This window comes from Arachis ipaensis, chromosome B5 (assembly GCF_059453495.1).
Source record: "Arachis ipaensis isolate K30076 ecotype BB chromosome B5, ASM5945349v1, whole genome shotgun sequence".
NCBI lineage: Eukaryota > Viridiplantae > Streptophyta > Magnoliopsida > Fabales > Fabaceae > Arachis > Arachis ipaensis.
The window spans coordinates 154,710,709-154,817,955 of record NC_142440.1 but is presented as its reverse complement, the minus strand read 5'-3'; the positions used below and the strand labels follow the sequence as shown (position 1 = coordinate 154,817,955).

At 34.2% G+C, this 107,247-nt stretch overlaps 11 protein-coding genes and 3 pseudogenes across 18 annotated transcripts; 4 read left to right on the top strand and 10 right to left on the bottom strand.

Annotated features, from left to right (window-relative positions):
• The first annotated feature begins 7,270 nt into the window (after positions 1-7,270).
• LOC107644653 (uncharacterized) lies at positions 7,271-13,454 on the top strand. Of its 5 annotated transcripts, none has more exons than XM_016348562.3 (6): positions 7,271-7,523; positions 8,106-8,265; positions 9,214-9,577; positions 10,093-10,643; positions 11,437-11,549; positions 13,310-13,454. In XM_016348562.3, exons 1-5 carry the CDS (start codon positions 7,460-7,462, stop codon positions 11,546-11,548), a joined length of 1,251 nt encoding a protein of 416 aa, XP_016204048.1. In that variant the 5' UTR covers positions 7,271-7,459; the 3' UTR covers position 11,549; positions 13,310-13,454. The 5 variants fall into 5 exon arrangements, with proteins under 5 accessions (XP_016204048.1, XP_020958793.1, XP_020958791.1 ...); XM_021103134.2 differs by having other exon boundaries at positions 13,254-13,454; XM_021103132.2 differs by having other exon boundaries at positions 12,736-13,454.
• A 2,821-nt stretch (positions 13,455-16,275) lies between these two features.
• On the top strand, positions 16,276-19,942 carry LOC107644650 (Cytochrome P450 superfamily protein). Its single transcript, XM_088488135.1, has 10 exons — positions 16,276-16,388; positions 16,893-17,167; positions 17,427-17,751; positions 17,862-18,011; positions 18,259-18,498; positions 18,614-18,697; positions 18,827-18,905; positions 19,025-19,146; positions 19,269-19,396; positions 19,585-19,942. The coding sequence occupies exons 2-10, from the start codon at positions 16,929-16,931 to the stop codon at positions 19,691-19,693; spliced, it is 1,476 nt and encodes a 491-aa protein (XP_088344261.1). The 5' UTR covers positions 16,276-16,388; positions 16,893-16,928; the 3' UTR covers positions 19,694-19,942.
• Positions 19,943-22,659: 2,717 nt separating this feature from the next.
• Positions 22,660-24,885, top strand: LOC107644651 (ankyrin repeat protein). Of its 4 annotated transcripts, none has more exons than XM_088488138.1 (6): positions 22,660-22,854; positions 22,999-23,069; positions 23,683-23,731; positions 23,871-23,978; positions 24,177-24,258; positions 24,365-24,885. In XM_088488138.1, the coding sequence occupies exons 1-6, from the start codon at positions 22,806-22,808 to the stop codon at positions 24,672-24,674; spliced, it is 669 nt and encodes a 222-aa protein (XP_088344264.1). In that variant the 5' UTR covers positions 22,660-22,805; the 3' UTR covers positions 24,675-24,885. The 4 variants fall into 4 exon arrangements, with proteins under 4 accessions (XP_088344264.1, XP_088344263.1, XP_088344262.1 ...); XM_088488139.1 differs by having other exon boundaries at positions 22,676-22,854; positions 23,644-23,731; XM_088488137.1 differs by having other exon boundaries at positions 22,675-22,854; positions 23,683-23,978.
• A 348-nt stretch (positions 24,886-25,233) lies between these two features.
• On the bottom strand, positions 25,234-27,216 carry LOC107644648 (uncharacterized). Its single transcript, XM_021103125.2, has 2 exons — positions 26,997-27,216; positions 25,234-26,603 (listed from the first exon to the last, which is right to left on the bottom strand). Exons 1-2 carry the CDS (start codon positions 27,055-27,057, stop codon positions 25,294-25,296), a joined length of 1,371 nt encoding a protein of 456 aa, XP_020958784.1. The 5' UTR covers positions 27,058-27,216; the 3' UTR covers positions 25,234-25,293.
• A 2,388-nt stretch (positions 27,217-29,604) lies between these two features.
• On the bottom strand, positions 29,605-31,567 carry LOC110262656 (uncharacterized). The gene has a single exon (XM_021103124.2). It carries the CDS (start codon positions 31,565-31,567, stop codon positions 29,765-29,767), a length of 1,803 nt encoding a protein of 600 aa, XP_020958783.1. The 3' UTR covers positions 29,605-29,764.
• Positions 31,568-40,258: 8,691 nt separating this feature from the next.
• LOC107644646 (uncharacterized) lies at positions 40,259-42,195 on the bottom strand. The gene is made up of 2 exons (XM_088488134.1): positions 42,030-42,195; positions 40,259-41,765 (listed from the first exon to the last, which is right to left on the bottom strand). Exons 1-2 carry the CDS (start codon positions 42,094-42,096, stop codon positions 40,294-40,296), a joined length of 1,539 nt encoding a protein of 512 aa, XP_088344260.1. The 5' UTR covers positions 42,097-42,195; the 3' UTR covers positions 40,259-40,293.
• A 1,893-nt stretch (positions 42,196-44,088) lies between these two features.
• On the bottom strand, positions 44,089-46,051 carry LOC107644647 (uncharacterized). Its single transcript, XM_021103120.2, has 2 exons — positions 45,867-46,051; positions 44,089-45,440 (listed from the first exon to the last, which is right to left on the bottom strand). The coding sequence occupies exons 1-2, from the start codon at positions 45,928-45,930 to the stop codon at positions 44,131-44,133; spliced, it is 1,374 nt and encodes a 457-aa protein (XP_020958779.1). The 5' UTR covers positions 45,931-46,051; the 3' UTR covers positions 44,089-44,130.
• A 5,281-nt stretch (positions 46,052-51,332) lies between these two features.
• On the bottom strand, positions 51,333-53,418 carry LOC110262654 (uncharacterized). Its single transcript, XM_088486337.1, has 2 exons — positions 53,212-53,418; positions 51,333-52,965 (listed from the first exon to the last, which is right to left on the bottom strand). Exons 1-2 carry the CDS (start codon positions 53,270-53,272, stop codon positions 51,494-51,496), a joined length of 1,533 nt encoding a protein of 510 aa, XP_088342463.1. The 5' UTR covers positions 53,273-53,418; the 3' UTR covers positions 51,333-51,493.
• Positions 53,419-56,678: 3,260 nt separating this feature from the next.
• LOC148566294 (lysM domain receptor-like kinase 4) lies at positions 56,679-58,627 on the top strand (annotated as a pseudogene).
• Positions 58,628-61,801: 3,174 nt separating this feature from the next.
• On the bottom strand, positions 61,802-63,817 carry LOC107644649 (uncharacterized). The gene has a single exon (XM_021103123.2). The coding sequence runs from the start codon at positions 63,684-63,686 to the stop codon at positions 61,923-61,925; it is 1,764 nt and encodes a 587-aa protein (XP_020958782.1). The 5' UTR covers positions 63,687-63,817; the 3' UTR covers positions 61,802-61,922.
• Positions 63,818-65,740: 1,923 nt separating this feature from the next.
• On the bottom strand, positions 65,741-69,652 carry LOC148566293 (uncharacterized; annotated as a pseudogene).
• A 2,994-nt stretch (positions 69,653-72,646) lies between these two features.
• On the bottom strand, positions 72,647-74,836 carry LOC110262655 (uncharacterized). Its single transcript, XM_088488859.1, has one exon. The coding sequence runs from the start codon at positions 74,659-74,661 to the stop codon at positions 72,883-72,885; it is 1,779 nt and encodes a 592-aa protein (XP_088344985.1). The 5' UTR covers positions 74,662-74,836; the 3' UTR covers positions 72,647-72,882.
• A 6,603-nt stretch (positions 74,837-81,439) lies between these two features.
• On the bottom strand, positions 81,440-83,470 carry LOC107644652 (uncharacterized; annotated as a pseudogene).
• A 15,881-nt stretch (positions 83,471-99,351) lies between these two features.
• On the bottom strand, positions 99,352-101,584 carry LOC107644645 (uncharacterized). Its single transcript, XM_016348545.3, has one exon. The coding sequence runs from the start codon at positions 101,314-101,316 to the stop codon at positions 99,547-99,549; it is 1,770 nt and encodes a 589-aa protein (XP_016204031.1). The 5' UTR covers positions 101,317-101,584; the 3' UTR covers positions 99,352-99,546.
• Between the last annotated feature and the right edge of the window lie 5,663 nt (positions 101,585-107,247).

The following is a 107,247-nucleotide window of genomic DNA, read 5'->3' as shown; positions in this document are numbered from 1 at the left end:
ATGTTAATTGATTAATTAAAATAACTTATAATATAGTACTAATGGAAAGAGTCAAATATATGTGTATTTATGTTTATAGATGTAAAAATAATATACGAAAAATTAAAACAGTGAATATATAATAAGTTTATGCTTTATGTGTATTAAAATTGATTCCTTATGCTTAGATGTGGTGACTTCGTGGGAAGCAAGGAATGTCAATGCTTAGTGCTGGAAACAAAACTGTTTACTTATTTCATCTCTCTGAAAATGCGCATATTCTTGATGGTTGGCATAATGTAAATTATTAACATGATAATTAATTAATTATATTTACACCAACATAATTTTCAAGGCATAAATGTATTTACATGCTTTATATTATCCGAATCAATAATTAAAGAAAGCATGCATATCATCAGATTACAAAGTGTTCCATTTCATTAAATTAATAGAATAAAGAAAAGGTATCAAATCAATAATGGGATTTCTTAGGATTGAATAATTCGTTATGTATATAAGTATTCCTTTGGTTACTTTGTCACGAATTCGTTCATGATCTTATTCAAATTTCTATAATAATAATAATAATAATAATAATATAATTTTTATGTATGTTTAAAAGAGTTTTGCACACTAACAATCACATACCAGCAAAATAACTAATTTTTAAACTCATTATTTAAAAAACCATCCAATATAATTGAGCTAACTAAGTTTTAAACTCACATTCTGTCCTACAATACCTTAAATTAAGCTCGCTTATTATAGTGCAGTTGTGTAGACTTTATGCAATTGATCCCTTTTTTTTTCAATTAAAAAAGGTTTCGTGGAAGATAAACTAAAGCATTATTTTGATTTGATTAGTTAGTCGCCATAGATTTGCGGGCAAGCACTCCATGATAATTAATTTGCTGATGTCGTCACCTCCGCCTATAATTATCTTCGGACTATTTTTATTTAGAGAGTTGTTATACATTTAAGTATATTTTTATTTAAATTTATTTAAGTAGATCTAACATCAATAAAAATTATTTTCATTAAAAGAGCATATTATCACGCTCTTTCTTTATTTTTTTCTTCTTTTTCTCAATCTTGTTTACACGCTAAGCCCCGAACTTGGGACTACATAAAAAAAAAGAAAATCCCTTCCCATTAGCAGAGTACGAGTCGGGAACATCAAGAAAAACCTAAGCTCGCGCCTTGGAAGACAATAGACTTATTGGTACCTAGATAGCGCCTCCTAACACGGGAAAGAAAAAGCTGCTGGGTTACGGACAAAAAATACTTATTCGAAAAAAAACCAGATTCCGTAGACTCGAACGCGACCAATTAACAACACTCCATTCTAGTCTCAAGATTTGGAACATTACAACCATATTGCCGATAGCGCTCTTTTCGTTTTTCGTCCCATCATCTGGTACGGCGCGTTTTCTTCTTCTTCGTTTTCTTTGCGTTTTTTTTCTTTCTCTTTCTCTTCTTATTTTTTCGTATTCTTTTTTTCACGTGTTTTTTTTATGGTTATTTTTTTGTTATTGTTGTTGCTGTATTTTTTTTCTTTTTCTCTTTTTTTTCTTAGTGAAAAAGCAGTAGACAAGGAAGAGTTTTGAATTGTGCAGAACAGAAATGAATGAACTGAAATTATATTCAGAATGAACTGAAATTGTTAGAAACAAGAGATTAAACTGGAAAAAAGATTTGTGTATTATTGAATGTATTCAAGTTGTCTATTCAAGTTGTCTACTCAAGTTGTCTGGGATGATACAATATAGAAGGGTATTTATAGGTACTAAGAGAATCATAATAATAAAGACGTAATATTCTATAATAAATATTTAGATCTACTAAATAATTCTAACTGATCCTAATTATATTCTAACAGAAACAAAAGTTAAATTCAGAAACAAAAGTTAAATTCAGAATATAAACTCGTTTCAAAACAAGTACAGACTAAATGCATCTTATTTAAATCCAGAATGAATCAAAATTACTTAATGATTGCGATATACAAACTTAATTCGAAAACAAACTCATAAACAAAATTGAATCATGAACAAAAACACATTCAAATTCATCAAGTGATTTTGCAGCATTATATATTTCTTCTTCTTTATTTGATTAGATGAACAAGACAAGAAAAGAAGAATATGATAAGAAGAGAAAGACTAAGATATTAAAATTGAAATAGAAAGACTAAGATTTAATATTGTGTTTAGTGGTGAAATATTAGAACTAAAATTTTAATTTTAAAACACAAAATTATAGTCCCTTCAATATTTTTAAAAAGTAAAGACAGAAGAGACTGAAATTTCTAGAATTAGAGATTGAAATTTGAATAATATTTCTTTTCAAAAAATACTTTTATTTAACATTTTAAATATATCACTTAATTTTTATATTTATCTTAAATTAGACATGATACTTAAACACAACTTAATCCAATACATTTTATATTAGATATAATATAGAGACTTAATTTAGTCTCACTCTCTCAGACTCTTCGTCTCTATATCTGTTTCTTAATTTTTGTCTTTTAATCTCAATCTCTCTTTTAAATAAATACACTAAAAAAATAAACACTTTTTTTTTCTTTTTCCTTTTTGGTATGCATCCTTTTTTTTCGTTTTTTTTTTTGTTACAGGTTTTTTTTCTTTCTAGTTTTTCTTCTTCTCAATTAAAAAAGAGAAATAAAATATATAAAAAAAAGAAGAAAGAGCAACAAGAATAGTAATAAGGCAGACAACGATAAAGAAGAGTAAACTACCATTTCTACTCATAAAAGTTGAAAACGTTGACATATCTACCCATAAAAAACAGAAATTACCATTTGTACCCGTAAAAAATAGTTTTTACAAGCAAAATTATTCAAACCTTAAAAAATTAAATAAAATTCTTAAACTACCCTTCTCTCCACCACTACCACTATCATCTAATCCCCCTCCTCTCTCTCTCTCAATGTTCCGCTAGGGCAAGTCTTGCAGGCTTCGATGGTGCAACCAGCTCTCCCCACCCGTGGAACATCGGGCCTTCACCCCCGAAGAAGACGACACTATAATCAAAGCTCATGCTCGGTTCGGTAACAAGTGGGCCACCATAGCCCGACTCCTTTCTGGCAAAACCGACAATACCATTAAGAACCACTGGAACTCCACCCTCAAACGCAAGTGCGCCTCCATGGGCCCCATCGACGATCCTCACTTCGCGCAGCCACTCAAACGCTCCATCAGCATTAGCGCCGCCGTACCCGTGTCAACGATGGTGGTGAGGTACTTGTTGCCGACGGTGATGGCGACGACGGAGGTGGCAGGCCGTGGCCCAACTCGTCCATGCCCTTCACCACTTTGAGTTTCCTGTTTTTTATTTTCTTCTCGCGCTTTTTCATAACTCAATCTTCAACCTCCTTAGGCAAAGATCCGAACTTTAGCTATCAGCTCCTGCTGTATAACAAAAGCATCAACTATAGTGTTGCTGTTATTACTTATATTAGTAGTAGTAGTAGTAGCGGCAGTTTCGACTGAAAACCCTAATCTCCTGAGATCGTCGATTCTAATATTGGAGTTAGGAATTGGGGTTAGGGTTTGGGGTACACCAGGAGGAAGGGCAAACAGATTATGAGTCAACTCGAAGAGATTTTGCAGGTAAAAGAGGGTGTGGGGGCAAGAAATCTGAAGATGGTTCTGTTGTTGTTGATGATGGTGAAGTCCTTTTTCTGGGTTGAGAATTCGAAGAAGCAGAAGAGAAAGAGAAAAGCAAAACACAGAATGAAAGCAAGAGAAAGAGAAAGAGGAAGGAGTTAGCAGAGTTGACGGATTATGGCGGCGGCGACGAGTTCAGAAAATGGAAGGAGAGAGAGGATGGGTTAGTGGTGGTAGTGACAGTGGTGAGGAAAAGATGAGAACATTAAGAGAGAGAGGAGAGGAGGGAGGGAGGAGATGATAGTGGTAGTGGTTGAGAGAAGAGTAGTTTAGAAATTTTATTTAATTTTATAGGATTTGGATAATTTTACTTGTAAAAACTATTTTTTATAGATACAAATAATAATTTTTATTTTTTATGAGTAAATATGTCAGCGTTTTCAACTTTTATGGATAAAAATGATAATTTACTCAACAAAGAAAGAAGGAACAAGATAAGCGAAAGGCAAAGCAAATGGGAGAGATTAGAGAGCGGATGATAGAAGGTGAAGGACAAAAGAAAGAAGAAAACTAGAAGAAAAAAAAAAGGAAAAAAGAAAGAGGAAAAGAAAGACAGATGATGGAAGGTAGAGAATGGAAGCAGAAAGAAAAAAAATAGAGAAAAAAGTGGAAAAAAAACTGGGATGTAAAAATTTAATAAAGCATAAAATTTAAAAAAAAAAATTATGTCTCATGTCCATAAGCGGTTCAACTTTAAAGTAGTAAATAAATTTTGTGTATTTGCATCAATTTGCGTTTTATTATTTTTTCAATATTTTTTTAACTTAGCAAATTAAAGGTTGAAAATGTGTTTTCATGAATCATGACTATTTTTTTGATGGATATGCACAACAAACCATCGTAGCCTGAACGTTTAGAAAATAAAAGTTAATATTTTAAATTTAGAATTATGGTTAGAAAATGGAATTTGAAGTTAGGGTTTAGACTTAAAATTTAGAAATATAAAATTTAAGATTTAAAATTTAAGTTTTGAATTAAGAATTTTAAAATTTTTTTAGGAGGTTTAAGATTTGGTATAGTATTTAGTATTTTATATTGAATAAAGTTTTATAATTAAATAACATATTTAATTACATTTAATTAAATTATTATAACCGTTTTTTACATTACGTCTTTTGTGTTTTTTTTTTTTCTTTTCATCTCTGATGGTGTTGTTACTTTTTCTTTTTCTTTTCCTTTTTTTTTATATTTCTTTTTTATTATTGTTGTTGTCACTACCACCATGTCATCACCTCTATCTCCTCCTCTTTCTTTTCTCATATGAATCTTTTCGATCTCCTCCTTCATTTTTTTCCTCCTCCTCCATTATCATTATTATCATCGTTATCGTTATTGTCATCATCGTCTTCTTCTTATATGTATAACAGTTCAGATCTAGAATGCACCGAAATTTCTTAATGATGACGACACAAAAACAAACTCATTTCAAAGCAAGTTCAAACTATAATATACCAAAATTACTTAATGATAATTCAAAACTCCTACTCGTCCTTCTTATTCTTCTTCATTGTCATCATCATCATCATCATCTTCTTCTCCTCCTCCTCCTCTTCTTGTTTTATCATCTTTCTATTTCGTTATCGTCGTTGTCATCACCACTACACCACCACTTCTATCTCCTCCTCCTCTTCCTTTTTCTTTTCTCATTTGAATTTCTTTAATTTTCTGCTTCCTTTTCATTCTCTTCCTCCATCATCATTATTATCATCATTGCTATCGTTATTGCCATCATCGTTGTCTTCTTTTTATATGTATAATAGTTCAAATCCAGAATGTACCGAAATTCTTTAATGATAACGACACACAAACAAATTTAGACTAAAAGTGTACCTTATTTAAATCCAAAATGCACCGAAATTACTTAATGATGACTATACACAAACAAATTCAATTAAAAACAAGTTCATACCAAAAGTACACTTTATTTAAATCCATAATGCACCGGAATTCAAATTCAGAATGCACCAAACTCAAAACTCCTCCTCCTCCTCATTTTTCTTCATCATTATCATCATATTCTTCTTGTTTTACCTTCTCATTATTCTTCTGGTTTACTCTCTTAACAAGAATAAAAACAAAAAAAATCAAAAAAGAAGAAGAAAAAACACATAATGCTGCAAAATCACCCGGAAGAGGAGGAGAAAAAGAAAAAAATGCAACAGCAACAACAAAAATAAAAGAACGACTATGAGAAGGAATGCAGAGATAAAGGAGGAGAAATGCGAAGAAATGTGAGAACGTGAGAACGTTCACGTAGTTGGAGTGTGTATTTACACTCTTATTAATGAAACTGATTTTTATTATATTTGGACTAACTTAGTTATAAAAAAAAATATTTAAATATGTAGCATGACTCTTTGAAATTTGTTGTTTATGAAATAAGATTTTGTGTTTAGAGTTTAAGATTTTGGATTAAGATTAAAGGTTAGAAGTTTTGAGATTAAAAGTTGTAGTTAAGAATTTAGAATTTAAAATTTGTTATTTAATTATTTAGAAACAGAGTTGGATATTTAGTATTCACGCTCTCACTAATGTATTTAATAGTTACAAATTTTAATGTATATTTTTGTCCTCTTCAAATTCTTCTATGTGTATTTGTGTTTATTTACTCTAACAAAATTAATACTCAAATTACTCTTTAAAGTTACACTCGCGATTCAATCGATCCTTAAAGTTTTAATTTATTCAAGTTGGTTCTCCAACATAGCATCTCGGATTCATATTAGTCTCTAATTTTATTTCTATCATAAAACAGTTAATGACGTACTGAGATAAGTGGATACCTATCACACTGGACTTATTTCTAACAGCGATCTACTGTGGCAATTGTTTTGTCGTAATTTATTCCCTAACAAGTCTTTCAAACCTTTAGGTTAAATCCGGATTAGGGTTTTAAATGCATCGCAAGGAGCAAATTGAAGTTAAAAAAAAAAAAAAATCTAATTGTCACTTCAGATATTTGTTAAAAAGTCTAATATGATAATTATAAGTTCATCTCAGTTTGTCGTTAACAGTTTTATGATAAAAATAAGATTAGAGACTAATATAAATCATGAATGCTAAGTTAAGAGATTAAATTGAGTAAATTGAAATTTTAAAGACCAAATTGAGATGAGAATGTAATTTCAAATGCAAGTATTAATTCTAATACTAATAATAATGTTTAATTACTTTGTTTGTCTCTATAATTTTACTAAATTTGTAATTAGGTCTCTATATTTTTTTCTTTTAATTGAGTTTTTATATTATTTTTAAATTTATAGTTAGATTATTTTTATGTTAAAAAAGATAAAATTAACAGAATATTCCTTAAAAAATATATTTGATAAAAAATTTAATTAAAATTTTAATTGTGGATACTTTTAATTTGTAAAAAATATTCTGTTAATTTTAATATTTTTTACACTAATAAAAATTTAATTATAAAATTAAAAATAGTGTAAAAAAACCCACTGAAAAAAAAAATAAGAATCTAATTATGAATTTGATAAAATTATAGTATCTAACAGTAATTAAATCTATACTTTTCTTTCCTAATAATAATAATAATAATAATAATAATAATAATAATAATAATAAATTAGCCATAGAGAAACGGCGTTTCGGAACCGTCTCTGATTTGAAAAGTTCTGCAGCAGATCGAAACGCTTAAACCCTCCATTTTTCGACTTTGAAAGGTTTTTTGAATCATACAATAGCATAGATCAGCTCCAAAACCCTACCCCTCCCTCTCTCTCTCTCTCTCTCTCTCTCTAAAAGGTTGAAGTGCAGAGCATCACATCACGATGAGGAAGAAGCTTCTGATCGCAGCAGCAGCACGCCTCTCCTTCCGCTCCATTCAGAAACCTCGTAAACTCTCTTTTCATGATTTTCACCTCAGTTTTATGTTTTAGTTTTTTCTTTGGAATAAATTTTCAGTTTTGGATTATTTAGACATAGGGTTTTATTTGCTGTTGTTTTATTAGCTTGACATGGAAATGAAGCTAAGGTTAATAATCTATGAATTGCATGCATCACATTGTTTCAGAGATTGTTTCATCTGGCTGCAATGAATCAGTAATGAAAGCTTGATCAGTGCCAATCATCTTTGGTTTCATCTGCCATGGAATTGAAGTTATAGAAATTGGAATTAGGTGAATGACATTTGAGCACTGAAGCTGCATTTTATACGTTAATTTTTCTTGAAGTGTTAACTTTTTGTAGCTTAGTGCAGTGAGCCAGTGACGTTGAAGGCCAAGTGTGTTTATATCTATTTGGAATGGATTTTTGTGTTATTAGGTTTTGTCTGTTTGTATCAGACTATCTGGTTATAATGCCTTTCTATGAAATTGAGCGTGGAATTTCAAAATGTTTGCTTACTTGGATATTGTTTTGCTGAATTCTTTAACTAACAACCATAGATCTAATGCATGTCTTGTGTGTGTGTGACAGCATCCTTCGACGTAAGCAATTCTGTTGGTCCATTGTATGTCCAGTCGTGCGGATGGTCATATGCTGCTTCTGTCTCTTCTGACATGCCAAATGCCCGAAAAGGCCGGAAGAAGATTCGTCAATGTGAACGTAGAGCGATGGTTGAGTCTTACGTGAACAAGTAATTTTTCATTTCTTTTGAAGTTGAAGCTTTATTCAACATCTTTTGAGGTTTCTTGCATTTTGCTTTGTCTATGCAATACTGACGCTTAGTTTGGTAAAGCATTTTGAAGAGCAGCTTATACTTTTCAAAAACCCAAGCACCTCGTTTTGTGTTTTGGTAAATAAAACAGAAAATGTGTTTGTTCAAAATTTAGGGGGTGTTTTTTTAAGCACCTAAAGAGGAGCTTTTCAAAGTTGACTTATGCTTATCAAAATTAAAAATTCTAATATAATTGTATATATTAATAACTATCTAAATTTACTGTTATATTTATATCTATTGTGGTCCTTTTAGATTTTAAAAGTTATTTTACCAAACACGTTGTTGCGTGGGCTTACCAAATATAGGTGTTGCAGCTTTTAAAAAGATGTCTTTCAAAAGACAACTTTGGTAAGCTACTTTTGAAAAGTAAAAGTTTTACCAAACCAAGCTTGAGTATTTCAAGAAGGTTGAGGTGCATCCATCATAGTTTTTATTAGAAACCTACTTTTCAGGACTAGAAAACACACCCATATGGTATTCTGAGTCTCTGGTCATTTTTTGGTTGAGTTCATTGATCTCTTGACTTAGTCCCACATTTGTTACTAGTTTATGCCTTAAAATGTGACAAAGGGTTTTTAAAAGACGGAAAACAATGCCCATGACCCTGTATATAATGATCTACTAGTTTGTGGTGAAGAAAAAGTTTCCTATATGTATAATATATGAAGGAAAAAGTTTCACTTTCTTAAGTATTCCCTTCTTTCTTCTCTAGAAACAATTCAACATCACAAATGCTGTCTTTATTATTTGTTTTCCTTAACAAGAAAACGATCCATGTGGGCTCTTGTTATGCCACAATGGTGCACTTATTTCTTATTAGCCATTTAGAAATGGCTGAATATTACTTGTTTTTTCTTTCCACAGATATAGAACAATAAATGCAGGGAAGTTCCCGACAACAAAGGATGTTCAAAGGCAAGTTGGTGGTGGTTTTTATTTTGTACGGGAAATCATACAGGAACTGGAATACAAATCTAGAACGAATTCTTCCAAAGAAATGGATGAGAATCTGTTGGAACAGAAGAAATTCAATGAGAGTAAACTCCAAATCACTGTAGCCCGGAAGGTTTCATCAGATAATACTGGGAGTGCAAAAGAAAGGACAGCCCAAGATGATTCTCAGTCAATAGGTTTAGATGAACGGGAGATTATTAATGCTGGTTGTGATCATCTTAAAGTAAATAGACAGTCACGGACATCATATGAAGCTGAAATTATCCATGCACCAGTAAGCATTGAACTTTATTGTGTAGGTGTAAATGTGATGAAAAATGATAAGCCAAAAAGGAAAATTGGCATTACAATTCATAGTTTTTCTTTTTTTCACCATCCACCCTCCCCCCAAAATAATAACTGTATGCCTTGCTTTGATGTCTAATTGCTGAACTGTACCTTTTTGTTATCTTTTTGGTTCTAGTGTATATTATAAATTGTCAAGGCTTCAAAGAACGACACTGCATTATCTGTGTAACTTTTGTCCTTGTCCTGATATTAATATAGATAGTGCATTCTGCATGATTTTGAATAACCTTATTAATAGTAAATCTGTTCTATTATGAACTCAAATTCTTTTAGGTTGTTAGTTACACCTTTTGATGTTTCTGGCTTCCTGTGTTCTTTTCTTGTTTTTTTTTTAAATAATTCATACTATTAATTGAATCAGTGTTTTATTGTTATTTGAAAAAAGAAGGGGGAGGGGGATCTTTTCATATTATTACAAATTTTCCTTCTGCATTGTTTCAGGATGCACCAACAAGCCAGCTGCTACAAGAGAGACGAAAAAGTCCTTCTAGTCCTTCAAGTGATAACAATGGTAATGTGTATGACAAAGCTGAAGGCCATGTATCTGAATTTGTTGAAACGGAAAATCATCAAGTAGTGGAGGAAAGATGCATTGGGAAAGAAGGTTATGAGAAAAGGGGGAAAGCTCCCTCGGGAGACATTTATGGAGAGACTTCCCATTCAACCCTCCAGGTACCAAAAGATGTAAGGTCTGGGAATGATATGCCTAGTTATTCTTCTGCTTCTGTTACACCAGAGAGGCACCAGCTAAATGAAGAAACAGAAGATGTTTCTGCCTCATCTGTTAAAAAATCTAGCAGTAGTCACAGCAAAGCTCGGAGCCATGATTCTGAGTTTGTTGATATGGAAAAGCATCCAATCCTTGAAGAGAAAAGCTTTAGGAAAGCAGGTTATGAAACAAAAGAGCAAAGTGCTGTAAAAGATGACCTTGGCATTCCAAATCATAAATTGGAGCAATCTCAAGGGTCTTCAGAATTTAATGAGTCGAAAATGTAAGTTTTCTTATTTTGTTGGATATATAGAATTTTTTGTTGCAGCTAGGACAATATTATTTTTACTTGCTAATATGTCTTGTGAAGTACCAGTACCAATGCATGTCATTGGTATGATATAGAACTAGGTGGTGTGGATATGTAGTTCAACAAAGTTAAATGTTCCAAGTATATTCTGTGTTGGTGATTAAAAGATAGTGCAGATTCTAAATTGAACAGAAAGTTTAATTAATGATGTGGAGAAGTAATTTGCACAAATGAACATAAAATTAATGTATATTGAGATAAAATAATACCATGATAGAATACGGCCACTCGTACAAACACTGATATACACATACTGTTTTATATACTTGAAAGAATAATTCTGGGCAGGAGTAACATGACAAAGAAGTATGTTACTTCCTGGTAATATTCTAAAATGATAACATTTTGTGACTTGCAATCAAGTTTACATGAAAGCATTAGTTTATATTTGCAAAAAGGTAAGAGTCCTGAAATATAGAATGGGTAAAAGAGGTAAACAATGTTAGTAGTGCCACTTTGGAATCTGAATATATCTGTAGTATAGTTTTGCACTTTTGCTTTATTTTAGTCTTTGAACAATTGTTTATATTTTACCTGAAATATGCAGTAATGATCCAAAAAACATGCTGTTGCTGTATGAAATTTTGCTACTTTTTCTTCTTTTTGTTAGATCGGTTAATTTTTTTTTCTTTTAATTTCTGTATTCTTTACAAAAGCATTCTATAGGTATTATTAAGTTTGCTTATGTTTTCCATATGGCGAACAGCAACTCTGATAATCGGGAGACCAGTGGTGTATTGGCTTCAAAGAAGCCAACTTTGTGGGGAAACCTGAAGTCTCTTGCAAATGGCATAATAAATATCTGGAAAAAATTCTAAGGTAAAATTGTGCAACTTGCATGAACTTAAATATTTTTGTACACCTATGACAGTATGTTTAGGGTTATAAGATGCATGGCCCATTTTGATCAATGATTATCCGGCACTTGCAAATTCTATTCTCTGTTTTTTGCTATTCATCACCATACCATTTCCATAGGTTTAGCAGCTATCTTTCTTTCAATGTTCCAGCTGGCTGCTCATTTTTTATTGGAAAACATATCCATATGATTCCAATTCTATTATTGCATTGGCTTATCTTCAGGAAGAGAAAAGAGGGAGGGGAGAGACAGCCGGGGGAGAGAAAAAAAAAAGAGGGGGGGGGGGGGGGGGGACATTGACTCCCAGTCCAGTAAATTAGTGTTCTTGATGTATATTATTTACACTCAAATTGAAGATGGATTGCAATGTATATGTTTGAATATGAGCAGCAATGAATGGAAAGGTCAACATTTACGTCTTGGAGAGCATTCAAAGAACAAACTGTAGTTTTTTTTTTCATAGAAATCTCACCTGGAAAAATTGAAGAGATTGATAGGATTTTTTTCCTTTTCTTAAATTGCTTTTTTACTTTTAGCATTATATATGCTCATTAGTTGCTACATTCATTTAGTATGAGCATTAGTCATGTAGTTAGAAAGAACTGTTATTTGGAGTTAAATGGAAATGTCAGCACCAAGCTGATATTCTGCATATATTCATCACTTTTAGCATTCACATTGTCACATTGAAACTTCTTGCATAACTTGCTTCCAATTTGCTATTTTTGAGCTATATTTCAACTATTGCCAGATTAGAATATGATATCCAACATTTATTTAGGATCATGTTCCGCTCAGACATATCCTATTGCCGAAGGCAGGAAGTTGTGTGCATAATAACATTGCAACATTAATTCCCTTTCCTCAATATCTGATATAGAACAAACAAGTTATGAATACCATGTGGCATATGGTATTTAAATTGTTATTTGCCATCTCATTCCCATAATGACATTGACAGTTAAATGAAATTAGATTTGCAAGTATACACTCGAATATTATTTATTATTAATTAGCATTGGGATTTGAATATGGATAATATGATGTTTTGAGGTCTGGTATGAGGGGATTCTTGCATTGATATAATATGGCTAGTTACAACTATCTTTCTATTAATACTATTATTATTGAATGAATGCATTTTAGGTATACATTGAGTCAAGGATATACCAGAGTCTCAAGATAACAAATGTAACAAAGGGAATTATTTTGTATCATCACCTTCTAGAAGAATAAAGATTAATAAACTAGATTTGCGAACTTCCAAATCCAACATAAATGAATACAAAATTTGGGGTGGGGATAGTAGCTTGGTTTGAGAGGAAGCATGTGAAGAGTTTCCAATTGGTTCATCATAATGTCATGAATACGGCTTGCAAGTTGCAACGCCTTTTATGGCTTTAATATATGAAACTGGAGCTAACGCAATGCAAAATTGTTCCCACTTTTAAAAACAATATTCATTGCACTAGACGTGGGATAAGTTACCCAAAAAAGAAAGAAAAACGTTGAAGAACATAACTGCCTTTACAAATTGAAGGGAAAGAGGAAAAAACAATGTGTTGTGCCCATCATAATTCATGTATTTAGTTGAATTCAATTGAATAGTATTTTGTTCAGAAACTTGTAGAGGATGCTCCATTGCTGCTACATTTCTTTTGTAGCAATCAAACAAAGAAGCGTGGCCTATGTGACAATTTTGCATCACTGCTTTCATCAGGTTATTGCTAAATCGTTGGAACAGCATAGTTGGTTTGTATAAAATTGAAGAATGACAGCTTTTTGCTTATTCTGTAAGATAACTCTCACTCGTGTATTTTAAAGTGTACTTTTATTATGCAAGAAACGTGCCGTTTCCCCTCCAACTGTTTTCTATAATTAAAGCAACGTCATGGTATCTCAGTTCCATTATATTTTAATAATCAACATATATATCATTATTTGTTCTCTAACACACGAGTATTTTCTTAATGTAAAATCTTCAACAGATCTTTATTATTTTATTAGAAAAATTCTAGGTACATACATGTTGACATGTTATAGATACTGTTGGTAATGTAGATAAATGTTAGCTCTGGTTTGTTGTTTATGATTAATTGTTGGTACTACAATAATGGATAATCTTGCTTATTAAAAATTCAATAAAGATAAGGCCAAGTCAGAATATATGTGAAAATAGGTATTTGATATTGATTGCGTTAAATTGATATTATTCTTGGGCAATAGATATTTTTGAAGAACAATCTCGTTATGCGTACACCTCTTTATAATAGACATTATTTGTTCAAATTAAAGCCATAATTCAAAACATATAAAGATGTTTATATGCAAACTACCAAAAATGTTGTGTATCAATAAATATAAGTTCTAACAAAACATGAATAAGAAAAAGATGCTAATCAAATAAGTCAAATTCCATTGACGTACATTGTAATGGATATACGGAGATAAACAACTAAATTCTTAATTCTTAATTAGAATTGTGAATGACGCTTTAGTGTATCTAACCTATAAGTATAAAATGAGATGAAAGGTTCTCGCTTCTCACTATTTTTGTATTTTCCATTTAAGAAAACTATACTAATTTGATGACATATCTCGCATTGTTTGCTAGGCTGGTTCTTACTGGCATATATAAATTATTATTGATTCTATAATCAATTACCCAATAGGCTTTCAACATTTATATGCTTTAAAATAATTAATTGCATAACTTTAGGGGTGCTGGTTCCTTGAAAGAGGCCTGAAATATGGGATTCAAAGCCTTTTTTCTTCTTTGACTAGTCTATTTAGTGGCTCCATAATAGTCCAAGCCTTCAATTGCAATATATAGGCTCCATATATAGTGTAGTGTGCTAACAAAAGAGAATGTATGTGATTCATTTCATCCTAACTTTAGTTGAGAGAAAAATGGTGTCACAAAAAAAGAATATCTCCTTTTGTGATTAATTATTATAGACTACAGTACACTTGAAATAAATTAATGTAGTTATCAATGAAACAAAAATCAAGAATATACCAAATTGAAGACACATCGCTATGAAACGTTTTATCTATAAATTGATTATTGAAAATTTATTTATTTATTTTTTAAAAACTGTTTAGCACCATAGTTAATTTGTTATGTGGAGCAAGATGTTGTAGGATGTGACACTATGTACCGACAAGTACTAACTGTCCTTTCTAATGGTTTGGAGTAAAGTATGATTAACTTGGTCGTGTATAATGGTTTCACATGACCAACAACAATATTAACCTAACTATTTAACTCAACTAATAAAACACATTTTATGGTACAATGGGGACACACCTATCGTTTAGGGTATTTAGAGACCTTTTTATATAGCATTTTTATTTTATTATAATCGAGTTTTATTAATTATAATTGAGTAAAGCACTCAAAGTTGGTAATTACTTTAAATTTAAAATTCTTTTAAGCTAGGTACCTAAATCTGTTTAAAGTTGATCAAGTTAGTATATTATATATTTATGTCGAAATTAAAATTACACCATTCAGTGTGCATAAAAGAAATAACGAATAAAGAGAATTCCAATTTGTCAAACTGGGATTGGAAGGCTCCATTAGGTAAAATTAAAACAAGTAGGCTATTAGTGTATGTCTCTTAACATTGATACAAGCTTTTTCTAGAGAATAACTTGACCAAAAGGGACAAATCCAAGGTTGCTTGCTAATGTGAGACACTAGTACATAGGTTACTCCATTATAATTTTGTGACACAATTTTTTTTTTTTTAAATATGGGACAAACTTATCTATTTAGTCATGTCTATCCGGCATATTTGTTCCCCTTTGTTAACATTATGGAGGCATTCATGCAGAATTTTTTTGTGTATTCCCAATCGGTTAAGTCGATCATTAGGTCAAAAATTATTCTGTCATAGTTTTATTTAAAGAGAAGTAAAGGGTTAGTAAATTTTATGATTTGTAGTCATTAATTAATTATTATTAATATTTTTAATAGTATAAAATTATATCTAATAGTATAGGATTATTCATTTTTTTTTATTGGTTAAGTAGTGCTGACCAAATTTTAATAAAAATACTGGCGTCCTAAACTTTCTCTTATTTAAATATTCGGTGCTATCAATGAATTGTTGCATATATATTTATGCAGAATTAAAGTTTTTATTTATAATTATCTAAATTAATAGTGATAACTTGTCAAGCATGTGTATGTGTAGATAGATTATTAGGAAACACCAAATTTAGATGTTTCCTACTATATTTATGTCCCACTCTATAATTAGTATATTAAGATAGTGTTCCACTCAAAGATGGAAACTTTTTATTTCCTTTTTTTTTTTTAATTTTAAATATAAATATGTGAAGGTATTTTCATCCCTCAGCTTAAATGTGACTAAATTGATTAATACATGGTTGAATAAGTAGCTAGCATAAAAAAGATAAGTCAAACTCTAGCTAACTTTTTTTGATGATAACCTCTCTAGTCTCTACTACTTTTTATGATAATTCCACCTTATTTTGTGCTCAAGAATTTGAACATTTGAGTTTCTTGTAATAATATTATTATTATTATTAAATTCACATCAAAAAGCTATATTTTGGACAAGTTTATTAGACCCTTCTCTCTCTCTCTATATATATTCCTATTATATATAGTCTATAGTCACTCCAAGAGCACAATTTCCCTCTACCATCAAACAGGTTCTTCATTCAATGCTGTTTATGTTACTCCAACAGAATCACAAGGTGATAAGGTGATTAGGCATAATTACTTGAAAGCCCTTCAAGGTTTTGCTTGTTCTATTTCTTCAAAGGTATATTAATCATTAAACCATAACAATCAAAATTAGTTTCTTATTTATTTTTTGTTTGTGTCTGACAAACAAGATAGATTCATAGTATCTATTATTTGGTCGTTAGGATGTGATATTTTTCCATAAGATTGTGGAAGAGTCAGCAAATCTTCTAGATAGTAAAAATTATTGTATGAATATTGCATGTTAGAAATTTTGGAGTCATACTTATGGATTATTGTTACACATTTGCAAATTCCATATACTTGCTATAAAATATTAGATTCTGGGAATGATTTATTCATGTAAAATACCAAGTTAAATTAACATATGGCCCTACCAGATCTTGTTTGTAAGGTCAACTAAGCATGTTCACAAGTTACAAACTCTGCCTTTTCACATTTTTTATTTTTTTAATAACAACATGTTCATACTTGCATTGGAAATTAAAATTAATAGTTAATCCATATATATTTATATATATTCACTGACTATTAATATCAGAACTGAAATTCTCTCTGGCAGGAAGAGGTTTGGTTATCAACAAAGAAAGAAGAGAAAATGAGAGAAAATACTTCAGAAACATGGTTGGTTTTGATGACTGTGATGATCATATTGGGAAGTGGGATAGTGATGTTTGCAAAAATGGTTCAAGAAAAGTTGAAGAAAGGAGAGAAAAGAAGTAAGTTGAGATTGCCACCGGGGAGAAGAGGATGGCCATTGATTGGTGACAGCATCAATTGGTACAATGCTGTTGCAAGTTCTCATCCTCCTCAGTTTGTTGAAGAAATGGTGAAGAGGTACTTACTTAGTTACTTCCATTACAAGCAAAACTATGTTCTAGCTTTTGAAATGGTCTTAGAGTGCTTAATTTTGGAAATCTAGTTGCAAAAATATGCATGCTAATCAATGATTTGTAGAATCCAACCATAACTCTTTTAGAAGGATCATATTCTTTTGAAATTTTTGATTTATTTGGAAATCGATCTGCATACAAGATATTGAAATATTTAACACAGGATTTGCATTTTATCATCACTTTTTTTTGTTCATTTGAAGGTATGGGAAGATATTTTCTTGCAGCCTATTTGGGAAATGGGCAGTGGTGTCTGCAGATCCAACCTTCAACCGGTTTGTGATGCAGAACGAAGGGAAATTGTTCCGGTCGAGTTATCCGAAGTCATTCAGAGATTTGGTTGGTAAAAATGGTGTGATCACAGTGCAAGGAGAGCAGCAGAGGAAGCTGCATGGAATCGCCTCGAATATGATGCGCCTTGAGAAGCTCAAGTTCCATTTCTTGAATGATATACAAAAGGTCATGCTCCAAACTTTGAGCAATTTTGAGAACAACCAAGTCATTCTTCTCCAAGATGTTTGTAGAAAGGTAATAAATTAATTTTTAATGATTATTTTTTTCATCTGTGAATTAAAGCTTATCCATTATCAATTTATCATCAATGTTTAGCACTAAACTTGTGTTTTAATTTAATGCAGGTAGCAATTAACTTAATGGTTAATCAACTATTAGGGGTTTCAAGTGAGTCTCAAATCAATGAAATGGCTCAGTTGTTCTCTGACTTTGTTGATGGTTGTCTTTCAATTCCAGTCAACACACCAGGATTTGCATACCACACTGCTATGAAGGTAATATGAAGAGAAAATTAAAAAAGCAGCAAAAGGCTTAAAGCAGAATAAAATTGAGAAGATTTGAAACGTTTTCATTCAAGAAGAGCTTCTTTAGCAATGCAATTTTGTTTACTTCAAGTATTAAAACTAAATGACTCTAGTACCTTTTATTCCTCAGATGCATAATACACTCTTTGGAAAAATATTACTATTACTATAATTATGCATATTGAATTAACATTCTTTAGAAATGTATATATATCAGGCAAGGGAGAAAATCATAAACAAGATAAACAAGACCATAGAGGTACACAGAAAAAATGATGCTCCAACTGTAGGGAGTGGTGTGCTTGGAAGGCTGCTAGAGGAAGAAAGTCTACCAGATGATGCTGTAGCAGATTTCATCATCAATCTTCTCTTTGCTGGGAACGAAACCACGACGAAAACAATGCTTTTTGCTGTCTTTTTCCTTACTCAGTGTCCTCAAGCCATGAAGCAACTTCTGGTACATATATGATATATAGAACATGAAAGCTTCCGCATATCTTAGTATTCAAGAAATGGAAGTAAAACTCTGTTGTTAACATTTCAATTATTTTCAAACTGATTTGTTGTAACAGGATGAACAAGATTCTCTGAGGAGTAATTCTGGAGAAGAGTTTCTTACATGGCAGGATTACAAAGCAATGCCTTTCACTCAATGTGTAAGTAATAATTCTCCATTTTTCGTATCAGATAATCTTAAAACTCAACTTTGATGTTAACATATTCAAAGGACAACAAATGGACAAAACATTACACTACTAAGGTTTCATGATTGTCTTCACAAACAGGTTATTGATGAAACACTTAGACTTGGGGGAATTGCAATTTGGTTGATGAGAGAAGCAAAAGAAGACATTCAATACCAAGGTATATACATATATATAAATAAACAATTTTTCTTGTTAATTATCATGCTCAAAAGAGACCATAATGTTACTATATGATAAGCATGTACTAATACTATGTTATTTACATTTTTTGAGTAGATTTTGTTATTCCAAAAGGATGCTTTGTAGTTCCATTTCTTTCAGCAGTCCATTTAGATGAGAATGTGTATAATGGAGCTCTAAACTTCAATCCTTGGAGATGGATGGAACCTGAAAATGAGGTTAGTCCCATCATTGGTTCATATATACTTCAAAAAAACATTCATAATGACATAATAAGACTTCCTTTTCATTTTACTCCATTCCTAAGTCCTAATTACTATATCTGCTTAAAATAATGAAGGAGAAGAGAAACTGGAGAACTAGTCCATTCTATGCACCCTTTGGAGGAGGTGCAAGATTCTGTCCTGGAGCCGAGCTTGCTCGCCTTCAGATTGCGCTTTTTCTTCATTACTTTGTAACTACCTACAGGTAATGCCACCCTTCAGTGCATTGTTAGTTACATGAATTCTGCTATCAAATTGGTGTAAAATTTTTTACACTGTCATCAAGCTATCTCTTTGTTATGTAACTAAAACGGTTGAATTATGTCGAAATTTACATACATAATATTTTTGTAAGTCAATAATGTAAAATATTTCGTGGCGAGTTTTGAGCAGATGGACACAGATGAAGGAAGACAGGATGTCCTTCTTTCCCTCTGCAAGATTAGTGAATGGCTTTGAAATATGCCTAACAAGAAGACAAGATCATGAAGAAACAAGTTGAAAAGATCATGTCACCAATGTTCATATCAAATTCCTTCAAGTTCTCCACTATTTTTGAGTCTTTGTTTTCTCTGGCTACTCTTTTTTGCTGAGTACTCTCTCAGTTTCACCCAGCAATGATGTGTTTTTCAGAGTTTGAATTCTGTTCTCAATGTATCATTAATTGTGTATAGATTTTTTTTTCCTTTTTTTTCCCTCCTTTCTTTATAGTGCAGATATGCACTAGTCATAAAGCTTGTATAGTATACAGCATCCAAGTCTTAAAGGTGTTTCATTTTTCTTGATGTTACTCACTTTTATAGTAATTTTAAAAAAAAAAAAATCTAAAGTAAAAATCATATTTAGTTTGAAAAGAGAAATTGGAATGCCATTTAATAAAATAATTTATGGAAGAGGAAAAATATGATAATTGTTGAAAAAAAATAAACTTTCATCCTTATCAATGAGGCTTAAATTTTTTATTATGGATGAGGCCGGTGTGTATTTATCAGTATTGATTACGTAGGTGTTTTTTTTATGAGGATGTGTAATTAGACTACCTGACTATTTTGTATGAAGATTAAAAAAAAAAATACTAAATTAAAAGATTCGATTTTTTTTTATCGTGATTATTTTTTATTTTAAATTTTAAAAATCGTATAGTCCAATTTTTGTTCTTAAATATTGCTGTTGTTCTCTAAAATTTGAAAGGTCCGATTTTTATACTCTAAATCAAATAAAATTTATTTAAAATTAACATTTTTATAGGCTATGAACATAGAAAAATTACATCCCCATCCAGTATAAAAAATAATTTGCGTATCAAGGACAATACTTCAATATGAAGCATGAATTTTCATCAAACTAAAATTGGTGAGAAAGAAAATGTATCTTCCAAAAAGTCATGTCAAATGAAAGTAAAAGAAAGTAAAAGAGACAAAAGCCAAATTACTAGGAACAACATGATTTTTTGGGATTTTTTTTAAATAACAGCATTTAAAATAGAATTTATGTTTATATAATAATATATATAATTTTTGCTTTTTATCTCACTCTCACGTGTGTATTTTCATTTCTCTCTTAGTTTTTTACATTGTTTCTTAGAAATAATTCCAAAATCATTATTGAATAAATAGAACCTCTTACTTTAATATATTTATCTTTTAGTTAAAATTACATTCTAAAATTAATTATAAAAAACACAACTAAAAGTTTGTATTTAGTGACGGATCCAAAAAATTTTGATAATGGGGCAAAATATATAACATGATAATAATTTTTATAATAAAAATATTAAGTTTACATAAAAAACTAGGTATCAAATTATCTACTATAGATTTATGTATAAATACATATATTATTTAACTTATTTTTAATGTGTATTTTGTATTTCGAAATTTGTATTTTAAAATTTATTTTGTACAAGTGATTATTTTATATATACGTAGCATAATTGTTGTTATAATTATATTTGGTTATTGTAAAATATGATTAGGTTTTAAAATATCTAATTACAAATTAAAATACTAAAATAATAATTTAAATAATAACATATAATTTAAAATTTAATTTTTTATATTTCATATTTTGAAACCTTGATAATATAATCAAAATATTTTTTTTTGTATATGTCATTGAACAATCATTTAAAACTCAACTTTCATACAATTAGCTTTTGATGATATTGATAGTTGAAAAAGTTCATTCAATTAGTGTAGTTATAAAATTTTTTCAATCAAACCAAGAGAAGAGGAGGATGAAGTTAATTGGTGCTGGACAAAATCTGGTATATATGAAGTTGGGTCAGTATACAAAATTGCTTATGGATTCTTTCATTCTCCTACTTCATTGAGGTCCCAGAACATACACAACAGAGTCTGGAATAGCATTTGGGAGTTGAAATTACCACATAAAATTAAGATTTTTCTATGGAAAAGTCTTCATGAAAAGCTTCCGGTGTTGCAACAAGTTCACAGCCGGTTCGCATCCACTCCTGCCACTTGTCCAAGATGCATGTTGAAGGCTGAATCAATTTCTCATGCTTTGTTCCAATGCCCCCTGTCTTCAATAATATGGAGCCTAAACTTAATAACCCCTGACCTATGGATGAGAGAAGAAGAAACTTTTTTCAATTGGTGGTAACGAGTCTTATCCTGGGCAGCGGCTCAATTCGACGGTAGACAAAAGACCCTCCTCATAGCGGCGCTGTGTTGGAGCACTTGGAAAGCGAGGAATCGGTGTGTTTTTGAGAAGGTAATAAGCCCAGCACCAGAGATAGTGAAAGAAGCTAGCAATTTAGTGCGTGAACTCGTGAACCAATTCTTACTTTACTCTTCTTTAAGCTCTTAGTCTTTTAGTCACAGCTGATGATAAATGGGAATACCCAATTCTTTTGTGCTTCCTTATGGAAACACTTTTATTTTATATTAATAAAATAATATTTATCTTTGGAAAAAAAAAGCTAAAGCTAATTTTAAAAGAAGAAACACAAATAGATAGATAATATTATTCTTTCAAGCCTATTTCTAAGAAAGAACACCAATCTTATTTAAATTTAAAAATTGATCATTATAATAGACATCTAATATAAAGTACTCAAGTTAACTATCAAGTGTCAAAAGTTGAATAAAAAATTATTGTGGGGTCAAATTTAATAATTTAGTGGAGATAAATAAATATTATTATTATATACTACTTAATAAAATTTCAAATTGTAATGGGGACGCTTGCCCCCACACCCGTAAAAATAAATCCGCCCTTGTGTTAATTACTGTTAAAATAATGTCAGATTATATTTTTTTAATTATTTTATTTATTTAAAATTTAGATCTTAAATCATAATTTTTTAATATTAAATTTTACATTCTCTAAAAAAATAAAAAAATTTTAAAACTAAAAAAAATTAATTAATATTGACCAATTTTTTTTTCTTCCCAATAGTATCTCTTGCTATTATTATTGTCGTTTATTTTTTCGTTTGTGATAAATAAGTCGGTCATACTCGTATAATATGTTCCAGAATCGTGTTCTTTCTGAGACGAGCTTCGCAATCGAAAATCCAGAGCCTTAACAATTAACACATAACCCCTTTGCCATTGTCACACCAAATCTTTATACGATAACTGTTGTTGAAGATGGCGGGTAGAGAAGTTCGAGAATACACCAATCTCAGCGACCCCAAAGGTGATTTTTTTTTTGAAGATTTTTTTTTTTCAAATTTTCATTATTATTATTGTTATCACAATTTGCGATGGTCGATGCTGTTTTTCGCTTAAAGATTTTATCTTTTTCTAACTCTGGTTACTGGGTATGTGCTGATTTCTGCAGATAAGAAATGGGGCAAAGGGAAGGATAAGATTGACGATGAAGACATTACTTTCCAACGAATGGTTGCAAAGGTTAGCGCATTGATTCACCTTTGCACGTTTTCTTCATATATGTTTGTAATATATAATTGAGTACGCACTTGCATATGATATTTCATATTTTGATCTTGAGGCTAATGTAGAAAGAACCCTAGTTTTTATTTTAATTTTCCTTGAAAAAAAAATGGTAGAAGAATCTGTAATGGGTCATTTGTTTGTGCAAATTTAAGCAAATGGTATTTTATTACCTATGAAAACAGTTTATGTTATAATTTATGGAGGGCTATGTTGTGGTCTTTTATTACAAGTATTTGCCTTTGTCTTTCTGTAATTGTTGAGTAAGCTATGAGATAGCAGCACTGAACAAGCTTAGTTGGTAGCTTCTTTGTAATTCACTTTCCGTGAATAAGGAATGAGTGAAAAGAGGCTGTAGCTAAAATCGAAGTTTTGTTATTCGTTCTAAGTCTAACTGAAGAGGTAGGATTCTGAGTTGTGTTATTTTGTGGTTGTTTTCTCTTGTGACTTGTAAACTCTCTGTCTACGTTGTTCTAAATTTTCAAATAACTTCTTCGGGTGTGGAAATTTTGCTGATAACATGCCCTGGCAGGGATTTTGGCTTCCTGTATTGGGTGGTTGATGCATGCAGATGCAAGAGGTTGCTGGTGAGCGTGGTGGTTACCTTCATGGGCGAGGCGGTACCGCATCTTTTTCCCCTGATTTTGTGTTTTCTATGTTGCTTGTGTTATGTCAGCTGTTACCACTCATTCTTTGGCTGCCGCTGCTCATATATCATGTATAGTTTCTCTGGTTTTTTCTTAAATTTTCAATGTGCAGCCTTGGACAGTGATGATTTGCTCTATCTAAAGGAGCAAATGGAAGCCGAGGAGGATGCAGAACGTCTCCTGCGTCGCACTGAAAAACGGGCATTCGCCGCATTTAAGATATCCTTTTTTACTACAACCCTTTTGGATTTAAATGGATTCTTATGTTCATGGACTATTTGTATCTTAGTTTACCTTCTCATGTAATATAATTTTTTAATGGTGCTGGAAGAATGTGCTTTTGAGTTCTAGTTATGACGGAGTAGGGTCCCTTATATCATGAATGTTCTGTATATTGTTTCCTTGACTGGTAGTTACAGAGCTGCAAGCTTAGCAGATTCTTCACCGGCGTCAGTTCCATTGGCATTTCGTGTCGAGCCAAAGCCAAAGAGTGGGATCAGGTAGATTTTCTTCCTGTCCTACTTAGTACTTCCCACCTAAATTTCGTTCCCCCGCAAACCAATGCCCCACCTAAACACTTCATAGTGTTTATATCTGTATATATAGGCAGCAAGATCTGTTGAAGAAAGTTGTGGAGATTAAACCTAAGCGCCCAAGGACTGATGGCAATCAGTCCCCAGCTTCCAGTAACGTGTCTGTTACAAATCGTAAGCCTGAGCATCATAATGAGAACGAGCGGCCTTCTTCAGGACTGAAGAAAGTAGAGGAGCAATCTTTGTCTGGATTGCAGAAAGTAGAGGAACGTCCGTCATCGGCCTCATGCAAAGCAGAAGAAAAGCCTAAGAATGCTAACACTGCTGGTGGGGGATTACTGGGCTTGGCATATGCTAGTTCTGACGACGATGATGAAGAATGATACTTTTGATGGAAAACCACGTTGTTCAGTCCAAGTTATGTAGTTTTAGTACAGAAAGTTTTATTTCTTTTAGAACATTTTGTTATGATATTGCGTAGTGAAGATGGCATGAATTACTATGAAGGCTGAAAGAGAACAAGATGAAGTGCTACTATTTAAGTGTACAATTAGACGAAAAGTACAATTTTGAATGAATCTTTAAACTTTAATATGCTAGTTGTGTTTCTTGCCATACAATTTTGTAAGCATTTGGTAAAGTGCAATCAGGGCACACTGTTGAATGATTTTTTTTTTTTAATTTCAATGACACTTCTTTTTTTGAAAAATGTATAACTTTAATAAATGTTTACTTTTGAAATCCAGAAATTGTGCATTCCTTTTGTAAAATTCTCATTGTTAACACCTTCGTATTTACTTTAAAGTTTAAACTATATTTAAATCATTGAATCATTTGCTTTGATACCAAAGTTGATATATTATACATTGCATAACCTTCTCAAGGAGATTCTTACTCTGCTGGGTCCAATTTGAAAACAAAAAGCTAACATGGAAGTATCAGTTTCTACACAACATCAAATCCTCAATTCAAATGAAGAACTAAGAGGTTATATTGATATATTCAAACAATTTTCTGCACAAATTCTTGAAAAGCATTCTCTCCTTTGTGCTTAGAGAGGTAATCTACAAGCAATTCCATGGTTCTAGCCTCTGCTGCAAAACCTTTTTCTTTCATAATTTGAAAATATTTTATTGACTTCAGAACATCATTTCGTGGTAGTAATCCTTGGATGAAGACATTATATGTGCAGCTATTTGGCAAGCAGCCATGCTCTTCCATATTCATCAGCAGCTCTTCAGCATCAATCAGAAGTCCTTCCCTGCATAGACCTTGGATCATTATTGTATATGTATATTGATCAGGTTTCAAGCCTTTTGTTGGCATACAAGAGAAGAGTTCACACGCATCATTCAGTTTTCCAGCACGGCACATTCCATCGAGCACCACATTGTAAATTTCAATATTAAGATCCAAATTATTCTTCTCCATTTCTCTAAATAATGATATTGCATCAGAAAACAAATGACATTTGAATAGGCCATCCAATATAGTGGCACAGCTCGATAGATCGGGATATTGACCAAATTTGTGCATTGTAAAAAACAATTCTTTAGCAGCTAACGGTTTACCCACTTTGCAAAATCCATGGATAAGAGTATTCCAAGTCACAACACTCAGATTTAAACCTTTATCGATCATTTCATCCAAGAGATAAATAGCCTTATTAATCCTTTTGATCTTGCACCACCCATGGATTAATGAATTATAAGTGTAGACTTCTGGTACGCATCCCTTGTGAACCATCAAATCAAATACTTTCATGGCCTCCTCCATTTGATCCTGGGAACAATAAGCAGCAATCATCGAGTTATAGGTGACCACATCGGGCTCCTTTCCCATTCGTACCATTTGACCAAGTATGGCTCTAGCACTCGAAATCTTTCCCTCTTTACAAAGAGCATCCATTAAAATATTAAAAGTATGCGTATCCGGCATAATTCCCTTTTGTTTCCTCTCGCTCAGTAAAGACGCAGCCTCCTGCCATCTGCTGAAAGTAAAGAGCCCTTGAATCAAGCGATTGTAAGTGATAGTACTGGGTTGTATACCTTTCGTTGTTATTTCGGAGAATAGACTCAAAGCCTCAGATAGCAGCCCATCCTTGCAAAGACTATCCACAATTGCATTATAACCCGTAACATCAACACTTGGTTTGCAGTTTCTTGTTTCCGTCTTCCTTAGAATGGCAATGGCAGCAGGGGTGTTGCCCATCTTGCACAATCCATTTATAATTGCTCCAAACGTGTGGGCGTCGGGTTGATATCCCATGTTATCCATGTGGTCAACAAACCAAATAGCATAATCCACATTGCCTTCAATACAAAGACCATTAACAATGGTGTTAAATGTGACCACATCGGGCTCCAAGCCGATTTTGAACATCGTCCCAACCACAGAGAAGGCAAAGGGAGTGTGATTCAAACGGCACAGACAATTGACAACAATACTGAGTGTATAGATATCAGATTTGAGTCGTAAGGAGAACAAGTGTTTGATTAACGAAATGGCAGCTGTGTAATGCTTCATCTTAACAATAGAGCTAAACAAAAAGTTAAAGTCATTCACGCATGGCAAAGGGTTCATGGAAAGCATTTTGTCAAACAGATGCAGAGCAGAATCAAGGTTCTGGAGATTCCTAATAGAATTTACGAGATGGGGTCTGTCCTTGATGGCATCAAGAAAGGGTTTGGGACGAGAAAAAGTACCAAATTGAGATTGCTGCGGAAGGAAGCGCAGAGAAGCTCTTGTTGATGAACGCAACATCATTGATGAGTGAAGAACGCAGCAGCTACGCTCGCCGCAAGGGTATGAAATTCATGGCGATAATGAAGGTGGTGATATGGACGGGGATTGCGGGCTTGCGGCAGTGATTGGTGAAGACTGAAGAATCCTCACAAAGTATTCATTAATCAATTGCTGTACGGCTGTTGTACCTAGGGGTGGAAACAGGCCAGGCCAGGCTTTGCTCTTAACAGGCTTGGCCTGTCATACAGTTGATTGGGCTGAGCCTGGCCTGCAGCCTGTTATAGGCTCTTTATAAAGTACTAGGTCTGGTCTGTTATTCAGCCTGGCTTGGCCTGAAGCCTGTTAAAAGGCCTGCTAATTTTTTTTACAAAAATAAAAATAATATTTAAAAAAATTATTTTTTAATAAAAATAGTTATATGTAATATATCATATATTTAATATTTGTAAAAAATTTTAAACTTTTAACATATTTAAAATATACAAAAATATTTATAATAAAATATAATAAATTTAAAATACCTCATAACTTTATTAATAATAAATAATTATTTATATATTTAATTATATTTTAACAGGTCCAGACAGGCCTGACAGGCCTATAAAGCTAATTAGTGAGCCTGGACTTGGTCTATTAATGTATTAAGACTTTTAAAAGAGTCTGGGCCTGTACCTATTTTATAACAGGTCAGGCCAGGTCAGGCCAAACACAGGCCAGGCTGCAGGCCCCTGGCAGGTCGCCTGGCCTTTTTCCACCCCTAGTTGTACCTGCTGAAAATTATAAATTAATTATTAATTAATTGTTTATTAAAATGAAGAATTTGGTATTTGATGAATTTTTTTATTTCATTACTGTAAATAAATTTGATTACAAGGATTGCTACACATACAAGTAATTTTTGTTTACAAGTCTTACAAGTTGGGCCTAACACGCGCGTTACTGAACTATGTTCGCGTGTTTCATCTTTCGTTTTCTTTTTTACAAAAAAAGAAGAAGAAGAGACACAGAGAAAGAATAAGAAGAAGAAGAGGAAGAGGAAGCACGGAGAAAGAAAAAGAAAAAAAAGAGGCACAAAAAAAAGTGAAAACAACATGAATATAAATGACTTGTATGGAAAAGCGTTCTCTCTTTGTCTTCGATCTCCTTCTGTTTATTTTTTTTTTCATGGTTTCTGAAATCAAGCTTTGAAATTGTTTTGAAGATGATGGAACTTCATAAATACATCCGAACGATTACAAAAATACACCCAAACACAGAAATACATCCAAATGATTACAGACCTAAAGAGTTACAGAAATAAACCAAAGGATTACAGAAATACACCTAAAGGATTTAAGAAATACACCCAAAGGATTTAAGAAATACACCAAATATAGGGAGAGACAGTATATTTCTTCTTAAAATCTTTTAATATTTTGCTGGTTAAAGATTAGGCACATGATAGAGACAATCTAGAAAAAAAATCTAGATGGTGTTGATGACGAAGATAACGAAAAAGAAAAATTACGAAAAAAGAGAAAAAGAGGCACAAAAAAAACATAAAACGGCGTGAATATAAATAACTTATATGACTTAGATTAAAAATCACTTGTACGTGGAGAATTACTCTTTGATTATTTATATGTTGTAAGTTTAATTATTCTAATATAGCAGATTTAACTATTCTATTAATTGATTATTTATTAAAAATATATATAATTATATATACATATATATAAATAAATATAAAAAACTGATTTTAATGACTGCTTTTTATTATAATGTAGTATTTTGATAAAGTTAACAGAATAAATTAACATAAAAGAACTTTTTCATATTTCATTGAAGAAAAATAATTAGTAAGTCTAATTTATTTTTTAATTATTTTCTTAATTTTTAAATAAAATTTTTTAAAATTGCTTGCACTTTTAATGTTTTCAAAAAATAATATATATTAATGAACCAATTTTTTTTTTATGAACAACGTGGATTAACGTCCAAAAAAAAACAAGAGTCTAACAAAGTGGAGCTCATTCAAGTCTTGACCGTCACTGCTGAGTCCACTTCAATCTCCACATTCGCATAGTCTAAACAATGTGTCAAATCCAAGCCGAGAAGAACATTCTAAAGTTTTGCTAATATCACATAGCAATATTAAATACTATATTATATTCAAATATTCTTAAAAATTCCCATGAATGAAGCTTAAAACGAAGTAGATGACTAGAATACCGTAACGCATAACTTTCTTATTCTGCTGTGGCCAATTTGAAAAAAAAAAGCAGCATGAAAGTATCAGTTTCTACACTAGAACATCAATGCTTTCTTCATGACTTAAGAAAGTAGAGGAACGTATGATACTTTTGATTGAAAATATGTAATTTTAGTACAGAAAGTTTTATTTCTTATAGAACATTTTGTTATTACATTGCGTAGTGAAAATGGCATGACAAGTTTCTTGTATGAAGCATTAGTATGAAGGCTGAAAGAGAACAAGTAAAATGTTACTATTTAAGTGTAGAATTAGACAACAAATACAATTTTAAATGAATCTTTAAACTTTAATGTGCTAGTTTTATTTCTTGCCATACAATTTTTTAAGCATTTAGTACAGAGCAATCAGGACACACTGCTAGAAGATTTTTCTTTTCTTTCAATGACGTTTCTTTTTTTTTTTTAAATGTATAATTTTAAAGAACTAAGAGGTTATATTGATATTTTCAAATGATTTTAGGCTATATTGATATATTCAAACAATTTTCTGCACAAGTTCTTGAAAAGCATTCTCTCCTTTGTGCGTAGAGAGGTAATCTACAAGCAATTCCATGGTTCTAGCATCTGCTGCATAACCTTTTTCTTTCATAATCCGAAGATATTTTACTGACTTCGGAACATCATTTCTTCTCAGTAATCCTTGAACCAATACATTATATGTGCAGGAATTGGGCAAGCAGCCATCCTCTTCCATACTCATCAGTAACTCTTCAGCATCAATCAGAAGTCCTTCCCTACATAGACCTTGGATCATGATTGTATAAGTATATACATCAGGTTTCAAGCCTTTTGCTGGCAGACAAGAGAAGAGTTCACACACATCATTCAGTTTTCCAGCACGGCACATTCCATCGAGCACCACATTGTAAATTTCAATATTAAGATCCAAATTATTCTTCTCAATTTCTCTAAATAATGATATTGCATCAGAAAACAAATGACATTTGAATAGGCCATCCAATATAGTGGCACAGCTCGATAGATCGGGATATTGACCAAATTTGTGCATTGTAAAAAACAATTCTTTAGCAGCTAACGGTTTACCCACTTTGCAAAATCCATGGATAAGAGTATTCCAAGTCACAACATTCAGATTTAAACCTTTATCGATCATTTCATCCAAGAGATAAATAGCCTTATTAATCCTTTTGATCTTGCACCATCCATGGATTAATGAATTATAAGTGTAGACTTCTGGTACGCATCCCTTGTGAACCATCAAATCAAATACTTTCATGGCCTCCTCCATTTGATTTTGGGAACAATAAGCAGCAATCATTGAGTTATAGGTGACAACATTAGGCTCCTTTCCCATTCGAACCATTTGACCAAGTATGGCTCTAGCACTCAAAACCTTTCCCTCTTTACAAAGAGCATCCATTAAAATATTAAAAGTATGCGTATCCAGCATAATTCCCTTTTGTTTCCTCTCGCTGAGTAAAGACGCAGCCTCCTGCCATCTGCTGAAAGTAAAGAGCCCTTGAATCAAGCCATTGTAAGTGATAGTACTGGGTTGTATACCTTTCGTTGTCATTTCCGAGAATAGACTCAAAGCCTCAGATAGCAGCCCATCCTTGCAAAGACTATCCACAATTGCATTATAACCCGTAACATCAACACTTGGTTTGCACTTTCTTGTTTCTGCCTTCCTTAGAATGGCAATGGCAGCAGGGGTGTTGCCCATCTTGCACAATCCATTTATAATTGCTCCAAAGGTGCGGCTGTTGGGTTGATACCCCAAGTTATCCATGTGGTCAGCTAACCATATAGCAAGATCCACCTTGCCTTCAATACAAAGACCATTAACAATGGTGTTCAATGTGACCACATTGGGCTCCAAGCCGATTTTGAACATCGTCCCCACCACAGAGAAGGCAAAGGGAGTGTGATTCAAACGGCACAGACAATTGACAACAATACTGAGTGTATAGATATTAGATTTGAGTCGTAAGGAGAACAAGTGTTTGATTAACGAAATGGCAGCTGTGTAATGCTTCATCTTAACCATAGAGCTAAACAAAAAGTTAAAGTCCTTGACAGATGGCAAAGGGTTCATGGAAAGCATTTTGTCAAACAGATGCAGAGCAGAATCAAGGTTCTGGAGATTCCTAATAGAATCTACGAGACGGGGTCTATCCTTGATGGCATCAATATCAGTGGTATAAGAGAGAGTAATGGGAATAAGGTAGGGTTTGGGATGAGAAAGAGTACCAAATTGAGATTGAGATTGCTGCCGAAAGAAGCGCAGAGAAGCTTTTGTTGATGAAAGCAACATCATTGATGAGCGAAGAACGCAGCAGCTACTCTCGCCGCAAGGGTATGAAATTCATGGCATTGAAGGTGGTGATAGTGGCTGCTATTGGTGAAGACTCGGTCTTCACAAAGTATTAAACTATTAATTAATTAATTGCTGTAGGTACCTTCTGAAAATTAGAAATTAGCTATGAAGAGGGGTCATAGGGGATGGCAATGCCGCCGGGAGGGCGGGTGTTTGTCTAATTGTCTCTGATTACGTTCTGTTCCATGATAATTGGTATTCAATTTATTTTATTTTAATCCGTAATTAGTAAAAAATTAAATTTTAATTCGTTTTTGCGGGTATTTATTTCATTTCTATTTTATCTGCTTCTATAACTATTAAAATCTAATAAATAAAATAAAATTTTAAAATTTATATAAAATATAACATAAATTAAAATAAAAATATAAATATAATATAATATTATTAATTATTTTATTAATTATTATATATATTATATATTATATATTAAAAGTATATATATTTATCAGGGTGGGTTTCACTAAATAAATTTGAGCAAATTCAGTTTGGGATAAATGATATTCCTTCACTAAATAAAAAATGAACTCATGAATTTTCTCTTCTTAAAGAGCCTTACATTTTTCTTAAAGACAAACTTAATTCTCCATAATTAAAAAAGAGTATGTCTAAAATAAGCATAATAATTATGCGTTTATTAGATATGTCACATTTAAATAAATCATTAGATTATATTTGATGGAAATCAAAAATTAATATAAAAAAAGAGTATTGATAGATTCTAATAAATACAGAATATTTTAGTACATAATTAAATGTTTTAAATAACAATACTCTAATATACAATATTTTAAATGACAACAAAATTTTTTATTTTTAAATAATTAAATATAAAACATATAAATATAAAATATATGAGTATTTTTTATTCATTAAACTTAATTATTATTCAAAAAAATTTTATAATATCAAAAAATTATATTAAATGATATTTTAAACTGTAATGTAAATCCTGTTAAATTAATAGATAATTAGTCAATAAATTAATTCTTAATAAAGAAAATTAGAAATGTGAATATTATATTAAATTAGGATAGAGCTCATCGAAACGAGAATTTTGACACTAATTTTAAAAAATTCGACCCAAGATTGCACCGAACGGGCCGAATTGGTTGAACCAAGCCCAACCGGCCAACACGCTTAAGTGTGTTTGGATTGCAGTTTGCAAACGGGAGTTTGCAAACGGGAGTTTGCATAAAATTGATTTTGTAAAATTGATTTTGATGAAAAGTAAGTTTGGGTTAACGTGATTTATGTTTGACAATCTTTATATCAAAATTGATTATAGTAAAACAAATATTGTTTGGATTATACTACTCAAAATTACTTTTAGATAAAAAATTACTAAAAGAGACATCAATTTAAATAATTTTTTTATATGTATACAAAATCAGAATACTAACAAAAATAATATAAAAAATATTTATCATATAAATAAAATAAATACAATAAAAAAAATGAAAGAGAGTACTATAAATTTTATAATATCAAACAAAAAGAAAATATTCTATAATTTTTCTAGTACTATTAGTACTCTTTAATTTAGTATTATTTTGGACTATAAATTTTCATTATTTATGGCTTTATTGTTACTTATAATTAATTTTTTATTTATTTTGTCCTTTTTTATATGATCATAGATAATTTATATTATACAAAATTTTGATAATAAACGTAGTATATAATAATTATAATTACAAATTTTATAAAGTCATAATAAAAAATAAAAAAATTAATACAAAACAAAAATAAAGTACATCAAAAAATAGAAAAAAATCATACAGATAAGAAATAATAAAAATTCCATAAAATCAACATATATCATATGAACAAAAAAATACAATAAAAAGTAAATAAAATTCGTATGAATAAAATCAAATAAAAAATAAAAAAATTTCATACACAACATAAATATAATGCAGGAAATGATAGAAAAAAAAGAATTCATATGAAAAAAATAATAAAAATATCTTTAAAATAAGGTCAACAACATTTGTCATATGAATAAAAGAAATACAATAAAATAAATAAATAATTATATGAACAAAGCCAAACAAAAATTAAAAAAAGATTTAATAAAAAATATATCTATAAAAAATAGTATAGTAAATAATAAAAAAAACTTATAAAAACATAACATGAGAAATCAGAACACTACATAAATAATATAAAAATATTTATCATATAAATAAAAAAATATAAGTAAAAAATACAATAAAAACATAAAAATTTAAATATGAAAATGAGTATTAAAAATAATAAAAAAATTAAAATATTTAATTTGCTAGTGATTAAAATAAATTTGAACTATTTTAATGAAAAAAAAATTGTAACTAAGAACTATGAAGAAGTAGGAAAAACTATAAAGAATTATTGTGAAGGTAATAGTTAGTGGTATCCTTTTTATAGAAAAAAATGAAGGGTAGGATTGGTAAAAAAGAAATAAAATTTTCACCTAATTTTCCAAAGACAATAAGCAACCATGAACGTGAAACGCAGAAGCTACAAATTTTAGCTTCTCCTGAACGTGCGTTCAGAAGCAGAATCAATTCTGCGTTCAGGAAAATAAAAATGGCCAAACATAAAAGTGAAGCTTTCAAGAAGCTCAAACGTGCTTCTCTCCTCCCCAACGTGTTTGTCAAACACACCCTAAATGAAGCACGGTTTCTTCTTCCCCATTTCAGCAAGAACACTGAAAGCAATACACAGGGGAGAAGAAGAGAAGAAACCCCCAACCCTCTTACGGCAAATTCAAATCACCGTAATTCTTCCGTCCGAGCTCCGATCGCCGTACCGTTTGCGGCCACGTGACCACTGCAACGAGTTCTGCATTTTTACCGGAACAATTTCATAGGTAACCCGCTTATTCACTCTCAGCCTTTTCTTCCCCAATTTTTATTAAATTAAGTGGAGGTATTGAATTTCTTTGCTCTTTGATGTTCTAGGATCCAATTAGCTTGAGGAAAACGTTCATCCTTACTTATATGAAGTTTGGGTAAGGTGAGGATACCATAAATCCTATTTAATTTACTAAATTTATGCCTTGGGTATATATGTGTTACGAATGTGTATTAGGTTGTAAATAAATACTTGGAGTTTGAAATTGTGGATATTGAAACTTGGAGGAAGCTGAACACTAGTATTTTGTTGGGGTTTCTGGGCTTGTGTTGGTTTTAATAAGTTTCCTTGATCACTACGAGGAAACCGGCCAATGTATGATTTAGGTTTCTTGCATTTAATATATAATGTTCTGTGAAAACTTAGGTTAGATGACTATAGGATAGGCTGAAATGTATGTGTATATAATTATTGCTTAGTATCTTGTTAACTAGTTGGTTTTGGTTTGGTGATTGTTAACTAATTAATGAATTGATAAGTTTGTTGATTAAAGATTTGAGGATGTAAATTTATGGTTAATGATGCTTGATGGTTAGTGGTAATTTGATGAATTTGTTGATGATTTGAAATATAATTATTGTGGTGATTGTTATAGTGATGAGGAAGGGTATGTTGTGTTGAATTGGCAGGTTTGGTAGTGAATAGAATGGAACTTTTGAATGAAAAAGAGGTTTGGGGAGTTTTGCAAAACTTGGTTTTGGGCCAAACTTCGGCAAGCTATAATTTGACTTTCGGACCCTCAACTTGTTTCTAACTTATTTTAAATGAAAATTGGATTCATGAAGTTTATGCCATTCGAAGAACGGATGAAAAACGATTTAAAATGATTAATTTATGCTCGACAGAAATTTTGGTTTGAAACAGGCAATTTTGCAGTTTTCAACTGAATCAGGTTTTTCGGAAAACGTACGCCCACGCGTACGCATGGCATGAAATTTTTAACTGTGCGTACGCGAGTAGCCTTATGCATACGCGTAAAGGACTAGCAATGCATGTCCACGCGTACGCATGGCCCACGCGTACGCGTGACATGAAGTATTCAGTTACGCGTATGCATGATAAGGGGATGCGCGCGCGAGCTGCCTTTTTGCACTCCCACGCGTACGCATGAAGTATTCAAGGCTCCTAGTTTATTATATTCTTTTGTTATTACATGTACACTTTTTATTTTAGAGGTCGTAATACCACATCACCTCTGTTTTACGGCTTAAGCATAAAGATGAGTGTGGTAGGGTGTTACATTATGGTATCAGAGCAGTTCGGTTCCTATAGAGCCTGACAGACGGACTGATATGCTTCTGTGCATTCTCTGTATATGATTCTATGTGCTATTAGGATATCTGACTGATATACATAGCATAAACGTTTGTGAGCGTGCATTTGGAACTTAAAGCATTAGACCTGTGATATTGAGACTGATCAACTTAATATCACTTGTTTGCTGTGTATAGGGACCAGATGTCGACTAGCGGACGCGGTCGTGGGCGAGGTAGAGGTAGGATTGGCATCGTTACTCCTGGCCTGGCAGGGAATGATCCAGTAGACTTTATGGCTGCCCTGGAAAATATGGCTGCAGCTATGCAGGCGACAGCCGAGGCACTGGGTAATCAGATAAACCAGAGTAATCACGGGAACAATAATGATGAAGAAGGCCCTATGACACTTGGAACATTTCTGAAAGTTCACCCTCCGACCTTCAGGGGAACCTCAAATCCCACTGATGCAGACAATTGGATTCAGGAAATGGAACGGGCACTGCAGGCTCAACAGGTCCCTGAAGAGCAATGGGTTGAATTTGGAACTTATCAGCTGCAAGGAGAGGCTCAGTATTGGTGGCAGGGAACACGACGTATCCTGCAGCTCGATGGCGCTGCAATTCCTTGGGAGGTCTTTTGAACAGAGTTCTATAAGAAATACTTTTCTAATTTGATCAGAAACGCCAAGGAACTTGAATTGATGCAATTAAAGCAAGGCCAAATGACTGTTACTGAGTATACTAGCAGGTTTGAGGATTTATGTCATTTTTCTCGTATCTGTCAAGGTGCACTTGAATATTTTGCTGAGTGGAAATGTATTAAGTATGAGGGAGGTCTTCAGAGTGATATTCTGAGCTTCGTTGCACTAATGGAGATTAGAGTATTTTCTGAATTGGTGAATAAGAGTAGGGTGGCTGAGGAATGTGTGAGGAAGGCGGCAGCAGAGAAAGGAAGTTTGAGGGTGCCTTTTCAGAGGACTCCAGGGAGAAACTTTGCTCTGAGAGGTAGAAATTTCAAGCGTGGAGGCTTTGTCCCGCAGCAGAATCAAGGCAGAGTAATTACAGAAGGCCGAATACTAATGTTAATCAAGGAAGAAGGTTTGGAAAGCAGGCACAACATGATTTGAGCTATCTGAGGTGTGGAAAGTATCATCCTGGAGTTCCGTGCAGATCAGGACTTGGGGTATGCTATTTTTGTGAACAGCCCGGGCACTTGGTTAGTAATTGTCCGGAGAAGAAGAAATATGAGACTGGTAGGATACAGCAGCCAGGGAGAGTGTACACCACTTCTGCAGTAGGTGCTGAGGGATTTGAGATACTGATTAGAGGTAACTGCGAAATGGCTGGTAAAATCTTAAATGCTTTATTTGATTCAGGAGCAACACATTCATTTATTGCATTTGAAAAGGAAAATGAACTAGGATTGAGAATGGTGGTTTTAGGTTATGATTTAAAAGTGCATAATGCTACTCATGAAGCTATGGTGACTAGGTTAGGATGTCCACAAGTTCCATTTCGAGTACAACAACGTGAATTTGTACATGATTTGATTTGTTTGCCGATGACTGGTCTTGATCTCATCTTGGGATTGGATTTGTTATCTAAGAATCATGTTTTACTTGATTGTTCTGAGAAGTCAGTACAGTTTATGCCGGAAGGGTCGGAAGTGCCAGTTGTGATGAATAGTTACTATTTGAACTCTATGATAGTAAATTGTTCTGGGAATGAATGTCAGGGTATTATGTTATTAACTGCGGGAGTATCAGGTGATGATCAGAGTTTAGAGTAAATTCCGGTTGTATGTGAATTTCCAGACGTATTTCCGGATGATATTAATGAATTTTCACCTAATCGGGAGGTTAAATTCGCAATTGAATTGGTGCTTGGAGCCGGTCTGATTTTGATTACTTCTTAAAGAATGTCACCTTTAGAAATAGCTGAACTGAAAGCTTAGCTGGAAGATCTGTTGGGTAAGAACTTCATTCGACCAAGTATTTCTCCGTGGGGAGCGCCAGTGTTACTGGTAAAGAAGAAGGACGGAAGTATGTGCTTGTGTGTTGATTATCGGCAACTGAATAAAGTTACTGTGAAGAATAAGTATCCATTACCTAGAATCGACGACCTAATGGATCAGTTACAGGGTGCCGGTATATTCTCTAAGATTGATCTGCGATCCGGGTATCATCAGATAAGGGTTAGAGATGAAGATATTCTGAAAAATGCCTTTAGAACAGGATATGGTCATTATGAATATACGATGATGTCTTTCGGATTAACTAATGCTCTAGCAGTATTCATGGATTATATGAACAGGATTTTCTAGCCGTACCTGAACAAGTTTGTTATTGTCTTCATTGATGATATTCTTATTTACTCTAAGACTGAAGAGGAGCATGCTGATCACTTGCGAACTGTGCTGCAAATTCTGAAAGACATGAAGTTATATGCTAAGTTATCTAAATGTGAGTTTTGGAAGAGTGAGGTGAAGTTTTTCGGTCACGTAGTGAGCAAACAGGGAATAGCTATGGATCCTACTAAGGTAGAAGCAGTGATGAAACTGGGAGTTAGGGAAGAATCCGAAATTCTATGTTTGAGTTAGTTGTAAATTTCAAGTGATTTTAAATCAAAACTTCTGAAGGCTCATCAAGATGGTGAAGCATTACGTAAAGTATTGCCAGCGATTAAGTAGGAAAAACAGTGGAGAGTGTGAAAAGATAAGGATGGTTTATGGAGGTTGAAGAACCGAATTATTGTGCCAGACGTCGAAAACCTGCGACAATGTATCTTGAAGGAAGCTCATAAGAGCAGGTTTTCAATCCATCCAGGAAGTACCAAAATGTATCAAGATCTGAAGTCGATGTTCTGGTGGCCAGGAATGAAGAATGATGTGGCATTGCATGTATCTAAATATTTGACATGTCAAAAGGTTAAAAATTTAAAATCGAACATCAGAGACCATCAGGAACCCTTCATCCTTTAGAGATTCCACAATGGTAGTTTAAATTTGGTAGTTTGATGTCTGGTTGACCAAACCGATGCAACTTTTGCTTTTGGGACTTTGATCGAATTATATAGTTTAACCATCAAAATTTAACATATAATATACAAATTTAAAAAAGTTTATCTGCATAAAATTTGAGGATACTCATTGTCAGTTAAAATTCAGCAGGGTAGGGACAAATTGCAATGGGATTTGAACAAATTCAAGCAATATGATACAGCTTCAGGTTACAGAATTGGCTATTTATTTTACCATCCGCCTCTGGAGCTTTGCCCTAATTATATGCAACAGAAAAAGCCGTGGATTGATCTATGGAAGTTGAACTCGCCTCACAAAATTAAGCTATTTATCTGGAAAGCTCTCCATGGCCGACTTCCGGTGCTTGTTCAGATTCATCACCGCATCCCATCTATATCACCAATATGCCCCTGCTGTCATGAAGCAACAGAAACAGTCACTCATTGTTTAATCGATTGCTCTAGAATTAAAGACGTATGGTCTCAGAGTTATCTTCGTGACTGTCTTCCCCCTCAGAGTTCTAACGACTTTTGGACATGGTGGACTGCATCAACAGAGATACTTAACCCGTTGAAGAATGCTGACCGTAATCCTCAATTGCTTGCCATCATTTGCTGGAACTGCTGGAAAGCTCGCAACCAGTTGATTTTTGAAGGTTCTACTTCTATGCCGTCTGCCATTCTAGCAAGCTCTGTCAAGTTGCTCCGTGAAATCCAAAGAACTCTCAGTTTAGGTCGTCATCTCCATGAGACAAGCTCTTAGTTGCATGCAATTGGATTTATCATTCTTTCTTCTTTAAGATTTTTCTTCGTTTTTCGATCACGCACCGTCGGATGAATACCTTCAGTGTAGTGTTTTTGAGAAATCCTCACTTTTTATTATGCTGTCCTGCTTTTGGACATCTTTGTATTTCATTTTTTAATAATTAATGAAATATAACCTATTATCTTTGGAAAAAAAAAAATAAAATTTGAGGATACCGAAACTTATTAGGAATTTTTTGGTTAAAAATGAATCAAAATGCCCTATTATTAGCCGTAACTTAAATAACTAAATTTTTAAAAGTTTAAATAAGTTTTTACTCCTTATAAAATACATATTTATTTTCTTGTAATATTTTCTACGGCTTTGGTTTTTAATGTTTTTAAATGAAAAAATTAAATGAAAATAATTTATGTTAAATTATAAAGTAATTTTAAATTATTTAATATAATATCTTTTCAAAGAATTATTTAATTTAAATTTAAAAATATATTAATAAATACTATATTAAATATAAATATTCTTATATCATAAAATTTTACCTTGTTCCGTAAAATTCCATATGAATGAAGCTTATAACTGACTAGAGTAACGTAATGCATAACCTTCTCAAGAAGGAAAATTTTGATCTGTGGCCAATTTGAAAACAAAAAGCAGCATGGAAGTATCAGTTTCTGCACAAACATCAAATCCTCGATTCAAATAAAGAACTAAGAGGTTATATTGATATATTCAAACAATTTTCTGCACAAATTCTTGAAAAGCATTCTCTTCTTTGTGCGTAGAGAGGTAATCTACAAGCAATTCCATGGTTGTAGCATTTGCTGCAAAACCTTTGTCTTTCATAATCTGAAAATATTTAATTGACTTCAGAACAGCATTTCGTCGTAGTAATCCTTGGATGAAGACGTTATATGTGCAGCTATCTGGCAAGCAGCCATGCTCTTCCATATTCATCAGCATCTCTTCAGCATCAATCAGAAGTCCTTCCCTACATAGACCTTGGATCATTATTGTATATGTATATTGATCAGGTTTCAAGCCTTTTGCTGGCAGACTAGAGAAGAGTTCTAGTGCATCATTTAGTTTTCGGGCATGGCACATCCCACCGAGCACCACATTATACGTTTCAATATTAAGATCCAAATTATTCTTCTCCATTTCTCTAAATAATGATATTGCATCAGAAGACAAATGACATTTGAATAGGCCATCCAATATAAGGGCACAGCTGAATACATCAGGACATTGACCAAATTTGTGCATTGTAAAAAACAATTCTTTAGCCGCTAACGGTTTACCCACTTTGCAAAATCCATAGATAAGAGTATTCCAAGTCACAACATCCAGATTTAAACCATTATTGATCATTTCATCCAAGAGATAAATAGCCTTATTAATCCTTTTGATCTTGCACCATCCATGGATTAATGTAGTATACGTGTTGACGTCTGGTAGGCATCCCTTGTGAACCATCAAATCAAATACTTTCATGGCCTCCTCCATTTGATTTTGGTAACAATAAGCAGCAATCATTGAGTGATAGGTGACAACATCAGGCTCCTCTCCCATTCGAACCATTTGACCAAGTATGGCTCTACCATTTGAAATCTTTCCCTCTTTACAAAGAGAATCCACTAAAATATTAAAAGTATGAGTATCCGGCATAATTCCCTTTTGTTTCCTCTCGCTGAGTAAAGACGCAGCCTCTTGCCATCTGCTGAAAGTACAGAGTCCTTGAATCAAGCGATTGTAAGTGATAGTATCGGGTTGAAGACCTTTTGTTGTCATTTCGGAGAATAGACTCAAAGCCTCGGATACCAGCCCATCCTTGCAAAGACTATCCACAATTGCGGTATAACCCGCAACAGTAACACTTGATTTGCAGTTTCTTGTTTCCGTCTTCCTTAGAATGGCAATGGCAGCAGGGGTGTTGCCCATCTTGCACAATCCATTTATAATTGCTCCAAACGTGTGGCCGTCGGGTTGATATCCCATGTTATCCATGTGGTCAACAAACAAAATAGCATAATCCACATTGCCTTCAATACAAAGACCATTAACAATGGTGTTCAATGTGACCACATGGGGCTCCAAGCCGATTTTGAACATCGTCCCAACCACAGAGAAGGCAAAGGGAGTGTGATTCAAACGGCACAGACAATTGACAACAATACTGAGTGTATAGATATTAGATTTGAGTCCTAAGGAGAACAAGTGTTTGATTAACGAAATGGCAGCTGTGTAATGCTTCATCTTAACAATAGAGCTAAACAAAAAGTTAAAGTCATTCACGCATGGCAAAGGGTTCATGGAAACCATTTTGTCAAACAGATGCAGAGCAGAATCAAGGTTCTGGAGATTCCTAATAGAATTTACGAGATGGGGTCTGTCCTTGATGGTATCAATATCAGTGGTATAAGAGAGAGTAATGGGAAAAAGGAAGGGTCTGGGATGAGAAAAAGTACCAAATTGAGATTCAGATTGCCGCCGAAAGAAGCGCAGAGAAACTCTTGTTGATGAACGCAACATCATTGATGAGAGAGCATGGCAGCTACGCTCGCCACACGGGTATGCAATTCATGGCGATGAAGGTGGTGATATGGATGGGGATCCCGGCGGTGATAGTGACAGTTATTGGTGAAGAATCTTGGCAAAGGTTAATTAATTGCTGTACGGCTGTTGTACTTTCAGAAAATTCAAAAGGAAAAGTATAGGTAACCAACAAAATTTTTGAACAATGTGTAAACAATAACTTAAACGTACAATGTGTACAATGAAAGTTTAGAAAATATTAGAGATATGATTACGAATTTGTATTTGATGAAAATTTGTTATTATATTAATATAAACAAATTTTATTATTCTTTGAGTTTAATTATTTTAATATAGTATTATTGATTATTTTATTAATTAATTATTTAAATAAAAATATGAAATTAAGAGAAATATATATATATATATATATATATATATAAAACACTATTTTAATGACTATTTTTATTATAATGTAGTATTTTGATAAATTTAACCCTATAAATTAATATAAAATAACTTTATATTTCATTTAAAAAAATAATCAGTAAATCTAACTTATTATTTTTATTGTTTTCTTAATTTTTAAATAATTTTTTATTTTTTACCCTTTTAATATTTTCAAAAAATAACATATAATAATAAACTTAATTTTTTTATGAACAACGTGGATTAACTGTCCAAGAAAAAAAATTACAGAAAAATAATTTTATAAAGAGTTGAACCAGCCAAATCAGTATCGAAATATAAGAGATGCACAAAAAATAACGTAAAAAAATATGATAATTATATTGTAAATTATGGCTAAGAGAGGTTAATTTATGTGTACAAGTCAGTATCAATATCCTAAGTTGGCACTAAAATACGTAAATCTTCTAGTATGGTTTTTTAGGATACTTCCACAAGCAGTTTTCCTTCTTTGTTAACTAAACCATCCAAATTGAGCTTTTATGAAGGGATGAATTGGAGGATACTATTTGATAAGCATTTTCTCAAAGGTCCCAACTTTTTTCTTTACTCGAATAAATTCAGTTTGAGATAAATGATACTTCTTGACTAAATAAAAAGCAAACTCATGAATTTTCTCTTCTTAAAAAGCCTTAATTCTATCGAAAATGAACTTGTTTCTCCATAACCAAAGAGTACCATAATACATTAATACTAGCAAAGAGAAGAGTTCATGGCCCCTTTCAAGAGGGATTGGAAGGTCAAAATCTCAATCGACCAACGAAAAGGAGGTTTATGGAAAAACTGAAAAAATCTAGGCCAAATTTAGTATTTGTTTTTCCACTTTTGCATCGCAACCACATAGTAAAAAAAGACATAAACATAAAGTATTATTTAAATCTAGAATATTATAATTTAAATAAAATTTTAAATAATTATTTTATCGTATCAATTATATTTTTGTACGAGCATAAATATTATGAAATCATTACATTATTTTATAATATATTTTTTTTGGTGACTTTTTTATAATATATTTAATATGTGTTTAAAAAATAATCTTTTTTAAAATCCGTTTAGAAAGTTTAAAAAAAGTTACATTTTTGAAATTTTAACTTATAAAAAGTAGTAATATTTGTCTGGTACAATTTTCAAAACTAAATTATAATTTTTTTAAAAACTATTTAAGTGCTTATAGAGAAGTTAAAAAAAATTACTTTTCATATAATAAAAAACTTTTTATCATATTCCTTTTAAAATAAATACTTCTAGAACTAAAAAATTAAATACAAAATAACTTATTTATAAGTTACTTTTAATATAAGCATTTATTGTTTAGACTATTTTTTTAAAAGAAGTTTAAATGTTTAATTAAGTTGTTTTCCAAATTGTACCTTAATATATTCGTATTTAAAACGAAGTACATGACTAGAATAATACATTGCATAACCTTCTCAGGAAGGAGATTCTTGCTCTGCTGGGTCCAATTTGAAAACAAAAAGCAGCATGCGAGTATCAGTTTTTAGTTTTTACACAAACATCAAATCCTCAATTCAAAGAAACAATTAAGAGGTTATATTGATATATTCAAACAATTTTCTGCACAAGTTCTTGAAAAGCATTCTCTCCTTTGTGCGTAGAGAGGTAATCTACAAGAAATTCCATGGTTCTAGCATCTGCTGCATAACCTTTTTCTTTCATAATCCGAAGATATTTTACTGACTTCGAAACATCATTTCTTCTCAGTAATCCTTGAACCAATACATTATATGTGCAGGAATTGGGCAAGCAGCCATCCTCTTCCATACTCATCAGTAACTCTTCAGCATCAATCAGAAGTCCTTCCCAACATAGACCTTGGATCATGATTGTATAAGTATATACATCAGGTTTCAAGCCTTTTGCTGGCAGATAAGAGAAGAGTTCACACACATCATTCAGTTTTCCAGCACGGCACATTCCATCGAGCACCACATTGTAAATTTCAATATTAAGATCCAAATTATTCTTCTCAATTTCTCTAAATAATGATATTGCATCAGAAAACAAATGACATTTGAATAGGCCATCCAATATAGTGGCACAGCTCGATAGATCAGGATATTGACCAAATTTGTGCATTGTAAAAAACAATTCTTTAGCAGCTAACGGTTTACCCACTTTGCAAAATCCATGGATAAGAGTATTCCAAGTCACAACATTCAGATTTAAACCTTTATGGACCATTTCATCCAATAGATAAATAGCCTTATCAATGCTTTTGATCTTGCACCACCCATGGATTAATGAAGTATAAGTGTTGCTGTTCGGTAGGCATCCCTTGTGAACCATCAAATCAAATACTTTCATGGCCTCCTCCATTTGACTTTGGAAACAAAAACCAGCAATCATTGAGTTATAGGTGACAACATCAGGCTCCTTTCCCATTCTAACCATTTGACCAAGTATGGCTCTAGCACTTGAAATCTTTCCCTCTTTACAAAGAGCATCCATTAAAATAGTAAAAGTATGCGTATCCGGCATAATTCCCTTTTGTTTTCTCTCGCTCAGTAAAGACGCAGCCTCCTGCCATCTGCTGAAAGTACAGAGTCCTTGAATCAAGCGATTGTAAGTGATGGTATCGGGTTGAAGACCTTTTGTTGTCATTTCCGAGAATAGACTCAAAGCCTCGGATACCATCCCATCCTTGCAAAGACTATCCACAATTGTGGTATAACCGGCAACAGTAACCCTTGCTTTGCAGTTTCTTGTTTCCGTGTTCCTTAGAATGGCAATGGCAGCAGGGGTGTCGCCCATCTTGCACAATCCATTTATAACTGCTCCAATCGTGTGGGCGTCGGGTTGATATCCCATGTTATCCATGTGGTCAACAAACAAAATAGCATAATCCACATTGCCTTCAATACAAAGACCATTAACAATGGTGTTAAATGTGACCACATCGGGCTCCAAGCCGATTTTGAACATCGTCCCAACCACAGAGAAGGCAAAGGGAGTGTGATTCAAATGGCACAGACAATTGACAACAATACTGAGTGTATAGATATTAGATTTGAGTCCTAAGGAGAACAAGTGTTTGATTAACGAAATGGCAGCTGTGTAATGCTTCATCTTAACAATAGAGCTAAACAATAAGGTAAAGTCCCTCACAGATGGCAAAGGGTTCATGGAAACCATCTTGTGAAAGAGATGCAAAGCTGAATCAAGGTTTTGGAGATTCCTAATAGAATATAGGAGAAGGGGTCTGTCCTTGATGGCATCAATATCAGTGGTATAAGAGAGAGTAATGGGAATAAGGTAGGGTTTGGGATGAGAAAGATTACCAAATTGAGATTGAGATTGCTGCCGAAAGAAGCGCAGAGAAGCTTTTGCTGATGAACGCAACATTGATGAGTGAAGAACGCAGCAGCTACTCTCGCCGGAAGGGTATGAAATTCATGGCATTGAAGGTGGTGATATGGATGGGCATTGCGGCAGTGATAGTGGCTGGTGAAGACTCGGTCTTCACAAAGTATTAATTAACTAATTGCTGTAGGTATCTTCTCAAAATTAGAAACAGATAACCATGTAATCAAGTTGGTCTAACACCAAAAAAATTCAGTACCATTAAATGAAACGTGAAATACACGCGCCCAACACACACGAAATCGCTCTTCCCAACCCTCTTTCTCCCCACGCTCTTTCTTCTTTTCCTGCACTTCTTCTTCTTCCTCTTTTCACGCTCATTTACGCACGGAGCGTCTTCTTCTTCGCCTTCTTCTTCGCGTTCCTCCTTCTCCTCCTTCTCTTTCTTTTTCGCGTTCCTTTTTCTTCACGTGTTTTCTCCTTATCGTTGTTCTTTTGTTGTTGTTGCTGCTGTAATTTTTTGTCTTCTCATCATTCTCTCTCTGGTGAAGAAGCAGTAGAAGGTGAGGAAGAAGAGTTTTGAATACTACAGAATGAACCGAACACAGTATTCATGGCGAACCGAACATAGTACTCATGGTGAACTGAATACAATACAATTGTATAGTATTGAGTGAACGAAACATAATCCATTATATAAAATCAAATTCAAATAGCTTTCTGCAGAATGAATCGAACACAGTACTCATGGTGAAACAATTGTATAGTACTGAGTGAACAAAACATAATCCATTAAATCAAATTCAAATAACTCTGCCTATAATTTACATATTATCAATTCAATTCAATTCAATTCAGTACACCTCCGTCCATTTAATTCAATTCAAATTAGCAATTACATTGTATTCAATTCGATTCAAAATTGAATAATCCAAACTTTATCAGTTTGATTCGTTTCAGAAGAGTAATCCAAATCGCTCTCCTGATTTGAAGTTGAGTCATTTATTGTTTCAATTCAGAAGTGCAGATCGAAGAAGAAAACGAAGAAGAATAGGAAGAAGATAAATGCAACCAGATCGAAATAAGAAAACGAGAAGATGAATGCGACCAGAGGAGAACGACGAAGGCAATGCAGATCAATAAAGAAGTACGCGAGCTGATCAATAAGAAGAAGAAGAAGGAGGAGGAGGAGGTTTACGTTGCAATAGAAGGTTTACGTTGAGCAAAACTTTAGGTCGCAGCACGTTATATATAGCGCGTGTATGACAAACGAGTGAGGGATGGGAGACACGCGTGTGGAGGAAATTACTTGGTTAACAACCATGTAAAAAATACATGGATGTAGAGCTTTTCCGAATTAGAAATTAGCTATGAAGAGGGGTTATAGGGGATGGCAATGCCGCCAGAAGGGCGGGTGTTTGTCTCTGATTACGTTCTGTTCTATGATAATTGGTATTGAATTTATTTTATTTTCATCCGTAATTAGTAAAAAATTAAATTTTAATTCATTTTTGCGGGTATTTATTTCATTTCTATTTTATCCGCTTCTATAATTATTAAAATCCAATAAATAAAATTAAATTTTAAAATTTATATAAAACATAACATAAATTAAAATATAAATATAAATATAATATAATATTATTAATTATTTTATTAATTATTATATATTAAAAATATATATATTTATCGGGGTGGGTTTAACTTAAACCCGACTCCGTCTCTGATCCGCACAAGAACCCACCACATTAAAAATCAGCTCCGGTATGAGGGCGGATAATTATCCGTCTCAAACAGATTCGGGTAGTGTTGCCACCCTTAAGAAGGACACTTTTTTGAGTTGTTGTATTCGAGTGTCAGACACATTTCGAACACAACACACTCATTGATATTCGTCTGATATGTGTGTCTTCTGTGTCCAATTATATCTTAATAAAAAATAAAATTTTTTTCTCTAAAAATGCTTAGATATACCTAAATACCATTACGTGTTAACGTGTCTAGCCTTATTCTTAATATATATTCTTGAAACGAGTTCAGAAATAGTATATATTATTAATTATTAAAACAAATTTTTTTTTTTGGAAAAAAGAAGCTCAAACACATGAAGTGGAGCGTACAATAATAAACGAACCAAGTAAATCATAAACTAAGCTATCCAACTCCCAGTAAGACTCCTGTTTATCCTATTGTCATCTCCGACATTGCCATCAACAACAAAAAGGATCTACACCTAACCACTCCTTATAATTCATGAAGGATAAATGGATGACCTCAACAACCCCTTTTCCTTTGTTCTGAAAAATCCTTCTATTCCTTTCTAGCCAGATGTTCTAGATAATCGCACAAAAATCCATCAACCACCTCTTGCGCTCCTCCTTGCTAGCTGATATCTCAGTCCAACTTATAAAATGTTCCTTCAGCATCCCCGAGCATGACCATTGCCTTCCAACAAATGCCAACCAGGCACACCAAACCTGCCAAGAAAAATCACAGCCAAGGAACAAGTGGTGAACATATTCAATACTCTTGTTACAAAACACACATAGAATATCTTCCTGGTGGATGACTCCCAACTGACTCAGCCTCTCCTTCGTATTGACCCTACCAGTCAATACAAACCAGACAAACAGTTCAACTCTTGGTGGGACTAAGCCTTTCCAAAGTGTTCTTGTAAAGTTGTAGCTTGTTATATCCTCTGGAAGGTTGTCATCCTGTATCACCTGCATAAAAGATTTAGTAGAAAAGACCCCTTGTTTATCAAATTTCCATACAACTCGATCCTCACTACCATAAGCCAGTTTGACCAGACTTAATGCCTCATGCAATTGGTTCACTAGATCCAACTCTCATTGGAATAGCTCTCGCCTCCATTGGAAGTTCCATATCCACTCAACCCCATCCCAAAACCCACAATTCCCTATAAAAGATCCTCTTTGGTTTGAAACTGAGAAAAGCCTCGAAAACTGGACTTTCGGAGCACCACCACGCAGCCAAACATCCTCCCAGAACCGAGTCCTTCTTCCATCGCCAGCCTCCATAACCAGCCCAGTGATTATCTTTTGTCTAACTTGCTGGCTCGTGAACTGTATCTGACAGATATCCTTCCAAGGGCCCCCTTGCTAGGTAAAGTCTGAGAGGATAGCAAGACATCTGGGTTCAGGTTATTACAAGCACAAACCACCTTCTTTCACAGCGGGCAATCCTCCTTTGAAAAACGCCACCACCACTTAAAAAGAAGAGCTGTGTTCCGTAGCATGGCATCCCCAACACCCAACCCACCAAATTTTTTGGGCGCCTGCACCACCTCCCACCTTACCAATGCCATACCAGTCCTACCATCCTCCTTACTCCATAAAAATTTTCTCTGTAAGGAAATAAGTTTATCCGCAACAGCCTTTGGCATCCTGTACAGACTTAAATAATATACAGGGAGGCTATTTAGTACCGATTTTATGAGTACTAATTTACCGACTTTATTAAGAACCTTGGCTTTCCATAGGCTGAGTTTTTTCTCCACTTTGTCCACAATCGGCTTCCAAGTTTTCACCAACTTTGGATTAGCTCCTAGCTGGATCCCCAAATATTTTACTGGAAGGGCGACTTCCTGGTATCCCAGCACACAGCACATACGTTGAACCCACTAAGCCTCACAATTTATAGGAATCAAGCTTGATTTATCAAAGTTGATGCTTAACCCCGACATCAATTCAAAACAGCGAAGTATCCTCCTATAGTTCTTCACGGTCTCTTCCTCTTGGGGGCAGAACAGAATGGTGTCATCTGCAAACTGAAGATGCGATAGCTCAATATGATCTCTACCGACCAGTAGCGGAGAAATTCGCCTGTTTCTAACCGCCTCCTCAAGCATTCTATGTAGGACATCAACAACGAGGACGAACAAGAAAGGAGACAGTGGATCACCTTGTCGTAGGCCCCTTTCCATCTTAAACGGCCGAGAGGGCGAACCGTTTATCAATACTGACATAGAGGCAGTACTTACGCACTCCATAACCCACCCCCTCCACCTTCTTCCAAACCCCATTTTCTGTAGAACAAGATCCACGAAGCTCCACTTGACTCTATCATATGCCTTCTGGAAGTCTAACTTTATTATCGCCGCTTTCTTCTTTCTCTATTTTAGCCATTGAACAGTTTCGCATGCAATGAGTGCCCCATCATATATTTTCCGCCCCTTGACAAATGCACTCTGTGTCTCACCTACAAGTCGTGGCATTATTGCTCGCATTCTCCTGACCATCATCTTTGATATGACTTTGTACACACACCCGACCATACTAATGGGTCTGAGATCTTTGATTTCCTTTACTCCAGTAAACTTAGGTGCCAGCGCAACCCATGTGAGATTAGCATCCGCCGGTAATCTGGAAGACTGGAAAAATTCCAATACCGCTCCCGTGAATTCAGGACCAATTCCTTCCCAACACTTCTTTATGAAGTTTATGTTGTAGCCATCACTACCAGGCACCTTAGATGAATCACAATCCCACACTGCTTTTCTAACCTCCTCAGAAGTTGGCTGTATCTCCAGAGCCATAGCATCATCCTCACTGATTCTCTCCACCAGACAGTCTCTAAACCCCACGAATGGCGACTTCTCCTGATGATACAAGTCTTTGTAGAAGTCCCTAATCGCAATCTTGATTCTAGCTTGATTCTTTATCAACCTTCCAATTTATATTTTAATATGAATAAAATATCAAAATACCATTACAATTTATTTAACAAATACTCCTATATCTTATAAGAATTTTAAATTTACGTGTCTGCGTATCCTGTGTCATGTCGTATCCCGTATCTGTATACATCGTAAAAAATTAGTTATTAATTAATTGTTGTTTATAAAAATTACGAATTTGGTATTTGATGGAAAAATTTTATTATATTAATGTAAACAAATTGTGAATTTAATTAAATATAAAGTAATTTTAAATTATTTAATATAATATTTTCACATAAAATTATTTAATCTAATTTTAAAAATATATTATTAAATACTATATTATATACAAATATTCTTAAAAATTCTCATGAATGAAGCTTAAAACGAAGTAGATGACTAGAATTCCGTAATGCATAACTTTCTTATTCTGCTGTGGCCAATTTGAAAAAAAAAGCAGCATGGAAGTATCAGTTTCTACACTAGAACATCAATCTTAAGAACGAGCAGCCTTCTTCATGACTTAAGAAAGTAGAGGAACGTATGATACTTTTGATGGAAAACCACTTTGATCAGTCCAAGTTATGTAGTTTTAGTACAGAGAGTTTTATTTCTTATAGAACATTTTGTTATTACATTGCGTAGTGATAATGGCATGACAAGTTTCTTGTATGAAGCATTAGTATGAAGGCTGAAAGAGAACAAGATAAAATGTTACTATTTAAGTGTAGAATTAGACGACAAATACAATTTTAAATGAATCTTTAAACTTTAATGTGCTAATTTTAGTTCTTGCCATACAATTTTGTAAGCATTTAGTACAGAGCAATCAGGACACACTGCTAGAAGATTTTTTTTTCTTTCAATGACTTTTCTTTTTTTGAAAAATTATAATTTTAAAGAACTAAGGTTATATTGATATGTTCAAACAATTTTCCGCACAAGTTCTTGAAAAGCATTCTCTCCTTTGTGCGTAGAGAGGTAATCTACAAGCAATTCCATGGTTCTAGCATCTGCTGCATAACCTTTTTCTTTCATAATCCGAAGATATTTTACTGACTTCGGAACATCATTTCTTCTCAGTAATCCTTGAACCAATACATTATATGTGCAGGAATTAGGCAAGCAGCCATCCACTTCCATATGCATCAGTAACTCTTCAGCATCAATCAGAAGTCCTTCCCTACATAGACCTTGGATCATGATTGTATATGTATATAGATCAGGTTTCAAGCCTTTTGCTGGCAGACAAGAGAAGAGTTCACGTGCATCATTTAGTTTTCCAGCATGGCACATCCCACAGAGCACCACATTGTAAGTTTCAATATCAAGATCCAAATTATTCTTCTCCATTTCACTAAATAATGATATTGCATCAGAAAACAAATGACATTTGAATAGGCCATCCAATATTATGGCACAGCTCGATAGATCAGGATATTGACCAAATTTGTGCATTGTAAAAAACAATTCTTTAGCAGCTAACGGTTTACCCACTTTGCAAAATCCATGGATAAGAGTATTCCAAGTCACAACATTCAGATTTAAACCTTTATGGACCATTTCATCCAATAGATAAATAGCCTTATCAATGCTTTTGATCTTGCACCACCCATGGATTAATGAAGTATAAGTGCAGACGTTTGGTACGCATCCCTTGTGAACCATCAAATCAAATACTTTCATGGCCTCCTCCATTTGACTTTGGAAACAATAACCAGCAATCATCGAGTTATAGGTGACAACATCAGGCTCCTTTCCCATTCGAACCATTTGACCAAGTATGGCTCTGGCACTTGAAATCTTTCCCTCTTTACAAAGAGCATCCATTAAAATAGTAAAAGTATGCGTATCCGGCATAATTCCCTTTCGTTTTCTCTCGCTCAGTAAAGACGCAGCCTCCTGCCATCTGCTGAAAGTACAGAGTCCTTGAATCAAGCGATTGTAAGTGATGGTATCGGGTTGAAGACCTTTTGTTGTCATTTCCGAGAATAGACTCAAAGCCTCGGATACCATCCCATCCTTGCAAAGACTATCCACAATTGTGGTATAACCGGCAACAGTAACCCTTGCTTTGCAGTTTCTTGTTTCCGTCTTCCTTAGAATGGCAATGGCAGCAGGGGTGTCGCCCATCTTGCACAATCCATTTATAATTGCTCCAATCGTGTGGCCGTCGGGTTGATATCCCATGTTATCCATGTGGTCAACAAACAAAATAGCATAATCCACATTGCCTTCAATACAAAGACCATTAACAATGGTGCTAAATGTGACCACATTGGGCTCCAAGCCGATTTTGAACATCGTCCCCACCACAGAGAAGGCAAAGGGAGTGTGATTCAAACGGCACAGACAATTGACAACAATACTGAGTGTATAGATATCAGATTTGAGTCCTAAAGAGAACAAGTGTTTGATTAACGAAATGGCAGCTGTGTAATGCTTCATCTTAACAATGGAGCTAAACAATAAGTTAAAGTCCTTCACAGATGGCAAAGGCTTCATGGAAACTATCTTGTGAAAGAGATGCAAAGCAGAGTCAAGGTTTTGGAGATTCCTAATAGATTTTACGAGATGATATCTGTCCTTGATGACATCAGTATCAGTGGGAAAAAGGAAGGGTTTGGGATGAGAAAGAGTACCAAATTGAGATTGCTGCCGAAAGAAGCGCAGAGAAGCTTTTGTTGATGAACGCAACATCATTGATGAGTGAGCACAGCAGCTACGCTCGCCGCAAGGGTATGAAATTCATGGCGATGAAGGTGGTAATATCTGATATGGATGGGGATTGCGGCAGTGATCGGTGAAGAGTAATGGTTCAACGGGAACCGACAATAAAAACGATCCGGTCCGATGCCAAAACTGCAAATCTGAAAACCTTTGACGGCCGGTTCTTTAAAAACGACGCAATTTTGCTTTTTTTTTTTTCTTTTTTTAAAAAAAAGGAAAACCCCTTACGCGTGACACACCACACACCACCTTCCCCCGAACTCACCCCTCCTTCGTGAACGCAAAGAATGCAAAGCTTGTAGTTATTAGAACTGAACTAATAATCGAAGCCATTAAATTATTGGTTTATTAATTTATTAGTTCAATCAATGAGTTACTAATTAAATTATTAAAATCGGTTTCACATAAATAAAAAATATAAAATAATTTAAAATATAAAATTAAAATTTAAAAAATATATATATTTTTATTAATATTTTAAAAATAATTAAATTTTAACAAATTATAATAAATAAGTTATAACATAGTTATTATTAAATAAGTATATAAAATTTTAGTATTTTATTATAATTAAAATTTTTTATTTTTATTTTTATATTAAAATAAATAATTTTTATTTTAATAATTAATTAATTAATTTATATTTATTATATTATTATTTATTATATGTTTTTGTTGAAAAAAATATTAATAAATATTATATAATTATAAAAATAATTATATTATAATTAATAAAAATATTTGATATTTTTTATTTATACATATTTAATTACATTTATATTAATAATTATGAATAATAAAAAATATTATTAATTTATATATAAGTGAGTATAAAATTAAAATAATAATTAAAAAAATTATTGTATATTTTTATTATATAATTAATAATTAGCATTTAAAATAATAAAAAACAAAAATAATATAACTTTGTGGCAAAGAGAACATGTAAGCACAAAAAAGATTCATATTTGAACCATATCTTAGAATTTTTTTTTGGAATAATTCGGTTGAACCAACTTATTACTGATTATTATTGTTTTTGGATGGTTTTGACCAGTTTTATCCGATTTTTACTGACTTTGACCGTTCTAAACTTTAACAGTTTGAGAATTAGACCGGATTGATTAGGATTTTGATTTACCGATTTTTTGGTCGGACCGATTCGGTCCAATTCTTACAACTATGCAAAGCAGTGTTTGTAAAAACCGGACCGGACTGGCCGGTTCGACCGGAAAACCGGTGAACCGGATCTTAAACCGGTTCAATCCGCTAATTAGACCGCACAAGGATGAAAACCGGTATGAACCGGTCAAACTCGTAGTAAACCGGTGAAAACCGGTCAAACTCGGTAAATCGGTCCAACCGAACCGCTGGTAATTAAAATTTTGCAAAATGAGTGAAGTGGGGTTTGAACCCCTGTCCTCAATAAAAAAGGGGCATGTGATAACCACCAAACTATCACAGTTCTAATTATAATGTTTACAAATTAATATATATATAGATATCTTTTATCAAATATATTTACTTCTATTTAATTTATTTTAATTTTAGTTATAAACTCATTTATTTTTAAATTGATTATATTTTTATTTAATAATAATTATAATTCACTAATTTTTTCTTTTTATAATTATATAATATCTATTAATATTATTTTTTAATAAATATTTGTAGTATATAATAGTATAATAGATATAAATTTATTAATAAATTATTAAATTTTGAAAATAATTATTATTTTAATATAAAAACAAAATAAAATATTTATGATACATTAAAATTAATAAAATACTTATTATTTCTGTTTCATATTATTTTAGAATAGTTGAATATTCTTAAAATGTTAGTAAAAATATATATTTTAAATTTTAACTTTAAATTTTTTACTATTTTTTATTTTTTATTTACATAGGACCGGGTTAACCGGTTCAACCAGTGACTCACCGATTGAACCAATGACCCAGTAACCCGGTAACTTGACCGGTTCGATCACCGGTTCGGTTCTGACAACTATGATGCAAAGACCTTATTCTCTCTGAAGTTTGAAGAAACAAAACCCAAACCAAACCCTAGCTTTTTCTGCTCGGTTCCGCCATCCGTGGTTGTCGGCGGCTCTCAGCTTCCTCGTTCCACCTGTCTCAAACTCGGACTCTGTTCTAGCTCGGCACGTTGTCCATCCATTGGTGGCTTCTCTATTCGAGGCTTCGAGCTGGTTGCCGTCATCTCGTCGCTCACTGTCGTCTCTTTGTCGTCCTGCTCTCCGTCGAAGGTTAGTGGCACTTACACACATTTTCACTTTTTCCATTTTTGCCCTGTTGATCTGTTTTGAATGCTCTGTTGATCGTTGATTTTGTGTTGTTGAAATTACTGCTAAAATTAGATTTGTTATATTGGTGCTGCTGTTTTAGTGTTTTTTTAATTTTTGAATCTACTGTTTTAGTGTTTTTGAATTTTTGTTGATAGATTTATTGAATTTAAGGTTTATGGTGATTATTTATTGTTGCTAATTGTTCTTAATTTCTGGCTCTGTTTAGTCTGTTGTGTTGTTGGTACTAGTATTTTTGATCGGGTTTATGGGTTTATGAGAGCTGTTGTTTTTCTCTGTAAACTTGGATGCTAGTTTTGAGTTTGGGTTTCTGTTACTAAAAGTTTGTTTGGAGTTAAAGTGATTGCCAATGTTGCACATCAATTTGTATTGTCTTTACCTTATTTCAATTAATAGTTCAACTTTGAATGAATGTTTTGAGTTGTAAATTATGAATTTATGATGTTTCTAAGTGTGTCTTCACATTGGTTTATTCACAGACATTATTTTTTGCGTGAGAATGAAGCCTGGAATAATGAAATGTCGTTTGCTGTGTCGTTGTTTTGTTAGATTATGAATATTCGCTGCGTGAATTGCGGGAGAGAAGTATTGAGAGGGAGATAGTCAAGCATGAAGTTCACCTCCAATCAGCAGAAAACTTTGATACTTGTGTTTTAAGAATGGTGGGATTTATATAAAGCTTGGGTAGCATCTTGGGCAATTGGTGAGGTAAGCATCAAAGTGGTCCTGAAGTTATCCTCGAGGCTCAAAGTAATCCCTGAAATTAAAAATTTGTCTAGATCGTCCCTGAAGTTGATCTCCGGTACTCATAGTGGTTCTTCCGGTGAATTTCGTCCGGCTGGCGCAACCGGAAAGCTGACCTGGCGTCGTTGGTGACACGTTAGCAGCCCAACGGCTAGCTGACGTGACGCAGTAAACATTTTGGACTCAATTTGGTCCCTAATTTTAGGTTAAATAATTTTATCACTTTTTTAATCCAACCCGCGTTTGCACTATATATTACGTATTCTGATGTGAGAAATATTAGTCTATCATATCACGAGTCTGAGTCCAATGGATAATACTATTGTTCTCTTCACACTAAGCTTTCTTCTTGTATCTTCAAATGGCATCATGTCACAGCAGAATTATTCAGGAAACTCAGTACTAAGTTGCAGCAACAACGACGCAGAGGGTCCTTCTTCAGATTTCCTATACACCTGCAATGGATTCCAAAAATCTTGCTTAACCTTTCTCATATTCAAATCCCAAACTCCTCACAACACCATTGCCACAATCTCCAACCTCACTTCCTCAAACCCAGAGGACCTTGCAAGGTTCAACAACGCCACTCATTCCACATTGTTCCGAACCGGCAAAGAAGTCATTGTCCCTCTCAATTGTTCTTGTCCAACCAGAGAACATGATGATGATTATGATGAGTACTATCAAGCCCAAACCACATACATTCTGCCAAAAGATCCAACATATTTTACAACAGCAAATGATGCCTTTCAGGGATTAACCACGTGCGATTCTCTCCAGCGTTACAATCCTTATGGGGTTCTTGATTTGCATCCTGGCATGGTGTTGCACGTGCCCCTCATATGCGCTTGTCCGACGGCGCGTCAAGCCGGTAGCGGCACCAAGTATTTGCTGACCTACTCGGTTAATTGGGGTGATAACGTCTCTAATATCGCAACACAGTTCCATGTCAACGCAAGTAGTATGGTTGATGCCAATGGTTTATCCTCAGAAAATGAAATGCTATATCCATTCACAATTGTCCTCATTCCATTAACAAGTGAACCCAACAGCACAATAACCAAAGTTCAAAATGGTCAACCACCTTCTCCAACTACTCTTTACACTGTAAGAAAGGATAAGACAAAGACAAAAAGAAAAAGAATCATAGTTGCTCTTACTTCCTCTGCGAGCTTCTTGTTTTTTCTGTTTGTCGTTTTATCTCTCGTGTTTGTGCGTAGAAAGAGATTAGAAATTTTCTTCAGGGGAGATAGAAGAGGCAGAACAAAGCAAGTGTTTTCAGAATAAATACGTGAAGGGTTAGCAAGCATTGAGCTTCTTTCCAAAGTGTACAAGTTTGATGAAATTAAAGAAGCACATGAGAATTTCAGTGCAAGCAACAGAATCAAAGGCTCTGTCTACCGTGGGGTATTTGGTAAGGAGAGGGAAATCATGGCGATCAAGAAGATGAATTTGGGTGCCTCTAAGGAAGTGAATTTGTTAGGAAGGATCAATCACTTCAACCTGATAAAGCTGGAAGGTTACTGTGAAAAAGATGGATCCTTCTATCTTGTTTTTGAATACATGGAAAATGGTTGTTGAGAGAATGGCTTGGGAGAAGAAACAGAACCCTAGAACACCAATGTTGGAGAAAGAGGATTCGGATTGCTGTGGATATTGCAAATGGACTTGAGTATCTTCATAACTTCACAGATCCTTGCTATGTTCACAAGGCCATAAACACTGACAATATATTGTTAAATAAAGATCTAAGGGCCAAGATAGCGAATTTCACTTTGGCTAAAGAATCAGATAGAGAAGTAACAAGCTCTTGTTCTTATTACACATCACATGTTGTGGGAACTAGGGGTTATATGGCTCCAGAGTATCTTGATTCAGGGAGAGTCACATCGAAGATGGACGTGTATGCGTTCGGAGTGGTGCTGTTGGAATTGATCACTGGCAAAGATTCTATTATTGTGCAGGATGATGGAAGTGAGACGATGCTTTCATCAATCATATTGAATCTCATTGATAAAGATGATGCAGAAGAGAAACTCGGTTTGTTCATTGATCCTAGTCTCATGGGAAACAGTGAGAAGGTCTGTGCAATTCAGCTAGTTAAGCTAAGCCTAGCATGCTTGGTTGAAGAACCTTCAAGGAGACCAAACATGGCAGAAGTGGTCTCGAGTTTGCTTAGAATATATACAGAAATTGAGACAAGAACGTCACCCTGCCGCATCCATGACAGTGGAAGCACGGAGAGGTTAAATGTATAGAGTGTGACGGAGAAATGAAGAGTGAAGAGTGTGACGGAGAGTAGAGGAGAACAGCTTGTGCGATGGAGAAGAAAGGAGAAGAGAGTCAATTGGGGGTTAGGGTTTTTAACCTAAAATTAGGGACCAAATTGAGTCCAAAATGTTTATTGCGCCACGTCAGCTAGCCGTTGGGCTGCTAACGTGTCACCAACGACGCCAGGTTAGCTTTTCGGTTGCGCCAGCTGGACGAAATTCACCGGAAGGACCACTATGAGTACCGGAGATCAACTTCAGGGACGATCTAGACAAATTTTTAATTTCAGGGATTACTTTGAGCCTCGAGGATAACTTCAGGGACCACTTTGATGCTTACCTCGGCAATTGGTATACTTCCTTAGTTCCTTTGCCTCTCCTTTTTGTTTGAATAGATAGAAAAAAAGATATGCTGATAACTGACTTTACAAATTGCAATCGTCCTCAGTGATGCACAAAAGGAAATACTCTATTTGTTCTTTTATATGTTTATTTAAGAGGAGTACTTGGTTCCTCAAGAGTATGTTATAACATTGAGATAATCTATGCTAAATAGATGTCCAGTTTCTTTATATGAGTAAATATGTGAAGTATTCAAGAGGAGCTTGGAGACACACCAAAAAATGTATAAATATGAGTTTCCATCTTGCACAATCCATTTCCAATCGTGTGGCCGTTGGGTTGATATCCCATGTAATCCATGTGGTCAAGAAACCAAGTAGCATAATCCACATTGCCTTCAATATAAAGACCATTAACAATGCTGTTAAATGTGACCACATCGGGCTCCAAGCCGATTTTGAACATCATCCCTACCACGGAGAAGGCAAAGGGAGTGTGATTCAGACGGCATAGACAATTGACAACAATATTGAGTGTATAGATATCAAATTTGAGTCGTAAGGAGAACAAGTGTTTGATTAACGAAATGTTGAGTGTATAGATATCAGAGAAGTTCTTGTTGATGAACGCAACATCATTGATGAGTGAAGAACGCAGCAGCCACGCTCGCCGCAAGGGTATGAAATTCATTCGAGTCTTGTGAGCATAGCTTGACAGCCACCGCTGAATCCACTTCAATCTTCACATTCGCAGAGCCTAGACTGTGTATCAGATCCAAGCCGAGAAGAACATCCTATGATCCTATAGGCTACGTTTGCTTACAGAGATAGGGACACGGAAATATGGACAAAGACAATTTATTAAGAAACACTGAATTAGTGTATTTCGTATCTATCCTAACAGGAAAGACATGAAAATTTTGATAAGGAACACAATTTATTTTTTATTTTGTTTATTATTTTTATTAATTTTTTATAATTATATTTTTTATTATTATATTTTTTATCTCAAATTTTTTTAATAAAAAAAATAAATTAAATTTTTATAATTTATTCTAATTTATTATTAAACAGGATACAAAAACACAAAATTTTGTGTTTGTTCTTTATGTTTTGTTCTCAGTGCTTGTTTTATACGCAGCCATAGTTCCGCAAAACTCACAGCAATATCCTAGGTTAGCACTAAATCTTCTCCCTTTTTTGTTGTCAACCATCCGAATTGAATTTTTATGAAGGATGAATCAGAGAATACTATCGAATAGGAATTTTCTCAAAGGTCCCAACTTTTTTCTTTACTCGAGCAAATTCAGATCCGGCTAAGCGCTTGGTCACGTTTTCGAAAAAGATTTTTTTTAAATAATATTTTTTAAATTTTTTTTATAAAAATACAAATAATTTTATATTTAAATATTTTATATAAAAAACTTTTTATTTATTAATTATGTTTAAATAAAAAAAATAAAAATACTTTTTGTTTATTTATTATATAAAAATTTCTTCCTTTTTTTTTAAAAAAAATCTTTTAAAAAAATATAAATTATAGTTTTTTAAAAAAATTATTTTTTTTAGTATTTTTACTTTTACTATTAAAAATTTACTAAACACAATAAAAAAAATTATTAAAAAAAAATCTCTTTTTTATTCATTTAATGGTGTCTAAACAAATTCTAAATCTTGTTTCCATCACCAATGAGTACTCATAATTCTAGCAAAGAGAAGAGTCCACGACACCGCTTTTAAAAGGGATTAGGAGGTCAAAATCTTCATCAACCAATGAAAGAGAGGTTTATGGAACAAGTCTAAGCTAAATTTAGTCTAAGAGGTTTATAAACTTAAAATATTTAAATCGAGAATATTGTAATTTGAATTAAATTTTAAATAATTATTTTATTGTATCAATTATATTTTTATAGGAGCATAAATATTGTGAAATCATTATATAATTTGATAATACATTTAATATGTGCTTAAAAAGTAATCTTTGTTAACATGTTTGTATTTATTTTAAACTATATTTAAATGAATAAATTAATTGCGTGATATCATAATTGATATATTATACTCTTTTAATTTTTGAACTTTTAATTGTTACAAATATAAATACAATTTTATTTCTCTTTTTAGTATTATTTTGATATTTTTATATATATATGAATAACAATATATTGTTTTTAATATTTTTAATATCTCCTGAAAAGCTCTTTTGCAAAGAAAATATATTCTTGCAATTAGAAGAAAACTACAAAATAACATTAGCATAAATAAGTGGTTACATTTATTATTTGTTTTATAAATGGAAACAAAGTAGTTATTATGCCTAATTGAACTTGGCCAAAAATCTATGTTCAAGAAATATTAAAAATTAGATTCAAACTTGGGTAGCACAAAAACATATGATATCAATGAGAATACTTTTTTGTGTATGTGTGTGTTTTTTAGACAAAAATATTTTTTTTAGTGTCCAAATTTAAATCGATTTAAATTAAACCACTCATCCACTTTAATCCAAACAAAAAATTGATTAAAACTGCACTAATTTAAATTTGATTTTGTTCTATTTTTTGCAAAACGCAAGGATTGGATTGAATTTCGAATCTACTTTTCAAAACGGATCTAATCTAATCTAAACTACACAATGTATTATAATATTATTATTTTATTATTATATTTATAATTTTATTTATAATATGTTGATTTTGTTATATATTATTATTATTATTATTATTATTGACGTCCAAAATAAGATTTATTTTTGTAGATGACTAGAATAAAACATTGCATAACCTTCTCAAGAAGGAGATTCTTACTCTGCTGGGTCTAATTTGAAAACAAAAAGCAGCATGGAAGTATCAATTTCTACACAACATCAAATTCTCAATTCAAATAAAGAACTAAGAGGTTATATTGATATATTTAAACAATTTTAGGTTATATTGATATATTCAAACAATTTTCTGCACAAATTCTTGAAAAGCATTCTCTCCTTTGTGCGTAGAGAGGTAATCTACAAGCAACTCCATGGTTGTAGCATTTGCTGCACAACCTTTGTCTTTCATAGTCTGAAAATATTTTAATGACTTCAGAACAGCATTTCGTCGTAGTAATCCTTGGATGAAGACGTTATATGTGCAGCTATCTGGCAAGCAGCCATGCTCTTCCATATTCATCAGCATTTCTTCAGCATCAATCAGAAGTCCTTCCCCACATAGACCTTGGATCATGATTGTATAAGTATATACATCAGGTTTCAAGCCTTTTGCTGGCAGACAAGAGAAGAGTTCTAGTGCATCATTTAGTTTTCCAGCATGGCACATCCCACGGAGCACCACATTATAAGTTTCAATATTAAGATCCAAATTATTCTTCTCCATTTCACTAAATAATGATATTGCATCGGAAATCAAATGACATTTGAATAGGCCATCCAATATTATGGCACAGCTCGATAGATCAGGATATTGACCAAATTTGTGCATTGTAAAAAACAATTCTTTAGCAGCTACCGGTTTACCCGCTTTGCAAAATCCATAGATAAGAGTATTCCAAGTCACAACATCCAGATTTAAACCTTTATTGATCATTTCACCCAAGAGATAAATAGCCTTATTAATCCGTTTCATCTTGCACCACCCATGGATTAATGAAGTATAAGTGTAGACGGTTGGTACGCATCCCTTGTGAACCATCAAATCAAATACTTTCATGGCTTCCTCCATTTGATTTTGGAAACAATAACCAGCAATCATTGAGTTATAGGTGACAACAGTAGGCTCCTCTCCCATTCGAACCATTTGACCAAATATGGCTCTAGCACTTGAAATCTTTCCCTCTTTACAAAGAGCATCCACTAAAATATTAAAAGTATGCGTATCCGGCATAATTCCCTTTTGTTTTCTCTCGCTCAGTAAAGACGCAGCCTCCTGCCATCTGCTGAAAGTACACAGTCCTTGAATCAAGCGATTGTAAGTGATAGTATCGGGTTGTATACCTTTTGTTCTCATTTCGGAGAATAGACTCAAAGCCTCAGATACCAGCCCATCCTTGCAAAGACTATCCACAATTGTGTTATAATCCATAACATCAAAACTTGGTTTGCAGTTTCTTGTTTCCGTGTTCCTTAGAATGGCAATGGCAGCAGGGGTGTTGCCCATCTTGCACAATCCATTTATAATTGCTCCAAACGTGTGGGTGTCGGGTTGATATCCCAAGTAATCCATGTGGTCAAGAAACCAAATAGCATAATCCACGTTGCCTTCAATACAAAGACCATTAACAATGGTGTTCAATGTGACCACATTGGGCTCCAAGCCGATTTTGAACATCATCCCCACGACAGAGAAGGCAAAGGGAGTGTGATTCAAACGGCACAGACAATTGACAACAATATTGAGTGTATAGATATCAGATTTGAGTCGTAAGGAGAACAAGTGTTTGATTAACGAAATGGCAGCTGTGTAATGCTTCATCTTAACAATAGAGCTAAACAAAAAGTTAAAGTCATTCACGCATGGCAAAGGGTTCATGGAAAGCATTTTGTCAAACAGATGCAGAGCAGAATCAAGGTTCTGGAGATTCCTAATAGAATTTACGAGATGGGGTCTGTCCTTGATGGCATCAAGAAAGGGTTTGGGACGAGAAAAAGTACCAAATTGAGATTGCTGCGGAAAGAAGCGCAGAGAAGCTCTAGTTGATGAACGCAACATCATTGGTGAGTGAAGAACGCAGCAGCTACGCTCGCCGCAAGGGTATGAAATTCATGGCGATAATGAAGGTGGTGATATGGATGGGATTGCGGGCTTGCGGCAGTGATTGGTGAAGACTGAAGAATCTTCACAAAGTATTAATTAATCAATTGCTGTACGGCTGTTGTACCTACTGAAAATTATAAATTAGTTATTAATTAATTGTTGTTTATTAAAATGACGAATTTGGCATTTGATGAAATTTTTTTATTTTATTACTGTAAGCAAATTTGATTATTTATACGTTGTAAGTTTAATTATTCTAATATAGCAGATTTAACTATTCTATTAATTGATTATTTATTAAAAAATATATATAATTATATATACAAACATATATAAATAAATATAAAAAACTGATTTTAATGACTGCTTTTTATTATAATGTAGTATTTTGATAAAGTTAACAGAATAAATTAACATAAAAGAACTTTTTCATATTTCATTGAAGAAAAATAATTAGTAAATCTAATTTATTTTTTAATTATTTTCTTAATTTTTAAATAAAAGTTTTTAAAATTGTTTACACTTTTAATGTTTTCAAAAAAAAAAAACATATATTAATGAACCAATTTTTTTTATGAACAACGTGGATTAACGTCCAAAAAAAAACAAGAGTCTAACAAAGTGGAGCTCATTCAAGTCTTGACCGTCACTGCTGAGTCCACTTCAATCTCCACATTCGCATAGTCTAGACAATGTGTCAAATCCAAGCCGAGAAGAACATCTTAAAGTTTCGCAAAAGTTGGTACTAAAACATCTTAAAGTGTCAAATCCAATCTTCTGGCATGGTCTCTTAGAATATTTTCACAAGCGGGTTTTCTTTTTTTTGGTTGACTGAACCATCTGAATTGAGCTTTCATGAAGGATAAATCGAAAGATACCATGGAATTAGCATTTTTTCAAAGGTTTCAACTTTTTTCTTTACTTCACGAATTCAGTTTGGACTAAATGATACTCCTTCACTAAATGTAAAGTAAACTCATGAAGTTTCTCTTCTTAAAGAGCCTTATTAATCTCCTGTAAAGGTCTTTTGCAAAAAGAAAAAAATGTATTTTTGCAATTAGAAGAAAAACTACAAAATAACATTAGCGTAATAAGTGGTTACATTTGTCTTACAAATGGAAACAAATTAAGTCGTTATTATGCCTAATTGAACTTGGCAAAAAATCTATGAACAAGAAATACTAAAAACTAGATTAAAACTTGAGAAGCACAACAAAAATACAATATCAATGAGAATACTCTTTTGTATGTGTGTGTGTTTTTTTTGTTAGACAAGAATACTCTTTTGTGTTAAAATAAATATAAAGTAATTTTAAATTATTTAATATAAAATTTTCACATAAAATTATTTAATCTAATTTTAAAAATATATTAATAAATACTATATTATATACAAATATTATTAAAAATTCACATGAATGAAGCTTAAAACAAAGTACATGACTAGAATAACGTAATGCATAACTTTCTTATTCTGCTGTGGCCAATTTGAAAAAAAAAAAGCAGCATGGAAGTATCAGTTTCTACACTAGAACATCAATCTTAAGAACGAGCAGACTTCTTCATGACTTAAGAAAGTAGAGGAACGTATGATACTTTTGATGGAAAACCACTTTGATCAGTCCAAGTTATGTAATTTTAGTACAGAAAGTTTTATTTCTTATAGAACATTTTGTTATTACATTGCGTAGTGAAAATGGCATGACAAGTTTCTTGTATGAAGCATCAGTATGAAGGCTGAAAGAGAACAAGTAAAATGTTACTATTTAAGTGTAGAATTAGACAACAAATACAATTTTAAATGGATCTTTAAACTTTAATGTGCTAGTTTTATTTCTTGCCATACAATTTTGTAAGCATTTAGTACAGAGCAATCAGGACACACTGTTGGAAGATTTTTTTTCTTTCAATGACTTTTCTTTTTTTGAAAAATGTATAATTTTAAAGAACTAAGAGGTTATATTGGCATTTTCAAATGATTTTGGGCTATATTGATATATTCAAACAATTTTCTACACAAGTTCTTGAAAAGCATTCTCTCCTTTGTGGGTAGAGAGGTAATCTACAAGCAATTCCATGGTTCTAGCATCTGCTGCATAACCTTTTTCTTTCATAATCCGAAGATATTTTACTGACTTCGGAACATCATTTCTTCTCAGTAATCCTTGAACCAATACATTATATGTGCAGGAATTAGGCAAGCAGCCATCCACTTCCATATGCATCAGTAACTCTTCAGCATCAATCAGAAGTCCTTCCCTACATAGACCTTGGATCATGATTGTATATGTATATAGATCAGGTTTCAAGCCTTTTGCTGGCAGACAAGAGAAGAGTTCTCGTGCATCATTTAGTTTTCCAGCATGGCACATCCCAAAGAGCACCACATTGTAAGTTTCAATATTAAGATCCAAATTATTCTTCTCCATTTCACTAAATAATGATATTGCATCAGAAAACAAATGACATTTGAATAGGCCATCCAATATTATGGCACAGCTCGATAGATCAGGATATTGACCAAATTTGTGCATTGTAAAAAACAATTCTTTAGCAGCTAACGGTTTACCCACTTTGCAAAATCCATGGATAAGAGTATTCCAAGTAGGGTGTTCATGGTTTGGTTAATCCAAAAATCAAACCAGTTTTTTGGTTAACCAAAAATATAGTATTGGTTAATTAACTAAATTGGTTTTACATGATGAAACCGGTTATTAACCGGTTAGTGAAATTCAAAACCGGTTTTTAACCGGTTATTAAAACAAAAACCGGTTTTGTACTAAAAAACCAATTTTTATACTAAAAAATTGGTTTTTATATCGTAAAATTGGTTTTTACATGTAAAAATAGATTTTTACACAAAAATTAATATTTTTACATACAAAAACCCAAATTCTTAAACCTTCTTTTAATTGAATTTTTTTAATCTAAATTTTTTTCTTTCTAAATGATACGAGTAACATTTGTAAATAATGAAATCTCTTCCATTGCTTTTGTTCCTTTTTCTTTCTTATCTCTTTTCAGTATTTTCTATAAATAATTTTTCTAATATAAATAATTTTCTTTTTAAATGATACGAGTAAATTTTTCTAATCTCCTTATTTCCATCTCTCTCCTTTTCTCTCCCCCTCCTCTTCTCTCTCTCTCTCTCTTTCTCCCCTTCCCCTCTTTCTCCCCTCCCCTCTCTTTCTCTTCCTCTCTCTCCCCTCTCTCCCATTTCTCTCTCTCCCCCCTCTCTCTCTCTCTTCTTCTCTTCCTTTTCTCTCTCTCTTTCTCTCTCTCCCATTTCTCTCTTTCCTCCTTTCTTTCTTTTCTCTCTCTCCCCCTCCTCTCTCTCTCTCTCTCTCTCTCTCTCTCCCCTTCCCCTCTTTCTTTCTCTCTATCCTTCTCTCCCTTTCTCCTCATGCTCTCTATCTCCCCTACCCTCTTTCTCTCTCCCTTCCTCTCCCTCTCTCCTTCTCTCTCCCCTCCTCTATTTTCTCTTTCTCCTTCTCTTTTTCTGTCTCTCTCCCAATCCTCTCTTTCCCCTCTCTTTTTCTCCCTCTTTGTCCTCTTTCTCTTTCTCTCTCTTCTTCTCTATCTCCTATCATTCTTCTCTCTTCTTATCTCTCTCCTTTTTTTTCTTTTTCCTCCTTTATCTTCTCTTCCTCTCTCTCTTCTCTCTCGATTTAGAGAGAAGAGGAGAAAAGAGATAGAAGAGGGATAGAGATTGAGAGAAGCTTGAGAGAAAGAGAAAAGAGAGAGTAAGAAAAGAAAGAGGAGAAGGAGAGAAAAGAAAGAGAGGAAGAAGAGGAGAGAGAGAAAGAAGAAAAGAAAAGAGAGAGGAGCGAGAGAGAGAGAAAGAGAAAAGAGAGAGCGAGAAAGAGAAGGGAGAAAAAGGGGAGAGAGAGAGAGACAGAGGAAGGAGAAGGGAGAAAGGAGAAAGGATAGATATATGGGAGAGAGAGAAGGAGAGGAGAGAGAGAGAGGAGAAGGAGAGATAGAAAAAGGGGAGAGATAATTAGAGAGAGGAAGGGGAGAAGAGAGAGAGAAAGAGAGAGAAGGGAGGGGGGAGAAGGAGAGAGATAGAGAGAAAAGGAGAGAAAGAGAGAGGGAGAGAAGGAGAGAGAGAAAGAGGGAAGGGGAGAGAGAGGGAAAGAAGGATAGAGAGATAAGGGAGAGAGAGAGAAAGAAAGACGAGGTGGAGAGAGAGAGAGAGAGTGGGGAGAGAGAGAAAAAGAGGAAGAAAGAGAAAGAGAGAGAGAGAGAGAGAGAGAGAGGAGAAAGAGGGACAGAGAGAAGCGGAAAGAGAGGGAAAAGAGAGAGAGAATGGGAGAGGAGATAAAGAGGAAAATGAGTGAGAAAGAGGGAGAAGGGAGAGAGAGAGGAGGAAGGAAGGGGGAGAGAGAGAAGGGAGAGAAAGAGGAGAGAGAGAGAGAAGAGAAAGAAGGGAGGGAGAGAGAAAGAGAGAGGAAGGCGAGAGAGAGAGAGAGGAAGGGGGAGAGAGAGAGAAAGTATATAATTTGGTTTTGAAATTAGGTTTTGATTTTAATTTGGTTTTGGTTTTGGTTAACCAGTTAAAAACTGGTTTTTTTTAATTTAGTTTTGGTTAACCAATTCTGAAAAATATGGATATGGTTTTTAAAATTGTTTTATTAAACTGGTTAACCAAAATGTGGTTATGGTTTTTTAACCGGTTAACCACAATTTGGTTTTTTTATGAACACCCCTACAAATGGTTAGAATGGGAAAGGAGCCTGATGTTGTCACCTATAACTCAATGATTGCTGGTTTTTGTTTCCAAAGTCAAATGGAGGAGGGCATGAAAGTATTTGATTTGATGGTTCACAAGGGATGCCTACCGAACAGCAACACTTATACTTCATTAATCCATGGGTGGTGCAAGATCAAAAGGATTAATAAGGCTATTTATCTCTTGGATGAAATGGTCAATAAAGGTATACATCTGAATGTTGTGACTTGGAAGTCCATTTGACCAAGTATGGCTCTAGCACTTGAAATCTTTCCCTCTTTACAAAGAGCATCCATTAAAATAGTAAAAGTATGCGTATCCGGCATAATTCCCTTTCGTTTTCTCTCGCTCAGTAAAGACGCAGCCTCCTGCCATCTGCTGAAAGTACAGAGTCCTTGAATCAAGCGATTGTAAGTGATGGTATCGGGTTGAAGACCTTTTGTTGTCATTTCCGAGAATAGACTCAAAGCCTCCGATACCATCCCATCCTTGCAAAGACTATCCACAATTGTGGTATAACCGGCAACAGTAACCCTTGCTTTGCAGTTTCTTGTTTCCGTCTTCCTTAGAATGGCAATGGCAGCAGGGGTGTCGCCCATCTTGCACAATCCATTTATAACTGCTCCAATCGTGTGGCCGTCGGGTTGATATCCCAAGTAATCCATGTGGTCAACAAACAAAATAGCATAATCCACATTGCCTTCAATACAAAGACCATTAACAATGGTGTTAAATGTGACCACATCGGGCTCCAAGCCGATTTTGAACATCGTCCCAACCACAGAGAAGGCAAAGGGAGTGTGATTCAAACGGCACAGACAATTGACAACAATACTGAGTGTATAGATATTAGATTTGAGTCCTAAGGAGAACAAGTGTTTGATTAACGAAATGGCAGCAGTGTAATGCTTCATCTTAACAATAGAGCTAAACAATAAGGTAAAGTCCCTCGCAGATGGCAAAGGGTTCATGGAAACCATCTTGTGAAAGAGATGCAAAGCTGAATCAAGGTTTTGGAGATTCCTAATAGAATATAGGAGAAGGGGTCTGTCCTTGATGGCATCAATATCAGTGGTATAAGAGAGAGTAATGGGAATAAGGTAGGGTTTGGGATGAGAAAGATTACCAAATTGAGATTCAGATTGCTGCCGAAAGAGCGCAGAGAAGCTTTTGTTGATGAACGCAACATCATTGATGAGTGAAGAACGCAGCAGCTACTCTCGCCGGAAGGGTATGAAATTCATGGCATTGAAGGTGGTGATATGGATGGGGATTGCGGCAGTGATAGTGGCTGGTGAAAACTCGGTCTTCACAAAGTATTAATTAACTAAAGAAAAGTATAGGGTGCCAATAGATTGTCTGCCAACTTATTGTCAATAATAATTAATTATTATATTTTAATATATGTATAAAGAGACACATCCAAAAAATACATTTATAAAGACACTTCTATTAGAAACAGTCATAAAAAAAATATTTTTATTAGACACATCCACAAAGACACTTCCATTAAACACATTTATAAACAAGAGTTGGCAGAAGTTGGCAGAAATGCTGTTGGTAACCTAGCGGGATTGATTAACTAATTGCTGTAGGTATCTTCTCAAAATTAGAAACAGATAACATGTAATCAAGTTGGCCTAACACCAAAAAATATTCAATACCATTAAATAAAACGTGAAATACACGCGCCCAACACACACGAAATCGCTCTTGCCCAACCCTCCTTCTCCCCACGCTCCTTCTTCTTCTCCTACACTTCTTCTTCTTCTTCCTCTTTTCATGATCATTTCCGCACGGAGCGTCTTCTTCTTCGTCTTCTTCTTCGGGTTCCTCCTTCTCCTCCTTCTCCTCCTTTTTCACGTTCCTTCTTCTTCACGTGTTTTCTCCTTATCGTCATTCTTTTGTTGTTGTTGCTGCTGTATTTTTTTGTCTTTTCCTCCTTCTCTCTCTGGTGAAGAAGCAGTAGAAGGTGAGGAAGAAGAGTTTTGAATATTACAGAATGAACCGAACGCAGTACTCATGGCGAACCGAACATAGTACTCATGGTGAACCGAATACAATACAATTGTATAGTATTGAGTGAACGAAACATAATCCATTATATAAAATCAAATTTAAATAGCTTTCTGCAGAATGAACCGAACACAATACTCATGGTGAAACTGAGTGAACAAAACATAATCCATTAAATCAAATTCAAATAACTCTGCCTATAATTTACATATTATCAATTCAATTCAATTCAATTCAGTACACCTCCGTCCATTTAATTCAATTCAAATTAGCAATTACATTGTATTCAATTCGATTCAAAATTGAATAATCTAAACTTTATCAGTTTGATTCGTTTCAGAAGAGTAATCCAAATCGCTCTCCTGATTTGAAGTTGAGTCATTTATTGTTTCGATTCAGAAGTGCAGATCGAAGAAGAAAACGAAGAAGAATAGGAAGAAGATAAATGCAACCAGATCGAAATAAGAAAACGAGAAGATGAACGCGACCAGAGAGCGACGAAGGCAATGCAGATCAATAAGGAAGTACGCGAGCTGATCAATAAGAAGAAGGAGGAGGAGGAGGATGTTTACGTTGCAATAGAAAGTTTACGTTGAGCAAAACTTTAGGTCGCAGCACGTCATATGTAGCGCGTGTATGACAAACGAGTGAGGGATGGGAGACACGCATGTAGAGGAAATTACTTGGTTAACAACCATGTAAAAAATACATGGATGCAGAGCTTTTCCGAATTAGAAATTAGCTATGAAGAGTGGTCATAGGGGATGGCAATGCCGCCGGAAGGGCGGGTGTTTGTCTCTGATTACGTTCTGTTCTATGATAATTGGTATTGAATTTATTTTATTTTCATCCGTAATTAGTAAAAAATTAAATTTTAATTCATTTTTGCGGGTATTTATTTCATTTCTATTTTATCCGCTTCTATAATTATTAAAATCCAATAAATAAAATTAAATTTTAAAATTTATATAAAACATAACATAAATTAAAATATAAATATAATATAATATTATTAATTATTATATATTAAAAATATATATATTTATTGGGGTGGGTTTAACTTAAACCCGACTCCATCTCTGATCCGCACAAGAACCCACCACGTTAAAAATCAGCTCCGGTATGAGGGCGGATAATTATCCGTCTCAAACAGATTCGGGTAGTGTTGCCACCTTTAAGAAGGACACTTTTTTGAGTTGTTGTATTCGAGTGTCAGACACATTTCGAACACAACACACTCATTGATATTCGTCTGATATGTGTGTCTTCTGTGTCCAATTATATCTTAATAAAAAATAAAAATTTTTCTCTAAACACTCTTAGATATACCTAAATACCATTACGTGATAACGTGTCTAGCCTTATTCTTAATATATATTCTTGAAATGAGTTCAGAAATAGTATATATTATTAATTATTAAAACAAAATTATTTTAAATACTTTATATAATTAAAAAATTAATTTATATTTTAATATGAATAAAATATCAAAATACCATTACAATTTATTTAATAAATACTCCTATATCTTATAAGAATTTTAAATTTACGTGTCTGCGTATCCTGTGTCATGTCGTATCCCGTATCTGTATACATCGTAAAAAATTAGTTATTAATTAATTGTTGTTTATAAAAATTACGAATTTGGTATTTGATGGAAAAATTTTATTATATTAATGTAAACAAATTGTGAATTTTTTTTTGGTGAACAAACAAATTGTGAATTTAATTAAATATAAAGTAATTTTAAATTATTTAATATAATATTTTCACATAAAATTATTTAATCTAATTTTAAAAATATATTACTAAATACTATATTATATACAAATATTCTTAAAAATTCCCATGAATGAAGCTTAAAACGAAGTAGATGACTAGAATTCCGTAATGCATAACTTTCTTATTCTGCTGTGGCCAATTTGAAAAAAAAAGCAGCATGGAAGTATCAGTTTCTACACTAGAACATCAATCTTAAGAACGAGCAGCCTTCTTCATGACTTAAGAAAGTAGAGGAACGTATGATACTTTTGATGGAAAACCACTTTGATCAGTCCAAGTTATGTAGTTTTAGTACAGAGAGTTTTATTTCTTATAGAACATTTTGTTATTACATTGCATAGTGAAAATGGCATGACAAATTTCTTGTATGAAGCATTAGTATGAAGGCTGAAAGAGAACAAGATAAAATGTTACTATTTAAGTGTAGAATTAGATGACAAATACAATTTTAAATGAATCTTTAAACTTTAATGTGCTAATTTTAGTTCTTGCCATACAATTTTGTAAGCATTTAGTACAGAGCAATCAGGACACACTGCTAGAAGATTTTTTTTTTCTTTCAATGACTTTTCTTTTTTTGAAAAATGTATAATTTTAAAGAACTAAGAGGTTATATTGATATGTTCAAACAATTTTCCGCACAAGTTCTTGAAAAGCATTCTCTCCTTTGTGCGTAGAGAGGTAATCTACAAGCAATTCCATGGTTCTAGCATCTGCTGCATAACCTTTTTCTTTCATAATCCGAAGATATTTTACTGACTTCGAAACATCATTTCTTCTCAGTAATCCTTGAACCAATACATTATATGTGCAGGAATTAGGCAAGCAGCCATCCACTTCCATATGCATCAGTAACTCTTCAGCATCAATCAGAAGTCCTTCCCTACATAGACCTTGGATCATGATTGTATATGTATATAGATCAGGTTTCAAGCCTTTTGCTGGCAGACAAGAGAAGAGTTCTCGTGCATCATTTAGTTTTCCAGCATGGCACATCCCACAGAGCACCACATTGTAAGTTTCAATATCAAGATCCAAATTATTCTTCTCCATTTCACTAAATAATGATATTGCATCAGAAAACAAATGACATTTGAATAGGCCATCCAATATTATGGCACAGCTCGATAGATCAGGATATTGACCAAATTTGTGCATTGTAAAAAACAATTCTTTAGCAGCTAACGGTTTACCCACTTTGCAAAATCCATGGATAAGAGTATTCCAAGTCACAACATTCAGATTTAAACCTTTATGGACCATTTCATCCAATAGATAAATAGCCTTATCAATGCTTTTGATCTTGCACCACCCATGGATTAATGAAGTATAAGTGCAGACGTTTGGTACGCATCCCTTGTGAACCATCAAATCAAATACTTTCATGGCCTCCTCCATTTGACTTTGGAAACAAAAACCAGCAATCATTGAGTTATAGGTGACAACATCAGGCTCCTCTCCCATTCGAACCATTTGACCAAGTATGGCTCTAGCACTTGAAATCTTTCCCTCTTTACAAAGAGCATCCACTAAAATATTAAAAGTATGCGTATCCGGCATAATTCCCTTTTGTTTCCTCTCGCTGAGTAAAGACGCAGCCTCCTGCCATCTGCTGAAAGTACACAGTCCTTGAATCAAGCGATTGTAAGTGATAGTATCGGGTTGAAGACCTTTTGTTGTCATTTCCGAGAATAGACTCAAAGCCTCGGATACCATCCCATCCTTGCAAAGACTATCCACAATTGTGGTATAACTGGCAACAGTAACCCTTGCTTTGCAGTTTCTTGTTTCCGTCTTCCTTAGAATGGCAATGGCAGCAGGGGTGTCGCCCATCTTGCACAATCCATTTATAATTGCTCCAATCGTGTGGCCGTCGGGTTGATATCCCATGTTATCCATGTGGTCAACAAACAAAATAGCATAATCCACATTGCCTTCAATACAAAGACCATTAACAATGGTGCTAAATGTGACCACATTGGGCTCCAAGCCGATTTTGAACATCGTCCCCACCACAGAGAAGGCAAAGGGAGTGTGATTCAAACGGCACAGACAATTGACAACAATACTGAGTGTATAGATATTAGATTTGAGTCGTAAGGAGAACAAGTGTTTGATTAACGAGATGGCAGCTGTGTAATGCTTCATCTTAACAATGGAGCTAAACAATAAGTTAAAGTCCTTCACAGATGGCAAAGGGTTCATGGAAACCATCTTGTGAAAGAGATGCAAAGCAGAGTCAAGGTTTTGGAGATTCCTAATAGATTTTACGAGATGATATCTGTCCTTGATGACATCAGTATCAGTGGGAAAAAGGAAGGGTTTGGGATGAGAAAGAGTACCAAATTGAGATTGCTGCCGAAAGAAGCGCAGAGACGCTTTTGTTGATGAACGCAACATCATTGATGAGTGAGCACAGCAGCTACGCTCGCCGCAAGGGTATGAAATTCATGGCGATGAAGGTGGTGATATCTGATATGGATGGGGATTGCGGCAGTGATCGGTGAAGAGTAATGGTTCAAACGGGAACCGACAATAAAAACGATCCGGTCCGATGCCAAAACTGCAAATCTGAAAACCGCTGACGGCCGGTTCTTTAAAAACGACGCAATTTTGCTTTTTTTTTTTTTCTTTTTTTAAAAAAAAGGAAAACCCCTTACGCGTGACACACCACACACCACACACCACACACCACCTTCCCCCGAACTCACCCCTCCTTCGTGAAAGCAAAGAATGCAAAGCTTGTAGTTATTAGAACTGAACTAATAATCGATGAGTTATTAGTTAAATTACTAAAATCGATTTTACATAAATAAAAAATAAAAAATAATTTAAAATATAAAATTAAAATTTAAAAAATATATATATCTTTATCAATATTTTAAAAATAATTAAATTTTAACAAATTATAATAAATAAGTTATAACATAATTATTATTAAATAAATATATAAAATTTTAGTATTTTATTATAATTAAAGTTTTTTAATTTTATTTTTTTATTAAAATAAATATTTTTATTTTAATAATCAATTAATTAATTTATATTTATTATATTATTATTTATTATATATTTTTGTTGAAAAAAATATTAATAAATATTATATAATTATAAAAAATAATTATATTATAATTAATAAAAATATTTGATATTTTTTATTATACATATTTAATTACATTTATATTAATAATTATGAATAATAAAACATATAATTAATTTACATATAAGTGAGTATAAATTTAAAATAATAATTAAAAAAATTATTGTACATTTTTATTATATAATTAATAATTAGCATTTAAAATAATAAAGAACAAAAACAATATAGTTTTGCGGCAAAGAGAATATGTAAGCACAAAGAAGATTCATATTTGAACCATATTTTAGAATTTTTTTTGAAATAATTCGATTGAACCAACTTATTACTGATTATTACTGGTTTTGGATGGTTTTCACCAGTTTTATTCGTTTCTTACTGACTTCGACCGGTTCTAAACTTTTAACAGTTTGAGAATTAGACCGGATTGATTAGGATTTTGATTTGCCGATTTTTTGGTCGGACTGATTCGGTCCAATTCTTATAACTATGCAAAGACCTTATTCTCTCTGAAGTTTGAAGAAACAAAACCTAAACCAAACCCTAGCTTTTTCTGCTCGGTTCCGCCATCCGTGGTTGTCGGCGGCTCTCAGCTTCCTCATTCCACCTGTCTCAAACTCGGACTTTGTTCTAGCTCGGCACGTTGTCCATCCATTGGTGGCTTCTCTATTCGAGGCTTCGAGCTGGTTGCTGTCATCTCGTCGCTCGCTGTCGTCTCTTTGTCGTCCTGCTCTCCGTCGAAGGTTAGTGGCACTTACACACATTTTCACTTTTTCCATTTTTGCCCTGTTGATCTGTTTTGAATGCTCTGTTGATCGTTGATTTTGTGTTGTTGAAATTACTGCTAAAATTAGATTTGTTATGTTGGTGCTGCTGTTTTAGTGTTATTTTAATTTTTGAATCTACTGTTTTAGTGTTTTTGAATTTTTGTTGATAGATTTATTGAATTTAAGGTTTATGGTGATTATTTATTGTTGCTAATTGTTCTTAATTTCTGGCTCTTATTAGTCTGTTGTGTTGTTGGTACTGGTATTTTTGATCGGGTTTATGGGTTTATGAGAGCTGTTGTTTTTCTCTGTAAATTTGGATGCTGGTTTTGAGTTTGGGTTTCTGTTACTAAAAGTTTGTTTGGAGTTAAAGTGATTGACAATGTTGCACATCAATTTGTATTGTCTTTACCTTATTTCAATTAATTGTTCAACTTTGAATGAATGTTTTGAGTTGTAAATTATGAATTTATGATGTTTCTAAGTGTGTCTTCACATTGGTTTATTCACAGACATTATTTTTTGCGTGAGAATGAAGCTTGGAATAATGAAATGTCGTTTGCTGTGTCGTTGTTTTGTTAGATTATGAATATTCGCTGCGTGGATTGCGGTGAGAAGTATTGAGAGGGAGATAGTCAAGCATGAAGTTCACCTCCGATCAGCAGAAAACTTCGATATTTGTGTTTTAAGAATGGTGGGATTTATATAAAGCTTGGGTAGCATCTTGGGCAGTTGGTATACTTCCTTTGCCTCTCCTTTTTATTTGAATAGAAAAAAAGATATGGTGATAGCTGACTTTACAAATTGCAATCATCCTCAGTGATGCACAAAAAAAAATACTCTATTTCTTCTTTTATATGTTTATTTATGAAGAGGAGTACTTGGTTCCTCAAGAGTATGTTATAACATTGAGAGAATCTATGCTAAATAGATGTCCAGTTTCTTTATACGAGTAAATATGTAAAGTATTCAAGAGGAGCTTGGAAACACACCAAAAAATGTATAAATATGAGTTTCCATCTTGCACAATCCATTTATAATTGCTCCGTTCTTGTGGCCGTTGGGTTGATATCCCATGTAATCCATGTGGTCAAGAAACCAAGTAGCATAATCCACAGTGCCTTCAATACAAAGACCATTAACAATGCTGTTAAATGGAGTTAAACTCCAAAATGGTTCCTGAAATTGACGTTATGCACTAAAATCGTCCCTGAAATTCCAATTGCACTAATTACGTCCCTGAGATTGAAAAAAATACACCATATTAGTCCCTGATCCATTTTTCATTAACGACGTGATGACATGACATGATGACGTGGACTATAAGTGACACGTGTCACTTCATGATTTAGCCACGTGTAATGGTATGATGATGTGGTGACCAGTGACACGTGGCATGCTGATGTGGATGGTTGTGCTACGTGTCACAATGTTATTTGGCCACGTGTCCGTCTGTGCTATGTGTCGCAACAGTATTCGTCCACGTGTCATCCATTATGTCATCATTCTATATGCACTAAATTAGTCCCTGACTTTGCATTAAGTGACTCATTTTAGTCCCTGAAATTAAATGTCGTGCACCAAACTAGTCCCTTCACCAGTTTTTTCTCATTTTTTTTATTCAAAATTCTCAATATTTTTTAATGCATTAATTTCAATTCTATTTTTTCACATGTTCTTCAAATAAAAGCGTTTTTATAAAATATTTTTCCTCTTGCGAATACCCTAACCGCCGATTTGGAGTTGACGTGAAGGTTTTTCAAGCACCTTCACTACCATCTCCGACCTCTTTCAGTACTTTTATAAAATATTTTTTTTCTTGCGGATACCCCTAATAACCGCCGTCTTGGAGTTGACGTGAAGGCATTTCAAGCTTCCCTCATTACCATCTCCGGCCTCTTTCGTCTAAATTGCAGAAGTCAAAGATGGTAGTAAGGGTGCTTGAAGTGCCTTCAATCTAACTCATTTACACATAACGAAAACGTGTATTTCATAAGAAAAAAAATGTTTATTTTAATTATTAATTTCTTGTTAAAAATATGTTTTTTTATGAAAAAAATGTGTCTAATTAATCATATAATTATTTTTTTATAATAACATACTTATATATTACAAAATTTACTAATGTTAAATTATTAAAAAAATTATATAATTAAAACAAAAATCTTAAAAATTTTTATGAAAGCACTTGTATTTAAACGATATATGAAAAAATAGAATTGAATATCCAAGATATTAAAATTTTAAATTTAAAAAAAATGAGAAAAAATTGGTGAATGGACTAGTTTGGTGCACGACATTCAATTCCAGGGATTAAAATGAGTCACTTAATGCAAAGTGAGGGACTAATTTGGTGCATATAGAGTGACGATATAATGGATGACACGTGGACAAATACTGTTGCGACACGTGACACAAACGAACACATGGCCAAATAACATTGTGACACGTGGCACAACCATTCACGTCAGCATGCCACGTGTCACTGATCACCACATCATTATACCATTACATGTGGCCAAATCATGAAGTGACATGTGTCACTTACAGTCCACGTCATCATACCATGTCATCACGTCGCTAATGGAAAATGGGTCAGGGACTAATATGGTGCATTTTTTTCAATCTCAGGGACGTAATTGATGCAATTAGAATCTCAGGAACGATTTTAGTGCATAACGCTAATCTCAGGAACCATTTTGGGGTTTAACTCCTGTTAAATGTGACTACATCGGCTCCAAGCCAATTTTGAACATCATCCCTACCACAGAGAAGGCAAAGGGAGTGTGATTCAGACGGCACAGACAATTGACAACAATATTGAGTGTATAGATATCAAATTTGAGTCGTAAGGAGAACAAGTGTTTGATTAACGAAATGTTGAGTGTATAGATATCAGAGAAGCTTTTGTTGATGAACGCAACATGATTGATGAGTGAAGAATGCAGCAACCACACTCGCCGCAAGGGTATGAAATTCATTCGAGTCTTGTGAGCATAGCTTGACAGCCACCACTGAATCCACTTCAATCTTCACATTTGCAGAGCCTAGATTGTGTATCAGATCCAAGCCGAGAAGAACATCCTATGATCTTATAGGCTACGTTTGTTTATAGAGATAGGGACACGAAAACATAAAATCATGTTTGTCAGAGGAGATATGAACAGAGACAATGTATTCAGAAACACTGAATTAATGTATTTTGTATTCATCCTGACAGAAAGGACACGAAAATATTGACAAAGAACATAACTTATTTTTTTATTATTATTCTTATTAATTTTTTATAATTATATTTTTTATCTCAAATTTTTTAATAAAAAAAATAAAAATAAATTAAATTTTTATAATTTGTTCTAATTTATTACTAAACAGGATAAATCTATTCTTTATATTTTATTCTCAATGCTTATTTTATCTTGTTCTTAGAAACAAACGCAACCATACATCCGCAAAACTCACAGCAATATCTTAGGTTAGCACTAAATCTTCTCCCTTTTTTGTTGACCGAACCATTCGAATTGAATTTTTATGAAGCATGAATCAGAGAATACCACATCGAATAGGAATTTTCTCAAAGGTCCCAACTTTTTTTTTACTCGAGCAAATTCAGATCCGGCTAAGCGCTTGGCCGAAAAAGATTTTTTTAAATAATATTTTTTTTAAATTTTTTTATAAAAATACAAATAATTTTATGTTTGGATATTTTATACAAATTTTTTTTTATTTATTAATTATGTTTAAATAAAATAAGATAAAAATACTTTTTTATTGTCAATGAGTTATAGTTTAAATGACATAATCTCTTCATACTCAATTAAGAGGTTGCGGGTTCGAGTTTCTTATCTTTGATAAAAAAAAAAGTATTTTTTTGTTTTTTTTTTTGTAACTTTTTAACTTTTTGGTGACATTTTTTGTTTATTTATTATATGAAAATATTTTTTTTTAAAAAAAATCTTTTAAAAAAAGATATAAATTATAATTTTTAAAAAAAATAATTTTTTTAGTGTTTTTACTTTTATTATTAAAAATTTATTAAACATAATAAAAAATTAAAAAAAATTATTAAAAAAATTCTCTTTTTTATTATTTAATGGTGTCCGAACAAATTCTAAATCTTGTTTCCATCAACAAAGAGTACTCATAATTCTAGCAAAGAGAAGAGTCCACGACACCGCTTTTAAAAGGGATTAGGAGGTCAAAATCTCCATCAACAAATGAAAGAGAGGTTTATGGAACAAGTCTAAGCTAAATTTAGTCTAAGAGGTTACTTAAAATATTATTTAAATCGAGAATATTATAATTTGAATTAAATTTTAAATAATTATTTTATTGTATCAATTATATTTTTATAGGAACATAAATATTGTGAAATCATTATATAATTTCATAATATATTTAATATGTGCTTAAAAAGTAATCTTTGTTAACATGTTTGTATTTATTTTAAACTATATTTAAATGAATAAATTAATTGCGTGATACCATAATTGATATATTATACTCTTTTAATTTTTGAACTTTTAGTTGTTACAAATATAAATACAATTTTATTTCTCTTTTTAGTATTATTTTGATATTTTTATGTATATATGAATAACAATATATTGTTTTTAATATTTTTAATATCCCCTGAAAAGCTCTTTTGCAAAGAAAATATATTCTTGCAATTAGAAGAAAACTACAAAATAACATTAGCATAAATAAGTGGTTACATTTATTATTTGTTTTACAAATGGAAACAAAGTAGTTATTATGCCTAATTGAACTTGGCCAAATATTTATGTTCAAGAAATATTAAAAATTAGATTAAAACTTGGGTAGCACAAAAACATATGATATCAATGAGAATACTTTTTTGTGTCTGTTTGTGTGTTTTTTAGACAAAAATATTTTTTTTAGTGTTCAAATTTAAATCGATTTAAATTAAATCACTCATCTAATTTAATCCAAACAAAAAACTGAAACTGCATTAATTTAGATTTGATTTTATTCTATTTTTGCAAAACGTAAGAAATGGATTGAAATTCAGATCAACTTTTCAAAATGGATCTAATCAATCCAAATCGCACAATATACTATAATATTATTATTTTATTATTATATTTACAATTTTATTTATAATATGTTGGTTTTGTTATATATTATTATTATTATTATTATTATTATTATTATTATTTGATGTCCAAAATGAGATTTATTTTAGTAGATGACTAGAATTGCATAACCTTTCTCAAGAAGGAGATTCTTACTGGGTCTAATTTGAAAACAAAAAGCAGCATGGAAGTATCAATTTCTACACAACATCAAATTCTCAATTCAAATAAAGAACTAAGAGGTTATATTGATATATTTAAACAATTTTAGGTTATCTTGATATATTCAAACAATTTTCTGCACAAATTTTTGAAAATGATTCTCTCCTTTGTGCGTAGAGAGGCAACCTACAAGCAATTCCATGGTTCTAGCATCTGCTGCAAAACCTTTGTCTTTCATAATCTGGAAATATTTTATTGACTTCAGAACAGCATTTCTTCGTAGTAATCCTTGGATGATTTCTTCGTAGTAATCCTTGGATGAAGACGTTATATGTGCAGCTATCTGGCAAGCAGTCATGCTCTTCCATGTTCATCAGCATCTCTTCAGCATCAATCAGGAGTCCTTCCCCACATAGACCTTGGATCATTATTGTATAAGTATATACATCAGGTTTCAAGACTTTTGCTGGCAGACAAGAGAAGAGTTCTAGTGCATCATTTAGTTTTCCGGCATGGCACATCCCACGGAGCACCACACTGTAAGTTACAATATTAAGATCCAAATTATTCTTCTCCATTTCTCTCAATAATGATATTGCATCAGAAAACAAATGACATTTGAATAGGCCATCCAATATAATGGCACAGCTGAATAGATTAGGATATTGACCAAATTTGTGCATTGTAAAAAACAATTCTTTAGCAGTTAATGGTTTACCCACTTTGCAAAATCCATAGATAAGAGTATTCCAAGTCACAACGTCCAGATTTAAACCATTATTGATCATTTCATCCAAGAGATAAATAGCCTTATAAATCCTTTTGATCTTGCACCATCCATGGATTAATGAAGTATAAGTGTTGACGTCTGGTAGGCATCCCTTGTGTACCATCAAATCAAATACTTTCATGGCCTCCTCCATTTGATTTTGGGAACAATAACCAGCAATCATTGAGTTATAGGTGACAACAGTAGGCTCCTCTCCCATTCGAACCATTTGACCGAGTATGGCTCTAGCACTTGAAATCTTTCCCTGCATCCATTAAAATATTAAAAGTATGCGTATCCGGCATAATTCCCTTTTGTTTCCTCTCGCTCAGTAAAGACGCAGCCTCCTGCCATATGCTGAAAGTACATAGTCCATGAATCAAGCAATTGTAAGTGATAGTATCGGGTTGAAGACCTTTCGTTGTCATTTCGGAGAATAGACTCAAAGCCTCAGATAGCAGCCCATCCTTGCAAAGACTATCCACAATTGCGGTATAACCCGCAACATCAACACTTTGTTTGCACTTTCCTGTTTCCGTGTTCCTTAGAATGGCAATGGCAGCAGGGATGTTGCCCATCTTGCACAATCCATTTATAATTGCTCCAAATGTGTGGCCGTTGGGTTGATATCCCAAGTTATCCATGTGATCAACAAACCAAATAGCATAAACCACATTGCCTTCAATACAAAGACCATTAACAATGGTGTTAAATGTGACCACATCGGGCTCCAACCCGAATTTGAACATCATCCCCACCGCAGAGAAAGCAAAGGGAGTGTGATTCAAACGGCACAGACAATTGACAACAATATTGAGTATATAGATATCAGATTTGAGTCCTAAGGAGAACAAGTATTTGATTACCGAAATGGCAGCTGTGTAATGCTTCATCTTAACAATAGAGCTAAACAAAAAGGTAAAGTCCTTCACAGATGGCAAAGGGTTCATGGAAACCATCTTGTGAAAGAGATGCAAAGCAGAGTCAAGGTTTTGGAGATTCCTAATAGAATATAGGAGATGGTGTCTGTCCTTGATGGCATCAATATCAGTGGTATAAGAGAGAGTAATGGGAAAAAGGAAAGGTTTGGGATGAGAAAGAGTACGAAATTGAGATTCAGATTGCTGCCGAAAGAAGCGCAGAGAAGCTTTTGTTGATGAACGCAACATCATTGATGAGTGAAGAACGCAGTGCGAAGAACACCCTAGAGTTCCGCAAAACTCACATAAGAATATTCTAGGTTAGCACTAAAACATGTAATAAATCTTCTCCCTTCTTTGTTGACTGAACCATCCGAATTCAATTTTTATGAAGGGATGAATCAGAAAATACCATCGGATAAGCATTTTCGAAAAGATCCCAACTTTTTTTTTACTCGAACAAATTTAGGGATTTTCTCTTCTTAAAGAGTCTTATTTCTTTCTAACATAAAACTTGTTTTCCATACCCAGAGAGTACTCATAATACTAGCAAAGAGAAAAAAACTATAATACCTCTTTTAAGAGGGATTAGGATGACAAAATCTCCATTAACCAGTGAGAAGAGAGATTTATAGAAGAAGTCTAAGCCAAATTTAGTGTCAATGCTCTTCCTCCTTTGGGTGGCAAAAAGGGGTGGGAGTGGAGTGGGCTATTGATGGGTTTGTAATTTGGCTCGTTTTAGGTGGATTTTTGTCAGTCATAAAAAAAAAATCATATTTCTTAACTTTAATTTGCCAGATACAATTTTTTTTTTTATTTAAAGCAAGTTCTTCACACCCTGACAAAGTCTATAAAAATTATAGAGTTCATCTTACTCCGACGAACTCTTTTTAAAATTTTTTTTTAATTTCACATTTTTAATCTATTATTATCATCTCCAAATAGTATATAGATCTATAAATAGTATATAGGAGTACACAAAAATATACAAATAACAAGCAGGCTTTTTCAAAAAAAATTTTAATTATAAATTAAAAAATAAGTCATATTTAACAATGAAAAACATTATCATCGTCTCCAGAAATACACAGATATACTGGAATAAGTTATATTTAACAAGAATTTTTTAATTATAAGTCGTATTTTATTTTGAAAAAATTTAAATAAATATAAATAAATTTTTTCAAAATAAAATACAATTTATAATTAAAAAAATCCTTGTTAAATATCCTCGGTGTAGCTGTGTATTTCTGAAGACGATGATAATAGTTGTCATTATTAAATATGGCTTATTTTTTTAATTTATAATTAAAAAAATTCTTGAAAAAATTATGCTTGTTGTCTGTGTATTTTTGTGTGTACTCCTATATATTGTTTGTAGATCTATATACTATTTGGAGATGATGACAATAGATTAAAATGGATTAAAAAACGTAGGATTCAAAAAATTTGAAGAGAGTTCACTGGGTAAAGCCAACTCTATAATTTTTATAGAGTTCGCCGGGGGTGCAGCGAACTTGCTTTAAACAAAAAAAAATCGTGTTCGGTAGGTCGGGTACCGGACGGATCGGGTTGGTATACTGGTTGGTAATGGGGTCTCGCCTCGTCGTGAACTGCCGGTCTGGTGTAGGCGGGATCTCGAGCACTTCTTGTAGAGAGGGGGTGTCACCTGCAAAGACACTCCGACGCTCTAGTCAGTAATGTGCAGGCGAAAAGGGGGGGGGGGAGAGTGATGTGTGACGTACCTTGGGAGAAGGGTAAAACCTTCCCCTTATATACTGTGTCAGAGGTGGGCCCTACAAGGACAGACCCACTTTTTTCGAGACGTTCTCCCACAGCTGTAAGTGAGCTGTCTGGGACGCGTGTCCGGGTCGGTTGCGGGGCGCCTCACCCTTGATCGTCCGGGTCGGGTGGCGCTCGGGTCGGGCCGACCCATGGAGGGTTTGGGCCAGGTCATAACAGTGCCCCCACGCGCCACTAATAGTCGTGGGAGCTATTAGTGGCGTGTTACTTCATGTTCCATGCATCGTCGTCAGGTCGGCCGCCCGTGGAAGGGACATGCCCCCTACGCGCATGTCTCTTGGTTGTTGAGGCAACCGTTCGTCGCTTCGTTCTTTGCGTTGAGCATTAAATGCTCATAATGGGTTGCAAAACCCCATGCGCAAATACTATTTTGCCCCCAAGTCTTTCGCGCTTCCTGAGTGGCAGTTTTAAATAGTTTGCCTCAACTTTTTCCCCTTTACACTCCTGTTTCTTCCATCTCCCTGCTATCTCCCTCTTCTTCTTTCGAAAATTTCAGAGCGTTGTTGCAGTATCCTCGTGCATCTTCCCTTCATCCTTCTTAGTTTTCGCAACAGATTCAGATAATCCTTGGACCTCTCTCTTTTCTGCCTCGTTGTTGTACGCTTGTTGTTTGTATTTGCTGTGTTCTTGCTGTCTTGTTTGGTTTTTGTTGCTAGATGACCTTTTAGTGCTAAGTAGATGTGTTAGGGGAGGGGTACCATTCCAGGGTAGGTTTTTAGGTGGCTTGCGTAATAGGTGTAGCTTTGGCCATGCTTGATCTTAACCGTTGAATATGATGGACATAGTTTCTGGGTTTTTTTCGGACTCCCGACCTTATAGACTAATGGAGTGGTACCCCTACTGTAGGTATGCCTCGCGTCATCTCCCGGGCTTCTGTTTCCGCCGCGAACTATGACCCCTACGCCTGGGTGACCTCAGATGTGAAGGACTCGCCGAACCAGATGGATCTGGAGGAGTTGACGGAGTTTCGGCAAGCCGGGTACCTGTGCGGGGGGATAGATGAGGAGGCCAATTATGAGACCTTCGTTCTTGCCCCCAACGAGTGATTGTATGAGATTAATTTTCGTTCTCCCTGGGTCGCCGACTGGATTTGGTTTTACAAAGCCATGTTCACCCAGGTTGGCGTTCGTCTACCATTTTCCGATTTTCAGATGTCGCTTCTTAATCGGATATCCGTGTCGCGGTCGCAGCTCCATCTGAACAGCTGGGCTTCTATCCGCTGTTTCGAGATGGTTTGTGAATATCTCGAGCTGCCGGTGTCAGTAGATGTCTTCCTCTTCTTCTTCAACCTTACCAACCCCTCCAAACAAGGGAAGGTGAGGAAAGGGTTCCTGTCCTTCCGGTCTGCCCAAGGCCGGAGGATATTTGGCCTGTTCGAGGACTCTTATCATGGGTTCAAGGACAAATTCTTCAAAGTTCGTCCCGTTGAAGGTCGCCATCCTTTTTGGTTATCGTTAGAGGGGGAACGCCTCATCCCGACTTATTGGAGCTTCGGGGCGGGGTCTAATTCTTTCATTAAGGTGACCTACAAGGGAATGTCCCATGTAAATAAGAGGATTGCTGATGTGCTGTTTGCTCTTTTTGGAAAGAACCCCGTGAACCCCCACCTCCTTATGGGCGAACGGGAGTCCGCCAGGAGTTATATTTGTGAGCTATTTTGTCTTGTACTTTTGTATTACTTGTTATTTAATTTGCTCTTCCCGACTTCACGACTAACGTATTTGTTTCTCTATTATAGTGGAAATGTCTGCTTTGGTGACCGGACTCGAAAATTTAGTCAAGACCTTCTTGGAGGATAGCGATGAGGAGAAGGCTGACGAGGAGGATGTCGGAAAGTCGGAGGGCCCTACCGAGGAGGAGAAACGAGCCGTGCCTTCTCCTCGGGATGCCGAGACGTCTGTCAAGGATCCAGTCGGGGCACGAACTTCTCCCGTTCTCGAGGAGGCAGCCGTCGTTGGGCACTCGTCCTCTTCTCGTCAGGAGGATGATGATTTGACGTTCATCCCTACTCCTAAGAGGCGAAGGGCATCCTCCAGCCCAGAAGGAACCCTTACCGTTATGGAGAAGAATTTTGATGCTGCCATCTTCCTTGACTCCCAGCTGATCCCTGGCACGGAGGACCACTTCCATGGTACCGATTTGACGGGCCAGGCGAGGTGGATGTATCGTACTCTGCTCCACGGAGCTGTGATAGCTCGGAAAGCCGAGTTCGAGTTGTCGGGGATGCAGGCACTTCGAAGGAGACTTGAATCTTCTGCCAAGACCAATAACGACTTCAAAGTTCAAGTCGAGTCGCTCCAGGGGCAGCTGTCCGAGGCAGGGGAGAAGCTCAAGGCTGCTGAGGAGAAAGCTGCCTCTGCTGAGAAAAAGTTGAAAGTTTTCGATGAGTCCTTGTCCCATTTGGTCGAGCGGGAGATGACTCTTGAGAGCCAGATGAATGCCGTTCAGGGTCGGTTGGCGGCCTTGGAGGAGGAGCGTGACCAGGCCGTGTCGTCGGCTAGAGCCGCTCAGGCTGAGGTCGAAGAGCTCAAGAGGAAGCATAAGGCGACTAAGGAACAGGGAAGGAATGCGATCTTCATGACTGAGGAGGCTCTCAACGCTCAGGTGAAGATCATAGCTCCCGATTTTGACACCTCCGCGATTGGGGTTTTCAAGACGATTCAGGACGGCAAGATTGTCGATATGCCTCGAAAATGAGCTCTTGCAACTTTGTGTTTTTGTGTGGCTTTGTAAGATACTTGTTATAACTGTTGAGACCTTTGCTACTTTTTAGTGGTCGCCTGGTCGGCCCTTATTATCGCCTTTATTCTGTTTATTTAGTAGCACCTATGTTTTGTTACTGTTTTTCTGGTGTGGACTTATTGTTTGTGTCTGTTTTGCTGTTTATGTTGGTAACAGTTGGAACCGTCTTGGTCGTGTTATCGCGGCCGTTAGTCATGGCTATGATCCGACTGGCTCCCGGGGTGATCAGTCCCGGGTTGCCGTTGAGGAACGCGATTGTGTGGAATACGTATTGGAGAATAGTAGATAAAAGAATTTAAACAAGTAAAAATTAGTCGTTAGCCAGACAAATTCGTGAACATGGCAGGTACTTGATAAAGATAAATAGCTAAGAATTAACACGTAAATAGAGTAAGCATCTATTGGCTCGTCAGGCCGCTTGGCCTGTGTGCCCAAGCTACGAATAGAATCTCCTTAGGTTACCTACATTCCATGTTCTTGGAATTCCTTTGCCGTCGAGTCTCTCCAGCTTGTAGGCACCTTTGCCGAGCACTTCTTTGATCCTGTAGGGACCTTCCCATTTTGCCACCAGCTTTCCTTCTCTTGGGATCGGTAAACCGACGTCGTTGCGTCGCAGGACGAGGTCTCTTTCCTCAAATTCCCTCCTGAGGACTTTAGTATTGTAGCGCAGAGCTATTCTTTGTTTCAGTGCTGTTTCTGACAAGTGGGCCATCTCTCTGGTCTCGTCCACCAGGTCTTTTTCCACTGCTTCGTCTACTCCTGCGTGAAGAAGTCGTGGACTCGGTTCGCCGATTTCCACAGGTATCACCGTGTCGACCCCGTATGTTAGGCGAATGGGGGTTTCTCCCGTGGAGCTTTGCTCGGTTGTCCGGTAGGACCAGAGGACCGAAGCGAGCTCGTCGGCTCATGCGCCTTTCTTGTTGTCTAAGCGCTTCTTGAGGCCTAGTAGGATGACTTTGTTTGCGGACTCCACTTGTCCATTCGTCTGGGGATGTTCAACTGAGGAAAATTTTTGTTTTATCCCCAGGCCGGTGAGGAATTCCGTGAACTTCTTGACGCATTTTCTGACAAATTCCCTGGAGTCTTTCATCATTGATGGCCAGTAATACCCAGCTCGGATGAGCTTCCTTGCTAGGGCTTTGCCTCCGATGTGGTGGCCGTAGCAACCCTCGTGGACTTCTCTAAGTACGTAGTCCGTCTGGTCGGGGTGCAAGCACTTCAAAAGGGGTTGGCTAAATTCCTTTCTGAACAGTTGTCCTTGTATGATTGCATATTTGGCTGCCTCCCTTCTCAACGCTTTGGTTGTCTTCTCGTCATCAGGTAGTTTGCCATATTCCAGGAAGTTTGTGATGGGTCCAACCAGGAGGGGCTTGATTCCGTCAAATGGAGGGCAACCGTTGGCTCCTTTACCATGCCCTGGATGAGGGACCGGTTGCCCGCTCCCGGTTTTGTGCTTGCTAGTTTAGATAGGAGGTCCGCCCGTGTGTTCTTTTCCCTTGGAATGTGTTGGACCGTGACTTCCTGGAATTGCCTGGTCAATTCTCTAACCTTTTCCAAATACCTTTGCAGCAACGGGTCTCTTGCTTGATAGCTTCCGTTCACTTGTGAGGTGACGACCTGTGAGTCGCTGCACACTTCCAACCTTGTCGCCCCGACTTCCTGGGCTAGGGTCAGTCCTCCTAAGAGGGCTTCATATTCCGCTTGGTTGTTTGATTCGGGGAATTCGAACTTGGTCGATTGCTAGTATACGACCCCGGCTGGGCTTTCTAAGATGACCCCGGTGCCCCCGGACATCTGGTTGGAGGCCCCGTCCATATGGAGCCTCAACCGTGTGCCCGTTCCCTCTGGGGGATCGCCTGTTACCTCCACTAGGAAATCTGCCATTGCCTGGGCCTTGATTGCATGTCGGGGCTCGTACTGCAAATCATATTGGGAGAGCTCGATGGCCCAAGTCATCATCTTTCCTGCCAAATTAGGCTTTTGGAGTACTTGGCGAATTGCTTGGTCCGTTTTCACGACAACACGGTGGCTCTGGAAGTATTGCCTCAGCCTTCGGGAGGAGGTTAGGAGTGCTAGCGCCAGTTTCTCCAATTTGCTATACCTCAGCTCTGCTCCTTGTAACGCCCTGCTTACAAAGTAGATTGGTTGCTGAGCCTTCCCTTCCTCTCGTACCAGCACTGCTGCAAGCGCTTCCTCCGTTACGGCCAAGTAGAGGTAGAGTGGTTCTCCGGCCATTGGCTTCCCGAGCACCGGAGGTGATGCTAGGATCTCTTTGAAGTGGTTGAACGCTTTCTCACACGCAGGAGTCCATTCGAACGCTATCCCTTTTTTCATCAGATTGAAAAAGGGCAGGGCTTTTGCTGCCGATGCACCGAGAAAACGGGAAAACGCCGTCAGCCTTCCTGCCAATCGCTGTACGTCTTTGATACAACCCGAGCTCTTCATCTGGAGAATCGCTTGGCATTTCTCAGGGTTGGCTTCTACCCCTCTTTGGGTTATCATGAACCCTAGGAACTTTCCGACTTCCATGGCAAAGGCGCATTTGAGCGGGTTGAGCCTCATGCCGTTTTGTCGGAGGGACGCGAACACGCCCCCTAGGTCGCTTAGGAGATCGTCGGGTCGTGTGGTTTTCGCAAGGATGTCATCCACGTAGACTTCCACTGTCTTGCCTATGAGCTCGCTGAATATCTTGTTCATCAGCCTCTGGTACGTGGCGCCAGTGTTTTTCAAGCCAAACGGCATCACCTTGTAGCAATAGATCCCTCCAGGCGTTATGAACGCCATTTTGTCTTCGTCGGGTTGGTGCATCGATATCTGATTGTACTCAGAGTAAGCATCCATGAAGCTCAGATACCGGTATCCCGCCGCCACGTCGACAAGTGCGTCGATGTTGGGGAGGAGATAGCAGTCCTTGGGGCATGCCTTGTTGAGGTCGGAGTAGTCCACACACATTCTCCACCTCCCATTGTGCTTTTTCACCAAGACCACGTTCGATAGCCAAGTCGAGTAGTCTAGCTCTCGGATGAACCCCGCTTCGAGGAGGCTGGCCGTCTGCCTGGCCACCTCCTCTGCCCTTTCCTGCGACATCTTCCTCCTTCTTTGGGCCACTGGTTGGGCTTCCGGCTTGACGGCCAGACAGTGCAACATGAGTTGGGGATCTATTCCCGGCATGTCGGCCGGTGTCCAAGCGAACAAATCGGCATTGGCTCTGATCATCTCTATCAAAGGTCCCTTCAATCCATGGGGGAGATTTCTGTTTATGAACATGAACTTCTCCTCCGTGTCCCCGAACTTAAATTTTTCCAGGTCCCCCTATGGCTCGGGTCTGGGTTTGTCATCTATTCTGGCGTCCAGGTCGGCTAGAAAAACCCCTGATGCTTCTTTAGACTTTTTTCTCAAGGAGAGGCTGGCGTGGTCGCAGGCGACTGCCGTTTCCAGGTCTCCTTTGATGGATCCTATAGATCCGTCATCAGTAACAAACTTCATTACAAGCAGTTTCGTGCTGATCGCCGCGCCAAGGTCGTTGATGGTTTTTCTCCCCAGAATGATGTTGTAAGGTGTGGAATCTCGCAAGACCACAAATTTTGCCATTACCGTCCTCCGTCCCTATCCTTGTCCCACCGAGGTCGGGAGGGAGATGATCCCATCCGGCTTGATGAAATGGTCTCCCAACCCTACCACACCGTGCTGGTGGGTCGCTAGGTCGGTGTCACGCAGCCCCAGGGCGTCAAATACGTTGCGGAACATGATGTTCGAATCCGCCCCTGTATCGACGAGGATCCGTTTGACGAGGCCGGTTCCGACCCTGGCCGTGATGACCATGGGGGGACTCTCCGGTACCTCGTCAAACCATTGGTCCTCGGGACCAAAGGAGATGGACGGGAGCCTCCGGGAACTTCTTGTAGATGAAGAGGAGACGGCCGGACTTTGGCGTCTTTCTTCTGTGCCGATTTCGACCTCGGGGCCGAATTCCTCGCCGTTACCACGTTCACCACCGTGAGACCGTGGTCGTCTCCTTCCGGTTCTTGACGTTGCTTTGTCGCCCGGGACCTGTCCTCATCCTCTCTGTCGCGATTTCGTCTCCTCGGCTCTCTTATGAGGTGGGAGAATTCGGCGAACTTCCCGTCCCTTATTGCTTGCTCCAGTGCATCCTTTAGGTCGAAACAGTCTTGGGTCTTGTGCCCGTGTCCCTTGTGATATTCACAGTAAAGGCTTTTGTTTCCCCCTGTTCGGTCCTTCAGAGGTCGTGGCTTCGATAGTATTCCCTTCTCGGCTATCTGTTGGTAGACCTCCATGATCGGTGCCGTGAGGGGGGTGTAGTTTGTGAACTTCCCGACTCGGGGGAATGGCCTTGGCATCTTGTTTGCACCGCCGTCTTTGGCGTGTTCCCTTGGTCTTTCACCACTCTCCTGATGTCGGGTTTGGTTGTGAGGGGGCTGCCGTTTGTTGGCAGCCACGACCCGGCTGACTTCTTCGTCATTGATGTACTCTCTCGCTACATACTGGATCTCCTGCATTGTCCAGACTGGTTTCGTGGTAAGGTGCTTTCTGAAGTCCTCGTTCAGGAGTCCGTTTGTCAGGCACAAACTTGCTACTGAGTCCGTCAGTCTGTCAATCTCCAAGCATTCATTATTGAACCGAACCAGGTAATTCCTGGTCGTCTCGCCGGGTCTCTGAGTCACCCCCAGCAGATTGATTGGGTGCTTTGCTTTGGCGATCCTGGTCATGAATTGGGCTAAAAAGGCATGGCTGATGTCTGCGAAACCGGTCACTGAGCCCTGCGGGAGGTTATTGAACCACCGTATTGCGGGTCCCGCCAAAGTGACCGGGAAGGCGCGGCACCTTACCTCGTCTCCTACTCCTTCTAGGTTCATCCTGGCCTCAAAGGCCGTGAGGTGTTCCAGCGGGTCTTGCGTTCCATCGTACCTCATGTCCGTTAGCTTGTCAAAGTGTTTTGGCAGCCGGACCTCGAGTATGGAACGATGGAATGGGGTAGCTCCCATTATTACAGGTCCCCGTGTTCCCGTCGTTCTTCCCTCGTCGTTCTCCCGACGGGTGTCCTCGGCCACGCGGTTCGTGGTGCGCCGACTCTCATGTCTGGCGTAAATGACAGGGTCATGACGTCTTCTCGCGCGCCCTCTCTCCCCAGCGCTTTCGGACTCAGCTAGGGGGCTAGGCGTGCGTCTGGAGTGGCTCCTAGAATGAGAGCGGGAGTGACTTTGCTCTGGGGTATGTTGGCCGTGTTCCCTATCTGCTAGCCGGCGTTCCAAGTCTTGCATTCTATGGCGCAGCTTTTGCATTATTCTGGCGAGGTTGTCGCCAGTCCCCCCGAAGGGGCGTCTCTCGTGAGACTGTGTTGCGTTCCTCGGAGGTGACCTTGGATGTTGCCGGGTTTCTGTCGCGGCGGCATCCCCTCCGGGCTCGGGCTCGCAGCCTGTCCCAGTTTGGACTAGCACGAAGTCCATGGACGAGGTCCCCACAGACGGCGCCAATGTTCGGTAGGTTGGGTACCGGACGGATCGGGTTGGTATACTGGTTGGTAATGGGGGTCTCGCCTCGTCGTGAACTGCCGATCTGGTGTAGGCGGGGTCTCGAGCACTTCTTGTAGAGAGGGGGGGTGTCACCTGCAAAGACACTCCGACGCTCTAGTGAGTAATGTGCAGGCAAAAAGGGGGGAGAGTGATGTGTAACGTACCTTGGAGGAAGGGTAAAATTTTCCCCTTATATACTGTGTCAGAGGTGGGCCCTACAAGGACAGGCCCACTTTTTCCGAGACATTCTCCCACAGCTGTAAGTGAGCTGTCTGGGACGCATGTCCGGGTCGGTTGTGGGGCGCCTCACCCTTGATCGTCCGGGTCGGGCCGACCCGTGGAGGGTTTGGGCCAGGTCATAACAAATCGTATTTAGAGAATTAAAGTTCAAAAACAGTGTTCGGGAAAATATAAATTTTTTTATTTTATTTCTAAAAAAAAAATTCCATTTTAGGTTTGATTTGATTTGGTTTGGTTCGATTTATTTTATTAAATAGGTTAATTTTAAATTTTTTAAAAAGTCTATTAGTTAAAAAATATTTGGTCATAAGCTTTAAAAAAATCTGCGATACTCATTAGGTCGACTCGTCAAAATATTTTTTGTAATTTTTTTTTAGTTTCACTTATATTAAACACAAAATAAAACAAAAAAAAAATCAATAATCAAGACTAGTTAAGGTTGTAGTTTTTTTGTTAAAAGAAAAAATTTATGAATTGTAAATATGGTTATGATATGTGACTAATGATTAATATATAAATAAATTATTCTTTACAAATTATGAATTATAAATTTTAGAATGTATTTAATGTCAATTTATATTTTTTAAGTGTATTGTTTTGAGTTTTAATTCATAAAATAGGCTTTTCAAATAAATTTGTGGGCTTGTCGGCGTTAAACAAGCCAGACTCAAGCCTGAGAAAAAAACTATGAGAAATAATAGATCTAGGTTTGGGCCAGATTCGTTAAAATTAAAATTTGATTCGGTTCGACCAATTTCTAACCCTAATCACAATCGGACAGTCATGAAAAACAATAGACATGAACTAAAAGTATTATTTAAATCTAAAATATTATCATTTAAATTAAATTCTAAATAATTATTTTATCGTATCAATTATATTTTTATAGGAACATAAAGATTATGAAATCATTACATAATTTTATAATATACTTAATATGTGTTTGAAAAGTAATCTTTATTAACATATTTATATTTATTTTAAATTATATTTAAATGAACGAATTAATTGTGTGATACTATGGAATATAAATATATATTATACTCTTTTAATTTTTGAATCTTTAGTTGTTATAAATACAAATACAATTTTATTTCTCTTTCTAGTATTATTCTTATATTTTTATGTATATATGAACAACAATATATTATTTTAATATTTTTAATATTTCCTGTAAAGTTCTTTTGCAAAGAAAATGTACATTGCAATTAAAAGAAAAACTACAAAACAACATTAGCATAATAAGTGGTTACATCTGTTATTTGTTTTACAAATGAAAACAAAACAGTTATTATGCCTAATTTGAATTTGACCAAAAATCTATGTTAAAAAAATATTAAAAATTAGATTAAAACTTGAAAAACACAAAAACATATAATGTCAATGATAATACTCACTCTTTTGTGTTTGTGTGTCTTTTTTTTTAAGATAAAATACTCTTTTTTGTTAAAATATAAAATAATTTTAAATTATTTGATCTAATTTTAAAAATATATTAATAAATATTATATTATATACAAATATTTTTTAAATCAATTGAAACATTTGAATCAATTACATGAGACTTTGAGACCTGTGAGGCTAGCTATTAATAGAGAGGATAGAGTAGTGTAAAAATATGATAGACTAGATGTTTTCTCGACTAACTCTTTTGTGCAGCAGGAGGCACAACTTTCAGAGGATGTAACCAGTTACAGCTTTATTAAGACTATCTGAAAAGGTCTCGTTCCACTTATAGTAGAGCCGTTTGCTTGGTTTGTCTTGATAGGGAAGGTGAATACTAAGGAAATGCTAAGTCGGCTAGGGATTATTAGTCAGGAGAATAAGAGTTGTGTTTTATGTAACAAGGATGTTAAGTAGGTCTATCATTTGTTTTTGGGTTGTGATTTTGCCTGGCAGGTGTGGTGTGCGTGGATATCTGTGAGTGGCCGTCTATGGTCGGCTCCGGGTTCGATGAAGGCTCACTTTCTAAGTTGGACAGAAGAGCCGCGTAGAAAAGAGGGCCGAAAACATTCATTAAAGCGATCATATGAAACATTTGGTTGAATTCAAGATAAAAGCAAAGATGTTGAAGAAATCATCAACATGACTGTGCTTAGCTACCATGAGTGGAGAGGTGTGCATCTCTAATGTTATTGATGGTTTTGTCGGAAATGACATAGGAGCTTCTTCTTTGTGATTGTCTTTCTTCCTTGAAGTGTTTTTGTTTGGACGACTGTCTGTATTGCTCCAGTTTGTTGTGTCGAGCTCTTTTGTTTTCAAAACAAAAATATTTTTTAAAAATCCACATGAATGAAGCTTAAAACTAATTAGATAACTAGAATAATACATTTGCTGTGGCCAATTTGAAAACAAAAAGCAGCATGAAAATATCAGTTTTTACACTAAAATATCAATCTATAAAGTTATATTTCGTTTAGAACATTTTGCTATTATATTGCGTAATGAAGATGGCATGATAAGTTTCATTCATGAAGTATTAGTATTAAGGCTGAAAGAGAACAAGATGAACTGCTACTATTTAAGTGTAGAATTAGACGAAAGATACAATTTTAAATAAATTTTTTATTGTGCCAATTTTGTTTCTTGTCATACAATTTTGTAGTCATTTAGTAAAGGGCAATCAGGATCCACTGCTGGATGATTTTTTTTATTTAATAATTTTTCTTTTAAATAATTTAATATATTTAATTGAATTATCTAACGATTTGCAATGTAATTTTCATGTGAAAATGTCTTTATAATAATATTCTTCTTTTAGTAAATGTTTGGTTTTGAAATTCAAAAATTGTGTATTCCTTTTTTAAAGTAATCATTGTTAATTAATGTTAACACATTTTATTTACTTTGAACTATATTTGAATCAACAAATCAGTTCTTCTGCTATCATAGTTGATATATTATACTCTTTTAATTTTTGAATCTTTAGTTGTTAGTTTGTTACAAATATAAATACAATTCTATTTTTCTTCTAATTGCGTTCATATTATTTTTAATTTTTTTTTTTTGCATATATAAATAACAAATGTCAATAAAATCTAGCTATCTCCTGAAAAGCTCTTGCGAAAAAAATGTATTCTTAGCGGTTACCTTTGCTTTACAAATGAAAACAAAGTACTTATTATGCCTAATTAAATTTGGCCAAAAATCTGTTTAAGAAATATTAAAAACTAGATTTAAAATTTACTCGACGCAAAAAAAATACAATATAACTGAGAATATTCCCTTCAGTCCCTTGTGTTAAAAGATAAAGCAATTTTAAATTATTTAATATAATATTTTTAATAGAATTATTTAGTTTAATTTAAAAATATATTAATAAATACTATATTATATACAAATACTCTATCCATGGTCACCAAAAAAAAAAAAATACTCTATCCATGTGAATTAAATTTGATATTTTATTATTGTAAAATAATTTTACACGTGTATTCAATTATATAATATCACATCTTTTTTTATTAACTATAAAAATAATAGTAATAAAAAAATAGATATAATTAGATGACGGTATAAAATATTTTACATTGCATTAAAATTAAACTCATTTTTATATCATAGATTTTATCTTGCTCCATAACTTGCTGTGATTGGAATCCCTGGAATTGAGTTTTCAAATATGTATTCTATTGGTTGACATTCTACTTTAAGTGTAAGTTCTGTTGATTCTTCCAATAGAAATTCAAAATTGAAATCTAATTTTGCTGGCTCCTCTGCTTGTTTTGCATTGTTGTTGAACTCTGGAATTCTTGTTTCTACATTCTCGAATGTTGTATCTTCATATTCAGAATTCAGATTTTGTAATTGTAGATATGTGATTAATAACTTTTCTGCTTGGAGATTTGGTGAATTGTTGTTAAATAGTTAAAAATCTGCCTCTAAAATGGCATGAATGTTTGGATTTAGATTGTCTCCTCATGAATTTAGTCTTGATTTGGCTTGAATCTAGAGATTGGTTGCTGTTGGATTTGTTAATTATCGGTCAAGGTTGCACAAATTTTGGCACAAGTTACTTTAATATCTTCAAGTAACTGTGTCCGTTTTTGATAATTTGAATTCAAACATTGTAAATTAGTTTGAATCTGATCCCAAGTTGAGTTTGGTGAATCACGATAGAAATTTGGCAAGGTGTTCAATAAAAACACCATTTGATACGAATTTGTATCAAGAATAGAGAGAATTAGAGATATTGAGAAAGAATATATAAGAGTCCCTAAAATTAAGATCAAAGAGAAAAAATAGAATTTCTTATTATATCATGGATATTTCACATTATTACATCATACTCTTATTTATAGTATAATTCTCTAATTGGATTAGCCCAATACTAATCCTATCATAACCCACATGGATAAAGCTTAATTAAAACGAAATAGATGACTGGCATAACACAATGCATAACCTTCTCAAGAATGAGATTCTTGCTTTGCTGTGGCTAATTTGAAAAACAAAAAAGCAACATAGAAGTATCAGTTTCTACACTAGAACATCATTTCCTCAATTCAAATAATGAACTAAGAAGTTATATTCAAACAATTTTCTCTTGAAAAGCATGATCTCCTTTTGATTTAATCCTTTGTTGATCATTTCATCCAAGATATAAATAGCCTTATTAATCCTTTTGATCTTGCACCTCCCATGGATTAACAAAATATATTATAGTATATAGTTATTCCCACTCAATATAGAAGACGAAGCCATCAACATCTAGAATATCATGTCTATTATACATTGAGCTTGAACTTATCTAAGATACATTTTTATTATATATATTTGGTTTTGGTTGAAATACATGCATTTCATATTTTTGACCAATTTCTAGAAGCTAAAGGTTTCGTGACAGATTCGGACACAATGTGAAATAAAAAAATAGAGAAAAGGACAAATAGATCCCTAACCTTTTGACTCGCGGACATTTTCGTCCCTGACCATTGAAAAATACTTTTAAGTCTCCGACCTTCACAAAATTTGGACGGATCAGTCCCTGATGGAGGCATTTGGATGGAGGGACTGATCCGTCCAAGTTTTGTGAAGGTTAGGGACTTAAAAGTATTTTTCAATGGTCAGGGACAAAAATGTCTGCAGGACAAAAAGTTAGGGACTTATTTATCTTTTTCTCAAAAAATATTTGCAACAAATCGTTTTCAGCGACAATAAAATTAATACTATATGAAGGTTTATGGCTAATCCCCAATTATATATAAATTGATTCTAACATTTGTAAACTTTATGCACCACCAACCTTATTAGAAGTTGGGGTCGAATTACTTTTTCTAGCAATTGAATAGTCAAGCCTAACACTTTAATTCTCTGGATTTATAAATAAATATTGAAACAAAAATTATAGCTACTTATAAATTTGATAATTTCCTTGTTCATCACTTTAAAATTGGTAGTTTGATGTCTGGTTGACCAAACCGATGCAACTTTTGATTTTGGGACTTTGATCGAATTATATAATTTGACCATCAAAATTTAACATATAATATAAAAATTTTAAAAGGTTTATCTGCCAAAAAGTTATAGTTCAAATGGCATAATTTTTCCATACTCAATTAAGAGGTTTCGAGTTCGAATCTCCTATCTTTAGTAATAAATAAATAAATAAATAAAATTTGAGGATACCGAAACTTATTAGGAATTTTTTGGTTAAAAATGAATCAAAATGCCCTATTATTAGCCTTAACTTAAATAACGAAATTTTTAACAGTTTAAATAAGTTTTTACTCCTTGTAAAATACATATTTATTTTCTTGTAATATTTTCTACGGTTTTGGTTTTTAATGTTTTTAAATGAAAAAATTAAATGAAAATAATATATGTTAAATTATAAAGTAATTTTAAATTATTTAATATAATATCTTTTAATAGAATTATTTAATCTAAATTTAAAAATATATTAATAAATACTATATTAAATATAAATATTCTTATATCATAAAATTTTACCTTGTTCCGTAAAATTCCATATGAATGAAGTTTATAACTAAACATATGATTAGAGTAACGTAATGCATAACCTTCTCAAGAAGGAAAATTTTGATCTGTGGCCAATTTGAAAACAAAAAGCAGCATGGAAGTATCAGTTTCTGCACAAACATCAAATCCTCGATTCAAATAAAGATCAAATAAAGAACTAAGAGGTTATATTGATATATTCAAACAATTTTCTGCACAAATTCTTGAAAAGCATTCTCTCCTTTGTGCGTAGAGAGGTAGTCTACAAGCAATTCCATGGTTGTAGCATGTGCTGCAAAACCTTTGTCTTTCATAATCTGAAAATATTTAATTGACTTCAGAACAGCATTTCGTCGTAGTAATCCTTGGATGAAGACGTTATATGTGCAGCTATCTGGCAAGCAGCCATGCTCTTCCATATTCATCAGCATTTCTTCAGCATCAATCAGAAGTCCTTCCCCACATAGACCTTGGATCATTATTGTATAAGTATATAGATCAGGTTTCAAGCCTTTTGCTGGCAGACAAGAGAAGAGTTCTCGTGCATCATTTAGTTTTCCAGCATGGCACATCTCACGGAGCACCACACTGTAAGTTTCAATATTAAGATCCAAATTACTCTTCTCCATTTCTCTAAATAATGATATTGCATCAGAAAACAAATGACATTTGAATAGGCCATCCAATATAATGGCACAGCTTGATAGATTAGGATATTGACCAAATTTGTGCATTGTAAAAAACAATTCTTTAGCAGCTAACGGTTTACCCGCTTTGCAAAATCCATAGATAAGAGTATTCCAAGTCACAACATCCAGATTTAAACCTTTATTGATCATTTCACCCAAGAGATAAATAGCCTTATTAATCCGTTTCATCTTGCACCAACCATGGATTAATGAAGTATAAGTGCAGACGTTTGGTACGCATCCCTTGTGAACCATCAAATCAAATACTTTCATGGCTTCCTCCATTTGATTTTGGAAACAATAACCAGCAATCATTGAGTTATAGGTGACAACAGTAGGCTCCTCTCCCATTCGAACCATTTGACCAAGTATGGCTCTAGCACTCGAAATCTTTCCCTCTTTACAAAGAGCATCCATTAAAATAGTAAAAGTATGCGTATCCGGCATAACTCCCTTTTGTTTTCTCTCGCTCAGTAAAGACGCAGCCTCCTGCCATCTGCTGAAAGTACACAGTCCTTGAATCAAGCGATTGTAAGTGATAGTATCGGGTTGTATACCTTTTGTTGTCATTTCGGAGAATAGACTCAAAGCCTCAGATACCAGCCCATCCTTGCAAAGACTATCCACAATTGTGTTATAATCCATAACATCAAAACTTGGTTTGCAGTTTCTTGTTTCCGTCTTCCTTAGAATGGCAATGGCAGCAGGGGTGTTGCCCATCTTGCACAATCCATTTATAATTGCTCCAAACGTGTGGGAGTCGGGTTGATATCCCAAGTAATCCATGTGGTCAAGAAACCAAAGAGCATAATCCACATTGCCTTCAATGCAAAGACCATTAACAATGGTGTTAAATGTGACCACATCGGGCTCCAAGCCGATTTTGAACATCATCCCCACGACAGAGAAGGCAAAGGGAGTGTGATTCAAACGGCACAGACAGTTGACAACAATATTGAGCGTAATGATATCAGATTTGAGTCGTAAGGAGAACAAGTGTTTGATTAAGGAAATGGCAGCTGTGTAATGCTTCATCTTAACAATAGAGCTAAACAAAAGGTTAAAGTCCTTGACAGATGGCAAAGAGTTCATGGAAAGCATTTTGTCAAACAGATGCAGAGCAGAATCAAGGTTCTGGAGATTCCTAATAGAATTTACGAGATGGGGTCTGTCCTTGATGGCATCAAGAAAGGGATTGGGATGAGAAAGAGTACCAAATTGAGATTGAGATTGCTGCAGAAAGAAGCGCAGAGAAGCTCTTGTTGATGAACGCAACATCATTGATGAGTGAAGAACGCGGTGCGAAGAACACCCTAGAGTTCCGCAAAACTCACATTGCAATATTCTAGGTTAGCACTAAAATATGTAATAAATCTTTTCCCTTCTTTGTTAACTGAACCATCCGAAATGAATTTTTATGAAGAGATGAATCAGAGAATACCATCGTATAAGCATTTTCGAAAAGATCCCAAATTTTTTTTTACTCGAGAACCAAAGAGTACTCGTAGTAAAGAGAAGATTCTATGACACCTCTTTCAAAAGGGATTAGGATGTCAAAATCTTCATCAACTAGGGAAAAGAGATATTTATGAAAGAATTCTAAGCCAAATTTAGTGTCAATGCTCTTCCACTTTTGGGCCCGAAATAAGGGGTGAAAGTGGGCCGGGTTACGGACGGGTTCGCTGTTTTAGTTTAATTCGATTTGGTTTGTTTTATCAAATATGTTAGGTTTAAATTTTTTAGTAAGTCTATTAGTTAAAAAAAATTAGATCATAAATTTTAAAAAAAGTCTATAAAATTTGTTGGGTTATCTCGTCAAAATGTTTTTTGTAAATCATTTTTTTAGTTTAATTTATATTAAACACAAAATAAAACAGAAAAAAATCAATAATCAAAACTAGTTAAGATGATAGTATTTTTGTTAAAAAAAATTTATGAATTATAAATATAGTTATGATATGTGACTAATGATTAATATATAAATGAATTATTCTTCATAAATTATGAATTATAAATTTTTGAATAAATTTAATGTCAATTTATATTTTTTAAGTGTATTATTTTAAGTTTTTATTCATCAAATAGATTTTTTAAATAGATTCGTGGGCTTGTTAACGTTAAACACATCAGACTTGAATCTAAAAAAAATTCTATGAAAGATAATAGGCCTAGACTTGGATCATCTATTTTTAACATAGGTCAATGTCAAAACGACTCGACTCGACCCATTTCTTACCCTAGTCGCAACCGAACAGTCACAAAAGACATAAACCTAAAGTATTATTTAAACTTAGAATATTATAATTTAAATTAAATTCTAAATAATTATTTTATCGTATCAATTATATTTTTATAGGAACATAAATATTATATAAAATTATTACATAATTTTATAATATACTTAATATGTGTTTGAAAAGTAATCTTTATTAACATATTTATATTTACTTTAAGCTATATTTAAATGAACGAATTAGTTGTGTCATAGGTAATATCATAATTGATATATTATACGCTTTTAATTTTTGGACCTTTAGTTGTTACAAATACAAATACAATTTTATTTTTCTTTCTAGTATTATTTTTATATTTTTATGTATATATTAATAACAATATATTATTTTTAATATTTTTAATATCTCCTGTAAAGGTTTTTGCAAAGAAAAAAAAAAGCATTAGCATAATAAATGGTTACTTTTGTTATTTGTTTTGCAAATGGAAACAAAGCAGTTATTATGCTTAATTTTTTTTTTTTGGTGACAGTTATTATGCTTAATTTGAACTTTGACCAAAAATCTATGCTAAAAAAATATTAAAAAGAATTAATCTCCATGTACAAGTATTTTTACTATACAAATTTTACAAGTCCTTAATATTCTTTATCCCTAAAACGCGCCTCTTATGGCATGTATGTTTCACACGCTTCCTTAATAGATTTTTCAATTAATCAACGCGTGAATATATAACTTCCTTTTTCGAAAGGATTTCGTTTCCTTTTTTGAATTTCTTCTGTGTTTTCTTGCCTTCTCTCTTCGATCTCTTTCGTACGTTTTTTTTCCCTTCTCCTTCACCGTTTACGTAAGTTTCTCTCTCTGCTCTCTTTCTTTGTTTTTCTCGTTTTCCATTATTTCTGAAATCAAGCTCTGAAACTGTTTTGAAGATAATGGATGATTCAACTTCGGATTGTCAGCTGAACCAGAGCGAAGTGGATTTTGAATTTGAATCCAATGAAGTTCCTAAGGTGTGGTTTAGTTCCAGTTAATAATTGAATCTGAATTTAAATACAGTTAGTAGTTTATGATTGTGTAGCTGAATAATGTGTGAACCTTGTCTGTGAAATTTGCTGTTCATTATTTCTTGTTTGAATTAAATCTAATATACTAGTTCTAATGAATTTTCTGCATTTTATATCAGACGTTCGGGTGTAAATCAAGAATATTTTAGTGTATTTCAGAAAAGTTTGGGTGTATTTATAGTTTATGACTTTTCATCTCACTGAGGGTGAATTGTCTTATTGTTTTAGTTGATTTGTTTTAGTTTCTGTTTAATGATGATTCATGAATCTGATTTTTGTTATTTTTGACGATGATTTTATAGTTGTATTTGCATTCTATAGTTTATGCTTGTGTTTAATATGGTGTATTTTTGGTGTATTTTGCAGCTCCTCTGTGGTGTTTGTGAGCAGTTTGTTCTCCACATACAAATATTTTTCTCATACAAGTCTTCTCCTCCTTTTATTATTTTGAATCCAATCAAGTGGCTGAGGTGTGATTTAATTTAGAAGAAAAAAATGCAACATTAGAGAAAATATTTTTCTGTACAAAAATGCTATTTGTAAACTAAAATCAACCACCAATATATTTGTGTATAAATACATGTGTGGTTTAATTTATTTTCAATGTATATTTGTATTCCAGTATATATTTTATACTAGCGGTTGAATTTGGTGGCTGATTTTAGTGTACACGTAGCATAACTCATTTCTGTATTTGCAGCAAATTTGAGTGTAAAATGGCAAGGAAGTTCGAGCAAGAGTTTGTCGTAACCAGTCAACAAGCTGATCGATATGTTGAATCCGAGGACCAAATGTTTGAGGGTTGTTTTTTACGCTACTTTTTGTCCAGCAAAAGAAGCGGGAACGGTTACCTATGAATCGATGAACGTAGGAGTTACACTTCAATTTGATTGGTTGAGGATTTTTATAAATAGAAGAAGGCTCGAAGGCACAGAGGTTGGAACTTTGCTTCAGAAAATACTCAAGCACACTTATATCCTAATGACTTTCTGAGTCTGCATTCAAGTTACTTTTCTGTAGGGTTCTTTCTACTATTTTTATCTTTCCATATACATTTTCTGTAAACTTTACTTTTTCGTGCAAGTTTATTTTTCTAGCAACATTTAACATTTTCTGTTCAATTTACATTCCAGTACTTTTATTTTTCCATTTCAAAAGTCCTTTGATCTAATTGAAGGCATTTTATTACTTTATTTAAATTTAATGTAAATCATTTCAAATCCAGTCAATTTATTTTCAAAACCTTTATTTACTGTTTTCAGATTTTCTTAAGTTTTTGTCCGATCGAAAGGTCTTTGATGCATTTTGAAAAATTGGTACTCGCAAAGGGGAGTAAGTTTCGCTCCCAAACCATTAGATATCGAACCACTTTTCGATTTGCTAAAAATCGACAAAACAGGTTGATATTCATGATTTGTAGTAGGTGAAATTTTAATATTTCACAACAAGATTTTTTTTTGTAAGAATTATCTATTCATATGTAGAATCTTTTATCTTTTTCACGATATATTATTACTTATTTCTCTTAATTCCTACTTTTATTTAAAAATGAGAAAAAAATAAGGTGCACACTCTATGATCAATTTGCAACCTAATTATTCAATTATCTACGTGATCACCAATCAACCAAATACATACTTATTCTCCAATTTGCAGAACTTAACAAATGCATTGGTAAGCATATTGGTTTAACTTTTTATTTAATATATTTGTTTATGTTATATCTGTAATCATATTATATCTATTTTTACGTCTATATCTTTTAAAAAAAAATACTCTTAGTATTAGCACATGGTGTATTAGATAAATATTTTAAAATTAATTATACATTATGATAAAAATAAAAATTAAACTAAATAGATATTACGAACACAAATACAGGTACAACCCATTTAACCCAACTCCAAATACAATCACAACAAAAAACTCTCTAACCTACTCATTTAACTACCTCACCTACTTTCATAAATTTACCTAGCAATTTCTCTCTTTCCCTGACCAGGATCACGAAACTCATCATAATTGAGGTCTAACTGCTACCTGTTATAACCAAACCCACAAACAACTCTAAACCCAAATAAATGATATAAAGAACAAACCTGTCACGCTGTCACGTGCAGACGTGCTCTATAAGGTCCCACATCGGTTGAAAAGGGGAACGAAGTATGCCTTATAAGGATGTGGATACCTCTCCCTAGCATGACGTGTTTTGACGAGTGAGTGTGGGGGGTTTCGGCTATCATCCCTATCGTCAAAGGCAAAACCGTAAGGCCTTGTGTGCCAAAGCGGATAATATCGTGCTAACAGGTGGGCTGTTACATGCTCGCCATTAAAATAGATTAATAAAAACGATTAATAATTACATTAGAATTGATATACTTAACACTAGATTAAGAAAAAGTGAACAACACATGATATGTTATTTTTTTATTAATCAAATAGTTATAATTCAAATTAATTTTAACAAAATAACTTAAAATTATAATTTCAATGTTATCACGTCCATGACACATATTATTACTCATTGCTTTACAAATAGAAACAAAGTACTTATTATGCTTAATTAAAAATCTATGTTCAAGAAATATTAAAAACTAAATTTAAAATTTACTCGACGCACAAAAAATACAATATAACTGAATACTCTCTCGTGTTAAAAGATAAAGTAATTTAAATTATTTAATATAATATTTTTTAATAAAATTATTTAGTTTAATTTAAAATATATTAATAAATACTATATTATATACAAATACGTTATCCATGTGAATTAAATTTAATATTTTATTATTTTATATACATTCAATTATATAATATTATATCTTTTTTTATTAACTATAAAAATAATAGCATTCAAAAAAACAGATATAATTAAATGATGATACAAAATATATTAAACTACATTAAAATTAAACTCATTTTTATATCATAAATTTTATCTTACTCTATAACCCACATGAATAAAACTTAAAACGAAATAGATGACTAACATAACACAATACATAACTTTCTCAAGAATAAAATTCATACTCTGCTATAATTAATTTGAAAAACAAAAAAGCGGTATAGAAGTATCGTTTTCCACACTAGAACATCAAATCCTCAATTCAAATAATGAACTAAGAAGTTATATTCAAACAATTTTCTCTTGAAAATCATTATCTCCTTTTGATTTAATCCTTTGTTGATCATTTCATCCATGAAATAAATAGCATTATCAATCCTTTTGATCTGACACCAGCCATGGATTAACGAAATATATTATATTATATAGTTATTCCCGCTCAATATAAAAGACGAGGCTATCAGCATCTAGAACATCATGTCTATTATATATTGTGCTTGAACTTATATATATATTTGGTTTTGGTTGAACTACATGCATTTTAAACTTTTAATCAATTTCTAGAAGCTAAAGATTTCGTGACAGATTCGGACACAACGTGAAAAAAAAAAAAAAATATTCGCAACAAATCGTTTTCAGCGACAGTAATATTAATACTATATGAAGGTTTATCGCTAATCCTCAAATCTCAATTATATATAAATTGATTCTAACATTTGTAAACTTTATGCACCACCAACCTTATTAGTAGTTGGGGTCGAATTACTTTTTGTAGTAATTGAATAGTCAAGCTTAACCCTTTAATTCTCTGGATAAATAACTATTGAAAAAAAAATTATAGCTATTTATTAATTTCCTTGTTCATCACTTTGGATTTGGTAGTTTGATGTCTGGTTGACCAAACCGATGTAACTTTTGATTTTGGGATTTTGATCGAATTATACAGTTTAACCATTTTAACCATCAAATTTTAACATATAATATACAAATTTAAGAAGGTTTATCTGCATAAAATTTGAGGGTACCGAAACTTACTAGCAATTTTTTAGTTAAAAATGAATCAAATGTCCTA

Excerpts from the sequence above, each read along its gene's own strand:
- LOC107644653 (XM_016348562.3), top strand. The coding sequence starts at position 7,460 with ATGAGGAAGAAGCTTCTGATCGCAGCAGCAGCACGCCTCTCCTTCCGC. Across the intron at positions 9,578-10,092 it reads CTGAAATTATCCATGCACCA|GATGCACCAACAAGCCAGCT; the intron begins GTAAGCATTGAA and ends GCATTGTTTCAG. Across the intron at positions 10,644-11,436 it reads GAATTTAATGAGTCGAAAAT|CAACTCTGATAATCGGGAGA; the intron begins GTAAGTTTTCTT and ends TATGGCGAACAG.
- LOC107644650 (XM_088488135.1), top strand. The coding sequence starts at position 16,929 with ATGAGAGAAAATACTTCAGAAACATGGTTGGTTTTGATGACTGTGATG. Across the intron at positions 17,752-17,861 it reads TCCAAGATGTTTGTAGAAAG|GTAGCAATTAACTTAATGGT; the intron begins GTAATAAATTAA and ends AATTTAATGCAG. Across the intron at positions 18,906-19,024 it reads AGAAGACATTCAATACCAAG|ATTTTGTTATTCCAAAAGGA; the intron begins GTATATACATAT and ends TTTTTTGAGTAG.
- LOC107644651 (XM_088488136.1), top strand. The coding sequence starts at position 23,035 with ATGAAGACATTACTTTCCAACGAATGGTTGCAAAG. Across the intron at positions 23,979-24,176 it reads GGCATTCGCCGCATTTAAGA|GAGCTGCAAGCTTAGCAGAT; the intron begins TATCCTTTTTTA and ends CTGGTAGTTACA. Across the intron at positions 24,259-24,364 it reads AAGCCAAAGAGTGGGATCAG|GCAGCAAGATCTGTTGAAGA; the intron begins GTAGATTTTCTT and ends CTGTATATATAG.
- LOC107644648 (XM_021103125.2), bottom strand. The coding sequence starts at position 27,057 with ATGATGTTGCGTTCATCAACAAGAGCTTCTCTGCGCTTCCTTCCGCAG. Across the intron at positions 26,604-26,996 it reads TCCGCAGCAATCTCAATTTG|GCAATGTGGATTATGCTATT; the intron begins GTACTTTTTCTC and ends TTTGTATTGAAG.
- LOC110262656 (XM_021103124.2), bottom strand. The coding sequence starts at position 31,567 with ATGATGTTGCTTTCATCAACAAAAGCTTCTCTGCGCTTCTTTCGGCAG.
- LOC107644646 (XM_088488134.1), bottom strand. The coding sequence starts at position 42,096 with ATGATGTTGCGTTCATCAACAAGAGTTTCTCTGCGCTTCTTTCGGCGG. Across the intron at positions 41,766-42,029 it reads GCAATCTGAATCTCAATTTG|GACTCAAATCTAATATCTAT; the intron begins GTACTTTTTCTC and ends TGTTCTCCTTAG.
- LOC107644647 (XM_021103120.2), bottom strand. The coding sequence starts at position 45,930 with ATGTTGCGTTCATCAGCAAAAGCTTCTCTGCGCTTCTTTCGGCAGCAA. Across the intron at positions 45,441-45,866 it reads GCAATCTCAATCTCAATTTG|GCAATGTGGATTATGCTATT; the intron begins GTAATCTTTCTC and ends TTTGTATTGAAG.
- LOC110262654 (XM_088486337.1), bottom strand. The coding sequence starts at position 53,272 with ATGATGTTGCGTTCATCAACAAAAGCTTCTCTGCGCTTCTTTCGGCAG. Across the intron at positions 52,966-53,211 it reads TCGGCAGCAATCTCAATTTG|GACTCAAATCTGATATCTAT; the intron begins GTACTCTTTCTC and ends TGTTCTCTTTAG.
- LOC107644649 (XM_021103123.2), bottom strand. The coding sequence starts at position 63,686 with ATGATGTTGCGTTCATCAACTAGAGCTTCTCTGCGCTTCTTTCCGCAG.
- LOC110262655 (XM_088488859.1), bottom strand. The coding sequence starts at position 74,661 with ATGATGTTGCGTTCATCAACAAAAGCGTCTCTGCGCTTCTTTCGGCAG.
- LOC107644645 (XM_016348545.3), bottom strand. The coding sequence starts at position 101,316 with ATGATGTTGCGTTCATCAACAAGAGCTTCTCTGCGCTTCTTTCTGCAG.